A 144,179-nucleotide genomic window follows, 5' to 3' on the forward strand; every position below is an offset into this window, starting at 1 on the left:
ATGGCACTTCTATATTTTCGAACCCAATATACATTTCCCTGTATTTTTCTCCCAGTTCCAACAGGGACATATCAATGATGTTTCTTGCATTATCCTACTCATACTCTGAACAATGCTGATCTTACATTAACAATGCATGTCCTTTTTGATATGATGCAGTGTCCCTACAGTTACTGCCCTTTGTAATCACACCACCTTTGCCAAAACCAGGGAAGCACAACTGGTTCCTCGCTCAATCAGACGACGGCAAAAGACTGATGATCATTCGAACACATGAGCCGGAAAAGTTATATTGCAAAAACCCCACTGTATACAAGCACCGTGTAATACGTGAGTATCCGGACAGTGGCTGTTACGTCTATGAGCAGGATACCAGCTTGTTGGGGCCTTTAGGATTTTTTAGTTGGAGGCGGGTAAACAGCCTTGGTTCACACTCTCTGTTTCTCGGAATCAATTATCCGATTAACCAGGAGATCACCGTTGGCAAGGACCTTGATGGCAGAGAGGCTCTGTTTGCTATGGAAAACTGTGTCTACACGGCGAGCCCTAGGAGTTCGGGAGCAAACTCCCCTGATTGTCAACGATACAGCCTGCAGCCAAAAGAAGGTGAGAATGACAAAGGCATCCGGATTAACTTTGATCCTTGGATGTCTCAATTACGACAGGCAGTGATATGGTTCAAGCCTTCAGGTTGATAGGTAATTGGGGAGTTGCATCGAAAGGGTGGAGTACTGGTGTCTCCGGATCACTGGTCGCTGAAGCGGGGCTGCAAATTATGATGGTGTTGGATCATCTGTTCGAATGACTTTGTTGTCTTTGCTGCTGGTTCTGGATGGGTAGTTCTTTCTTTTGTTATGCATATTCCTTGTCATTTGGTCATCCTCGTCTATGTCACCCTTACTATGTAATAGTTGCTTCTGTTTAGAATGTCATTCTCGTCTGGATCACGAGAGTCTGAGCGCTGCAGATGGGTGCGTTTTGGTGGTGTAGCAAGACTTCTTATGAACTATCATGTCTTGCTTTTTATGTCAGTAGTAGTCACTAGTTAGTGTTTGAATGTTGTATATATCGTTGTTTCGAACTGTTTATTGTCTCGAACTACTGGTGGGCTAAATGAGGGCATCACCATTCTCCAGTGTTCAGAGTATATCTCCCTTTTTCAAGTTATATACTTTGAGCTCAGTGTCTTTTCGATGATGTACACTTGTTTGGGCCAGTGAGGTGTCGTTGAATATGGGCCGAGTAGTAACGCAATGCCAAACAGGTCAATTATGACTCTTAGGCCGGGCTCTCAAAAGATCCTGAAAAAAAGGCCGGGCTCTCCAAAAATGAAAGAATAAGGACTCTTAGGCCGACATGTGGGCGCCACCGGTGTTTTCGTGCGCTTGCGTGCCGAGAGCATATTGGCGCGTGCTCGAAATTCATGCTACCTTTTCATCCCCGGTCTCCCGCCCCTCCCCCACCTCTGGAATCTCGATTCCTACTCTAGTTCCCCCAAATCCCCCTCCTGTACTCCCTGTACTCAAGCGCACTATCATGTCGCCGGTCAACACGGATCTCTGAGCCGGAGATCCTGAGGTCCGTCCTGCCTTCGGTCACTGCGTGCTGTCGCTCAACAGTGGCATGGCGGCGCTTGACGACCAGTTTGCCGGAAAAGTGCTGATGGTAACCATCAACAGCGACCGGCCTCCCGTCTCGCCTGACGGCCTTGTCAAAGCTCTTGGCATTGCGCACGGCATCCAAATAAGTGACTTGCTCATCGAAGTCTGTCCGCCACCGGCTGATTTCTTCGTCAGGTTCCGAACAACTTTCGACTGCAGTCGTGTGTTCGAATCTTCCCGGCGTTTGTTCTGCGATGGCGCGCTGGTGAGCTTTGATCGGTGCCACCCAGGATGGGGCTCGGTGCCCTCTGAGCTTGAGTTTTTAACAAAGCTTACCTTCCACGGCATGCCTCGACGTGCTTGGAACAGCGAGTCCATGAATGAGCTTATCAACGACCTTGGAGGTGAGCTCGTAAGTATGTTTGTTCCTCCAGACAGCTGGGCTCTGACGGTTATGGCATGGATGAAGAAGCCGTCCACCATACCGAAGGTGATTGGTGTTGAGATACCAGTGTAGGAACCGGGGTTGTACTATTCGTCGCCACCAAGGCCGCCGCGGACCACGTTAGGGATGTACCTGTATCGAGTGTTCGTGCATGTCGAAGAAGTGGTCAATCCATCAATCGAAGTCCTGCCGCCGCCGCTGGTGCCAGGGTCCGTCGACGACGTCCATTACAGGAGTCAATGTCAGACTTTCCCCGTGTTGCTCGAAACGATGGATGGCACAGGGCCTACTCCATCGCGCGGCGGAGGCCACTGCTTCTTTGGGAGAAGAGGCAGGGCTGGCTGCCTGGATGTGCTCTAATTTGAGGTAACAACTGAATCTTGTCAGATGCTAGTTAAATCCGAGCTATGGGTGTGAAGCACTGATATGCCAGTACATTTGATTGTGACCTGTTCTAATTTTGTACCTGAACTTTTTTTAGAAAGGGCTGTACGCCAACTTAATGTGCTAGCAGAACTTATTGTGTTGTCTGTCTGTTTTCTTTGCACAACATTCAAGATATTTCCCCGTCATTGATAAAGACGATGAACCGTTATGTACGACTTCGTTGGTTTCAACATAGCCCTTCCCGTAGCGATCCACTGCTTCCATCCTGATTGTGCCGCCTGCGTGAAATTTTTGTATGCAAGTTCAGTGTGCTATGATGTTCTATATGATTGTGTCAACTATATAAGTTTTTACCGAGCATCAGCAATGCATATGGCCGAAAGATGTATTTACGAGCATCGACCGATGGGTCTCTCTCTCTATCTCTCTCACACACACACACACACGCGCGCGCACACGCACAAGTGGGACCCGTTGAATTATTTATTTGCTCATGGCAGCTTTTAATTAGGTTCCACTGTAATCTAACTTTTTTCTTAAGTTAGACTTCAAAAAGTTGTATAGAAGCTTTGTTTGGGCCTTTCCGGCGTCGCTGAATGTGGGCTGAGTAACCATGTTAGGTTGTACTGTACTACACATGCCTTTTTTCAACATCAGCAATGCAACTGGGCCGACAGTTGTACACAATATCCGGGTCAACTTGTTATTCTCCGCCCCGCTGGGCTGCAAACTTTCCTAGGAGGTATGCATTAGGCTTAACAAGAAAATGGACTTTAAGAAATAATAAATGGGATGTAATTATAATAACTGGACAGTTACTATGCACCAAACACGTAATTAGTTTGAAAAATATATTATTTTTGGAATTTGAAAATTTTAATTTCATTACTTGTTGCGCGCTCAATATTTCGTTGGATTTTAACGTAATACAACTTTATTTTGAAATTGTATTTAACCTGACTAGAAATTTTGGATAAAAATATTTCGGATCCCATCAAAATGTGGGAATTTTTTTTTGAATTCTGTTTTGAGCGGTTGTTTGAAATTATTAATCGTTGTCCTAGCTAGAAGTTGGGCTGTACTTTTAACAAACTGTAAATGGGCTGTAGTAAATTCCATTAGAATTAAAAAATAGGCTGTACATTCTTACAAATCGCAAATGGGCTATATGTTCTCTGCCAAATCCGAGCTGTGGGCCTACTAAGTTGACGCGTACCAAGGGCTTTGTCAACTTAGTCAATATAAACGATTCTAGCTGCAGTGATCGTACGATGTCCATCCAACGACCGTAGTGCTTCTTCAACCTCTGGTCTTCTTGCTCCAGCCGCCCAAAGCAGCGCCGGTCGTGTCACGTGCTCCTGCCTCCCGTGGCCGGCTGTGATGCCGCGGAGGCCTCACCGCCCCGTACTACTCCCACCGCTGGCCAGGCCATCCCTCTACTCACCCACACCCCCTGTTATTCTGCGGCGATGGTAGCCTCACACCGCAGCCGAACCAGTGAACCCTCGTACTCCTCTCCGCGCGGGCTTCCACTGTTGTGTCTTCCCCGGCTCCGCGCCGTCCCCTTCCTAGGCCTCGCCGTCGTCCAGACCACCACCCTAGTGCTCTCGGCGTGGCGTGGTCAATGTGGTCAACGATCGACTTCCATCGGAAGAGTACTGTACGTGGAGAGGCTGACAGCTGGGTCCAGGCGGCCGCAAGGAAGTGCCTCCTTATTACGCGCAAAATAATTATTCCTCCACCTGACAGCAAGGACCCACCGGACGGGCCACCATTTCGCGAAAAAAACGTTTCCCCCCTAACTGCTGGGACCCACCGGACGGGCCAGCGTATTTCGCGAAAAAAATGTTCCCCCCGCTGTCAGCTCGGACCCACCGGAAGTGCCTCCTTATTATGCACAAAAAAATGAATACTCCCCCTGCTAGCTGGGACCCACCATGGTGGGAGGCTGACTTGTGGGCCTACTAAGTTGACTGGGATGGGGGCCTTTGTCAACTTTAGTCAATATGAACGATTGTAGCTCCAGTGACCGTACGATGTCCATCCAACGGCCGTAGTGCTTCTTCAACCTCTGGTCTTCTTGCTCCAGCCGCCCAAAGCAGCGCCGGTCGTGCTGCATGCTCCTGCCTCCCGTGGCCGGTTGTGCTGCCGCGAAGGCCTCACCGCCCCCTACTATTCCCATGCTGGCCAGGCCCTGCGGCGACGGCAGCCTCACACCGCAGCCGAACCAGTGAACCCTCGTACTCCTCTCCGCGCGGGCTTCCACTGCCGCGTCTTCCCCGGCTCCCCATCGTCCCCTTCCTAGGTCTCGCCGTCGTCCACCGCCCTGGTGCTCTCGGCGCGGCGTGGTCAACGTGGTCAAGGAATGACTTCCATCGGACGTGGACTGTACGTGGAGAGGCTGATAGCTGGGTCCACGGCCGCAGCAAGGAAGTGCCTCCTTATTATGCGGAAAATAATGATTCCTCCACCTGACAGCGGGGACCCACAGAAAGGGCCACCGTATTTCATGAAAAAATGTTTCCCCCTGACTGCGGGGACCCACCAGCTACATCTTCGCACGCAAGGAAGTGCGTCCGGGCAAAAAAAATGATTCGCCCCCTGACTACTGGGACCCACCAGCTACATCTTCGCAAGCAAGGAAATGCCTGACAGTCGGGACCCACCTGGTCGAAGCGTACGTAGCATTGTCATTCTGGTCGCGAACGTGTACGTACATACTGGTCGATGTAGAGGCGCGCACGTCGCATAGTAGAGGCGCACACGTAGCATGTACACGTATGTACATCGGACAGTGTGCAAGAAAGAAAATACGGCCACGTACGTACATACGGGCATGGTCTCGAACGCCTACTCGCGCATACGTACGACCAGGGCTCGTGTACATGGCTGCGTCAGAACGGAGAAACAGCGTCGTCGTCGTGTTCATGGGGAGCCAACCGGCTGGGTCGGAACGGAATGCGTCGTCGTGTTCATCGGGAGGGCTTGGACGGAACAGCCGATGGAAACGAGGCCTGGCGTACCGCAGAACGGAGGGAAACGGCCTTGTGTTCGACCGGCCACGTTTGAAACGGGATCCTGTTCATCGGGAGGGGTCTGGCGTACCGCAAAATGGAGGAAACGGACCTCCTACGGTCAAAACGGGGGTCCTGTTGATCGGGAGGGGTGTGGCGTACCGCAAAACGGAGGAAACAGACTTGTGTTGGAGCGCTACGGTCGAAACGGGGGTCCTGTTCATCGGGAGGGGTGTGGCGTACCGCAAAACGGGACTCCACGGGACACTGTTCATCTCCACCGTCGACCCCCTCCAGCCTCCACGAGCTACTGTTCATCCACCGTCGACCTCCTCCAGCCTCCACCTATGACTGTTCATCCACGGGCTCCTGTTCATCCAGCCTCCACCACGCGCTACTCCATCGGCTACTGTTCAACCAGCCCTCTCCACGGGCTCCTGTTCAACCACCCCTCCACGGGCTACTATTCATCCAGCCCTCCATCGTCTACTGTTCATTCTGCCCTCCACGGGGTGGTCCTGTTCATCCTGCCCTCCACGGGGTCCTGTTCATCCAGCCCCAACCGGCTCGATCGATCGGGGTCCTGTTCATCCAGAGGCAACACCACGGGGTCCTGTTCATCCACCCCCACAAGGAATTGTTCATCCAAACCCCCTAGCAACGCTCACTGTTCATCCAGAGGCAGCATCGATCGGCTTCAGTTAGCAGCAGTAGCGAAGGAATCGCTCGATCGGGTTCAGTTAACAGCCATCGATCAATCGCTCGGGTTCAGTAACGCGTAGCCTGCAGTGCAATCGCTCGGGTTTAGTTAGAGCCCAACGCCTCGCTCGGGTTCAGTTAGAGCCAACGCCCTCGCTTCCACCACGGTTTTTTCCGTCATGGACGGCCCAAAGAATGTCATGCAGCTGCGTCTCCGGCCCGCCCAGGACGAAAAGCCCATTTTCTGTCATGATTTTTTGTCATAGAAGTAGGAGCCCACCACATCTATGATGATACCGGGTTTTGTCACAATTATCGTCATAGAAGTGTCATATGTATGACAGAAAAAAAATTCGTTCGGCCCAAAATGTCACGGATGTGTCTTTTTTTTGTAGTGTTAGGTGTATCCACCATATACACGTCATATGTAGAGGTGGCCGTCCAACGCCCGGTAAAGGGTGGGTCCTGGCCTGGTTTGTCCCCGGCTTTGTCGTCCATGCCGTCGATGTATTCGGAGGCGTAGTCGAGCATGTCGGTTAAGTCCTCGACAGTGGCTACCAAGTGGGTGGCGGGTGGGATGCGAAATTCCCAGTGCTCAGCCCCTAGTTTGGGCCGGGCGTGCTTCGGAAGCGATACTTCCGTAATGGCGAGGGATTTCATTAAGTCCAAGACCTTGCTTAAGGGCAAAGGTCGGACGGGGAACCGAGGACCTGCGGGGCTGGGCATGGCAGATTCTGCCAGGCTGTGCCACTAGACGCAGGCCCTGAGAGTTCGGAGTTGGCATCCAGAGGCGAGTTCAGCTTTCTGATGACGGGGATGAAGGAAATATGCCCTAGAGGCAATAATAAAGTTGTTATTTTATATTTTCTTATATAATGATAGGTGTTTATTATTCATGCTAGAATTGTATTAACCGGAAACTTAGTACAATGTGTGAATACATAGACAAACAGAGTGTCACAAGTATGCCTATACTTAACTAGCTCGTTGATCAAAGATGGTTAAGTTTCCTAGCCATTGACATGAGTTGTCATTTGATTAACGGGATCACATCATTAGAGAATGATGTGATTGACTTGACGCATCCGTTAGCTTAGCACTATGATCGTTTAGTTTATTGCTATTGCTTTCTTCATGACTTATACATGTTCCTATGACTATGAGATTATGCAACTCCTGAATACCGGAGGAACACTTAGTGTGTTATCAAACGTCACACCGTAAATGGGTGATTATGAAGATGCTCTACAGGTGTCTCCAAAGGTGTTTGTTGGGTTGGCATAGATCGAGATTAGGATTTGTCACTCCGTGTATTGCAGTGGTATCTCTGGGTCCTCTAGGTAATGCACATCACAATAAGCCTTGCAAGAAATGTGCCTAATGAGTTAGTTGCGGGATGATGCATTACAGAACGAGTAAAGAGACTTGCCGGTAACGAGATTGAACTAGGTATTGAGATACCGAAGATCGAATCTCGGGCAAGTAACATGCCGATGACAAAGGGAACAACGCATGTTGTTATGCGGTTTAACCGATAAAGATCTTCATAGAATATGTAGGAACCAATATGAGCATCCAGGTTCCGCTCTTGGTTATTGATCGAAGATGAGTCTCGGTCATGTCTACATAGTTCTCAACCCGTAGGGTCCGCACGCTTAACGTTCGATGACGCTCGGTATTATGAGTTTATGTGTTTTGATGTACTGAAGGTTTCTCGGAGTCTCGGATGTGATCACGGACATGACGAGGAGTCTCAAAATGGCCGAGACATAAAGATTTATATATTGGAAGGCTATTTCTGGACACCGGAAAGGTTCCGAGTGGTTCGGGCATTTTTCTGGAGTACCGAGGGGTTACCGGAACCCCCCGGGGAGTTATTGGGCCTTAATGGGCCATGGTGGAAGAGAGGAGGAGGCGGCCAAGGTGGGGGCGCCCCCCCAAGCCCAATCCAAATTGGGAAGGGGGCCGTGAAGGAAATATGCCCTAGAGGCAATAATAAAGTATTATTTATTTCCTTATATCATGATAAATGTTTATTATTCATGCTAGAATTGTATTAACCGGAAACATAATACATGTGTGAATAGATAGACAAACAGAGTGTCACCAGTATGCCTCTACTTGACTAGCTCGTTAATCAAAGATGGTAATGTTTCCTAGCCATAGACATGAGTTGTCATTTGATTAACGGGATCACCTCATTAGGAGAATGACGTGATTGACTTGACCCATTCCGTTAGCTTAGCACTCGATCGTTTAGTATGTTGCTATTGCTTTCTTCATGACTTATACGTGTTCCTATGACTATGAGATTATGCAACTCCCGTTTACCGGAGGAACACTTTGTGTGCTACCAAACGTCACAACGTAACTGGGTGATTATAAAGGTGCTCTACAGGTGTCTCCAAAGGTACTTGTTGGGTTGGCGTATTTCGAGATTAGGATTTGTCACTCCGATTGTCGGAGAGGTATCTCCGGGCCCACTCAGTAATACACATCACTATAAGCCTTGCAAGCATTGTGACTAATGAGTTAGTTGCGGGATGATGTATTACGGAACGAGTAAAGAGACTTGCCGGTAACGAGATTGAACTAGGTATCGAGATACCGACGATCGAATCTCGGGCAAGTAACATACCGATGACAAAGGGGCCAAGGTATGTTGTTATGCGGTTTGACCGATAAAGATCTTCGTAGAATATGTGGGAACCAATATGAGCATCCAGGTTCCGCTATTGGTTATTGACCGGAGAGGTGTCTCGGTCATGTCTACATAGTTCTCGAACCCGTAGGGTCCGCACGCTTAACGTTACGATGATAGTTATATTATGAGTTTATATGTTTTGATGTACCAAAGGTTGTTCCGAGTTCCGGATGTGATCACGGACATGACGAGGAGTCTCGAAATGGTCGAGACATAAAGATTGATATATTGGACGACTATATTCGGACACCAGAAGTGTTCCGGAGAAGTTTCGGATAAAACCGGAGTGCCGGAGGGGTTACCGGAACCCCCCGGGGAAGTATTAGGCCTTAGTGGGCCTTGAGGGGAGAGAGAGGGCAGCAGCCAGGAGGTGGCGCGCCCCCTCCCATGAGGAGTCCTAATTGGACTAAGGGAAGGGGGGCGCAACCCCTCTTTCCCTCTCCCTCTTCCTCTCTTTCCTTCCCCCCCCCCTCTCTTCCTAGTTGGACTAGGAAAGGGGAGTCTTACTCCTACTAGGAGGAGGACTCCCCCCTCTCCTTGGCGCGCCCAAGGCAGCCGGCCTCCCCCTTGCTCCTTTATATACGGGGGCAGGGGGCACCTCTACACACAAGTTGATATACGATATTTTAGCCGTGTGCGTTGCCCCCCCTCCACCATATTACACCTCGATAATATTGTTGCGGAGCTTAGGCGAAGCCCTGCGTCGGTAGAACATCATCATCGTCACCACGCCGTCGTGCTGACAAAACTTTCCCTCAACACTCGGCTGGATCGGAGTTCGAGGGACGTCATCGAGCTGAACATGTGCTGAACTCGGAGGTGCCGTGCGTTCGGTACTTGATCGGTCGGATCGTGAAGACGTATGACTAAATCAACCGCGTTGTGATAGCGCTTCCGCTGTCGGTCTACGAGGGTACGTGGACAACACTCTCCCCTCTCGTTGCTATGCATCACCATGATCTTGCATGTGCGTAGGAATTTTTTTGAAATTACTACGTTCCCCATCAGTGGTATCAGAGCCTGGTTTTATGCGTTGATGTTATGCACGAGTAGAACACAAGTGAGTTGTGGGCGATATAAGTCATACTGCTTACCTGCATGTCATACTTTGGTTCGGCGGTATTGCGAGATGAAGCGGCCCGAACTGACATTACGCGTACGCTTACGCGAGACTGGTTTCATCGTTGCGAGCACTCGTTGCTTAAAGGTGACTGGCGGGTGTCTGTCTCTCTCACTTTAGTTGAACCGAGTGTGACTACGCCCGGTCCTTGCGAAGGTTAAAATAGCACCAACTTGACAAACTATCGTTGTGGTTTTGATGCGTAGGTAAGAACGGTTCTTGCTAAGCCCGTAGCAGCCACGTCAAACTTGCAACAACAAAGTAGAGAACGTCTAACTTGTTTTTGCAGGGCATGTTGTGATGTGATATGGTCAAGACATGATGCTATATTTTATTGTATGAGATGATCATGTTTTGTAACCGAGTTATCGACAACTGGCAGGAGCCATATGGTTGTCACTTTATTGTATGCAATGCAATCGCCATGTAATTGTTTTACTTTATCACTAAGCGGTAGCGATAGTCGTAAAAGCAATAGTTGGCGAGACGACAACGATGCTACGATGGAGATCAAGGTGTCGCGCCGATGACGATGGTGATCATGGCGGTGCTTCGGAGATGGAGATCACAAGCACAAGATGATGATGGCCATATCATATCACTTATATTGATTGCATGTGATGTTTATCTTTTATGCATCTTATCTTGCTTTGATTGACGGTAGCATTATAAGATGATCTCTCACTAAAATTTCAAGATAAAAGTGTTCTCGCTGAGTATGCACCGTTGCGAAAGTTCTTCGTGCTGAGACACCACGTGATGATCGGGTGTGATAGGCTCTACGTTCAAATACAACGGGTGCAAAACAGTTGCACACGCGGAATACTCAGGTTAAACTTGACGAGCCTAGCATATGCAGATATGGCCTCGGAACACGGAGACCGAAAGGTCGAGCGTGAATCATATAGTAGATATGATCAACATAGTGATGTTCACCGTTGAAACTACTCCATCTCACGTGATGATCGGACATGGTTTAGTTGATATGGATCACGTGATCACTTAGAGGATTAGAGGGATGTCTATCTAAGTGGGAGTTCATAAGTAATATGATTAATTGAACTTAAATTTATCATGAACTTAGTCCTGATAGTATTTTTGCAAATTATGTTGTAGATCAATAGCTCACGTTGTTGCTACCCTGTGTTTATTTTTGATATGTTCCTAGAGAAAATTATGTTGAAAGATGTTAGTAGCAAAGATGCGGATTGGATCCGTGATCTGAGGATTATCCTCATTGCTGCACAGAAGAATTATGTCCTTGATGCACCGCTAGGTGACAAACCTATTGCAGGAGCAGATGCAGACGTTATGAACGTTTGGCTAGCTCAATATGATGACTACTTGATAGTTTAGTGCACCATGCTTAACGGCTTAGAATCGGGACTTCAAAGACGTTTTGAACGTCATGGACCATATGAGATGTTCCGGGAGTTGAAGTTAATATTTCAAGCAAATACCCGAGTTGAGAGATATGAAGTCTCCAACAAAGTTCTATAGCTAAAAGATGGAGGAGAATAGCTCAAGTAGTGAGCATGTGCTCATATTGTCTGGGTACTACAATCGCTTGAATCAAGTGGGAGTTAATCTTCCAGATAAAATAGTGATTGACAGAATTCTCTAGTCACCATCACCAAGTTAGTAGAACTTCGTGATGAACTATAGTATGCAAGGGATGACGAAAGTAATTCCCGAGCTCTTCGTGATGCTGAAATCGATGAAGGTAGAAATCAAGAAAAACATCAAGTGTTGATGGTTGACGAGACCACTAGTTTCAAGAAAAGGGCAAAGGGAAGAAGGGGAACTTCAAGAAGAACGGCAAGCAAGTTGCTGCTCAAGTGAAGAAGCCTAAGTCTGGTCCTAAGCCTGAGACTAAGTGCTTCTACTGCAAAGGGACTGGTCACTGGAAGCGGAACTACCCCAAGTATTTGGTGGATAAGAAGGATGGCAAAGTGAACAAAGGTATATTGGATATACATGTTATTGATGTGTACTTTACTAGTGTTTATAGCAACCCCTCGGCATTTGATACTGGTTCAGTTGCTAAGAGTAGTAACTCGAAACGGGAGTTGCAGAATAAACAGAGACTAGTAAAAGGCGAGGTGACGATGTGTGTTGGAAGTAGTTCCAAGATTGATATGATCATCATCGCACACTCCCTATACTTTCGGGATTAGTGTTGAAACTAAATAAGTGTTATTTGGTGTTTGCGTTGAGCATGGATATGATTTGATCATGTTTGTTGCAATACAGTTATTCATTTAAATTAGAGAATAATTGTTGTTCTGTTTACATGAATAAAACCTTCTATGGTCATACACCCAATAAAATGGTTTGTTGGATCTCGATCGTAGTGATACACATATTCATAATAATGAAGCCAAAAGATGCAAAGTTAATAATGATAGTGCAACTTATTTGTGGCACTGCCGTTTAGGTCATATTGGTGTAAAGCGCATGAAGAAATTCCATACTGATGGGATTTTGGAATCACTTGATTACGAATCACTTGATGCTTGCGAACCGTGCCTCATGGGCAAGATGACTAAAACGCGTTCTCCGGAACTATGGAGAGAGCAACAGATTTGTTGGAAATCATACATACAGATGTATGTGGTCCGATGAATATTGAGGCTCGTAGCAGGTATCATTATTTTCTGACCTTCACAGATGATTTGAGCAGATATGGGTATATCTACTTAATGAAACAGAAGTCTGAAATATTTGAAAAGTTCATATAATTTCAGAGTGAAGCGGAAAATCATCGTAACAAGAAAATAAAGTTTCTACGATCTGATCGTGGAGAAGAGTATTTGAGTTACGAGTTTGGCCTTCAGTTAAAACAATGTGAAATAGTTTCACTACTCACGCCACCTGGAACACCACAGTGTAATGGTGTGTCCGAACATCGTAACCGTACTTTATTAGATATGGTGCGATATATGATGTCTCTTACCGATCTACCACTATTGTTTTGGGGTTATGCATTAGAGACAGCTGCATTCACGTTAAATAGGGCACCATCTAAAATCCGTTGAGACGACGCCTTATGAACTGTGGTTTGGCAAGAAACCAAAGTTGTCGTTTATTAAAGTTTGGGGCTGCGATGCTTATGTGAAAAAGCTTCAACCTGATAAGGTTGAACCCAAATCGGAGAAATGTATCTTCATAGGATACCCAAAGGAGACTGTTGGGTACACCTTCTATCACAGATCTGAAGGCAAGACATTCGTTGCTAAGAATGGATCCTTTCTAGAGAAGGAGTTTCTCTCGAAAGAAGTGAGTGGGAGGAAAGTAGAACTTGATGAGGTAACTGTACCTGCTCCCTTATTGGAAAGTAGTTCATCACAGAAAACGGTTCCTGTGACGACTATACCAATGAGTGAGGAAGTTAATGATGATGATCATGAAATTTCAGATCAAGTTGTTACTAAACCTCGTAGGTCAACCAGAGTAAGATCCGCACCAGAGTGGTACGGTAATCCTGTTCTGGAGGTTATGTTACTAGACCATGACGAACCTACGAACTATGAAGAAGCGATGGTGAGCCCAGATTCCGCAAAATGGCTTGAAGCCATGAAATCCGAGATGGGATCCATGTATGAGAACAAAGTATGGACTTTGGTTGACTTGCCCGATGATCGGCAAGCCATTGAAAATAAATGGATCTTCAAGAGGAAGACATACAGTGATAGTAGTGTTACTGTCTACAAAGCTAGAATTGTCGCAAAAAGGTTTTCGACAAGTTCAAGGTGTTGACTACGATGAGAGTTTCTCACTCGTATCTATGCTTAAGTCTGTCTGAATCATGTTAGCAATTGCCGCATTTTATGAAATATGGCAAATGGATAAACAAAACTGTATTCCTTAATGGATTTATTAAAGAAGAGTTGTATATGACGCAACCAGGAGGTTTTGTCAATCCTAAAAGTGCTAACAAAATATGCAAACTCCAGCGATCCATCTATGGACTGGTGCAAGCGTCTCGGAGTTGGAATATACGCTTTGATAAGTTGATCAAAGCATATAGTTTTATACAGACTTGCGGTGAAGCCTGTATTTACAAGAAAGTGAGTGGGAGCACTACAACATTTCTGATAAGTATATGTGAATGACATATTGTTGATCGGAAATAATGTAGAATTATTCTGCAAAGCATAAAGGAGTGTTTGAAAGGAGTTTTTCAAAAAAAGACCTCGGTGAAGCTACTTACATATTGACCATCAAGATCTATAGAGATAGATCAAGATGCTTGATAAGTTTTTTCAATGAGTACATACCTTAATAAGATTTTGAAGTGGTTCAAAATGGAACAGTCAAAGAAAGAGTTTCTTGCCCGTATTACAAGGTGTGAAATTGAGTAAGACTCAAAGCCCGACCACGGCAGAAGTTAGAAAAAGAATGAAAGTCATTCCCAATGCCTCGGCCATAGGTTCTATAAAGTATGCCATGCTGTGTACAAGATCTATTGTATACCCTACACTGATTTTGGCAAGGGAGTACAATAGTGATCTAGGAGTAGATCACTGGACAGCGGTCAAAATTATCCTTAGTGGAATAAGGATATGTTTCTCGATTATGGAAGTGACAAAAGGTTCGTCGTAAAGGGTTACGTCGATGCAAGTTTTGACACTAATCTAGATGACTCTAAGTATCGGTCTAGATACATATTGAAAGTGGGAGCAATTAGCTAAGAGTAGATCCGTGCAGAGCATTGTAGACATAGAAATTTGCAAAATACTTACGGATCTGAATGTGACAGACCCGTTGACTAAAATTATCTCACAATCAAAACATGATCACACCTTAGTACTCTTTGGGTGTTAATCACATAGCGATGTGAACTAGATTATTGACTCTAGTAAACCCTTTGGGTGTTGGTCACATGACAATGTGAACTATGGGTGTTAATCACATGGTGATGTGAATTATTGATGTTAAATCACATGGCGATGTGAATTAGATTATTGACTCTAGTGCAAGTGGGAGACTGAAGGAAATATGCCCTAGAGGCAATAATAAAGTATTATTTATTTCCTTATATCATGATAAATGTTTATTATTCATGCTAGAATTGTATTAACCGGAAACATAATACATGCGTGAATACATAGACAAACAGAGTGTCACTAGTATGCCTCTACTTGACTAGCTCGTTAATCAAAGATGGTTATGTTTCCTAGCCATAGACATGAGTTGTCATTTGATTAACGGGATCACCTCATTAGGAGAATGACGTGATTGACTTGACCCATTCCGTTAGCTTAGCACTCGATCGTTTAGTATGTTGCTATTGCTTCCTTCATGACTTATACATGTTCCTATGACTATGAGATTATACAACTCCCATTTACCGGAGGAACACTTTGTGTGCTACCAAACGTCACAACGTAACTGGGTGATTATAAAGGTGCTCTACAGGTGTCTCCAAAGGTACTTGTTGGGTTGGCGTATTTCGAGATTAGGATTTGTCACTCCGATTGTCGGAGAGGTATCTCTGGGCCCACTCACTAATACACATCACTATAAGCCTTGCAAGCATTGTGACTAATGAGTTAGTTGCGGGATGATGTATTACGGAACGAGTAAAGAGACTTGCCGGTAACGAGATTGAACTAGGTATCGAGATACCGACGATCGAATCTCGGGCAAGTAACATACCGATGACAAAGGGGACAACGTATGTTGTTATGCGGTTTGACCGATAAAGATCTTCGTAGAATATGTGGGAACCAATATGAGCATCCAGGTTCCGCTATTGGTTATTGACCGGAGAGGTGTCTCGGTCATGTCTACATAGTTCTCGAACCCGTAGGGTCCGCACGCTTAATGTTACGATGATAGTTATATTATGAGTTTATATGTTTTGATGTACCGAAGGTTGTTCGGAGTCCCGGATGTGATCACGGACATGACGAGGAGTCTCGAAATGGTCGAGACATAAAGATTGATATATTGGACGACTATATTCGGACACCGGAAGTGTTCCGGAGAAGTTTCGGATAAAACCGGAGTGCTGGAGGGGTTACCGGAACCCCCCGGGGAAGTATTGGGCCTTAGTGGGCCTTGAGGGGAGAGAGAGGGCAGCAGCCAGGAGGTGGCACGCCCCCTCCCATGAGGAGTCCTAATTGGACTATGGGAAGGGGGGCGCAGCCCCTCTTTCCCTCTCCCTCTTCCTCTCTTTCCTCCCCCCCTCTCTTCCTAGTTGGACTAGGAAAGGGGAGTCCTACTCCTACTAGGAGGAGGACTCCCCCCCTCTCCTTGGCGCGCCCAAGGCAGCCGGCCTCCCCCTTGCTCCTTTATATACGGGGGCAGGGGGCACCTCTACACACAAGTTGCTATACGATATTTTAGCAATGTGCGGTGCCCCCCTCCACCATATTACACCTCGATAATATCGTTGCGGAGCTTAGGCGAAGCCCTGCGTCGGTAGAACATCATCATCGTCACCACGCCGTCGTGCTGACAAAACTCTCCCTCAACACTCGGCTGGATCGGAGTTCGAGGGACGTCATCGAGCTGAACGTGTGCTGAACTCGGAGGTGCCGTGCGTTCGGTACTTGATCGGTCGGATCGTCAAGACGTACGACTACATCAACCGCGTTGTGATAACGCTTCCGCTGTCGGTCTACGAGGGTACGTGGACAACACTCTCCCCTCTCGTTGCTATGCATCACCATGATCTTGCATGTGTGTAGGAATTTTTTTGAAATTACTACGTTCCCCATCAGGCCGGCCCCCCTTCCTTCTCTCCCTCTCCCTCTTCCTTCTTCTCCTACTCCAACTAGGGAAGGGGGGAAACCTACTCCTACTGGGAGTAGGACTCCCCCCCTTGGGCGCGCCATAGGAGGCCGGACCTCCCCCTCCTCCACTCCTTTATATACGGGGAGGGGGGCACCCCATAGACACACACGTTGATTGTTTAGCCGTGTGCGGTGCCCCCTCCATAGATTTCCACCCCGGTCATATCGTTGTAGTGCTTAGGCGAAGCCCTGCATCGGTAACTTCATCAACATTGTCATCACGCTGTCGTGCTGACGAAACTCTCCCTCAACCTCAGCTGGATCTAGAGTTCGTGGGACGTCACCGAGCTGAACGTGTGCAGATTGCGGAGGTGCCGTACGTTCGGTGCTACGATCGGTCGGATCGTTCGGTACGACTACATCAACCGCATTGTCATAACGCTTCCTCTTTCGGTCTACGAGGGTATGTAGACAACACTCTCCCCTCTCGTTGCTATGCATCACCTAGATAGATCTTGCATGTTCGTAGGAATTTTTTTGAAATTACTGCGTTCCCCAACAGTGGCATCCGAGCCAGGTCTATGCGTAGATGTTATATGCACGAGTAGAACACAAAGAGTTGTGGGCAATAATAGTCATACTGCTTGATACGTCTCCAACGTATCTATAATTTTTGATTGTTCCATGCTATTATATTATCTGTTTTGGATGTTTATGGGCTTTATTAAACACTTTTATATTATTTTTGGGACTAACCTATTAACCAAGAGCCCTGTGCCAGTTTCTGTTTTTCTCCTTGTTTCAGTGTTTCACAGAAAAGGAATATCAAACGGAGTCCAAACAGAATGAAACCTTCGGAAAAGTTATTTTTGGAAAGAAAGCAATACGGGAGACTTGGAGTGCACGTCAGGGGATCAACGAGGAGGGCACGAGGCAGGGGCGCGCCCACTCCCTGGGCGCGCCCTCCACCCTCGTGGGCCCCTCGTGGCTCCCCTTACCGACTTATTTCGCCTATATATTCCCATATGCCCTAAAACCTTCGGGGAACAGAATAGATCGGGAGTTCCGCCACCGCAAGCCTCTGTAGCCACCAAAAACCAATCGAGACCCTGTTCCGGCACCTTGCCGGAGGGGGGGAACCCTCACTGGTGGCCATCTTCATCATCCCGGCGCTCTCCATGACGAGGAGGGAGTAGTTCACCCTCGGGGCTGAGGGTATGTACCAGTAGCTATGTGTTTGATCCACTGTTCAAAAAAGCTTCCGATTCAGCGATTTATCATCCGATTTATCGCTACTCGGGGGGTGGCCGATAAGATTATGCCTTATCTTCACTGTTTATCGTTTAGGCTGATTTATTGCTCTGACAAGCGATTTATAGGGAATCTACAGATAAATCGGGCTTATCCCTAGCACTATGTTTGCAGAAACTATGTTTATTTGTGTTTTGTGGACCTCATTATGCAATAGGTACTATTGTCCTATTTTGTTTTACATTGTACGAGGATTCAAAGGCTAGGAATCAAGGTAACACTTCTATCCAATTTTTGTGTGTGTTGAATATAGCATAGTTTAGTGTTGGAACTTGAGATTTGCAAAAAATGACCGGTTAATAGTCGACCGATAAAACTGATTAATCGGCCGATTTTCGATTAATCTCTAATCCCCAGCTAACCGTGACGATAACGATAAACGATATTCTCAACATTGGTTTGATCTCTCTCTCTCTTGTGTTCTTGAGGTGATACGATCTTGATGTATCGCGAGCTTTGCTATTATAGTTGGATCTTATGATGTTTCTCCCCCTCTACTCTCTTGTAATGGATTGAGTTTTCCCTTTGAAGTTATCTTATCGGATTGAGCTTTAATGATTTGAGAACACTTGATGTATGTCTTGCATGGGATAACTGCGGTGACAATGGGTTATTCTATTGATTCACTTGATGTATGTTTTGGTGATCAACTTGCGGGTTCCGCCCATGAACCTATGCATAGGGGTTGGCACACGTTTTCATCTTGACTCTCTGGTAGAAACTTTGGGGCACTCTTTGAAGTACTTTGTGTTGGTTGAATAGATGAACCTAAGATTGTGTGATGCATATCGTATAATCATGCCCGCGGATACTTGAGGTGACATTGGAGTATCTAGGTGACATTAGGGTTTTGGTTGATCTGTTTCTTAAGGTGTTATTCTAGTATGAACTCTATGATAGATTGAACGGAAAGAATAGCTACGTGTTATTTTACTACGGACTCTTGAATAGATCGAGCAAAAAGAATAACTTTGAGGTGGTTTCTACCCTACCATAATCTCTTCGTTCGTTCTCCGCTATTAGTGTCTTTGGAGTGACTCTTTGTTGCATGTTGAGGGATATTTATATGATCCATTTATGTTATTATTGTTGAGAGAACTTGCACTAGTGAAAGTATGAACCCTAGGCCTTGTTTCAACACATTGCAATACCGTTTGTGCTCACTTTTATCATTAGTTACCTTGCTGTTTTTATATTTTCAGATTACAAAAACCTATATCTATCATCCATATTGCACTTGTATCACCATCTCTTCGCCAAACTAGTGCACCTATACAATTTACCATTATTTTGGGTGTGTTGGGGACACAAGAGACTCTTTGTTATTTGGTTGCAGGGTTGCTTGAGAGAGACCATCTTCAACCTACGCCTCCCACAGATTGATAAACCTTAGGTCATCCACTTGAGGGAAATTTGCTACTGTCCTACAAACATCTGCACTTGGAGGCCCAACAATGTCTACAAGAAGAAGGTTGCGTAGTAGACATCACTGCTTACCAGCATGTCATACTTTGGTTCGGCGGTATTGTTGGTTGAAGCGGCCCAGACTGACATTACGCGTACGCTTACGCGAGTCTGGTTCTACCGACGTGCTTCGCACACAGGTGGCTACTGGGTGTCTGTTTCTCCAGCTTTAGTTGAATCGAGTGTGGTTATGCCCGGTCCTTGTTGAAGGTTAAAACAGCACACTTGACAAAAAATCGTTGTGGTTTTTCATGCGTAGGTAAGAACGGTTCTTGCTAAGCCCGTAGCAGCCACGTAAAACTTGCAACAACAAAGTAGAGGACGTCTAACTTGTTTTTGTAGGGCATGTTGTGATGTGATATGGTCAAGACGTGATGATATATAAATTGTTGTATGAGATGATCATGTTTTATAAAAGTTATCAGCAACTGGCAGGAGCCTTATGGTTGTCGCTTTATTGTATGAAATGCAATCGCCATGTAATTGCTTTACTTTATCACTAAGCAGTAGCGATAGTCGTGATAGCAATAGTTGGCGAGACCACAACGATGCTTCGATGGAGATCAAGGTGTCAAGCCGGTGACGATGGTGATCATGACGGTGCTTTGGAGATGGAGATCAAAGGCACAAGATGATGATGGCCATATCATATCACTTATATTGATTGCATGTGATGTTTATCCTTTATGCATCTTATTTTGCTTAGTTCGGCGGTAGCATTATAAGATGATCTCTCACTAAATTTCAAGGTATAAGTGTTCTCCTTGAGTATGCACCGTTTCGACAGTTCGTCGTGCCGAGACACCACGTGATGATCGGGTGTGATAAGCTCTACGTTCACATACAACAGGTGCAAGCCAGTTTTGCACACGCACAATACTCGGGTTAAACTTGATGAGCCTAGCATATGCAGATATGGCCTCGGAACATTGAGACCGAAAGGTCGAGCGTGAATCATATAGTAGATATGATCAACATAGTGATGTTCACCATCGAAAACTACTCCATCTCACGTGATGATCGGACATGGTTTAGTTGATATGGATCATGTGATCACTTAGATGATTAGAGGGATGTCTATCTAAGTGGGAGTTCTTAAGTAATATGATTAATTGAACTTTAATTTATCATGAACTTAGTCCTGGTAGGATTAGCATATCTATGATGTAGATCAATAGCTCGCGATATAGCTCCCCGTTTATTTTTTATATGTTCCTAGAGAAATATAAGTTGAAAGATGATAGTAGCAATGATGCGGACTTGGTCCGTGATCTGTGGATTTTCCTCATTGCTACACAGAAGTATTATGTCCTTGATGCACCGCTAGGTGACAGACCTATTGCAGGAGCAGATGCAGACGCTATGAACGTTTTGACAAAAGCTCGGTATGATGACTACTTGATAGTTTAGTGCACCATGCTTTACGGCTTAGAACCGGGACTTCAAAACTGTTTTGAACGCCACAGAGCATATAAGATGTTCCAAGAGTTGAAATTGGTATTTCATACTCATGCCCGTGTCGAGAGGTTTGAGACCTCGAACAGTACTTTTCCTACAAGATGGAGGAGAATATCTCAACCAGTGAGCATGTACTCAGATTGTCTAGGTACTACAATTGCTTGAATCAAGTGGGAGTTAATCTTCCAGATAAGATAGTAATTGACAAAGTTCTCTAGCCACTATCGCCAAGTTACTAGAACTTCGTGATGAACTATAATATGCAAGGGATGATGAAAGTAATTCCCGAGCTCTTCGTGATGCTGAAATCAGCGAAGGTAGAAATCAAGAAAGAGCATCAATTGTTGATGATTAACAAGACCACTAGTTTCAAGAAAAGGGCAAAGGAAAAGAAAGGAAACTTCAAGAAGAATGGCAATCAAGTTGTCACTCCCATGAAGAAGCCCAAAGCTAGACCTAAACCTGAAACTGAGTGCTTCTACTGCAAACGGAATGGTCACTGGAATCGGAACTACCCCAAACATTTGGCGGATAAGAAGGATGGCAAAGTGAACAAAGGTATATTTGATATACATGTTATTGATGTGAATTTTACTAGTGTTTATAGCAACCCTGCGATATTTGATACTGGTTCAGTTGCTAAGAGTAGTAAGTCGAAACGGGAGTTGCAAAATAAACAGAGACTAGTTAAGGGCGAGGTGATGATGTGTGTTGGAAGTGATTCCAAGGTTGATAACATCACCATCACACACTCCCTTTACCTTCGGGATTAGTGTTGAACCTAAAATAAATGTTATTTGGTGTTTGCGTTGAACATGAATATGATTGGATCATGTTTATTGCAATACTATTATTCATTTAAGTCATAGAATAATTGTTGTTCTATTTACATGAATAAAACCTTGTACGGTCATACACTTAATATAAATGGTTTATTGAATCTTGATCATAGTGATACACATATTCATAATATTGATGCCAAAAGATGCAAAGTTGATAATGATAGTGCAACATACTTGTGGCACTGCCATTTAGGTCATATTGGTGTAAAGCGCATGAAGAAACTCCATGCTGATGGACTTTTGGAATCACTTGATGCTTGCGAACCATGCCTCATGGGCAAGATGACTAAGACTCCGTTCTCCGGAACAATAGAGCGGGCAAATGAATTATTGGAAATAATACATACTGATGTATGCGGTCCAATGAGTATTGAGGCTCGCGGCGGGTATCGTTATTTTCTGACCTTCACAGATGATTTGAGAAGATATGGGTATACCTACTTGATCAAACATAAGTATGAAACATTTGAAAAGTTCAAAGAATTTCAGAGTGAAGTGGAAAATCATCGTAACAAGAAAATAAAGTTTCTACGATCTGATCGTGGAGGTGAATATTTGAGTTATGAGTTTGGTCTTCATTTGAAACAATGTGGAATAGTTTCGAACCACATGCCACCTGGAACACCATAGCGTAATGGTGTGTCCGAACATCGTAACAACACTTTATTAGATATGGTGCGATCTATGATGTCTCTTGCCAATTTACTAGTATCGTTTTGGGGTTATGCATTAGAGACAACTGCATTCACATTAAATAGGGCAACATCTAAATCCGTTGAGACGACACCGTATGAACTATGGTTTGGCAAGAAACCTAAGCTGTCATTTCTTAAAGTTTGGGGCTGCGATGCTTATGTGAAAAAGCTTCAGCCTGATAAGCTCGAACCCAAATCGGAGAAGTGCGTCTTCATAGGATACCCAAAGGATACTGTTGGGTACACCTTCTATCACAAATCTGAAGGCAAGATATTCGTTGCTAAGAATGGATCCTTTGTAGAGAAGGAGTTTCTCTCGAAAGAAGTGAGTGGGAGGAAAGTAGAACTTGATGAGGTAAATTGTACCTTCTCCCGAATTGGAAAGGATTTCATCACAGAAATCGGTTCTAGTGATTCCTACACCAATTAGTGAGGAAGCTAATGATAGTGATCATGAAACTTCAGATCAAGTTACTACTGAACCTCGTAGGTCAACCAAAGTAAGATCCGCACCAGAGCGGTACGGTAATCCTGTTCTGGACATCATGTTACTAGACCATAATGAACCTACGAACTATGAGGAAGCGATGATGAGCCAAGATTCCGCAAAATGGCTTGAGGCCATGGAATCTGAGATGGGATCCATATATGAGAACAAAGTGTGGACTTCGATTGACTTGCCCAATGATCGGCAAGCCATTGAGAATAAATGGATCTTCAAGAGGAAGATGGACGATGATGGTAGTATTACTATCTACAAAGCTCGAATTGTCGCAAAAATATTTTTGACAAGTTCAAGGTGTTGACTACGATGAGATTTTCTCACTTGTATTGATGCTTCAAAGTCTGTCTGAATCATGTTAGCAATTACCGCATTTTATGAAATTTGGCAAATGGATGTCAAACCTGCATTCCTTAATGGATTTCTTAAAGAAGAGTTGTATATGATGCAACCAGAAGGTTTTGTCAATCCTAAAGGTACTAACAAAATATGCAAGCTCCAGCGATCCATCTATGGACTGGTGCAAGCATCTCGGAGTTGGAATATACGCTTATAGTTTTATATAGACTTGCGGTGAAGCCTGTATTTACAAGAAAGTGAGTGGGAGCACTACAACCTTTCTGATAAGTATATGTGAATGACATATTGTTGATCGGTAATGATGTAGAATTTTCTGGAAAGCATAAAGGAGTATTTGAAAGGAGTTTTTCAAAGAAAGACCTCGGTGAAGCTGCTTACATATTGAGCATCAAGATCTATAGAGATAGATCAAGACGCTTGATAATTTTTTTCAATAAGTACATACCTTGACAAGTTTTTGAAGTAGTTCAAAATGGAACAGTCAAAGAAGGAGTTCTTGCCTGTATTGCAAAGTGTGAAGTTGAGTAAGACTCAAAGCCCGACCGCGACATAAGATAGAGAGAGAATGAAAGTCATTCCCTATGCCTCAGCCATAGGTTCTATAAAGTATGCCATGTTGTGCACCAGACCTATTGTATACCCTGCCCTGAGTTAGGCAAGGGAGTACAATAGTGATCTAGGAGTAGATCACTGGACATTGGTCAAAATTATCCTTAGAGGACTAAGGAAATATTTCTCGGTTATGGAGGTGATAAAGAGTTCGTTGTAAAAAGTTACGTTGATGCAAGCTTTGACACCGTTCTAGTTGACTCTAAGTCTCGATCTAGATGGAGGTGGGAGCAATTAGCTAGAGTAGCTCCGTGCAGAGCATTGTAGACATAGAAATTTGCAAAATACATACGAATCTGAATATTGCAGACCCGTAGACTAAAATTTCTCTCACAAGCAAAACATGATCATACCTTATTACTCTTGGTGTTAATCACATAGCGATGTGAACTAGATTATTGACTCTAGTAACCCTTTGAGTATTGATCACATGGCGATGTGAACTACGGATGTTAATCACATAAAGATGTGAACTATTGGTGTTAAATCACATGGCGATGTGAACTAGATTATTGACTCTAGTGCGAGTGGGAGACTGAAGGAAATATGCCCTAGACGCAATAATAAAGTTGTTATTTTATATTTCCTTATATCATGATAAATGTTTATTATTCATGCCAGAATTGTATTAACCGGAAACTTAGTACATGTGTGAATACATAGACAAACAGAGTGTCACTAGTATGCCTCTACTTGACTAGCTCGTTGATCAAAGATGGTCATGTTTCCTAGCCATTGACATGAGTTGTCATTTGATTAACGGGATCACATGATTAGGAGAATGATGTGATTGACTTGACCCATTCCGTTAGCTTAGCACTCGATCGTTTAGTATGTTGCTACTGCTTTCTTCATGACTTATACATGTTCCTATGACTATGAGATTATGCAACTCCCGAATACCGGAGGAACACTTAGTGTGCTATCAAACGTCACAACGTAACTGGGTGATTATAAAGATGCTCTACAGGTGTCTCTGAAGGTGTTTGTTGGGTTGGCATAGATCGAGATTAGGATTTGTCACTCCGTGTATCGGAGAGGTATCTCTGGGCCCTCTCGGTAATGCACATCACTATAAGCCTTGCAAGCAATGTGACTAATGATTTAGTTGCGGGATGATGCATTACAGAACGAGTAAAAAGACTTGCCGGTAACGAGATTGAACTAGGTATTGAGATACCGACGATCGAATCTCGGGCAAGTAACATACCGATGACAAAGGGAATAATGCATGTTGTTATGCGGTTTGACCGATAAAGATCTTCGTAGAATATGTAGGAACCAATATGAGCATCCAGGTTCCGCTATTGGTTATTGACCGTAGATGAGTCTCGGTCATGTCTACATAGTTCTCAAACCCGTAGTAGTTCTCGAACCCGTAGGGTCCACACGCTTAACGTTTGATAACAATCGGTATTATGAGTTTATGTGTTTTGATGTGCCGAAGGTTGTTCGGAGTCCCGGATGTGATCACGGACATGACGAGGAGTGTCGAAATGGTCGAGACATAAAGATTGATATATTGGAAGGCTATGTTTGGACACCGGAAAGGTTCTGAGTGGTTCGGGCATTTTTCTGGAGTACCGAGGGGTTACCGGAACCCCCCGGGGAGTTAATGGGCCTTAAAGGGCCATGGTGGAAGAGAGGGGGAGGCGGCCAAGGTGGGGGCGCCCCCCAAGCCCAATCCGAATTGGGAGGGGGCCCGGACCCCCTTTCCTTCTCTCCCTCTCCCTCTTCCTTCTTCTCCTACTCCAACTAGGGAAGGGGGGAAACCTACTCCTACTTAGAGTAGGACTCCCCCTTGGGTGCGCCATAGGAGGCCGGCCCTCCCCCTCCTCGACTCCTTTATATACGGGGAGTGGGGCACCCCATAGACACACAAGTTGATTATTTAGCCGTGTGCGGTGCCCCCCTCCACAGATTTCCACCTCGGTCATATCGTTGTAGTGCTTGGGCGAAGCCCTGCGTCGGTAACTTCATCAACACCGTTGTCACACCGTCTTGCGGACGAAACTCTCCCTCGACCTCAGCTGGATCTAGAGTTCATGGGACGTCACCGAGCTGAACGTGTGTAGATCGCGGAGGTGCCGTACGTTCGGTGCTAGGATTGGTCGGATCATGAAGACGTACGACTACATCAACCGCGTTGTCATAACGCTTCCGCTTTTGGTCTACGAGGGTACGTAGACAATACTCTCCCCTCTCATTGCTATGCATCACCTAGATAGATCTTGCGTGTTCGTAGGAATTTTTTTGAAATTACTATGTTCCCCAACAGGGGAGAGTCCTGCTTGATTCCAGGCCCACCGAAGACATAGTTGCCTCTGGGTCTTCGAAAAAGAGCTCCGTAGTAGGAGAATGTCCGGTGGGTTTCAGACACCCATCTTCGGATAAAGTGGTCTGCTCTAGATCTAAGGCCAGGGCAGGGATGATAGTTGGTCTTTGAGCGGTGCCTGATGACGGGCCCGATGGGTTTCCTTCTTGGAGATGAGGAACAGTGGTCGAGGCCGTGAATCCTTCGAAGATCAAGTCTCCTCGAGTGTCGGCGACGTAATTCAGGCTCCGAAACTAATCTGATGACCAGGGGCGTAGCGGTCGATCTGTTCAAGGTGACCAATCGAATTGGCACGCAGAGAGAAGCCGCCGAACACAAAAATTTGACCGGGGAGGAAAGTTTCCTCGGAGACAGCACTGTTGTTGATGATCGAACGAGCCATCAAACCTTCTGCAGATGACACAGTGGAACTATCAATGAAAGCACCAATGTCGGTGTCAAAACCGGCCGATCTCGGGTAGGGGGTCCCGAACTATGCGTCTGAAGATAGAAGGTAACAGGAGACAAAGGGGACACGATTTTTACCCAGGTTCGGGCCCTCTTAATGGAGGTAATACCCTACTTCCTGCTTGATTGACTTTGGTGAGTAGTTGATCTACCTCGAGATCGTAATGGCTAAACCCTAGATGTCTAGCCTATATAAATTCTGATAGCCTCTACGGACTAAACCCTCCGGTTTATATAGACACCAGAGGGGCCTAGGGTTGTACAGAGTCGGTTCACAGAGAAAGGAAACTATACATTGGACGCCAAACTTGCCATCCACGCAAAGGAGAGTCCCATCCGGACACGGGGAAGGCCTTCTATCTTGTATCTTCACGGCCCATCAGTCCGGCCCATATTACAAAGCCCGGACACCCGAGGACCCCATAATCTAGGACTCCCTCACCCTCCTCCCTTCTCCCTTGTTAGCCGTCGTTGGGTATTCTCGCCGGAGATGGAGGAGTAGGGGATTCCGCCAGATCCAAGATGGCTCGCGCGACCTCCCTTGGCTCCCCGCCCTCGCCCGCTACGACGAAGACTAGGTCGCGCTGCGCCTCCAGTCCCAGCTCATGCTCGTGCAAGCCCGCGGAGGATGGGAGTTCGAGATGCTACCTATGGTTGCGCCGTCTCTGGCCGCTGCCGCCGCTACAGCGGTTGGCCAGCTCTCCAGGGCAGGGCTCACTGCTGGTTTGGTGAGGTTGCTGAGGGGGCTTCCATCTGTGGCAGGGTCGACGGTCTGCTTCAGGGCCGCAGCGAAGGGGAAGGAGGTGCTCAGCGGGGTGATGTTCCAGGCTTCCAGCCATTTGAGGAGCTCAAGCAGGAGCTCTCCCTCCTGTAGCAGGGCAAGGAACAATCACTTGTCAGGCACAAGTTCGTCAATGAGTGCAGATAAAGTGAGTGTTGCTCTGCTTAGTAATAGTAAAATGAATCCTTCTTCTCTTTGCATGTTTTTCTGACCAATCATGCAGATATTTACTAGTATTTCTATATACGTATCATAAGATTGGTTTAAACTGCCACAAGAGACAGTTTCTGCGATGATTCCAATATGAAATGGATGCAAATGCCGATTTAATCTTTAAAATTGCCATTGCAGTGTGGAGTACAATGGCTTGTACGGCTCGGCTTGGCAGCTGGGATCAGGCATCACTGGATCGGTGGCACCAAAGGTGGGTTGTGGAAGACTGCATCGGGGGCATCGAGCAATCGACCGAACAAGGTCTTAGGGTCGTTTGTCATCCTGTAGGCCTCCAACAACATAAATAATAAGGATAGGAGCTGTCTGCTTCATATCACCTCCATCTCCACCCATGTTTCAGTTTGCAGGTTATTCTCTTTTCTTTCTTTTCTTGGGCTCTTGTCTCTTATGTTAACTAATCAGATTTGATTTGGAATGAACTGCAGGATGTGTTTGAGGGTGGCTTCTGCTTGTTCATGAAGGCAACTAAGAAGGAGAATTTGATTAAATTTCTTGAAGGAAACAAAGATTTCATTGATGACCCACAAGTATAGGGATCAATTGTAGCTCTTTTCGATAAGTAAGAGTGTCGAACCCAACGAGGAGCAGAGGGAAATGACAAGTAGTTTTCAGTAAGGTGATGTCTGCAAGTGCTGAAATTGTAAGTAGCGAGTACTTTGATAGCAAGATAATTTGTAACGAGCAAGTAACGATAATAGCAATAAGTATGCAGAAAGGTAGCCCAATCCTTTTGAGGCAAAGTACAGGCCAAAACGGTCTCTTATGATAAGCAAAGCGTTCTTGAGGGTACACGGGAATTTCATCTAGTCACTTTCATCATGTTGGTTTAATTCGTGTTCGCTACTTTGATAATTTGATATGTGGGTGGACCGGTGCTTAGGTGTTGTTCTTACTTGAACAAACCTCCTACTTATGATTAACCCTCCCGCAAGCATCCGCAACTACGAGAAAAGTATTAAGAATAAATTCTAACCATAGCATTAAACTCTAGGATCCAATCGGTCCCTTACGGAATAGCGCATAAACCTGCCGTGGAATATTGCTCATCTTCAGCCTTACTATACTTGAGCCACAGGCTCTGCTTATGTACATAGTTATGACAATGTATATATTATGATCAATATAATTAACCGGAGCCTCAGCTAAAGCGGGGTATCTGTTGTTTTTCTTACATCATGTGTGGTTGCATGGGGGCTTTTGTTTATAAAGCGCTGTCCGGTTTACCCCTTGATTCGGCTTATAAAGCCACATGCAAAAATCACTTGGGGGCTTGGTCGCATTCGAACCACAGCTACACCTCTTGATTGGCTCAAGGCCAAAAGAAAATCACTTGGGGGCTTGGTCATACTCGAACCATAGTACACCTCTTGATCGGCTCAAGGCCAAAAGAAAATTATTTAGGGGCAAAAGAGAGTGTGGCAAAAGCACAACTCAAACATAGGCACCCGCTGAGCACATCTCAAAATATTGCTTGGGGATTCTTTGCTTCACAATGAACAAAGAATCTACACTTGTAATAGGCTATCAAGCCATGGCTTGGATGCCTGGTGTATTCACCTAAAACCCCGGGTTATCCTGCCTCTTTAAGTAAGCCACTCCATCCAGGTAAACCTGGTATGACCCGCCGAACGTTTGACAAGTCAATCTCATAGATCCTGAACTTTTCAAAGTTAAAACGACGATTGGTTAAAGATTGAGGTCCATCTTAAAAGGCTTTGTGAAATGGTTTAACTCAGTGGTCTGGCAGCCCATGAAAAGCCTCGATTTGGGGTCTGACAGCCCGTGAAAAGCCTCGACTACAAGTTTTCATATGCTTTTATTTGCCAGGTTTTTTCTCCTTTGATGAGATTTATAATGTTTTGATAAACCGGCGTTCATTAACCCGGCTCAGAGTTTCAACTACAAGTTGTCAGTACATGATCAGTTATAATCCGGCGCTTATTAACCCGGTCTGGTTTCGACTATAAGTCGCCAGTGTTATATATGGATAATCCGGTGTTTATCACAACCCAGTACGGTTTTATCATAAACCGGCACAATATGGAAGGAGTTATCAGTACTCATGATTGGGTATATCGCCCTTACTACAAAAGTTGGTCAACCAACAATGTGATTCAAAGTCACAGGTATCATTTATTTTCATATTTGATTATCTTTTTACAGCCTTGGTTATAAACCCTGGCTATATATTTGGGTATCATGACCCATCCGGTGGTAAACCGCCAGGACACTTTCAACTTCTTGTATGCAGGAACAGCTTGAATAAATCGCTATGGATTATGAACATCATATGTCTTAAGCATGGCGAATTAACGGTGTCAAGCAAAATAAATATGCGCGATGGCATAGTAGACCAAGTGTTTTGAACTAGCCTATTACAAGGCGTCTTAATGCCCAAAAGTATAATTGTTTTTCGGCAAGTGTTGCGGTACGCAGAAGGCTAAACCGATCTCCGGATCATGATTCATCACCAGGTTGACTTGACGGATGCGGATCATCTTGCACCGGTTCATCCTCCTCATCTCTACCCAGTGGCTGGAAGTCAATGGTTGCCCAGTCGATCCCAGTTAGGGCTTGGAATACAGCTTCATCGCTTATAAGGGTGGACGGTTCAATGTCAGGGGCATAGGCGTGCTTACGGATTGGCGGAATGAGGTTTTGAGCCTCAGGAGTTGGTGCAACAACTCGTTTGTTGTTGACGTCATAACTCGCCTGATAGTATGACAGGTCAGCTTCTTCAGCCAATTGGCAAGCCAGTGGATGCATGTCCCTAGTTATAACTCGGAGGGCATCATTATCAAACTCCGATCCGTCCTCCCTTAGGCTTGGATAGCCTTTGCCCACATCCACCGGATCAAGATCAGGCACCCATGCTTTAGCCCGGGTTAGCGTGGTCAGAGCACCTGCCCTTGCAGCCGATCTTTTCAATTCTTCAACCCGGGCAGGTAGCATTGACAACCTTTCTAAAGTTTCTTTGATTAAGGTTGGGGGCAGCTTGTTATGAGAAGCAGTGCATATGACCCGTTGTGCGCTGGTATATAACTGCTCTATCAGAGTATAGGCAGCCTTCAATTTCTTCTGTATGTCAGAGCCCAGATGACTAATGCGAGTTCCTGCATCATTGTGAACATCAGTAAACCGGCAATGTATGGGAAGATATGTTGACAGCTTAAAGCAAGGATATTTACCAAACACGGCAGCAGTCATGGCATGTATTTGCCGCTTCACACCCGTCAACTCGTCTACCACCGGTTTAAGAGCTACTTCTACGTCTTTGGCTCTTTTCTGCAATGCGGATTTTTCTACGACCCAATCCGCCCGCTCCTTGTTGAAACCCTCCTTCAACTTTTCCATGGCGGCTAAGGCACTGGTCAGCTCATCTTTGGCTTTGGAGGTTTCTACTTGCTGGGACTTGATGTTTTCTTGCATATCAGCGGCTTGAGTTTCCTTTTTGCTCAGCTCAGCCTATAAGAGACAGACATATCATGAGTTGACAGTACATATTTGAAGTACCAAGCACATAACAAGTTATGCACCTGATACTTGGGGGCTAATGCCTATTTGCTCGTTATCAAAAGTTTTTATAAGTCCCAAGCGCAATGCAAGTATTACTCTTGGCACTTGGGGGCTAATGTATGTTTGCTCAAAGTAAAATTATGGGTCTTCTTCTAAAAAGTCCCGATTCATCTTCATAAGTTAAACCGGCCCTTGGGGACTACGAAAGCAAAGTTGAGGTATTCCAAAGTCCCGGTTTAGATTGATCTCATAAACCGTCACTTGGGGGCTACTGGAGTTGATATTTGGAATTGGATATAAGAGAGAAACAGTTATGCAGAGTCAAGCACTAGTTACCTCATATCGCTCTTTCATCAAGTTTACTAAGCCGGCTTCATAGTCATGGCTTGTCTACAGACGGTTCAAGAAGCCAGAGTGAATGTCTTGGGCGTTGAGATGGGCGTAGCTTGATAAATCCGCATTCCACTTGCCTTTGCCCATAGCAGAAAGTTCATCCTTGGCGCTATGCCTGGATAAAGCGATAGGATTGCCAGGAGCAGTGTGGCCAAAGCTGGTAATCATGATGTCATCTTCCTTGTCACCAGCATCCTTCACTGGAGTTGACGGTTTATCAGCAGCCTTAGCTGGACTTGCCGGTTTATCAGTGTCTCAGACCGGGCTTGTCGGTTTATCGGACTGACCTGATGGGGCAACTTCTACTTGTTCAACAACAAAGTCATAATCTTGTGGTAGCGGATCATCAAGCAAAGTGTCAGCATTTGTCTCTACCGGTTCAATAACCACATTTTCATCAGACGGTTTATTTAACCGAGCCTTCTTCTGGGCCTTGGCTTGGCACTGAGAAGAACAAATATAAAGGTCAATACATTGGGTAAACTTAAAGCATTAAAATAAATTTAAAAGTATGACTCACCCAGGAACTGTCTTGAGGGGTGGAAGCTGTGTGGCCGATGACTCGCCAGAGGATGAGTGAGGCGTGCCCTGATAATTCGAATCAGACGGATTAAGAGGCTGACAGAAACAACCCGCTTTAGGGTAAGAAGTGTTAGAAATATAAGAGACCTCTGATTGACGTTTCCGGACTAGAGTGTTCGGTAAACCGGCTGAGGTGACTACCTGGCCGCTGTGTCGGGTTGTGCGGCGAGCTTCGTGTTGCTGCTTCTTCAAAAGAAAGTTTGGGTCCAAGTGAGCTAGGGGGTGAGAAAATCTTACTTTCCGGTTTGCTTAACGGATTTTCTGTATTGGCAGAGGATCTGAACCAGAGGAAAGGATAATTACCTCTACATCATCAGCTTGGCTGCCTTCAGCATTGTCCTGATAATAGTCATTGTCAATGAGGTGTATGAAAAATGAACCAAGAGAGTCAAGTTCTACCTCTGAGTCCAGATTAGCCAAGTCAGCATCAGCATTTGGTTCGGAAGACCCAGCGGTTCTCTTCTTGGCAGGTTTTTTGGTAACCTTGGTCTTCGGGCGAGGTGTTTTTGCCGGTTTATCCTGTGGCTTTTTCTTCCAGAATGGGTCATCGCCCTGACAAAGATGACAAAATTTTGAGACAATATTTAAAAATGAGCAAGCTAAAACAAAAAGTTGTGATTCTTACAGTTGGCGGTTTATTGGAAACGCAGAAGGGACTTAATCCGGTTTGGCTACAGACAGCTTCCGGTTCATTCAGTATTTTCTTGACAGCCTCAGTAACTCCAGCTTCTGTTAGCTGAATGTCGATATGTCATTGAGGGTCTTTTAAGTCCCCTGTGTACTCACACATTAAACCGGGGCGCCGGCTTAAAGGCAGAACGCTCCAAGATATCCAGCAGCGAACAAAGTCAACACCTGTTAAGCCGTTTGCCATAAAGGCTCTGAGTTTTGACAGTTGTGGTGCATAGTTGGACCGTTCCTTGGCAGTCAGCCTCTGAGGAAATGGATGAGTGTTGCTAAGCCGGTGAGGACGGTAACCCGGCAGAGGATTTTCATCAGTTGGAGACGTGTCTCGGCAATAAAACCAAGTTTGATTCCAGTCCTTGGGGTGACTATGAAGCTTGGCATGATGGAAGCTGACATCTTTCCTCTTCTGAATTGCCATTCCACCAAGTTCAGTATTGGGCCCATCTGTAAACTCAGTACGGCTGTTCAAGTAGAAAAAGTCTCTGAACATCTCTACTGTGGGCTCCTCTTGAAGATAGACCTCGCAAAATACTTGAAAATTGCAAATATTGGACACAGAGTTGGGTCCAATAACTTGAGGGTGGAGCTAGAAGCTGGCAAGCACATCTCGGAAATTTTTTGAACCGGGAGGGCTAAAACCTCAACCCAGATGGTCAGCGAACACGACCTCTTCTCTGTCCTTGGGTTCAGGAGGATTTTCCGGACCAGGGGCCCTCCAGTGGATGACTTCTTTCTTTGCTAAAGCGCTGGTTGCGACACATCTGTGTAGTTGTTCTTCAGTAACCCGGGAAGGAACCCAGTTGCACTCGTAAACTTGTTTGGCCATTTCAATGGAAAGCTGAAACATGGTTATTGCCGGTTTAAGATTTATGACGGACAAATATAAAGCGACTTAAGATCACAAGAATAAACAGAGGCATATACACATTGTTAGACCAGAGTCTGATATTTGTTAAACTGGAATCTGATATTGGAGGAGTTACAAAGATAAGTGCATTGGCAGTTTAAGAGGGGACTAATGGTACCTACCGGGTTATCATTTTCTAAAAAGCTAAACCGCCTATATTGGTATGAAGGGTACATATCTAATTTAGCTAAGTAAGAGGAGAAACAGGTTTCACAGACTGGTATGATCAATTCAGATCAGCGGCGAGTTAGAAAACCAAAATATATTCAGACCTAAAATACAGGTGCTTCAACAGTTCATCAGATTCAGATGATTTTTCTATACGAAGGGGATGCTATAATGAGGAAAAAAGGGACTATGGCTACGGCCGCACAAGAAATGTCAGATCCAAACTAGCCATTTATGCTACTAAGAAGAACAGGCAAGAACAGCACTGGAGCTTCAATGAACTCCGATGAACACCGAAACCCTAACGGTGGATCTAGGGTGGAAGGAGAAAAAATTACCAGTACCACAGGAACAATGGAGAGGCGTCGCGGCTTTCTGGTTCGATCAGGGTGATGCAGCGGCCGTTGTTGGGGCAGACGCGAAGGTCGATGGCGGCGGCAGAGCTCGAACGTTCGGTCGGCGTGAGGAAGAGGACGATGTGAAGGGGCACGAAGGGGAAAAGAGAAAATGACCCTTGGCCTTATTTATAATGTGAATGGATAAGTGACAGGCGCAATAATCGAGGAGCCCAAAAATTGGATATGTGACAGAGCGGTCGCCTTGACTGTCGGAGGCTCATTAATGAAGGTGAGGTATATGCAATCTTTAATAACAAGTGATGTCAGGGCGGTTTATCATGATCATGGAAGATGACGTCATGGCGGTTTACAAGATTTACGCGAAGGTGCTGAAAGAGGAATTTTTCTCAAGTGTTGAAGATTGACATGAACCAGTTCAAATCAATCTGGGGCCTAATGTTGGGGATATTACTACTGGGTATAAAGGGGCCAGGAGAGGCCGGGTTACCTCCATAATGAGTTATTTATACTTGAAGCCCATGAAGACAAGGAGTATGGCGCTTTAAGAAGGCCCATGGCCCAAAGGCGGGTTAAGGCCTGTAGACATAAACCGTCATATCATATGTAACTTGTGTTGTAAGATAAGAAAGGTAGAAACCGAGCCAGACACGTTTATGAGCCGGCCTCGGGATTCTGTAAACCGCCGGGCGTCAACCTGTGTATATAAAGGGACGACCCGGCGGCGGTTTAGGGACAACAAACAACAACTCGAGAGCCAGGCATAGCAGATTCGCTCCCTGGTCATCGAAACCCTAGCAATTCCATAACAACTGGATTAGGCCTTTACCTTCACCGCAAGGGGCCGAACCAGTATAAACTCTCTGTGTCCTTTGTCCGTTTTAACCCCTTTAAGCTAACCCGTTGCGATGGCTCCACGACTAAGTCCTTTCACTAGGACATCTGCCGTGACAAAACCACGACACAACCCATCATCTAATTGCTACTCCACAATGCATTCCCTTAGGCCCAAGTATGGTGAAGTGTCATGTAGTCGACGTTCACATGACACCACTAAGGGAGTCACAACATACATACTATCAAAATATTGAACACATATCAAATTCACATCATTACTTGCAACATGATTTATCCCGTGACCTCAAGAACAAAGGTAACTACTCACAAATGATAAACATGCTCATGATCAGAGGAGTATTAAATAGCATCACGGATCTGAACATATAATCTTCCACCAAATAAATCATATAGTAATCAACTACAAGATGTAATCAACACTACTAGTCACCCCCTAGCACCAATCTATAGTTCCGGTAACAAGATTGAATACAAGAGATGAACTAGGGTTTGAGATGAGATGGTGCTGTTGAAGATGTTGATGGAGATTGCCCTCCCCAAGATGGGAGAGTTGTTGGTGATGATGATGACGATGATTTCCCCCTCCGGGAGGGAAGTTCCCCCGGTAGAATCGCTCCGTCGGAGGGCAAAAGTGCTCCTGCCCTAGTTCCGCCTCGAGACGGCGGCGCTCCGTCCCGAAAGCCTTCACCTTATTTTTTCTAGGTTAAAATAACTTATATACTAGAAGATTGGCACCAGAGGTGGGCCGAGGAGGCCACAACCCACCAGGGCGCGCCCAGGTGGGTTGTGCCCACCTGGTGGCCCCTCTCTGTTGGTTATTGGCTCCAATATTTCTTAAATAATCCATAAAAAATATCAGTGAAGTTTTAGCTCATTTGGAGTTGTGCAGAATAGGAATGATGTCGTCCTGGAATTGAACTAGCGTTTAAGGTCGATCAAGTTCAAACAATTCGGCTCTGCAAGATCAATCAGATATCAAGTAAGAGATAGGCGCTTCCTATTAGTTATAGACTGCTCCTGTGACAAGTGGATCCCTTGGCTTGTCGTTGCTTTTTCAGGTCTAGACTTCCAGCTACCGGAATTCTCCCTCTTGGTGTGTACCTTGCAAATTATGAGAGAAAGGGCATTAGAATTACTCCAAAAAGCATTACTATGGATAAAAACATTATAAATAACAGTAAGAAAACATGATGCAAAATGGATGTATCAACTCCCCCAAGCTTAGACCTCGCTTGTCCTGAAGCGAAAACCGAAACCGAAAAACATGTGCACATGCATTGAGAGAGAGGTGTCGATAAAAACAAAACACAGACATAGAAGCATCATCTTGATTATTATAACAGCAACAAAATTAAACATATGACTTTTATCATATACTTCCCATGAATAAGTAACAGTTCATCACATAATCGAAGTATAAAGCAAAAACTCTATTAGAAACCAACAAACTATGTTCTTAGTCAACTTTGCAACTAATATTCATCATCTTTTCAGGAAGGGTCACGTGTCGGAGCCTTTAGGCAAGTCCACATACTCAACCATCATATAGTCTTCTATGATTGCTAACACTCACCTTGTAACCATGAGCAAAACGTTTCAACTGGACACATAGAAAGATAGGGGCTTATAGTTTCGCCTCCCAACATACTCACCTCAAGGGTGATGTCAACAATAATAACTCATGCTGTCTATATTCAACTGGACATATGTGCCTAGATCTTTCCTCACCACATGATGCTTGTCAAAAGAGAAAATAAAAAGGAATAGAAGGAAAACTTTGACTCTTTGCATAGAAGTAAATACATAAAAGTAAAGGATAGGCCCTTCGCAGAGGGAAGTAGAGGTTGTCATGCGCTTATTTGTTTTTATGCTCCATCCATTAGTGCAAGAGAACGTCATGTTGTATTGCCCCTTAAGATGACAACCTTTATTATGCAGTTTATCGCTTTTATTCTTTGTCATCCAAGTTCGTACAACGCTCAATTTTCTCTTACACTAAATGATCTCACATATTTAGAAGCAATTTTTATTGCCTTTTTGCACCGTTGACAACTTACTTGAGGGATCTTGCTCAATCCCTAGGTAGGTATGGTGGACACTTGAAAAAGATTTGGGTTTAAGGGTTTTTGGATGCACAAGTAGTATCTCCACTCAGTGCGGAATTTTTGGCTAGCAAAGATAGGGGGCAAGCACCACATGTTAGAGGATCTATGACAATATGACTTCTATGTGAATATAAACAAACATAAACCATTACGTTGTCTTCCTTGTCCAACGTCAACAATTTTGGCATGTAATATTTTGATGAGGGCTCACAATCACAAAACATTTCTAGGATGGTATATTTATATGTGAATCTTCTCTTCCCTTATCAATACTTTCATGAGTTGCATCATTGACTAATGATATGTTTGTCAATCTCTAATAAAATTTTCTTACTCATACTTTTCCTTATGTGGTGCCATCACCTACCATAGGATTAGTATATAATCTTATTGATTTATTTCCTTCCTTTTATTTGCTCTCTTTTTCTTTTTATTTCTTTATTTCTTTTCTTTATTTGCAACATGAAAGTAAAGAAAGCAAAAACTCAAACTAAACTTTATTATATAACTTGCACACGATTACAATGATAGATCACTAAGCAAACTCTCAAAGAGGAAAGGATCGAACTAAATTTTATTTCATCTAAAGCAAAAAGATCAAACTAAGATAAGTAAAAGCAAAAAGATAGTGGGATGATACGATACCGGGGCACCTCCGCCAAGCTTGGCGAAAGCCAAGGGGAGTGCCCATACCCGATACTCAGTTCTCCTTTGGTGGTGAAGAAGATGGTGGCGGTGATGATAATTGTGCTTTCAACTTTTTCATATTGTAGTTAAGGAGAGTGATCTCCTCCTTTAAATCATCGACCTCCAACTCCAGCTTCAAGATCTTGTCACATAAATTCCCTTTGCTTTTCTGCCTAAAACGAAAAGGAATAGATCGGTTATTAGATCAGTTAGCCCTTTTAGGGAGACTGGACTTCTTGAACTTCACGTGCATATCCCCTGGTTGAGGTAGAGGGACATCCTCCTCCTCCGAGCTTGAATCATCGATCCTCATCAAGTGAGCATCCTCCTCGTCATCAGTAGTTCAACCATAAGGAGATAGGTCCCCATAGGTCTTTGGATCAGCAATGAGATGTGAGACATAGCTCTCTCCGTCGGAGTCTTGGGACGACATATTTTCAGATCTGCGCAAGCAGCAAGAAAAGAGAACAGAGGATTTTCTCCGCGATACGGTGGTTAACAGGTTCGAGAAATATATATAGATTTTTTTATCTTGGAGGACAAGTATATAGGAGAAAAAAGGAGTACGGGACGTGTCCCAGGTGGGCACAACCCACCTGGGCACGCCACCTGGGCGCGCCACCTGGCGCGCCCTGGTGTCTTGTGCCCACCAGGGGACGCTTCCTGCAAGTGTCTTTATTTCCAAAATTTTAAAATATTCCAAAGATGACAAAAAATATTTTTGCGGACTTTTAGGAGTTCGTTTACTTACCGTATCACGTACCTCCTTATTTTGACAATTCTGGAGTGTTCCAGAAGGACTCTTTTATGTGCTCTTCCGGTGTCAAAATTTGGATAATATTGCTTTCAACATTAATAGGCGTACCTGAGATATAATGCTTTATCTGTTGCCCATTGACAACCTTCGGGTTAGTACCTTCGGAATTATTTATTTTGATGGCTCCAGACCGGTAAACCTCCTCGATGACATATGGGCCTTCCCATTTCGAGAGGAGCTTCCCTGCAAAAAGATCTAAAAAGAGAGTTGTACAAAAGAACATATTCTCCGACTTTAAACTCACGCTTTTGGATTCTTTTGTCATGCCATCTTTTAACCTTTTCTTTGAATAATTTTGCATTTTCATAAGCTTGGGTTCTCCAATCATCTAATGAGCTAATATCAAATAACCTCTTTTGACCGGCAAGTTTGAAATCATAATTGAGTTCTTTAACTGCCCAATATGCTTTATGCTCTAACTCAAGAGGCAAATGACAAGCTTTTCCATAGACCATTTTATAAGGAGACATACCCATAGGATTTGTATATGCTGTTCTATAGGCCCAAAGTGCATCATCTAATTTCTTAGACCAATTCTTCCTGGACCTATTAACAGTCTTTTGCAAAATTAATTTTATTTCTCTATTACTAAGTTCGACTTGACCACTAGACTGAGGATGATAGGGTGATGCAATTCTATGGTTAACATCATACTTAGCAAGCATCTTACGGAAAGCACCATGAATAAAGTGTGAACCACCATCAGTCATTAAATATCCAGGGACTCCAAACCTTGGGAAAATAACTTCCTTAAGCATTTTAATAGAGGTGTTGTGATCAACACTACTGGTTGGAATAGCTTCTACCCATTTAGTAACATAATCAACAGCAACCAAAATATGTGTATACCCATTAGAGGAAGGAAAAGGTCCCATGTAATCAAATCCCCAAACATCAAACGGTTTAACAGTAAGTGAATAATTCATAGGCATTTCTTGACGCTTACCGATATTACCTATTCTTTGGCATTCATCACAAGATGAGACATACTTACGGGCATCCTTGAAGAGAGTAGGCCAATAAAATCCATATTGCAATACCTTATGAGCAGTTCTATCTCCAGCATGATGCCCTCCATAAGCCTCGGAGTGACATTTCCGTAGGATTTGTCCTTGTTCATGCTCAGGTACACAACATCTAATAATACCATCTACTCCTTCTTTATAAAGACGTGGGTCATCCCAAAAGTAATGTCTTAAATCATAGAAGATTTTTTTCTTTCGTTGGTATGTAAATCTAGGTGGTAAATATTTAGCAACAATGTAATTAGCATAGTCAGCATACCAAGGAGTACTATGAGAAACATTTATTGCAGCTAACTGCTCATCAGGAAAACTATCATCAATAGGTAGTGGGTCATCAAGCACATTTTCAAGCCTAGACAAGTTATCGGCTACGGGGTTCTCAGCTCCTTTTCTATCAATGATATGCAAATCAAATTCTTGTAACAAGAGAACCCAACGAATAAGTCTAGGTTTAGCATCTTTCTTTTCCATAAGATATTTAATAGCAACATGGTCTATGTGAATAGTTACTTTGGAATCAACAATATAAGGTCTAAATTTATCACAAGCAAACACCACTGCTAAGAATTCTTTTTTAGTAGTAGCATAATTTCTTTGAGCACTGTCTAGAGTTTTGCTAGCATAATGAATAACATTCAATTTCTTATCAACTCTTTGTCCTAGAACAACACCAACATCATAGTCACTAGCATCACACATAATTTCAAAAGGCAAGTTCCAATCAGGTGGTTGAACAATAGGTGCAGAAATTAAGGCTTTCTTGAGTGTTTCAAAGGCTTCAAGACAATCGTCATAAAAAACAAAAGGAATATCCTTTTGCAAAAGATTAGTAAGAGGCCTAGAAATTTTAGAAAAGTCTTTGATAAATCTCCTATAGAAACCAGCATGGCCTAGGAAACTATGAATACCTTTGATGTCCTTGGGACATGGCATTTTCTCAATTGCATCAACCTTAGCTTGATCCACTTCAATACCTCTTTTAGAAATTTTATGACCCAAGACAATGCCTTCATTAACCATAAAGTGGCACTTCTCCCAATTCAAGTCAAGATTTGTTTCTTCACATCTCTGCAAAACTCGATCAAGATTGCTTAAACAATCATCAAAAGACTTCCCATAAACAGAAAAGTCATCCATGAAAACCTCAACAATCTTTTCACAAAAGTCAGAGAATATAGCCATCATACATCTTTGAAAGGTAGCAGGTGCATTACATAAACCAAAAGGCATACGTCTATAAGCATAGGTTCCAAAAGAACAAGTAAAAGTGGTCTTTCTTGATCAGGTTGAGATACAGGTATTTGTGAAAAGCCAGAGTATCCATCAAGGAAGCAAAAGTGTGTGTGCTTAGATAATCTTTCAAGCATTCGATCAATAAAAGGCAAAGGGTAATGATCTTTTCTAGTAGCTTTATTTAATTTTCTAAAATCAATTACCATTCTATAGCCTGTAACAATTCTTTGTGGAATAAGTTCATTCTTATCATTAGGAACAACAGTAATACCTCCTTTCTTAGGCACATAATGAACAGGACTTACCCATCTACTATCAGCTATAGGATAGATTATACCTGCTTCAAGAAGTTTTAATATTTCCGTTCTTACCACTTCTTTCATCTTCGGATTCAACCAACTTTGGTGATCAACAACTGGTTTAGCATCAGGTTCCATATTAATTTTGTGCTGACATAGAGTGGGACTAATTCCCTTTAAATCATCAAGAGTATATCCAATAGCAGCTCAGTGCTTCCTTAGAACTTTCAATAATCTTTCTTCTTCATGTTAGGAAAGGTTAGCACTAATAATAACAGGATATATTTTCTTTTCATCAAGATAATCATATTTCAAAGTGTCTGGCAATTGTTTTAATTCAAACACAGTATCACCTTTAGGTGGAGGAGGAACTCCGAGAGTTTCAATAGGAAAATTGTGTTTAAGCAGAGGACGTTGTTCAAACAAAATCTTATCTATTTCATTTATTTCAGCATATGTAAATCATTTTCATGGTCTAACAAATATTGTTCTAAAGGATCAGTAGGTGGCACAACAATAGAAGCAAGACCAATTAATTCATCCTTATTAGGTAATTCTTTTTCATGATGATTTCTACTAAACTTGGAAAAATTAAACTCATGAGACTCATCACCAAAGCTAACACCAACAGTTTGTTTCTTGCAATCTATCTTAGCATTAACTGTGTTCAAGAAAGGTCTACCAAAGATAATGGGACAGAAGTCATCTTGTGGGGAACCAAGAACAAGAAAATTAGTGGGGTATTTTATTGTATTTTATTTTCCCACACAAGACTTCAACATCTCTAATAATCCCACACGGTGATATGGTGTCTCTATTGGCAAGTTAAATAGTAACATCTATGTCTTCTATCTCTGCAGGTGCTATGTCTTTCTTTATTTCTTGATATAAAGTGTAAGGAATAGCACTCACACTAGCACCCATGTCACATGAACCATGATAACAGTGATCTCCTATTTTAACTGGAATGACAGCCATGCCAACAACTGGTCTATGTTTATCCCTTTTATCGGGTTTATCAATTCTAGCAGCTTCTGCACAGAAGTAAATAACATGCCCATCTATATCTTCTTACAAGAGATCTTTAACCATAGCAACATTAGGTTCTACTCTAATTTGTTCATCTGGTTTAGGTGTTCTAACATAGCGTTTGTTAACCACAGTTGAAACTTTAGCATGTTCCTTTATCCTAACAGGAAAAGTGTGGTTCTCAATATAAGCAGTAGGAACAACTGGATCAACATTATAGAGTATAGTTTCTTCTTTAACTAGCACCGGTTATTTAATTTCTTCTTTAATAGGTGGGTGATATTTAAACCACCTCTCTTTAGGGAGTTCAACATGAGTAGCAAATGATTCACAAAAGGAGGCTACTATCTCAGAGTCAAGTCCATATTTAGTGCTAAACTTTTGAAAAGCATCGGTATCCATAAAAGATTTAACACAATCATACTTAAGCTTAATACCTGACTCTTTACCTTCGTCGAGTTCCCAATCTTCAGAGTTGCGTTTAATTCTTTCCAAAAGATTCTGCCGGAATTCAACAGTTTTCTTCATAAAAGAACCAGCACAAGAAGTATCCACATGGTTTGATCATTACGAGAAAGCCGAGCATGAAAGTTCTCAATAATAATTTCATTTGAGAGCTCATGATTGGGGCATGAATATAACATTGACTTAAGCCTCCCCCAAGCTAGAGCGATACTTTCTCCTTCACGAGGCCAAAAATTATATATTTAACTCCAATGACGATGAACTAGATGCATAGGATAATTTTTTTGGTGGAACTCCAATTTTAAACGATTCCAATTCCATGATCCAATATCATCGCATAGCCTATACCATGCCAATGCTTTTCCCTTAAAAAAAAAAAGGTATATCAAGTGCATATCAGGATAAACCTTTTTCATCACCTCATCTCCGGGTAAACCTGCAAGCTTGAACAATCCACAAATTTGTTCTACATATATCAAGTGCATATCAGGATGTTTGGTTCCATCTCCTGCATAAGGATTAGCTAGCAGTTGTTCTATCATACCCGAACATATTCAATATTTTCAGTAGGTGCAGTAGGTTGAGGGGTAGCTAATTGTGGTTCTGGATGAGGTGGAGATACCCCGAACAAACCCCTCAAAGGATTGTTTTCCATAGTAACAAGTGACAATAAATTTCAGCACGTAGTAATAATTTTTCCTTACCAAGAGCGCTTCACTCCCCGGCAACAGCGCCAGAAAATAGCCTTGTTGACCCACAAGTATAGGGGATCAATTGTAGCTCTTTTAAATAAGTAAGAGTGTCGAACCCAACGAGGAGAAGAAGGAAATGACAAGTAGTTTTCAGTAGGGTGATGTCTGCAAGTGCTGAAATTGTAAGTAGCGAGTAGTTTGATAGCAAGATAATTTATAACGAGCAAGTAACGATAATAGCAATAAGCATGCAGCAAGGTAGCCCAATCCTTTTTGAGGCAAAGGACAGGCCAAAACGGTCTCTTATGATAAGCAAAGCGTTCTTGAGGATACACGGGAATTTCATCTAGTCACTTTCATCATGTTGGTTTAATTCGTGTTCGCTACATTGATAATTTGATATGTGGATGGACCGGTGCTTAGGTGCTGTTCTTACTTGAACAAACCTCCTACTTATGATTAACCCTCCCACAAGCATCCGCAACTACAAGGAAAGTATTAAGAATAGATTCTAACCATAACATTAAACTCTAGGATCCAATCGGTCCCTTACGGAATAGCACATAAACTGGGGTTTAAGCTTCTGTCACTCTCGCAACCCATCATCTAATTGCTACTCCACAATGCATTCCCTTAGGCCCAAATATGGTGAAGTGTCATGTAGTCGACGTTCACATGACACCACTAAGGGAATCACAACATACATACTATCAAAATATCAAACACATATCAAATTCACATGATTACTTGCAACATGATTTATCCCCTGACCTCAAGAACAAAGGTAACTACTCACAAATGATAAACATGCTCATGATCAGAGGAGTATTAAATAGCATCATGGATTTGAACTTATAATCTTCCACCAAATAAACCATATAGTAATCAACTACAAGATGTAATCAACACTACTAGTCACCCCCTAGCACCAATCTATAGTTCCAGTAACAAGACTGAATACAAGAGATGAACTAGGGTTTGAGATGAGATGGTGCTGTTGAAGATGTTGATGGAGATTTCCCTCCCCAAGATGGGAGAGTTGTTGGTGATGATGATGACGATGATTTCCCCCTCCGGGAGGGAAGTTCCCCCGGCAGAATCGCTCCGCCAGAGGGCAAAAGTGCTCCTGCCCAAGTTCCGCCTCGAGACGGCGGTTCTCCGTCCCGAAAGCCTTCTCCTTATTTTTTCTAGGTCAAAATGACTTATACCAGAAGATGGGCACCAGAGGTGGGCCGAGGAGGCCACAACCCACCAGGGTGCGCCTGGGGGCCTGGCGCGCCCAGGTGTGTTGTGCCCACCTGGTGGCCCCCCTCTGGTGGTTATTGGCTCCAATATTTCTTAAATAATCCATAAAAAAATCCATGAAGTATCAGCTCATTTGGAGTTGTGCAGAATAAGTGGCCTGACGTAGCTTCTTCAAGTCCAGATTTCCAGCTGCCGGAATTCTCCCTCTTGGTGTGTACCTTGCAAATTATGAGAGAAAAGGCATTAGAATTACTCCAAAAAGCATTATTATGGATCAAAACATTATAAATAGCAGTAAGAAGACATGATGCAAAATGGACATATCATTCATTTTCAGGCAGGTATGAAACTGTGAACGCCATGTTATTATGCATCGTAAAGCCTTGACAGCAGTGTAGGTGTTCTTTGTGTTGTTCATGTTGAGGGCATTGATGATGAGTTGCGAGAGTGTCTGGATTGGCTGGGGAATCTGGCTATTTATGCTTCTTAATTTTCATATTTGTATTGGAACTATTTACTAAATTGTATCCCAACCCAAGTTTAGTATCCTTTTGATAATATATTAGTTACACATCTCACCTATGTCAGTTCGTTGTTGTCCAAGACAAAATGTTTTTATTTGAACACCATAAATACTTATCGGCATAACAAAACGCAACTAATGCATACTGATAATAAGCATTAATCTGTACTTTTGATTTTAAGATCTGAGTCAATCTAAATTGCTCAGTTGATAGCTCTGTACTATACTTTTCTGTAAAAAATATATGAATTAGGACTCCATCGCTGTGATTTGTCGAAGCAACTAAGTTGTTGTTTCTCATCATGTGGCTAGGACCTGGGAGCTTTTCTTGAGCCTTTGTTTGCTTTATGACATTGAGCTCTTCAAAAGGCGGCGAGAAGTATTTTGAGATCTTCCTCCTGAAAAACATCTTGTTAGAACTTAGAACATGCCCAAATTAGTTTTTGTGTGCGTGGTGTTCGTGCTGCTCAAGGTGTGCGCGTGTGCTAGATGTGTGGTGTGAGCCTACGCCAATATCAGACCTTGCAACAGCCTTCCTGGCTACAAGACAATATGATGATGTGAACCTTGTGACAATCCGTGAAAATACTGAACGAGAGTATAGTGGCCCTGAGCATCAGGTGTGGTGTATTCATTCCTAAAGATAATCTTGTTTCCACTGTTCTTGTTAGTCATGGCACGGTTCTTTTTCTTCTGGTTGTGTGGAGTGTTACTTGTTACCCGCCAAACAAGTTTGAGAGTGGCAGAGTATACTTCCCATTATGCCAAAACCAATGACATGGAGAGGGTCTCTGCGATACATAAAGCTCATATCATTGAGGAAAATAGACGGACTTTTACTCCAGGTTTGATGACTAACCCTAACAGCCAATTGTGATTCTTTGTTGGTGAAATGATCTACCCAGATAATCATATAATGATAATTATTGTGCTGGGTTATTATTACTGGGTTTTCATGGTAGTGAGTGCTGAGTAGATACTATGCTAAACTTAATTAAATAGCTATGAGTAATTAGATCAGTGACTACTACTATGTAAATTGTAGTTCAAAGGATACTTAGTCACTACTATGTAAATTTTAGTTCAACGGATACTCCATCTGTAAATGTGTCAAAACTTTCCTTTGAAATTAATTTCCTAAAATTTGAAAGCATTTCATTTGTGAAGCATAGATCAATTGCTATATATCCATTTTTGTACAAGTGAATCATAGTCAGTTTATTCCCCTGCTATATCTGAGCTACTCATGTGCTAAATCAAGTTATGTGCATAGTATTCTGTATATGCTGTCATACAAATATGTTAACAAGTATGGCATCATGATTAGTGCACACTGTTCCGCCTAAGAGACGCACCAAGGGTGCGTCCCAGCCACTGAAGAACACAATTGACTAAAACGCTGAACCAAAAGCACAGTAAGAAGGATGAAAACCTTCAAAGAAAAATGGTGAAACCAAGCACCATGGTATCTATTTATGTTTTGTTTGATGTGTAATGATGCAGCAACAAGACTTGTTGGTCAAATATTACAAAATTTTTATGAGATCCAAGCCCATATGTGTTCATGATTTCTGCATCATTAATGATCTTATTTACAGAATCTTTGTAGTCGAGTCATATTATGATTGGCTTAGGATGAAATTTACTTTTGTGCATTTCGTAGAAAAGTGAGCTATTTTATTAGCAGATGCCTTTTATGGATAAAAAATGTTCCTATCTTGTAAAACGATGACAATATGTTTCTCAGTTACTTCCAAGCCTAAATTTTCCTCTTGATTTCTTTTTCCTCCATACAAGATACTTTATCTATAGGTTTGGTCATGGCGTCAACTGCCTATCTTGACGACATTGATGCTGAAGTTATCGACCCTTCAAAGAATGAGATGTTAGATGCCGCAGAACTTGTCGGAGATGTTATCGAGCATTTACTGAAACCAAATGTCATAGTTTCTAGCAATGTGTGTGAGCTATTGAAATGCCCTGTGTGTTAAGTTCCCATGTATCCTCAACTTCATTAGGTAGGCCTTCTTGCTGAACTAATCTCATTTAACTATAGCATCTTGGTTGTGCTATACAGGAACACATGTTATTCTTACATATGTACATGCATGTCTCTGCTGAAACTCTTCATGACAGTGCTTCTGTCTGCTTAAAGGGGAGGCATCATGAAACAGAGCTACTGGACCAATCACTATGAACCAATGCTCTTGGAAAAGACAGATTCTATAACAGTAAGTGTTTTAAGTTCCTCTGTTTTGATTTGTGGTAACGCCTTCTTCGTATTGTTGTAAGTCAAAATGACGCGCCCTCCTTAACAGGCTGTGGATCAATACAATCATCTTTTGGCAAGCCAACTTGAAACTTAGCAAGAGGTGCAGTCCTATTTCCTTTTTCCTATTTCCATTGTGTTGTTTTAGAGTTTCTAGTTTTTTTGGATAAATTTGTTAGTTATTATGTAGTGTATCTGATGCATTTATATGAGTGTGTTTGTTCATATTCATAGTCTTACGATGCTCTTTTGTCATACCCTAAGAAAGAAAGGGAACATCACGTTTCTGTTGTTGTGGATAAAACTATAAATGATAAGCTTAAAGAGATGCAACTTAACCTTGAAAATACAATGTTGGAGAAAAAGGAAGTTGCTAAAATGAGCCTATTCAAATCACATATCTTTCCATTATAAAGTACAACCAGCTTGGCTGTTGGTGTAACTGATATCACTTTTGATCACAAAGATACCTTTTAAGAACTCTGTAATCGGTACAAAACAGAGAGCGCGTGGTAGACGTAGTATGGTAGGGGTAACCATCAAACAAATGAAAAAAAATAATTTAGCACAATCCCAGAATTAGTTAGGTGTTGTTTTCACAGTGGATTGTCAGGCAACACAAGGAGGGCCTACCAGTGCGACATCATTCACACATTTTTTTCTTTTGCATTCGCTAACGCCGTCTTAACTGGTTGTATGTATTCAACACAACTGGAAAGAAACCACCACGTATGGTGCAATATGTGTTAAAAGGGTACTACCTTAATAGGCACGAATTAGAATGCTGACTGCTCGTACCTATAAACGTATTGTCTGCAGCAGAGGACGATGATCTAGGTACAGAATTCAAAGCACCTAAATAGGTGATTTACACATAAGTTCACACCGCACATAATGTAATATTCTAAGAAAAAGAATTATGATCATGGCAAACCGTAATGCACTTCGAAACAGGGCGAGACATGCTGCTACTCTCTTACGATGTTGAGAAATAGATTGACCACATGCAGCAGCACGACCCACAGAGGGATTAGAATTCATGTTCCTTGTTTCTTGACACGTACCAGAAACAATATCACAAACGGCACAAGGGAAAGAAGTGCGTATAAACATACGCAATCCAAGCACGAGTAGATAAAAGAAAGTGCAAAGCACACCTCACTCGCGGAGTCGATCTCCTGAGCAGATCAAATTACGAGCCAAACTCGATTATGAATTGATCACAGCAATTTTTGAGAAAAAAAGAGTGTAATGTAAGCCAATCATACGGGTTAATTTTAAGAGCAAACACATGATGAGAAGTAGATGTTATATTCAGTAACATTGAGTTTCTTATGAAATCTGTTATGATCATGTGATATTCATTATGAAGTCAGAGACTTTGTAATGAACTTGTTATTTTGGTTTAACAAAATATTTGAACTGTTCTATGTTATTATATATGTGTTTGTTTGCTTATAGCCCTATAATGGTCTTTATTATTTTCTGTCATGTTGTACTCATGCTTATTATATAAGCAAGTTTCTGTGAGATGTAATGTAGGATATGCAAATTCTCAGTTTAGCATGAGTTTTAATTATGAATGTGCCCATGGCTACTCACAACATCCAATCTGAAGCCATGAATGCATCTGAAGTCGGTTGAAGGTATGAGATCTGCAAGTACCCCGCTTCGTAAATTTGAAAGATAAAGATAATCTTTGTTACCACCGTTCTCCTTGAAGCAGGATTTAATCCTGATTGGGGTAATTCTGCTATGTATAGGGGTGATGCTGTTGAGATCAAAACATGGTGGCAAGCTGAAGGATTGGATGCTTAAGGATTTAGCTAAAGGTGAAGTTATTGGAAGAACTACAAGGTACATACTGCTCAAGTGTGAAGCTTAAATTTTTTTCTGTTGGAGATAGTCATCATGCTTGCTCACGTTAGAACTACATATGTGTGCAGGGGGAAAATAAAAGAAAAAGGACAACTAATTTTTTAACTAAACATATTTCTTGCCTTTTTGAAGTTCCATCTCCACCTTGTTATCTGCACTTTTTCTTGTCCATGCAAATCTAGCAAATGATGTGGTACACTATACTTATGTGCTGCTTGTTGACTTAATAGCAGCCCTGATCATCCATGCTTAATAATGAGTATTGATGGGACTTTATTTAGCTTTCCAACATAAGTTTACAGAACTGAAGTTTTATAGTTTATTAGGTAGATCTCTCACTGCGCTCAGCAAAGGTAATGAAGTCATATCACTTAGCTTTCTAGCAAGTGGGTCATACGAACCAATTTATGTTCTGCTCTCTTGCATTTGGATGCCCACGTTCATATTAATCTGATCTCTATTGCAGGTTCCACAGAAGCACCGAACTTGTTGATTTTGTAGCCTCCTCGCAGCAGGGCCACGGGAGTAACGTCGGTTGGATCCAGGAGGAGCACCAGTTTGGGAACTGCTGCGGGCAGGTATGCCTCTCTTCCTCCCCGTCATCTCGATCCACTGCATCTCGACGACGATGATGAATACTAGCCCGTGATCTGAGACAGTGGATGCAATAGATTGAGGTGAAGACCAGACACTCCATCACGATCACTATTTTTTTCATTCTTTTTGAGGAGATGATTTTAGTACTCTTTATCGATGTGATTTTAGAACCAAGATGCATGTGTTCCTCGTTCCATCAAGTGTGTAATGAACTTTCAACTTTGTTCTTGTTCCTGATGATCTGAAATCCCTGGTTTATCTTGGCTCCCTACTGCTTAATGTTGGGGAACGTAGTAATTTCAAAAAAATTCCTACGCACACACACAGGATCATGGTGATGCATAGCAATGAGAGGGGAGAGTGTTGTCCACGTACCTTCGTAGACCCAAAGCGGAAGCGTTAGCACAACACGGTTGATGTAGTCGTACGTCTTCACGATCCGACCGATCAAGTACCGAACGCACGACACCTCCGAGTTCTGCACACGTTCAACTCGATGATGTCCCTCGAACTCCGATCCAGCCGAGCTTTGAGGGAGAGTTCCTTCAGCACGACGGCGTGGTGACGATGATGATGTTCTACCGACGCAGGGCTTTGCCTAAGCACCGCTTCGATATTATCGAGGTGGACTATGGTGGAGAGGGGCACCGCACACGGCTAAAAGATCAAAGAGATCAATTGTTGTGTCTATGGGGTGACCCTCTCCTCCGTATATAAAGGGGGAGGAGAGGGCCGCCAAGGGGAGTAGGCGCGCCCAAGGGGGGAGTCCTACTCCCACCGGGAGTAGGACTCCTCCTTTTCCTATTTGGAGAGGGAGAGGGAAGGAAGAGAAAGGAGGGAGGAAGGAAAGGGGGGTCGGCCCCCTTCCCAATTCGGATTGGGCTTGGAGGGGGGTGCCCCCTCCCTTGCTCCTTTCCCCTCCTTTCCACTAAAGCCCATTCAGGCCCATATACCTCCCGAGGGGTTCCGATAACCTCCTGCAGCTCCGGTATTATCCCGATCTCACCCGGAACCATTCCGGTATCCAAATATAGTCGTCCAATATATCGATCTTTACGTCTCGACTATTTCAAGACTCCTCGTCATGTCCGTGATCACATTCGGTACTCCGAACAACCTTCGGTACATCAAAACTCATAAACTCATAATATAACCGTCATCGAACTTTAAGCGTGCGGACCCTACGGGTTCGAGAACTATGTAGACATGACCGAGACACGTCTCCGGTCAATAACCAATAGCGGAACCTGGATGCTCATATTGGCTCCCACATATTCTACGAAGATCTTTATCGGTCAAACCGCATAACAACATACGTTGTTCCCTTTGTCATCGGTATGTTACTTGCCCGAGATTCGATCGTCGGTATCTAAATACCTAGTTCAATCTCGTTACCGGCAAGTCTCTTTACTCGTTCCATAATACATCATCCCGCAACTAACTCATTAGTTGCAATGCTTGCAAGGCTTAAGTGATGTGCATTACCGAGTGGGCCCAGAGATACCTCCCCGACAATCGGAGTAACAAATCCTAATCTCGAAATACGCCAACCCAACAAGTACCTTCGGAGACACCTGTAGAGCACCTTTATAATCACGCAGCTACATTGTTATGTTTGGTAGCACACAAAGTGTTCCTCCGGTAAATGGGAGTTGCATAATCTCATAGTCATAGGAACATGTATAAGTCATGAAGAAAGCAATAGCAACATACTAAACGATCGAGTGCTAAGCTAACGGAATGGGTCAAGTCAATCACATCATTCTCCTAATGATGTGATCCCGTTAATCAAATGACAACTCATGTCTATGGTTAGGAAACTTAACCATCTTTGATTAACGAGCTAGTCAAGTAGAGGCATACTAGTGACACTCTGTTTGTCTATATATTCACACATGTATTATATTTTCGGTTAATACAATTCTAGCATGAATAATAAACATTTATCATGAAATAAGTAAATAAATAATAACTTTATTATTGCCTCTAGGGCATATTTCCTTCAGTCTTCCACTTGCACTAGAGTCAATAATCTAGTTCACATCGCCATGTGATTTAACATCAATAGTTCACATCTTTATGTGATTAGTTCACATCTCCATGTGACTAACACCCAAAGGGTTTACCAGAGTCAAAAATCTAGTTCACATCGCTATGTGATTAACACCCAAAGAGTGATCATGTTCTGCTAGTGAGAGAAATTTTAGTCAACGGGTCTGCCAAATTCAGATCCGTATGTATTATGCAAATTTCTATGTCTACAATGCTCTGCACGGAGCTACTCTAGCTAATTGCTCCCACTTTTAATATGTATCTAGATCGAGACTTAGAGTCATCCAGATCGGTGTCAAAGCTTGCATCGATGTAACTCTTTACGACGAACCTTTTGTCACCTCCATAATCGAGAAACATATCCTTATTCCACTAAGGATAATTTTGACCGCTGTCCAGTGATCTACTCCTAGATCACTATTGTACTCCCTTGCCAAACTCAGTGTAGGGTATACAATAGATCTGGTACATAGCATGGCATACTTTATAGAACCTATGGCTGAGGCATAGGGAATGACTTTTATTCCTTTCTATCTTCTGCCGTGGTCGGGCTTTGAGTCTTACTCAATTTCACACCTTGTAACACAGGCAAGAACTCTTTCTTTGACTGTTCCATTTTGAACTATTTCAAAAACTTGTCAAGGTATGTACTCATTGAAAAAAACTTATCAAGCGTCTTGATCTATCTCTATAGATTTTGATGCTCAATATGTAAGCAGCTTCACCGAGGTCTTTCTTTGAAAAACTCCTTTCAAACACTCCTTTATGCTTTGTAGAATAATTCTACATTATTTCCGATCAACAATATGTCATTCACATATACTTATCAGAAATGCTATAGTGCTCCCACTCACTTTCTTGTAAATACAGGCTTCACCGCAAGTCTGTATAAAACTATATGCTTTGATCAACTTATCAAAGCGTATATTCCAACTCCGAGATGCTTGCACCACTCCATAGATGGATCGCTGGAGCTTGCATATTTTGTTAGCACCTTTAGGATTGACAAAACTTTCTGGTTGCATCATATACAACGCTTCTTTAATAAATCCATTAAGGAATGCAGTTTTGTTTATCCATTTGCCAGATTTCATAAAATGCGGCAATTGCTAACATGATTCGGACAGACTTAAGCATAGATATGAGTGAGAAACTCTCATCGTAGTCAACACCTTGAATTTGTCGAAAACCTTTTGCGACAATTCTAGCTTTGTAGATAGTAACACTACTATCAGCATCCGTCTTCCTCTTGAAGATCCATTTAATCTCAATGGCTCGTTGATCATTGGGCAAGTCAATCAAAGTCCATACTTTGTTCTCATACATGGATCCCATCTCAGATTTCATGGCCTCAAGACATTTTGCGGAATCTGGGCTCATCATCGCTTCCTCATAATACGTAGGTTCGTCATGGTCAAGTAACATGACCTCCAGAACAGGATTACCGTACCACTCTGGTGCAGATCTCACTCTGGTTTACCTACGAGGTTCGGTAGTAACTTGATCTGAAGTTACATGATCATCATCATTAGCTTCCTCACTAACTGGTGTAGGAGTCACATGAACAGATTTCTGTGATGAACTACTTTCCAATAAGGGAGCAGGTACAGTTACCTCATCAAGTTCTACTTTCCTCCCATTCACTTCTTTCGAGAGAAACTCCTTCTCTAAAAAGGATCCATTCTTAGCAACGAATGTCTTGCCTTCGGATCTATGATAAAAGGTGTACCCAACTGTCTCCTTTGGGTATCCTATGAAGACACATTTCTCCGATTTGGGTTTGAGCTTATCAGGATGAAACTTTTTCACATAAGCATCACAACCCCAAACTTTAAGAAACGACAGCTTAGGTTTCTTGCTAAACCATAGTTCATACTGTGTCGTCTCAACGGATTTTGACGGTGCCCTATTTAACGCGAATGCAGCTGTCTCTAATGCATAACCCCAAAACGATAGTGGTAAATCGGTAAGAGACATCATAGATTGCACTATATCCAATAAAGTACGGTTATGACGTTCGGACACACCATTATGCTGTGGTGTTCCAGGTGGCATGAGTTTGTGAAACTATTCCACATTGTTTTAACTGAAGACCAAACTCATAACTCAAATACTCGTCTCCGCGATCAAATTGCAGAAAACTTTATTTTCTTGTTACGATGATTTTCCACTTCACTCTGAAATTCTATGAACTTTTCAAATGTTTCAGACTTATGTATCATCAAGTAGATATACCCATATCTGCTCAAATCATCTGTGAAGGTCAGAAAATAACGATACCCGCCGCGAGCCTCAATATTCATCGTACCACATACATCAGTATGTATGATTTCCAACAAATCTGTTGCTCGCTCCATTGTTCTGGAGAACGGAGTTTTAGTCATCTTGCCCATGAGGCATGGTTCACAAGTATCAAGTGATTCATAATCAAATGATTCCAAAAACCCATCAGCATGGATTTTCTTCATGCGCTTTACACCAATATGACCTAAACGGCAGTGCCACAAATAAGTTACACTATCATTATTAACTTTGCATCTTTTTCGCTTCAATATTATGAATATGTGTATCACTACGATCGAGATTCAATAAACCATTCATCTTGGGTGTATGACCATTGAAGGTTTTATTCATGTAAACAGAACAACAATTATTCTCTGAATTTAAATGAATAACCGTATTGCTATAAACATGATCAAATCTATTCATGCTTAATGCAAACACCAAATAACATTTATTTAGGTTCAACACTAATCCCGAAAGTATAGGGAGTGTACGATGATGATCATATCAATCTTGGAACTGCTTCCAACACACATCGTCACTTCACCCTTAACTAGTTTCTGTTCATTCTGCAACTCCCGTTTCGAGTTACTACTCTTAGCAACTGAACCAGTATCAAATACCAAGGGGTTGCTACGAACACTAGTAAAATACACATCAATAATCTGTATATCAAATATACCTTTGTTAACTTTGCATCCTTCTTATCCGCCAAATACTTGGGGCAGTTCCGCTTCCAGTGACCAGTCCCTTTGCAGTAGAAGCACTCAGTTTCAGGCTTAGGTCCAGACTTGGGCTTCTTCACTTGAGCAGCAACTTGCTTGCCGTTCTTCATGAAGTTCCCCTTCTATCCCTTTGCCCTTTTCTTGAAACTAGTGGTCTTCTTAACCATCAACACTTGGTGTTTTTCTTAATTTCTACCTTCACCGATTTTAGCATGACGAAGAGCTTGGGAATTGTTTTCGTCATCCCTTGCATATTATAGTTCATCACGAAGTTCTACTAACTTGGTGATGGTGACTAGAGAATTCTGTCAATCACTATTTTATCTGGAAGATTAAATCCCACTTGATTCAAGCGATTGTAGTACCCAGACAATCTGAGCACATGCTCACTGCTTGAGCTATTCTCCTCCATCTTTTAGCTATGGAACTTGTTGGAGACTTCATATCTCTCAACTCGGGTATTTGCTTGAAATATTAGCTTCAACTCCTGGAACATCTCATATGGTCCATGATGTTCAAAACGTCTTTGAAGTCCCGATTCTAAGCGGTTTAAGCATGGTGCACTAAACTATCAAGTAGTCATCATATTGAGCTAGCCAAACGTTCATAACGTCTGCATCTGCTCCTGCAATAGGTCTGTCACCTAGCGGTGCATCAAGGACATAATTCTTATGTGCAGCAATGAGGATAATCCTCAGATCACGGATCCAATCCACATCATTGCTACTAACATCTTTCAACTCAGTTTTCTCTAGGAACATATCAAAATAAAACAGGGGAGCTAAATGTGAGCTATTGATCTACAACATAGATATGCTAATACTACTAGGACTAAGTTCATGATAAATTTAAGTTCAATTAATCATATTACTTCGGAACTCCCACTTAGATAGACATCCCTCTAATCATCTAAGTGATCACATGATCCAAATCAACTAAACCATAACCGATCATCACGTGAAATGGAGTAGTTTTCAATGGTGAACATCACTATGTTGATCATATCTACTATATGATTCATGCTTGACCTTTCGGTCTCAGTGTTCCGAGGCCATATCTGCATATGCTATGCTCGTCAAGTTTAACCTGAGTATTCTGCGTGTGCAAAACTGGCTTGCACCCGTTGTAGATGGACGTAGAACTTATCACACCCGATCATCACGTGGTGTCTGGGCACGACGAACTTTGGCAACGGTGCATACTCAGGGAGAACACTTTTATCTTGAAATTTAGTGAGAGATCATCTTATAATGCTACCGTCAATCAAAGCAAAATAAGATGCATAAAAAGATAAACATCACATGCAATCAATATAAGTGATATGATATGGCCATCATCATCTTGTGCTTGTGATCTCCATCTCCGAAGCACCGTCATGATCACCATCGTCACCGGCGCGACACCTTGATCTCCATCGTAGCATCGTTGTCGTCTCGCCAACTATTGCTTCTACGACTATCGCTACCGCTTAGTGATAAAGTAAAGCAATTACAGGGCGATTGCATTGCATACAATAAAGCAACAACCATATGGCTCCTACTAGTTGCCGATAACTCGGTTACAAAACATGATCATCTCATACAATAAAATATAGCATCATGCCTTGACCATATCACATCACAACATGCCCGGCAAAAACAAGTTAGACGTCCTCTACTTTGTTGTTGCAAGTTTTTACGTGGCTGCTACGGGCTGAGCAAGAACCGTTCTTACCTACGCATCAAAACCACAACGATAGTTCGTCAAGTTAGTGTTGTTTTAACCTTCTCAAGGACCGGGCGTAGCCACTCTCGATTCAACTAAAGTTGGAGAAACTGACACCCGCCAGCCACCTGTGTGCAAAGCACGTCGGTAGAACCAGTCTCGCGTAAGCGTACGCGTAATGTCGGTCCGGACCGCTTCATCCAACAATACCGCCGAATCAAAGTGTGACATGCTGGTAAGCAGTATGACTTGTATCGCCCACAACTCACTTGTGTTCTACTCGTGCATATAACATCAACGCATAAAACCTGGCTCGGATGCGACTGTTGGGGAACCTAGTAATTTCAAAAAAATTCCTACGCACACACAGAGGATCATGGTGATGCATAGAAATGAGAGGGGAGAGTGTTGCCCACGTACCCTCATAGACCAAAAGCGGAAGCGTTAGCACAATGCGGTTGATGTAGTCATACGTCTTCACGATCCGACCGATCAAGTACCGAACGCACGGCACCTCCGAGTTCTGCACACGTTCAACTCGATGACGTCCCTCGAACTCCGATCCAGCCGAGCTTTGAGGGAGAGTTCCGCCAGCACGATGGCGTGGTGACGATGATGATGTTCTACCGACGCAGGGCTTCGCCTAAGCACCACTACGATATTATCGAGGTGGACTATGGTGGAGAGGGGCACCGCACACGGCTAAAAGATCAAAGAGATCAATTGTTGTGTCTATGGGGTGCCCCTCTCCTCCGTATATAAAGGGTGGAGGAGAGGGCCGGCCAAGGGGAGGAGGCGCGCCCAAGGGGGGAGTCCTACTCCCACCACCGGGAGTAGGACTCCTCCTTTTCCTATTTGGAGAGGGAGAGGGAAGGAAGAGGAAGGAGGGAGGAAGGAAAGGGGGGGCGGCCCCCTTCCCAATTCGGATTGGGCTCGGGGGGGGGGGGGGCGCCCCCTCCCTTGCTCCTTTCCCCTCCTTTCCACTAAAGCCCATTAAGGCCCATATACCTCCCGGGGGGTTCCGATAACCTCCCGGAGCTCCGGTATTATCCCGATCTCACCCGGAACCATTCCGGTATCCAAATATAGTCGTCCAATATATCGATCTTTATTTCTCGACTATTTTGAGACTCCTCGTCATGTCCGTGATCACATCCGGGACTCCGAACAACCTTCGGTACATCAAAACTCATAAACTCATAATATAACCGTCATCGAACTTTAAGCATGCGGACCCTACGGGTTCGAGAACTATGTAGACATGACCGAGACACGTCTCCGGTCAATAACCAATAGCGGAACCTGGATGCTCATATTGGCTCCCACATATTCTACGAAGATCTTTATCGGTCAAACCGCATAACAACATACGTTGTTCCCTTTGTTATCGGTATGTTACTTGCCCGAGATTCGATCGTCGGTATCTCAATACCTAGTTCAATCTCGTTACCGGCAAGTCTATTTACAAGTTCCGTAATACATCATCCTGCAACTAACTCATTAATTGCAATGTTTGCAAGGCTTAAGTAATGTGCATTACCGAGTGGGCCCAGAGATACCTCTCCGACAATCGGAGTGACAAATCCTAATCTCGAAATACGCCAACCAAACAAGTACCGTCGGAGACACCTGTAGAGCACCTTTATAATCACCCAGTTACGTTGTGATGTTTGGTAGCACACAAAGTGTTCCTCCGGTAAACGGAAGTTGCATAATCTCATTGTCATAGGAACATGTATAAGTCATGAAGAAAGCAATAGCAACATACTAAACGATCGAGCGCTAAGCTAACGGAATGGGTCAAGTCAATCACATCATTCTCCTAATAATGTGATCCCGTTAATCAAATGAAAACTCATGTCTATGGTTAGGAAACTTAACCATCTTTGATTAACGAGCTAGTCAAGTAGAGGCATACTAGTGACACTCTGTTTGTCTATATATTCACACATGTATTATGTTTCCGGTTAATACAATTCTAGCATGAATAATAAACATTTATCATGAAATAAGGAAATAAATAATAACTTTATTATTGCCTCTAGGGCATATTTCCTTCACTTAATATGCCTATGATGCAATAACACTAGATGGTATAAGAAGGAAAGTGGAAGAGGCGCTGAAATCCCTGGTTTATCCTTGTCCTCTACTGCTTAATATGTCAATGATGCAGTAACACTACATAGTATAAGAAGGAAAGTGGAAGGGGCTCATCCCACCTGGCACCACCCCAACTTCCTCTAGGCGGCGCGACCGGGTGGCGCCCCAACCGCTAGTGTGATATCAAACAACTGCGAAGATGCTCGCTTGTGGCTATTCTGGTTATTCGAGACTACCAGTCAGCATGATCGAGCATGTATATTAGTGACTTTATGGTCCATTTGGTGGGCTAGGAGGAGAGCCATTCATGACAATGAGTTCCAAAGTGCGATGACAACTTGGTGCTTCATCAACAGATATCTTGAAGACCTTGAGATCGCTAGTGCTCGACAACCTAATGCTCTCAATGCTCGGCCAGCTCAATATGCCCGCGGATGGTTATCTCCAGCAGGGTCGACAGCGAAATTTAATGTGGATGGTGGTATTTCTCACCATGGTGCAGCAACAGTGATATGTAGAGACAGTTCCGACTGTTTAATAGGAGCATCGGTTGTTGTGTTTGATGGTCGCATTGATGCATCATCTCTGGAGGCGCATGCTTGCAATGAAGTACTAGCTCTAGCTAAGGATCTAAACATCCACTGTTCAGTAATTGCGTCGGACTGCCTCGAGTTTGTGACGAACACCAACAAAGGAGCAACGTTAGTTTATGCAACAGACCAACAGTATTAGCTGAAAATCAAGCTTAGATGTCTCTTTCTTGTTTTAGCATAGGGAATGTAACTACGAAGCTCATTCTTTAGTTAAAGCAGCAGTTTCGCTGCCAGTTGGTCGCCATTTGTGGCTAGGGTTATTACCATACATTATCTCTATTCCAAACATTGTTCGGTTTGAATAAAGACCCTAATTCACTTAAAAAAGTTATTTTCTAGTATTTATTGCGGTTTCTTTTCCTTTTTTTTTTTTTGCCTTTTCACTTCAAAAATGTCCACGAATCCCAAATTCGAAAAAAATGTTTGGGATTTTAAAAAATCTGAAATGTTCACATATTCGAAAAATGTCCATGATTTTAGAAGATGTGCTTGTTTTGTTTTTAAACTCATGAATTTGGAAAAAAATTCTTCCATTTCAAAAACTGATCATGATTACAACAATTTTTCTGAATTTCAGAAAAAAATTCATGGATGTATAAAAAAATCATTGTTTTCAAAAACTATTCAAAATTTTGAACAACTTTCTTACATTTCAATAAATGTTCATGAGTTGTATAATTGTTCTAATTTCAGAAAAATATTCAAGATTTTCGATAAAAAGTTGATGATTGGAAAAACTATTCATGAATTTTAACAACTTTCTCACAATTCAAAAACTGTTCACAAGATATAAAAATAATACCGAGTTCCAGAAAATGTTTATGAGTTTAGAAATCAAAATAATAATAAGGGAAAAATGAAAAAGTAAGTAAAGAACGAAAATTAAAAAAGCAGTAAAAAAGGATAACCGTTCTGGGAGAACCTCCCCAAAACCTTAAAGGAGATAGTTTGGTCGCTATTTCGCAACCTACGCGCCAAATAGAATCGGCCCTTATGACGGGCCTATCTCATCTGTTTGATTATTCTTTGCTGGATTTTTTTGATTATTCTTAAAAGAAACGTCCGTTTGATGATCCCATATACGTCATTTCCCATTTTGTTCTTGGTGGACGTCTTACAGATGCTCCCGCCCTACTGTTTTACATATGCGTGTTTTTTTTGACAAAGTTTTACATATGCGGTTACGCGGAGAAGGGAACAAGGATGCGAGAAATGGTGCGATGTGTTCGCTCTTTAGCAATTAGCACCGAGTCGTTCGTGCGGCCGGGTTGGAGTCCAGCACGACCTCAACTAATTAACCCGGCCGGGTGAAAGTGAAAAATGGTGGCTCCGGACCTAGATGCTGCCCGTCTTTAGCACGGCAGTGTCTCGCACGTGTCGCCTCTGCTTTCACACATGTCTCGCGATGGATCGAACAATGTGATATCACCTGCATCTCGTACCATCCCGTCACACCACTATCCTAACATATACTTCCTTCATCCGAAAAAACTTGTCTCTCAAATGAATGTATCTAACACCAAGTTAGTGCTTTAAGGGACAACCTTGGAACAAACTTTTTCGGACGGTGCATCAAGGCCATGATTACGTTGCTGGTCTACTAGTGTTGTTTTTCAGTTTCGGGCTAGTACTACATGATAAATTGTACTGGTGTTCTGAAGAAAAGACTAGACTAGCAGTACCACATAATTATTTACAGACTAGCTGGCAAGAATGTTTTAATGTTGTAACAGAGCATTGCTACCAATTGGCAAAGACCAATAATGCTTCTCCCTTTGTGTTGTTTGGCGGGCCGATTCGTGCCAGCTCCACGGGATGGATATGGAAAGGGTCAGATAATCTGCAGGTCCGGTTGGTTCCAACGTCTAGCCTTGTGCGGTACCAACAGAGGACGACATCGGTACCAGAATTCTGGTTGCACCTAACCGTACTTCATCCAGCCAACATTCTGTTCGCCGCCAGCCCGCCACCATTCTAGTTGGGAACAGATAATCTCTGCATCTTCCCAGGAGGTGGTCTAGACTCAAGAGTGGCCACATGGTCCAGGAGATGAGATATGATCATAGGATGCATGCAGGAGCACTGCGGAGGCCGTGCTAGCTTCTAGGCACGCACGCACGCTGCTAGCTGCAGCTGGTGCTGGCCTGGACAAATAACAAATACTACTTATTTGGGACGCGGTGTTTTGGCTCCTAGATGTATATGCACCCATTGTCTAAATACATATTTTAAAAAGTTGAAAAATTCGAAACAAAAATCCTGTGCGTATATCCGGACATTCTATGTGCGTGCACAAAGTTTCGGTGAAAAACGATATTTTTTATGGCTTGTGTAAAAAAAGATAAAGAAATGCCTCATGAATAGTTATAATGGAGCATCAGAAATTGTCTTTTTTACACAAGCCACAAAAAATCTCGTTTTTCACCGGAAACTTTGTGCACGCACATAGAGTTTCGGATATACATGCGGGGTTTTTGTTCGGGGTTTTTCAACTTTTCAAAATATGTGGTTAGACAATGGATGCATATGCGCGTAGGAGCCATAGCCAATTACCGACTTATTTGGTACTACAATTTTTTTCAGACGAAGGTACTACGTGGTATGATAGGTTGGTGAGAGAGGATATATCCAGAATGGGCCAATGTAATAATTGTGTTTGAGAAAACCAGTCTGGCAATACCCACCATTTCCTGTCCATACACAGTTTTGGTGAGGCACTGACCGATTCCATCACTATTGCACCCAACTTACTTAACCCTGCTGCAAATGCCAAGAACCCTTCTAGATGCCTTTTTGTGGGCTCTGAGCTTCTGACGTCCGGGAGAAAGATACGTGCTCTGAGCTTCTAACCTAACAACCACCTTTTCAGATGGGGGTCTCTTTTTTTTTTTCCTTTTTTTGCGGATGCAGACGGCGTCTTTGTGAGCTCACACACATGATGCAGTACGTGGTACATGCACAAGCTAAGAGCATATACAGCTGGGTGTCTCAAACAGGCCCCAAACGTTTGGATGGACGGTCCGTTCACGAAAATTTGATCTAGACGGGTGTTTCAAACGGGTCTCAAATATCCGGGTTGACTGGCACCTCTCATATCCACACCCACGCGGCTATCGAGGCGCCCGGGCGGACTGACGATAGGGTCCCACACGGAAGCACCCAAAAACCTGACAGTCTGACAGACGTCTCCTCCGGCGGGTGGTGTCAACACTGCGTGGGCGTGGCGCCACTCCGGCTTGCCGCCCGAGGCCAAATCCAGCCACTTAAGCCGGCCGGCGTCCCCCAACGCTCGCTCATCCACTTCCTCCCTCTCCGCGTCACAGCCCGAGCCCATCCATCTCCTCTCTCCCGCTCCGCCGCTCTTCCCACGCTCTCCGGACTTCAATATGGAGTTTGTCGTCACCCAAGGGGAGGAGATGGTGGAGCAGCAGGCCATCCTGGAGTCCAACCAAGATGAGGCCTACGTGGAGGCCAACCGACAGTTCATCCAGCAGGAACGAGCAGCGACCGACGTGCTCTTCGGCGAGGTCGAAGTGGAGATGGATGACATCTCCGACGAGGACTAGAGTAGTAAATCTACGTAGTACGTGGATTTTTTGCATGCTTCTATATGAATTTAAGATTTTTAGCGTGAGGTATCCAAATGCAAATGCAAATGAGTAAATTCTAAGACTGACCGATAACTATCCGCAGACTCGTCCGCTGGCTTTAAAATCCGAATTCGCCAAGTCCGGTTTCGTGCTCTAAGCTGCACGGCCACCCACGAAAGTGAGCCGCCCAACTGCCTTTCTAGTGGCCGTTTCCGTTGCCTCGCCGGTGCGACAACCACTGTCACACAAGCAACTGCTCAGATGACAGCATGATCGGCTCATCAGCATGATTAAACCAGAGCTGACATGGTCGTCCATGTAATAAAAAAGCTAAAATATTCCATCTATGGTAGTACGTACTATCTTTTGTGTCTCTCTACGCAATGATCGATCAGTGGAACCTTCTACCGCGGCACGGGATCAACGTTTATTTTGGCAGAGAAGCGGCAGACAGCCGTGTAATTTAGGTAGGTGCAGGTGCAACCGGTGATGTTGTCATACTACCAAGCTCTAGCTACCGCCCTCCGATTCATGCAGTTTCCAGATTCCTTCCGCACTGAAATCATGAAATAAAGTTTTCTTTTGTTCTCGTCTAACCAAAGGATATATGATGTGTACGTGATCGATAATATATATTTGAGTGCTAGGTTTGTTGGAACTGTTGAATTTGGTACTTTAGGATATACTCCAAAAACGTATTGTATTTTGATACAGAGGGAGTATATGGTGTAGAGTGGTGAGCCTCAGAATCAGAGTCGCGCGCATATCATTGGTGTGGATATCATCACCACCACGCGATCTAATCTATGTGTACGAGTATAGAACTGTGGCAAAATAAGAAGAGTCGAACGTCGTCGGAAACCATCATACATGCACATACTCTAGAACCTATGTGGTATAGGACAACGACAACAACGACGTCAAGCCATAATGACAATTTTCTGGCCACCGCAAGCCATAGACATACAACCCCTAATCTAGGGTTGCACCTCTTCGTGTCGCCGTCGTCGTTGTTGTTTCACCGCTGCCATGGCCGACTAGACCCCGAGTAGTCGCCATCAGATCAAGGCAATGGAGAGCCATCACCGTACACAGCCGCCCACGCAACACGACAACGTCGCAACATGATGACCACCTAGGAGAACAGGGGGCCATCGCCATGACGACCAAACTCCATCGACTGCACCGAGCCGCGGCACCGAAGGGCTTTATACGCACGGCATCCCCCCCTCCCCACCCTCTGCTCGAGGACGACGCGGGCGGCCTAGGTAAACATGATGATATAAAAATAATACAACATAAAATATTTTGTAATGTTGTGTCGGATTGTATCCGGAAACTACTCTCTACCAATGTTTATGCATGGATAAAGTGGCAAACATTCCAAGAAAAAGGTGCACAGAACAAAAAGCATGAGAGAAGCACCTAACGGGAAGATTTTGGTCTGATCATGGATTAGGCCGTGAAGTTGACTCCTAGCATGATTTCTCGCTTTTGTACTGTGCTAAAAAAACATGACTTGTCACTGCCACAATATCTCACCACCTTGGCGACGTACACCTAATTCGATCATTACTCAGTTGAAACGATGCACCTTTTCGAACATGCAGAATTAACCTTTACCTCCCAAGTCTCCGTTCTCAGGATAAACACAAAGTTCAAAGCTATCGTTGAAATTACGTGCACCTGCACATGTGATGAAAACGAAAATCGACCGATGTACCAAACAGATTAGGGAAAGGATGGCACACCCACATGAGGCGAGGAGATAGCATTTCACAATCATTGATCGCGACATCACATATAGATAGCGGAGTAGTAAGTTTTTTTTATTAGAGTCTTTGAATTGAAGCCGAATGCATGTGCCTTCTATGAATGGTTGCCCATATCGCATTGCATCAAGACACACCTATTGCCGACTAGTTCACGCAATGATTGGGGATGGGCTCCGTTGCTGGATAGAAACATCCTAAATTCTCCACCCCTGTTCCGTCTCGAAATAGAGTTGACTCTAGATCGATGTTCATGATGTAGACGCCATCGGTCCAAAGCATATTGCGGTTCCTTTACGGAGGGCGTCAAAGACGGCGTCAAATCTTTGGTTTTGGAATTCACCGTTAAAAGTGTGAATTCGGGCGGGGCACTGTTGATTTGTCTTAAAAATGTGTTGTCGGATGTGGGGTTCCGGCAAACCTTAAGATTCGAACACTGGGATGCGCGCGAAGTCTCTCCCTCCTACCGATCTACACTTTAACTCGTTAAGATCTCGCGGACGAACTCGACGAACTCGCAACACAGAAAGATAGAAGGTTTATACTGGTTCGGGCCGCCGTTGTGGTGTAATACCCTATTCCAGTGTGGTGGTGATGGATTGCCTCTTGGGCTGATGATGAACAGTACAAGGGAAGAACAGCCTCCTGAGGTGTGCAGAGCTCCTCGTGGATAGCGAGCTATTCCTTCATCTTGACGTCACGGACGCCGTCCGAGAACGCGGAGATGATGACTTTGTCCGTGACCTTGGGGATCTTAAGGCGGGTGTTGTTGAAGCGCTGGATGTACTTCTGGAGGGTCTCTCCTGGTTGCTGCTTGATGCGGCGTAGATCACCCGCGGCCGGTGGGCGATCGCGAGTACCCTGAAAGTTGGCGACGAAGCGGTCGCGCATCTCGTCCCAGGAGGAGCTCGAGCCGTGCTGCAGGTTCAGGAGCCAGGAGCGGGCCCCATCCTTGAGAGCCATGGGAAACCAATTCGCCATGACTTTTTCGTCGCCGTTGGCCGCTTCGATGCTCAGCTCATAGAGCCGCAAGAACTCCGCGGGGTCGGCGGTGCCGTCGTAGCGAGGAGGCAAATCTGGCTTGAACTTGCCTGGCCAGGCGGCGCTACGCAGTTCGGGGGTGAAGGCGCGGCAGCCGGCCGTGGTCGCCGGGGCCCGCTTCTGAGGTGGAGCTTGGTCTTGGCGAGGTCCGCGCTGCGCCGCTGCAGGCGGCACGCGGTCTTGACGAGGTGGCGCGGGGAGCGCCGGTGCAGCTTCTCGCGGCCGCGGGATTTCTTGGCAGCTTCTTTCTTCACGCGCGGGCGCCGGGCGCGGTGGATCACGCCGCGGAGGCGCGCGCCTTGGTGCCAAGGCACCGTCTTGGGGTTGAGGTGGTGGAGGCATGCCATGAGCCCCGTCGCCCACGGCTGGTTGAGGGGGAGGCAGAGAGTGGGACGGCGCCGGAGAGCCCCCTGCGGCGCGGACGAGCTCGGCGACACGATCGAGCCACTCCTCATAGAGGTCGTCGACGGGGCGGTAGTGCAGGAGCTCGTTCGCCGCGATGAGCGCGGCCCGTGCCTCCATGGGAGCGCGGTGCGCGTGAGACGAAGAACCGGCAGGGATAAGTGATGGAGTACCGGTGCGGCCGTCTTGCCGCACCGAAGGATGCAGCGAGGACGCCTGCTGCTCGTTCCCCGCCGGGCCGGTGGCAGCGTTGGCGGCGGGAGACGCAGAACGACGAGGTGGCCCTCCTACGGAGCCGTCTGAGCGACGTGGGCGGAGAGGGCAGCCCGACGCTCAGCTCGAGCACGGCGAGCGTCCGCCATGGAAACGACGGAGCGATGGAGCAACGAACTGATGGAAGGGAAACTACGGCGCACCCCTACCTGGCGCGCCAAATGTCGGATGTGGGGTTCCGGCAAACCCTTAAGGTTCGAACACTGGGGTGAACGCGAAGTCTCTCCCTCCTACCAATCTACGCTCTAGCTCGCTAAGATCTCGCGGACGAACTCGGCGAACTCGCAACACAGAAAGACACAAGGTTTATACTGGTTCGGGCCACCGTTGTGGTGTAATACCCTACTCCAGTGTGGTGGTGGTGGATTGCCTCTTGGGCTGATGATGAACAGTACAAGGGAAGAACAGCCTCCTGAGGTTGGGGTGTTCTTGTGCTTGGGTAGTTGAGGATGATCTGAACCAGTTCGGGATCAGTTGCCTCCTACTGTGGCGGCTAGTCCTATTTATAGGGGCCCTGGTCCTCTTCCCAAATATCGAGCGGGAAGGGAGCCAACAACGGCGGGCAAATTTGAAGTGGGCAGCTAGTACAAGCTATCCTGGCAAAAGCGGCCTTCGCCTGCGAAAAGCTCTGGGGTGACGCCGTCTTGGGCTCCACGATGACCTCCGCCTTGCCGTCCTCCTGGTCTTGGTCTCGTTGCACCAATATGGCAACCTTTGCCTGATGCCTCGGTACTCTTCGCCCGCGCGGGCCTCCTTAGCACCAAAGACGAAATAGAGACGCTGCGCGCACTGGCGCCCGCCTGGTACTGTTCGTCATGGCTCACGTCACGAGAGCCTCGTGAGGTTTGCCTTGCCTTGATATCTCCGCTTCTTGTGAGCCTGCCTGGCTAGGCTACTCCAGAGGAGGTCTTGCATCGTCCGCCTCGCGAGGCTTGGACCCTTGCGAGGGTCTTGGGTGTCTTGTTGACGAAGATGGGCCGTACGGCCTGCTGCTTGGCCACGCTGTGGGCCGCAGGCAGGCAAGTCTGTGGACCCCATTCCCAGAACGCCGACATGTGTCATGCCAAAAAAACTAATATAAAAAATTATCACCTGTTTAAACCATTACTACTCCTTCCATGCCATAATATAAGATCATTTTGCAAGCTGCAAAACAATCTTATATTATGGGACGAAGGAGGGAAAATACACAGGAGCTCTCAGGTGCTCCGCACCCCTATACGAAAAATATTCGTAAAAAATTCTCAGAAAATCAAAAAAATCTAAAATTTCGGGATGTTAAATCTGGTTTCCCAATCTACTTCCGTGTGAAATTTCGTGAAAAAAATACAAAAAGACGTATCCGTGACGAAGGAATTACTGCCCGGAAAAAAATGTACCCAAACAGTGTTTTGCTATATATAGGAAACTTTTCCTTTTTTGCCGTGAATACGTTTCCTGGTATTTTTTCACCAAATTTCAAACAGGAGTACATCGGGAACCAACGTTTGATATCCTCAAATCCCAGATTTTGTTTTCAAATTTCTTGGTATTTTTTCCTGGTATTGTATATATAGGGGTGCGGAGCACCCGAGTGCTCTAAATCCTCGTCCGACGAAGGAGGTAATAATTTGGCAAGCAATACCCATTTTCTCGTCGATACTGGAGCAACAATTGTCCCGTGTGACTTAGCATTACATTCTTTGAGCGCACCGCACAACGGCAACAAGAAAGCGACGCAACCTGGCATCACACTCGGAAATGATTTGCTAAAAGGTATCCTACAGTTCACAGAAGCTTCAGAGCATCTCCAGCCGTTGGCCCTTCAGGAGGCGCTAAAAATCGCCGCCTGGGGCGTACCGACGCTAAACTGCGTGTTGGGGACGTGATGCTCCCCAGTCGCCGCCCCCATGTCGCATTTTTTTAAACAAAATCCGGCCCCACATTCGCACAAACAAGACGCAAATTTAACCAAACTTCGGCGAGTTCATCAAATATTTTACAAATGAAGAAAAAAAACACTACTAGACCCGCCGTCGCCCTCGCCGTTCCTCGCCGCCCGCCGCCCTGAAGCTCTACATGCCGAGGAGCCTGTAGAACCGCGTGTAGTCGTCGTCATCGTCGCCTCCTCCGCGGCCGCCGTCCCTGCTGCTCCGCTATTGGTTATTGACCGGAGACGTGTCTTGGTCATGTCTACATAGTTCTCGAACCCGTAGGGTCCGCACGCTTAATGTTACGATGACAGTTTTATTGAGTTTTGATGTACCGAAGGAGTTCGGAGTCCCGTATGAGATCGGGGACATGACGAGGAGTCTCGAAATGGCCGAGACATAAAGATCGATATATTGGATGACTATATTCGGACTTCGGAAAGGTTCCGAGTGATTCGGGTATTTTTCGGAGTAGCGGAGAGTTACGGGAATACGTATTGGGCCTTATTGGGCCATACGGGAAAGAAGGAAAAGGGCCTCAAGGGTGGCCGCACCCCTCCCCTTGGTCTGGTCCGAATTGGAGTAGGGAAGGGGGGCGCCCCCTTCCTTCCTTCTCTTTTTCCCTTCCTCTTTTCCTATTCCATATGGGAGGTGGAATCCTACTAGGACTAGGGAGTCCTAGTAGGACTCCACACTTGGTGCGCCCCCTCCTAGGGCCGGCCTCCTCCTCCCTTGCTTCTTTATATACGGGGGCAGGGGCACCCCATAGACACAACAATTGATCCTTGAGATCTCTTAGCCGTGTGCGGTGCCCCCCCTCCACCATATTACACCTCGATAATACCGTTGCGGAGCTTAGGCGAAGCCCTGCGTCGGTGGAACATCATCATCGTCACCACGCCGTCGTGCTGACGAAACTCTCCCTCAACACTCGGCTGGATCGGAGTTCGAGGGACGTCATCGAGCTGAACGTGTGTAGAACTTCGGAGGTGCTGTGCGTTCGGTACTTGATCGGTCGGATCGTGAAGACGTTCGACTACATCAACCGCGTTGTGATAACACTTCCGCTGTCGGTCTACGAGGGTACGTGGGCAACACTCTCCCCTCTCGTTGCTATGCATCACCATGATCTTGCGTGTGCGTAGGAATTTTTTTGAAATTACTACGTTCCCCAACAGATCCATGGCACCCCAGACAAACCAGCCAATCATACCAACAGAGATTGTTGGGTTTTCAAACAAGCCGAAAGTTAAACGCCGAGAACAAGGAAAAGGGATCGCAAAGTAAGGACGATGACGAGGAGCCCCGGCAAGCGAACACAGGGGGACAGAAGAAGTTTCCCCCTCAGGTCAAAACGGTGAACATTATATATGCTACACACATCCCCAAGAGGGAGCGCGCGCTCAGGGACGTCTATGCGATGGAGCCAGTCGCCCCAAAATTCAATCCATGGTCATCATGTCCGATCACCTTTGATCGTCGGGATCATCCGAACAGTATCCGTCATGGCGGTTCATCCGCGCTGGTCCTCGACCCAATCATTGATGGATTTCACCTGACGCGAGTCCTCATGGACGGGGGTAGCAGCCTCAATCTGCTCTATCAGGACAGTGCGCAAAATGGGTATTAATCCATCCCGGATCAAGCCCACAAAGACTACCTTTAAAGGAGTGATACCAGGTGTAGAGGCCCGCTGTACGAGCTCAATCACACTAGAGGTTATCTTCGGATCTCCGGACAACTTCCGAAGCGAAGAGTTAATCTTCGATATCGTCCCCTTTCGCAGCGGCTATCACGCACTGCTTGGACGAACCGCATTCGCTGAATTCAACGCGGTGCCACACTATACTTATCTCAAGCTCAAGATGCCTGGACCACGTGGCGTCATAACAATCAATGAAAACACGGAACGCTCCCTCCGTACCGAGGAGCACACCGCGGCCTTAGCAGCAGAAGTACAGAGCGTCCTTTTTAAGCAGAACCTTAATTCGGCGGCCGAGCTCCCAAACTCCATCAAGAGAGTCCCGACTATTCTGCAGCAGGACAGCTCGGCTCGTCAAGAGCTCGACTAGCAATTTGGCCTCCATCCTAGTCCCGATCAACTGGCGGCATTCATACTACGCGTACATAACTACGCACTCAAAATACCATGGGCATCGACGGAGGCATAGCTAGTTGGTGATCCACAGTACGGCTCGACCGACCCTGGACACACACATACTTTCACTTTTTCTTTTTTCCCTTCTCAGGTTTCCTTTCCACAGGCCTCCTCTGATGGCCTGACCTGCTGTCCTTTCGAAGGATAAATACACCAAGGTGGCAGGGAGCACAGACGTACTGGGAAATTCTTAGGTGGTCTCCTTAACAATCCCTCTACCTGTCTTTAGGACCCACACGCAGCTTCCCCTTGGTTATGGCATATTAAATAGCCTTTTTGCTTATGGCACTACTTGTATAAATACGCTTTAACGTATTAATGAAATTATAATGGAAAAAGTTTGCGGCCCAAATTGTGCGGCTCTAGCTTACTACAATTCCTTCCTTTTTCTCTTTTTTGATAACTCTATCAAATAGCATCCGTACACTTTGGTACGTTTCAATTGGCCAGGGCTTTATAGCACCCCGCAATACGGCAACAAAGTCCGAACACTTTTTACAGTATAGTTCGGCACCCCGAATTTAGCACTATATGCATTGGCTCCGAATCATGTCTTTGGTCAATAGTTGGGTTGCCCGGCTTCTGTGCTTACTACCTTACGTTCCGCTATATCAGCTAGGGTAGTAAAGGGAGAACTACTGCGGTTGTGCCCTGGTTTACCCGGCTGAGCACCTCAGTAGAGAAAGCCGAAAACTGACTGTCATGATGCAGCGAGATCCGGTCAGCTCTTCGGAGGTCTCAAATCGTTAGAGATTTTTTCCGCATTACGCGAAGGATCGGTACTTACCCGATCAGGCGCTAATAGCATCGTAGTTCAGATACTAGGGGCTGCGCCCACATTTTTATTGTCAAACTCCTATGGCTAAGTGAGAGTGCTAAAGCCGCATAGTCCGATTGCCTGGTTTGTTGCGCTAAACACCTCCTTCAAGGACCAAACAATTGGATCAAGAGTGTTTAGATTCCATCCCGAACACCCCCCTACTACCTACGTGGGGGCAGAAGCCGACGACTGGCCAACTCTCAGATTTTACATAATACGGCCGCACAGGAGGTATTTTTTTCAAATAACAAACATTATATTACATAACCACTTTGTTTCATCATACAAGGCAGAGACAACACGAATGTATTCGTTTGAAAATAATGTCTTGCGCACATTGCGTCGCCACAATACGAGACCCCTCCAGGACATCTTCGAAATACCGCTCGGGCGTGCGATGCTCCTTGCCCTCAGGCGGCCCCTCGGTCACAAGCTTGACGGCGTCCATCTTCGCCCACCAGACCTTGACGCGGGCGAAGGCCATGCGCGCGCCCTCGATGCAGACCGACCGCTTGATGACGTCCAGCCGAGGACAGGCATTCACCAGCCTCTTCACGAGGCCGAAGTAGCTGCTAGGTATAGCTTCGGCAGGCCACAGCCGGATTATCAAATCCTTCATGGCCAGTTTGGCCACCCTATGCAGCTCGACCAGCTGTTTCAACTGATCGCTAAAGGGCATTGGATGTTCTGGCGCAAGATATTGTGACCAGAACAGCTTCTCCGTTGAGCTCCCTTCTTCAGCTCGGAAGAACTCCGTAGCATCGGACACACTGCGTGGCAGATGCGCAAAAGCCCCTAGAGAACTCCGAATCCGGGTTAGTAAAAGATACTTCATCTTCACATACTTGCTTTGCCTACTAAACGCCTTACCCGCCGCGATTTTCTTGGCCTCCTGGATCTCCTGGAGGGCGCCCTAGGCTTCAACCTGGGCCTCTTCCGCGCTTTGGCGAGCCTTGCCGAGTTCGGTCTCTCGAGCTGAAACATCGCCCTCCAAGGTCTCACATTTTTTCACAGCGTCCTGGAGCTCTTGCCGGACCTCTTTAAGTGTGGCCTTGAGCTTCTTACGGGCGGCTTGTTCCTTGGCCGCTTTCTCCTCGGCTTCGGCCAGGGCCTTTTTAAGGACCTCGACCTCGGACGCCGCCCCTACAAATACCATGACATTATGGTCATTACAGACCATTCATTCTTTCGGAATATACAGCGAGTCATTACATACCTTGCTTGTCTTCCAGCTGCTTCCTCGCTTGGCCGAGCTCCTCCTCGGCCCGCTCCAGTCTCTGCTTTAGTCCGGAGACTTCGGCAGTGTGTGAGGTCGTGGCCAGCAGTGACGCCTGCTTATTCATATAAGACATATCTATTAGTTTCCTGCAAAAATGAGTTGATCCTCTGTCCGACCTTTCTTTCCGAACACCGGACAGTGTCTCAGGGGCTACTGTCTATACCAGGAATTTTTCTTTTGCGTCGCTTACCTCAAAGCCAGTCAGCAAGCTGCTGCAGGCTTCGGTCAGTCCGCCCTAGACGGACTGAACCCTTTCAATCACCGTACCCATAAGGATACGGTGTTCATCCACGATGGAGGCGCCTCGTAGCGCTTCCAGCAGATTATCCGATGCCTCTGGTTGGACAGAGGTCACCGGCGGAATAGGCACACCTCCTTCTCTCGAAGGAGGCTGCACGCCGGATTCTAGAGCTGTGTAGGTCTCCGGAACTGTATCCGGTTGGGGGCCGAACTGAATACGGCCCCCATCACTAGTCTCCATGGGGATCTGCTCCCCCATGTGTCCGGCGGCCGAGGTTTCGCCCTCTGGCGCTACCCTGACGGCCTCCTAAGATTCTCCCTGGCCTGGGAGGGTCCTTTGCGACAGCACCTCGGCGTCGCCCTTGGTCGTGGGAGAGTAAGCGGCCGGCGGTGACTCGCTGGCCATCGCCTTTGAATCCAACGAACCCCTTGATGAGGATCGTTGGAAGCTGTCATGGGCCGGACTGCAACAACATAATTTAAACATATTAATACCATAAAACAAAGAGGCTAGATATATGGACGTATGTGAGTCTTTAGTACTCACGATGCGGCCAGGGGCTTGCTTCGGGGGCGTCGCTCCGGGCTGCTATCAACGTCCCACGCGGAGTTATCCACAGGGGGGCCTTCCCCCTCTTGGGCGCCTCCGCCTCCAGATTTGTGGAGGCCGCCCTCTTCTTCCTCCCCCATCAGGGGGAGAGTTGCTTTCTTCCTCCTCGTCGTTGTCGTCTTCGGCGGCGGAGGAGTGATCCTTGTCATCTTCGGACGTCACGTCCGAAGCACCCTTGCGGCGAGGGCCACCTTTGGCCCCCTTGGCCTTCTTCTTGGCCTTCTTCTCCGGCGCCTTGTAGGGCGCCAGAACCAGCATCTTCGCCAGGAGCGGGATGACTGGCTCTTCAGCCAGTGGAGCCGAACACTGAATCCGCTCCGCTTTCTCTGTCCATACCTGAAAAAAATAGTAAAGTTTAGACATCCTCCTTGAATAAGCAGGTAGAGGATGCATCTCGAGACGTGAAGGACTTACCGCATTGGCGGGATGGGCAAGGTCGTGCCCGCGGTCTGAGTCTATGACCGGCGGCTTCTCATTGCCGTTAAAGAGCAACTTCCAGGCATCTTCGTGAGTAGTCCGAAGAGCCTTTCCAAGGTTTGGTGCTTCTCCGGATCAAATTCCCATAGAAGGCAGATTCGGCTTTGGTAGGGGAGGATCCGGCGAACTAACATCACCTGGATCACGTCGACAAGCTTGATGTTTTTGTCCACCATGCTTTGGATGCGCATTTGCAGCGCTATCAGCTCGTCCGACGAAGACCAATTTGGGCCCTTCTCCATCCAGGAGGTAGGCCGCATTGGAGCTCCGGGCTTGAATTCGGGAGCCGCGACCCAGGTGGCGTCGCGGGGCTCTGTGATATAGAACCACAGCTTCTCCCACTCCTTGATAGTCTCCACAAACGTGCCTTTGGGCCATGTGACGTTGGGCATCTTGCTCACCATGGCTCCTCCGCACTCCGCATGTTGGCCTCCACCACCTTCGGCTTCACATTGAAGATCTTGAGCCATAATCCGAAGTGGGGCTAGATGCGGAAGAAAGACTCACACACGACAATGAATGCCGAGATGTTGAGGAAGGAGTTCGGGGCTAGATCATGGAAATCTAGCCCATAATAGAACATAAGTCCGCGGACGAAAGGGTGGAGAGGAAACCCTAATCCACAAACGAAATGGGGGATGAACACCACCCTCTCGTTGGGCTTCGGGGAGGGGATGACTTGCCCCTTTGCCGGAAGACGGTGGGCGATTTCCTTTGCCGGATACCCGGCCGCCCGAAGCTCAGTAATCTCCTTCTCCTTGACAGAGGAGGCCATCCATTTGCCTTGCCCTCCAGATCCGGACATGGTTGAGTGCTTTCTTGGGGAGGAAAAGGTGAGAACTTGGGCGCTGGAGCTCGAGAGTGGAAGGGAAGAGAAGGAGAGAAGGCGTGGGTGAAAAAAGGGAATCCTTATCCCCTTATAAAGGCGGTTAATATCAAGCGCCTCCCCACTCGCCTTAAAACTCGCCTATTCCCAAGGGCTGTGTAAACAACACGATTGGATTACCCACGCCCGTATTGATGAGAATCCCGCAATAAGGGGACATGATCTCTGCTTCGACAAGATGTGCCAATGAAGACTGCGTCACGAAACGTGGAACGGCAGACGAAAACGGTTCGAAATAATGACCGGGTAGATGTCATGTCGCATTACAAAAAGTTGTCAGCGGATTGGACTCGTGAAATATTATACTCTCTGCAGTTGTGTGTGGTACTTGTGTTGTAGATCCGGACACGATCGTTGCATCCGAAGACCATCTTGGAGTTCGGAAAAAGGGAACCCGCCTTGCAATGCCAAAGAAAATCTGCGCGCCGGACACCTCGTCATTAAAGCCTGGTTCAGGGGCTACTGAGGGAGTCCTGGACTAAGGGGTCCTCGGGCATCCGGCCTGTTGGACATGGGCCAGACTAATGGGCTGTGAAGATACAAGACCGAAGACTCTACCCGTGTCCGGATGGGACTCTCCTGGGCATGGAAGGCAAGCTTGGCGGCCAAATATGAAGATTTCCTTCTCTGTAACTGACTTGATGTAACCCTAGATCCCTTCGGTGTCTATATAAACCGGAGGGCTTAGTCCGGAGGAGGGATATACTCATAGCCATAGTCATATAGGCTAGACTTCTAGGGTTTAGCCATTACGATCTCGTGGTAGATCAACTCTTGTAACACTCATATTCATCAAGATCAATCAAGCAGGAAGTAGGGTATTACCTCCATAGAGAGGGCCTGAACCTTGGTAAACATTGTGTCCCCCGTCTCCTGTTACCATCGACCTTAGACGCACAGTTCGGGACCCCCTACCCGAGATCCGCCGGTTTTGACACTGACAGGCGGGACCGGGTACTCGGCCTCATAGAGAAGCCGGGCTGCGTCCTTGTGAAGGTGGCAGCGGTCAAAGCCGTTCGCCGCCACGCCATCGCCTGGGTAGCGCTCGGCCATTGGAGAGGAGAGGGACGGCGAGAAGAGAGGGAGGAACGGGGGCGTCGGCGGTGGAGAGCGAGGTCTGTGCATGGCTCACCGGTGCGGGAGGGGGCGACTTATATAGGCGGCGCCTGCGTGGCCGCCGTGTGTACGCGTGGCGGGCGAGGGACGCGTGTTGCCCCGCCTTCACTGCGCCGCCCGTGAGGCATTAATGGAGGCTGACCGGCGCGGCAGAGCGCGGCAGCTTTGGCATTGATTCCCCTGCGGGAACCGAGGCGATGAGGACAACGAAGCGATGAGAACAGCCAAGTCGCTGCCAAGGAGGGCCCACTAATTTTCGCGCCAAAAATGATTCGGCCGGCGCCCCCAAGCGCCCCCAGCGCGCCAAGTTCGGCTTGGGTCCGCCGGCGCCAATTTAGGCCCGAGCCGGCGAAAAAAGGGCCTTCGGGGGTGCGACTAGGCCGATTTTTCTACGCCGGTGGCCAAAAAATCGCCTGGGGCCTTGTTGGGGGAGCGGCTGGAGATGCTCTCACCTGGACACCTTTCTGTGTCAAACTAGAGCAGCAGCAACTACTCCAGAAATGCTCTTATACTAGAAGGGTTGGGCGCACTTTGCTATGCCTTTGATGTTGTTGAGATTCTTAAAAACAATTACTCATTTTGTTTTAAAATATATGTTGTATTACTTTTTTGAAAAGTCCAACGACTTCAAGTTTGATCAAATTTATAAAGAAATATATTAAAATTCATAATATCAAATTGGTGTTATTAGATTGATCATGAAATGAGTTTTCATAATTTTTTGGTTTAATATTGTGAATGTCGATATTTTTTACTCTAAACTTGGTCAAAGTTAAATAAATTTGACTATCCAAAGAACTAATACCCCTTATATTTTGGAACTGACGGAATACGGAAGGGTGAGACGATGGAGTGTATTTTATGTTTATTTATAATGTGATTATTTGGTGGATCTTTCATGGTGTGATTCTGTGTTATGCACTAATCAACTTATACTTCTGTGGGTAAATTTCTGCGTCGGTGACTACATGTACTATATTGGTGTTATAGTATCATCATATGGTGGTGCTTCTTTTTTCTAGGTGGTAAGAGCAAGCACGGGGTTGATATGTTTTTCTAGCCAATTGGTGTTGATTGATTTGAAAATCGTTGGCCTGATCAAAATCATAAATCAATTCAAAATTGAATATCTCAATCGAATAAAAGAGCTTCAAGTTAGGGAATATGGTGAATTAAAATAATTAAATGGGGGAGCTCCTTGAGAAATTATTGACCCGGTCAAAATCAGGTGACCAAGTTCTAAACTGAATACCTCAATTAGTTATAAGGACTCAAAAATTAGGAAGCATAGTGTATAATATAAAAGAATTGAATGAGAGCTTTGAGAAATTGTTGACTTGGTCAAAATCGAATGACCCAATTTCAATTAGACACCTCAATTAATTGCAAGGCCTTTTAACCCTGAGGAGCTTAGTGATATAGTAAATTATGGAACGGAGGGAGTACATCAGTCTACTAGTAACATATGGTGTATGAGTAGGATATTTGGCTGATTCGGTTTAATTATATTAAGCTATTAGTAGAACATTGTGCATGTTTCCAGGGAAGCTAGTCAGAACTGCAGCAGAGAGGTTTTATAGTCAACCTACCTAGCACAACTAGGTTAATTAAAGCATCTATAGGTGGACTTGGCAAATTCGGCCCCTCAAATGCCCACGGATGCGATCGGGCACGCTCGTGAGCACATCCGGACGGTCCCTCATATTTTCTTTCGGGCATCCACATATCTTAAATCCGGACTCTCAAATCCATTCAAATACATGCACGTCAATTATGCAACACAATATCACAGGTAAATAGCAATTGTTGGTACCAAGCATAGGTAGCGTTTGAAAGAAATATGCCCTAGAGGCAATAATAAAGTTATTATTTATTTCCTTATTTCATGATAAATGTTTATTATTCATGCTAGAATTGTATTAACCGGAAACTTAGTACATGTGTGAATACATAGACAAACAGAGTGTCACTAGTATGCCTCTACTTGACTAGCTCGTTGAATGAAAGATGGTTATGTTTCCTAACTATAGATCTGAGTTGTCATTTGATTAACGAGATCACATCATTAGAGAATGATGTGATTGACTTGACCCATTCAGTTAGCTTAGCACTTGATCGTTTAGTATATTGCTATTGCTTTCTTCATGACTTATACATGTTCCTATGACTATGAGATTATGCAACTCCCGAATACCGGAGGAACACTTTGTGTGCTACCAAACGTCATAACGTAGCTGGGTGATCATAAAGGTGCTCTACAGGTGTCTCCGATGGTACTTGTTGAGTTGGCATAGATCGAGATTAGGATTTGTCACTCCGATTGTCGGAGAGGTATCACTGGGCCTTCTCGGTAATGCACATCACTATAAGCCTTGCAAGCAATGTGACTAATGAGTTAGTTGCGGGATGATGCATTACGGAACGAGTAAAGAGACTTGCCGGTAACGATATTGAACTAGGTATTGAGATACTGACGATCGAATCTCGGGCAAGTAACATACCGATGACAAAGGGAACAACGTATGTTGTTATGCGGTTTGACCGATAAAGATCTTCGTAGAATATGTAGGAGCCAATATGAGCATCCAGGTTCCGCTATTGGTTATTGACCGGAGATGAGTCTCGGTCATGTCTACATAGTTCTCGAACCCGTAGGGTCCGCACGCTTAACATTCGGTGACGATCGGTATTATGAGTTTATGTGTTTTGATGTACCGAAGATGTTCGAAGTCCCGGATGTGATCACGGACATGACGAGGTTGAGACATAAAGATCGATATATTGGACGGCTATATTCGGACACCAGAAGTGTTCCGGGTGATTTTAGAGAAAACCGAAGGGCCGGAGGGGTTACCGGAACCCCCCGGGGAAGTATTGGGCCTTAGTGGGCCTTAGGGGAGAGAGAGGGCAGCAGCCCAGGAGGTGGCGCCCCCCCAAGGGGAGTCTGAATAGGACTAGGGGAGGGGGGTGCGGCCCCTCTTTCCCTCTCCCTCTCCTTCCTTCCCCCTTCCCCCTTCCTAGTAGGACTAGGAAAGGATGAATCCTACTCCTACTAGGAGGAGGATTCCTCCTCTCCTTGGGCGCACCAAGGGCCGGCCGGCCTCCCCCTGAAAGTGCAACTATCCCTAGGTGGTTTTGGTAATTCCTAACAACATATAGCTCATTGAGGTAATGCTATTTCAAGATAAATATTTCAGGAAAGCTCAATCATTGGCATGGCATGGATTAGAAAAGTGGACCCCTCAAAATGCCAAGGACAAAAGGATTGTCTCAAGCTCAAAGCACAAGACTCTACATTTTTTATTTTAGTGATCCAAGATCACATTGAGTCCATAGGAAAAGCCAATACTATCAAGAGAGGGTGAGGTGTTGCTTAATGAGTTTCTTGCTCAAAATGCTTAGTGATATGCTCCAAAACCCTCAACTACTTTCTCATATCCACATATGTCTCAAAACAAAAGTCAAACTCGGCCCCACCGCAACTTTCTATCCTGCGCCACCGAGTTCACTTGACATAGATATTGCCAGAAACCCTAGTCTTTTCGGTCTCACCGATAGGGATCTCGGCCTCACCGAGATGGGATTGTAATCTCTCTGTTTCCCTTCGTAACGTTTCGGTCAAACCGAGATGAGCGATCGGTCCCACCGAGATTGCAATGCAAACTCTCTATTTCCCTTTCGTAACATTTCGGTCCAACCGAGATGAGTGAATCGGTCCCACCGAGTTTGTCTGACCAACTCTCTGGTTAGTCTATTACCAAAATCGGTCTCGCCGAGTTTGTGTAATCGGTCTCACCGAGATTACGTTATGCCCTAACCCTAACGAAATCGGTCCCACCGTGTTGACATGTCGGTCCCACGGAAAATCCTAACGTTCACATTTTGAACTAAATCGGTCCGACCGAGTTTCATGATTCAGTCCCACCAAGTTTGGTAAATTGTGTGTAACGGTTAGATTTTGTGTGGAGGCTATATATACCCCTCCACCTACTCTTCATTCGTGGAGAGAGCCATCAGAACATGCCTACACTTCCAACATACATTTTCTAAGAGAAAACCACCTACACTTGTGTTGAGGTCAAGATATTCCATTCCAACCACATAAATCTTGATCTCTAGCCTTCCCCAAGTTGCTTTCCACTCTAATCTTCTTTCCACCAAATCCAAATCCTCTGAGAGAGAGTTGAGTGTTCGGGAGACTATCATTTGAAGCACAAGAGCAAGGAGTTCATCATCAACACACCATTTGTTATCTCTTGGAGAGTGGTGTCTCCTAGATTGGCTAGGTGTCACTTGGAAGCCTCTGTCAAGATTGTGGAGTTGAACCAAGGAGTTTGTAAGGGCAAGGAGATCGCCTACTTCGTGAAGATCTACCCAAGTGAGGCAAGTCCTTCGTGGGCGACGGCCATGGTGGGATAGACAAGGTTGCTTCTTCGTGGACCCTTTTGTCGGTGTTCTGGGAACGGGGGTCTCCAGACTTTCCTGCCTGCGGCCCACGGCATGGCTTTGCTAGCAGGCCTGTACGGCCCATCTTCATCAGCAAGGCATTCAAGACCCTCGTGAGGGACCAAGCCTCGCGAGGCGGACGACGCAAGACCTCCTCCGGAGCGGACTCACCAGGCTGCCTCGTGAGGAGCGGAGATATCAAGGCAGGGCAAACCTCGCGAGGCTCTCGTGACGTGAGCCATGATGATCAAGATCAGGCGGGCGCCAGGCGGGCGCCAGCGCGCGCAACGTCCTTGTTTTCTCATTGGTGCTAAGGATGCCAGCGCAGGCACGGAGTACCGAGGCGTTAGGCAAAGGTTTCCATATCAGTGCAACAAGACCAAGACCAGCCGAACGGCATGACGGAGGTCACCGTAGAGCCCGAGACGGCGTCACCACCAGAGCTTTCCGCAGGCGAAGACCGCTTTTGTCATGATAAGTTGTACTAGTTGTCCCATTTCAAGTTGGCCGTTGTTGGCTCCCTTCCCGCTCAATATTTGGGGAGAGGACCAGGGCCTATATAAGTAGAACTAGCCACCACAATAGGCGGCAGCTTGATCACATCTGATCGAGAGTCAATCCTCAGCCATGCACCAAACACAAGAACACCCAAACCTCAGGAGGCTGTTCTTCCCCTTGTACTGTTCACCATCAGCCCAAGAGGCAATCCACCACCACCACACTAGAGTAGGGTATTACACCACAACAATGGCCCGAACCAGTATAAATCTTGTGTCTTTGTGTTGCGAGTTCGTCCGCGAGATCTTAGCGAGTTAGGGCGTGGATCGATAGGAGGGAAAGAACTTCGCGCGCACCCCAGAGTTCGAACCTTAAGGGTTTCGCCGAAACCCGTGATCCGACATTTGGCGCGCCAGGTAGGGGTGCGCCGTAGCTTCCCTTCCGTCGATCGGCGCTCCGTCGCTCCGTCGCCTCCATGGCAGACGCTCGCCGCGCTCGAGCTGAGCGCCGGGCTGTCCTCACCGTTCGGGTTGCTCAAACGGCTCCCGTCGGCGGGCCACCTCGTCGTTCTCCGTCTCCTGCCGCCAACGCTGCCACCGGCCTGGCGGGGAACGAGCAGCAAGCATCCTCGCTGCACCCGTCGGTGCGGCAGGACGGCCGCACCGCCACTCCATCGCTGACCCCGGCCGGTTCCTCGTCCCAAGCACATCGCGCTCCCATGGACGCGCAGGCCGCGCTCCTCATGGCGAACGAGCTCCTGCGCTACCGCCCGGTCGACAACCTCTACGAGGACTGGCTCGACCGTGTCGCCGAGCTCGTCCGCGCCGCAGGGGGGTCCCCGGTGCCGTCCCTCTCTCTGCCTCGCCCTCTGCCAGCCACGGGCGACGTGGCTCATGGAGCGCCTCCACCACCTCTGCCCCAAGACGGTGCCTTGGCGCCAAGGCGCGCGGCCCACAGCGCGACCCGCCATGCCCGGTGCCCGCGCGCGAAGAGAGAAGCTGCCAAGAAATTCCTCGGCTGCAAGAAGTTGCACCTGCGCTCCCCGCGCCGCCTCCCAAGACCGCGTGCTACCTGCGGTGGCGGCACGCGGGCCTCATCAAGATGAAGATCCACCTCCGAGACGGGCCCTGGCAACCACGGCCGGCTGCCGCGCCTTCACCCCCGAGCTGTGTAGCGTCGCCTGGCCGGGGAAGTTCAAGCCGGATCTGCCTCCTCGCTACGACGGCACCCTCGACCCCGCGGAGTTCTTACAGCTGTATGAGCTGAGCATCGAAGCGGCCAACGGCGACGAGAAAGTCATGGCGAACTGGTTCCCTATGGCACTCATGGACGGCGCCCGTTCGTGGCTCCTGAACCTGCCTTAGGGCTCGATCTCCTCCTGGGACGAGATGCGTGACCGCTTCATCGCCAACTTCCAGGGCACTCGCGACCGCCCGCTGGCCGCGGGTGACCTGCGCCGCATCAAGCAACAACCAGGAGAGACCCTCCAGAAGTACATCCAGCGCTTCAACAACACTCACCTCAAGATCCCCAAGGTGACGAATGAGGCCATCATCTCCACGTTCTCTGATGGCGTCCGCGACATCAAGATGAAGGAAGAGCTCGCTATCCACGAGGAGTTGTGCACATCTCAGGAGCTGTTTGACCTGCCCACCAAGTGCGCAAGAGCGGAGGAGGGGCGCCTTTCCCTCCTCGAGCTGCCAGCTGCGGGTGCAGAGGAGAAGAAGGCCAAGGCCAAGGACGTGAAGCGCAAGGAAGCAGATGTGCTCGCAGCGGAGCCGGACACCAAGCGAGGCAGAGATCAGACCGAGTCATCCAAGAACAGCCGACCGTTCTGCGCCTTCCACAACCTGAACACCCATAACACCAGTGACTGTCAAGAGCTCAGAGCCATTCGTGAAGGACGTTTCGGTCGGCGCCCTGAACGCGGAGACCGGGGCTACGGCCGAGGAGGAGGACGTTGTGGCGGACGTTGGGACAGCCGTGGCCCGCGCCAGGAGTGGCGCGACAGGCCTCACGAGGACCGCTGGCAGGATCATTATCGCGAGGGTGCCTGGAGAGACCAGCCTCGTGAGGATCGACCTCAAGGCAACACCGGTCTTCCCCCGCTGCCGCCACCGCCAAGAAGGAACGACGACCACCATCAGGACGAGGGGGCTGGGGGCTTCCAGGAGCCGCATGTAATCGCCTGCATCTTGGGCGGAGCTCAGGCCCCAGCCTCGCAGCGTATCTTCAAACAGTTTGCTCGTGAAGTGAATGCAGTCCTCCCCAAGCTCAAGGCCACGCGCCCGTTCAGGTGGTCCCAGTGCGCCATCACCTTCAACTCGGCAGATCAGCTCAAGTGCGCAGCCACCGCTGGCGCCCTCCCGATACTTTGTTCACCAGTTATCAGCAACGTGCAAGTTACCAAGACCCTCATCGACGGCGGCGCAGGGCTTAACGTCGTGTCCGTCGACACGTTTGACAACCTCCAAGTCCCATATGACCAGCTTCAGCCTACCAAGCCTTTCTCAGGAGTGACCGACGGTTCCACCACACCGATAGGGCAGGTCCGCCTCCCTGTCACCTTTGGAGAACGCAAGAACTACCGCACCGAGCTCATCGACTTTGACGTCACACACATCCGTCTGCCATACCACGCCATCCTTGGGTATCCAGCCCTGGCCAAGTTCATGGCGGTGACGCACCACGGCTACAACGTCCTCAAGATGCCAGAAAGTGGCGGAATCATCACAGTCCCGTGCGAAGAAAGAGACGCGGTGTGCTCCCTCGAGCGTGCCTTTCAAGCTGCAGCAATCGACGACCCCGATAGCAAAGGCGAGGGCCCTCCTGAGGCCCTCCCCAAGAAGAAGAAGCAGATGCGCCGTGCAGGATCTCAAGAGGATCGCGTCGTAACTGGAACCTCATCGGGATCAGCGCCCGCTCCAGGGGCGCCTCCCTCCATTGCATAGGAAGGCGCACCCGGCGCCCTCCTCGGGCAGGGCTCGGGAGCTCTCTCCTTGAGGGCCTCAGACCTTGCCAACATCATGAGGGAGGAGCTTGGGCACCACTTGGAGCCATGCTTCACGGCACGTTTCCCTCAGGAGAACACAGGGCAAGGAGCGCCCACCGCTCAGGAGTTCATCACCCGAGTGAGGCAAGCCCTTCGTGGGCAACGGCCATGGTGGGATAGACAAGGTTGCTTCTTCATGGACCCTTTGTCGGTGGAGCCCTCCGTGGACTCGCGCAACCGTTACCCTTCGTGGGTTGAAGTCTCCATCAACGTGGATGTACGATAGTACCACCTATCGGAACCACGGATAAAAATCTCCGTGTCAACATTGCGTTTGCTCCCTCAAAATCCTCCCTTTACCTTCATATGCAATTGTTTTACATTCCGCTGCTATACTCTTAGAATTGCATGTGTAGGTTGATTGCTTGACTTGTGCAAAGTTGCTAAAATCTTTCAAGAACTAAAATTGGGAAAAGGCTAGATTTTTATTTGGTCAAGTAGTCTAATCACCCCCCTCTAGACATACTTACGATCCTACAAGTGGTATCAGAGCTTTGGTCTCCATTTGCTTTGATTCCAATAGCTTTTGGTGGTCAAAGCCTTGGTTTCACAACCTAGGAGAGTATGGCGTCTAGCGAGGGAAATTACCACCGTAGAGGTCCTTACTTTGATGGTACAAATTTTGCTAGTTGGAAGCATAAGATGAAAATGCATATTCTTGGACATAACCCGGCCGTTTGGGCTATTGTGTGTATTGGCTTGCAAGGTGAATTCTTTGATGGGAGAGAACCAAACCGTGAAGCTACTGTGGAAGAGTTGAAGATGCTGCAATACAATGCTCAAGCTTATGATATTCTCTTCAACGGATTGTGCCCCAAAGAATTCAACAAAATCAGCCGTCTTGAGAATGAAAGGAAATTTGGGATACTTTGATTGATATGCACAAAGGTACCGACTCCATCAAGGAATCCAAATTGGATGTGCTTCAAAGTCAACTTGACAAGTTCAAAATGAAGGATGGTGAAGGCGTCGCTGAAATGTACTCTAGGCTTGCTCTCATCACAAATGAGATTGCCGGCTTAGGAAGTGAAGAGATGACCGATTGATTCATCATCAAGAAGATCCTAAGAGCCTTGGATGGAAAATATGATACCATGTGCACATTGATCCAAATGATGCCCAATTACAAATATCTCAAGCCAACGGAAGTCATTGGAAGTGTTGGTGTGGAACGACACCTATGGGATCACAAGAATCCCTACTATGGTTGCCGGGGCGCAAGGTTGCGAGAAGAGCAGGATTAGTAATCAGCACAAGGATCGTTTACCCAGGTTCGGGCCGCGAGGATGCGTAAAATCCTAGTCCTGCTTTGGTGGATGTATTTCAGAGAGTTCTTCAGCTCTCGAACTAGCTATGGTGGGTGCGTGGTTCCAAAAAGCCAAATCCTTCTCCAGTACGCCCTGGGCCTCCTTTTATAGTCGGAAGGGGCTGCCACAGTGGCATAGGAGGTGGAAAGGCGTACAGTGATGCGAGCTTATCGCTCGTATTACAGGACAAGGCGCATTTAATGCGCCGCTGAGGTGTCCCCTAGCTTTATCGGGGACGGGAGCGAGGCCCGTCACGTCCGTCGCCGCTCCTCCTCGCCTCGACACGCGCCCTGGCCAGCGATGCGTGCGGCGCCATGTAGGCAGACAGGCAGCTGAGGTGGCGCGGTGGTAGGGTCTTCACGAAGATCTGCATGCTGCCACATAGGCGCCTGCCAGTCTGGCATGGAAGCTGTATGTTGCCACGCAGGTGCCAGCCCGGCTGGTTGGGCTGGCAGCTGCATGCGAACGGTGGTGGAGACTTGGCTGGTGCGGGCCTGGCAGTGGCCCTGCTGATGTCCTCGGCAGGGGTCTTGCCGGGGGACCCGGCAAGGGTCCTGCCGTGGCGCGCGGTCGTCCCCGGCAGGGGTCTTGCCGGGGGTCTTGTGGCTCTCCTCGGCAATGATCTCATCGAGGATTGTTGTCTTCCAATCCTCATCTGATCTTGAGTATTCCTTGTCTTCACAAAGATTTGCATGCCACCATGGAGGTGCCTCCCGAGCCCTAGCCCAACATAGCTGATGGTGTTGGAGGCCGTGGGCTCGAGGGTGGCGCGCTCCGCTGGTGTGGGGCGAGCTGCCCCGGCAAGGGCCTTGCCGGGGCTGCTGAGGCTGTCCCCGGCAAGGGTCTTGCTGGGGGAAACTGCTCCGTCCCTCTGCTTCTTTGCGTTCTTGGTCTTGGCGTTGTCTTGACTGTCTCGGGCTTCGGTTTTACCTTGGTTCACCTCCCCTGTTCTGCTTGGTGCGGCCGTGGGCGCGGCTCCGACTGTCCGTGCACAGGAAAAGGGGTACAAAGGTGCGCCCCTTCTTTTGTACACCGACAGGAGCCCCCGGGCCTGGGCCACACATAAGCGCGACATGTTGTTGGGCCAGGCCCAAAACGGTGCGCGGCCAGAAGGGGCGGTTTTTATCGTGGTAATTTTCCGTCTGCTGCGCTTCCCCACGACCCGCATTGAATGCGCGACATGGAGGGGTGCGCGTGACGTGGGCGGCATGCGTGGGGCGGCTACCGCATGCATGCGTCACATCGTGGTAAAGAGGCGGCTCGCGCCTTCCCCGTAAAAAGGAGGGAGGCGTGGAGGCGCGGCTCATTTACTGAATGGGGCCGGGTCGCGGTCTTCAAGGCGTCCACACCCCACGATCATGGGGTGGGGAGAGGTCGCTTCACCCGTCCCCTCGGTTCTGCATGTGCGCCACGCGTCCTCCATGCGCTTGGGGTGGCAAGCAGTGGAGACGGGAAACCGGGCCGTCGCTGGATGGGGCAGCGGGTCGGTCCCGATTCCCTGTGCCTCTGGTGGCTGGATTGGCCGAGCGGGGCGGCCGAGCCCCGACCCCGCCCCTTTATAAGGAGAGGGAAGGGGAGATGGCATCCCGCATTCTTCTATCTTCTACCTCCTCCTGCCTCTGCTTCTTCCTCTCATTCATCATGGAGAAGGGGAAACCCGGTCCCTCGACGGTGGCGGTGAGGGTCGCCGCTCGACAGCGCGTCCCTCTTCCTCCTGAGCCCGCGGTGGTGGAGCCGGTCGCGAGGGGAAGGGGGAGGGGCGAGGCCGTGGGCGAAGCCGAGGCGGAGGTCGTGGTGCTCGGGGAAGAGGAGGACAGGGCAGCACGCCGGCCTCGCCTCTGCCAATGGTGCCTTTCCCGACGGAGGGCCCCGTTGGTGACCAGCCCCACGAGTTCTTCATCAGGCTGCGCCGGCCTCCGCGTCGCCGTCTTCGTCTTCCTGCTCCGTTTGCTCGGGAGATGGAGCGTGACCCGCCCCAGACCCTCAGGTTGCACATGAGGGGCTGCGGGAATGGGGGCACGCGGGTCGACGTCGACTTCCCAGCTCCTCGGGTCATGTACCTCCACCGCAGATGGAAGACGTTCACTCGCATCCACAGCCTGACGGCGGGGCTCGTCCTCTACTTCCAATTAATGGAGGACGGGTTGCTCTCCGTCAAGGTCTTCGGGGATTTTGGAACTCGCCTGAAGTGCTACGTGGAGAGCTCCTCCGATGGAGACTCCGACGATGGAAGCTCTTCCTCGAGCGAAAGTGACGAGGAGGACAACGGGGCAGATGACGGGGACGAGTCCGACTAGGCGTCGGACGCCCCACGCCTGGGCGGGTGCGGCAGCAGCAGCATCTGCACCTGGCCGCTCCTTCGGTAGAGTTCTGCCGGGGGAGGGGCCAGCTCCTTGAACTTCTCGGGGCCGTCCCCTTGGGCGGCTAGCGTCGGGAGGCTGCGGAAGAGGAAGAGGGTGGGCGGCAAGGCCGTCAACTCGGAATACATGGACACCGACGCCTTCGTCGCGTGTTCGGCGACCTGCCGCCTCGTCTTCCAGCTCCTTTCCCGGCACCGTCATCACCGGCCCACCCTTGGGCAGCCACCGAGGTGTTCTCTTGGTGCTTTCTGCTGCTCGTAGCTCGCCTAGGCGCCCCTTTTGCCCTTTCGCCTTCTTGACCTGCCTCCTGAGGAGAGGGACAAGAAGGGGATTATGGGCATCTCATCTCTTTTTTAATCTATAAGCCTTCGGGCCTTGTTAAATTTAGAACTTGTAATGCCCTTGCTCATGTTTTTCATTTCGTATGGACTGTACCTGTGTGGGATGTTTTTAATGAAAAAGGGATGTTTGCCGGGTTTTTCGTTCGTGGGCGGACCCCGCAACAAGGAGCGAATCCTTGTTACTTTTTAAGATAAACACATTTCGCCCGGCAATAGGCCTTGCCGTCCCCCCACTTTGCTCGACCATTCTCGCGCCCTTGGCGGAGGCAGGGATGAAGTGGGCTTAGGCTCCTCGTTCTATCTCCTTTCCGCCGCGGCTACAACCAAATCCGGACCCACGAGATAATCCTTAGGTATAGGAAAAGGGGGAGCACGGTAGCCTGGGGATAAAACGAGGTTTCACATACCCCAGTTCCGTACCGAAATGCATGACAGAGGATGAAAGACTTATCTGGATCTGCAGCCCCCGGCAACCTTGTCTTGCCGCGGTTGGATCCTTGTACTTGCAGCCACGGCAACTCTAGTTTGCCGGGGTCGGGATGCCGGTCCATTCCCTTTCTTCCAAGTAGCTCAGCAGAAGTGCCCATGTGCCCTGCGAACCAAAGGAGGACAGAAAAGAACAGAGAGACGCGCACTCGACCTCTAGGTTAGGGGTTAGCCGCCGCTAAGCACTATCAACCCTAACCAAGGAAGAGACTCGACCTAGCATGCATGCTATAACTTAGGGCGCCAGCGCTTCATTTATTTGTGCCCAGGGTCTGCGCCTGGCTTTGTACAAAGGGTTACATGCCCTGCCGGCAAGGCTTGTACAAAAGGTGGCTTGTCGGGGGGGGGGGGGGGGGAAGCCGCGCCATATGGGTAAAACTTGCGAACATGCTCGATGTTCCAGGAGTTGCTCACTGGAACAACATCTTCGGTCTCCAGGCGGACTGCGCCAGGCCTGGTGACTCGCATTACCCGATAAGGGCCTTCCCACTTCGGCATCAACTTGTTGGAATTCTTGGCCGACTGAACGCGCCGAAGAACAAGGTCGCCTTGCTCAAAGCTTCGGGCATGAACCTTGCGGCTATGGTAGTGGCGCAAGGCTTGCTGGTAGCGTGCTGCTCTCACAGCCGCCCGAAGACGATCTTCCTCAAGGAGCGTCGCGTCATCTTGCCGCAACCGCTCTTGCTCAAGCTCATCATAAGCGAGCACTCGAGGTGACCCGTATATGAGTTCCGTGGGGAGAACTGCCTCCGCCCCATATACTAGGGCAAAGGGTGTCTGACCGGTGGCTCGATATGGCGTCGTCCTGATCGACCAAAGAACCGCCGGCAACTCATCAATCCAGCGCATTCCGCTCTTGTGCAGCCTGTCAAAGGTCTTCGTTCTCATGCCTCGCAACACTTCCGCATTCGCCCTCTCTGCTTGGCCGTTGCTTCGGGGGTGTGCCACGGAAGCAAAACAGACATTGCTGTCGAGGTCTTGAATGTACTGCATGAAGGTGTGGCTTGTGAACTCCGTGCCATTGTCGGTGATGACTCTGTTTGGCACACCAAAACGGCAGACTAGTCCCTTGAAGAACTTGACGGCTGACTGTGCTGTCACCTTCCTCACTGGTTCCACCTCTGGCCACTTTGTGAACTTGTCGATTGCAACGTACAAGTACTCAAAGCCCCCGACAGCACGGGGGAAAGGGCCCAGTATGTCGATCCCCCAGACCGAGAATGGCCAGGAGAGAGGGATCGTTTGAAGGGCTTGAGCTGGTTGATGAAGCTTCTTTGAATGGAACTGACACGCTTCACACTTGGTTACTAGTGTCGTCGCATCCTGGAGGGCGGTGGGCCAGAAGAAACCTTGGCGGTAAGGGCCCTCGACCCTATGTGGGAGCCACATATGCCTCCATGTATCTGTGCCAACAGCTCCAGTCCTTCCTCCTGGGGGATGCACTTCAATTTCACACCATTCGGCCTTCTCCTGTACAGGACGTCATCGACGAACTGGCACAGGGCAGACCGACGGGCTACTTTTTCCGCTTCTTCCTGCTCCTCAGGAAGTTCCCCTGTTTGGAGGAATCGGACAGTATGCTGCGCCCATGCCGGAGCCTGGGGCTCGACGGCAAGGACCAAAGGCATTTCCTCTACCATGGGAGCAGTTGTCTCCACGGCCAGGGCTTGACGCCCTGCCGGAGCCAGTTGCTCTTTGGCAGGCTCAGCGTCCACGGCAGCATCCTTGCCGGCAACCCCAGGGGGCTCGGCAGGAAAATACTTGCCGGGATCTGATTTCCTCCGCTTGTTCCGCCCCGTTGACGGTTCGACGGATGGCTGAGTTAACCGGGGCAAAAAGGTACCTGGTTCCACAGGTAGCTTGAATGCAGCATGCTTCGACAGGTAATCGGCGATTTCGTTCTCCGCTCGTTGAACGTGCTCCGCTTGGATACCGTCAAAGCGCTCCTCCAGCTTCCTCACTTCATCTACGTAGGACTCCATCAATGGGCTCTGTAATCCTTGTTGACTTGTCTGACGATAAGCTGCGAGTCACCCCTGACGATGAGCTTCTTCACCCCGAGGTCTGCCGCGATCCTGAGACCGGCAAGCAGCCCCTCATACTCAGCAGTGTTATTTGTGGACATCTCCCTGGGGAAGTGCATCTGGATCACGTACTTGAGGTGCTCTCCGGTGGATGCGACAAGCAGCACACCGGCACCGGCGCCTTGCAGCGAGAAAGCCCCGTCAAAGTACATGATCCAGTCGCGGTCCGCTTCCTCGCCGGGGAGAGCGGTCTCTTGGATTTCTTCATCAGGTGTTGAGGTCCATTCCGCAATGAACTCTGCCAAGATTCTGCTCTGGATTGTCTTGGTACTTTCAAACAGCAACGCAAAGCTCGACAACTCCAAGGCCCATTCCACAATCCTTCCGGTTGCATCTGGGTTGTGCAGTATCCGTTGTAGCGGGAGGCGGGTGACGACAGTGATCTCGTGGGCTTGGAAGTAATGACGCAGCTTCCTCGAGGCCATAAGGAGGCCGAAGAGCAATTTCTGCACACCGGAGTACCTCGACCTAGCCCCCTGCAAGAGGGAGCTGACAAAGTAAACCGGGTGCTGCATCATCTTCTTCTTCTGCACCACTTCGCTTGACTGTGCGGGCGCTGCCCTGATAGTGTCAAACTCTGCCGGGGGCTTTGCCTTGCCGGCACCAGGCCCTGCCGGGGGAATCTTTGGCTCACCGTCCGCTGGTTCTGCCGTTGCCGCCGCCTCCTCGTCGACCTCCCTCTGTGCCACCAGTGCGGCGCTGACCACTTGATTCGTTGCCGCTAGATACAACAGCAACGGTTCTTGTGGTTTAGGCGCAACCAGTATTTGCGTGGAGGAAAGGTATTTCTTCAGATCCTGCAACGCCGCCTCGGCTTCTAGGGTCCACTCCATCGGGCCTGCCTACTTCAAGATTTTGAAGAAAGGAAGGGCGCGCTCGGCGGACTTGGAGATGAATCGGCTCATGGCGGCAACGCAGCCGGTGAGCTGACGCACATCCTTGATCCGCTTGGGCGCCTCAATCTGTTCAATAGCCTTGATTTTATCTGGGTTTGCCTCGATCCCGCGCTGTGACACAAAGAATCCGAGAAGCTTTCCAGACGGAACACCGAAGACACACTTCTCAGGGTTCAGCTTAAGGTTGATCTTGCGCAAGTTGGCAAATGTCTCCTCCAGATCTTGCACAAGAGTTGCCCCGTCCTTGGTTTTGACCACTATGTCATCCATGTATGCCTCCATATTTCTATGGAGCTGGGGTTCAAACCAATTTGGACTGCTCTTGCAAACGTCGAGCCAGCACTCTTCAACCCGAAAGGCATCCGTAAAAAGCAATATGTACCACATGGGGTGATGAATGATGTCTTCTCTTCATCTTCTCTCGTCATGAAGGTTTGTGGTAGCCCGAGTAGGCATCGAGGAATGGCAGCAGATCACACCCGGCCGTGGAGTCGATAATCTGGTCGATGCGCGACAACGGGAAGGGGTCCTTAGGACAAGCCTTATTGATATCTGTGTAGTCAATACACAGCCTCCACTTCCCATTTGCCTTGCGCACCACTACCGGATTGGCAGACCACGTCGGATGGAGCACTCCTCTCACGAAACCCGCTGCTTCCAACTTCCTGATCTCCTCTGTGATGAACTCCTGTCTCTCTAGAGCCTGCTTTTTGACCTTCTGCTTGACGGGCCGCGCATGAGGGCAGACAGCTAGGTGGTGCTCAATCACCTCCCTCGAAACACCGGGGATGTCGGATGCTTGCCACGCAAACACGTTGGCATTTGCCCGCAGGAAGGTGATGAGTGCGCCTTCCTATTTGCTGTCGAGGGTGGAGCCTATGGTGAAGGCCCCTCCCGTGCCTTCCTCCCTAACGGAAACCTTCTTGGTCTATGGTGGCTCAGCTCTGGATTCTTGCTCTTGCCGGTAGAGCTCTTTGGCACGTCCTCGACGGTAGCACAACACTCCGAGGAGGTGCGCTTGTCGGAGTGGGTGCGAGAGGTCTTGCCGGGCTTCTTCTTCCCTCCTAGGGCTTCAGCGGCAGTAGCAAGTGCCTTGGCGGCAGCTGCTGCAACTGCTTCCCGGTAGAGTTGGTCGGCGTAAATCAGCGCGTCCTTCTTGTCGGAGGGGACGGAGATGATGGTCAACGGCCCGGGCATCTTTAGCATGTTGTAGGCGTAGTGCGACGCCGCCATGAACTTGGCCAGTGCTGGGCGGCCGAGGATCCCGTTGTAGGGCAAGGGGATCTCGGCCACGTCGAAGACGATCCTCTGCGTCCTGTGGTTCAACTCTCCTCCAAACGTCACGGACAGCGTGACCTTCCCCTTCAGCTGGCTCCTCCCCGGATTGACCCCTTGAAACGTGCCCGTTTCCTCGAGGTCTCCATCAGGGATTTGCAGCCTTTTGATCACGACGGGCGAGATCAAGTTCAGGCCGGCCCCGCCGTCAACCAACATCTTGTTCACCTTGAGGTTACGTATCGTTGGTGAGACCAACAACGGCAAACACCCGACCGCGGTTGTGCGGTCAGGGTGGTCCTCAGCGTCGAAGATGAGGGGCGTGCTGGACCACTTCAGCGGCTTCTGAGCATCGAACGACGGCTCCGCTGCTGTAATCTCAAGCGCCCACTGCTTGAGCTAGTGGTGAGAAGTATGCAGCAAGGTGCCACCGTCGACGCACATGGCCTCTGTAGCCTTCTGGAACTCTTGCTCGCCAGACTCGTCGTCCTCGTCCTGATCCTCGTCTTCTTGCTTCTTGTCACGGCCCCGGGCGGGCCTCTCTTGCTGGTTGTCCTTGTCGCGGCGGCCTCCTTGGCCGCCATGCTCCTTGTCGGATCCCTCGGCACCATCCTGGCCCTTCTCCTTGTCCTCCCTCTCATACTCGGCCTTTTGCTTTTCAGCAAGCAGCTCGACTTGCCGGTAGTTCTGGAGGTCGTGGCCCTTGGTGTGGTGGATCTTGCAGTACTGCTTGCCGGAGCCCCCTGGCTTGCCGGCAGCTGCTAAGGCCCGGCAGGCGACGCACCCGGCAATCTCCTTGACGGGGTCGTCTGCCCTGACCTTCTTGGCAGCGCCGGTGTCGTCAGACCCTTCAATGGCAAGCACGGCCTTGCCCTTGCGTTTCCTGTTGCGACGCCGGCCCTTCTTCGTCGGGGCGGCGGTGTCTTCATTAGTAGAGTCGGTTTCCGCGCCGGCGTTGATGTCTACTACGCAACCTTCTTCTTGTAGATGTTGTTGGGCCTCCAAGTGCAGAGGTTTGTAAGACAGTAGCAAATTTCCCTCAAGTGGATGACCTAAGGTTTATCAATCCATGGGAGGCGTAGGATGAAGATGGTCTCTCTCAAACAACCCTGCAACCAAATAACAAAGAGTCTCTTGTGTCCCCAACACACCCAATACAATGGTAAATTGTATAGGTGCACTAGTTCGGCGAAGAGATGGTGATACAAGTGAAATATGGATGGTAGATATAGGTTTTTCTAATCTGAAAATATAAAAACAGCAAGGTAACTAATGATAAAAGTGAGCACAAACGGTATTGCAATGCTAGGAAACAAGGCCTAGGGTTCATAGTTTCACTAGTGCAAGTTCTCTCAACAATAATAACATAATTGGATCATATAACTATACCTCAACATGCAACAAAGAGTCACTCCAAAGTCACTAATAGCGGAGAACAAACGAAGAGATTATTGTAGGGTACGAAACCACCTCAAAGTCACCTAGATACTCCAATGTCACCTCAAGTATCCGTGGGTATGATTATACGATATGCATCACACAATCTCATATTCAAACCAACACAAAGTACTTCAAAGAGTGCCCCAGAGTTTCTATAGAAGAGTCAAGACGAAAACGTGTGCCAACCCTTATGCATAGGTTCATGGGCGGAACCCGCAAGTTGATCACCAAAACATACATCAAGTGAATCAATAGAATACCCCATTGTCACCACAGGTATCCCACGCAAGACATACATCAAGTGTTCTCAAATCCTTCAAGACTCAATCCGATAAGATAACTTCAAAGGGAAAACTCAATCCATTACAAGAGAGTAGAGGGGGGAGAAACATCATAAGATCCAACTATAATAGATAAGCTCGCGCTACATCAAGATTGTGCCAAATCAAGAACACGAGAGAGAGAGAGAGAGAGAGAGAGAGAGATCAAACACATAGCTACTGGTACATACCCTCAGCCCCGAGGGTGAACTACTCCCTCCTCGTCATGGAGAGCGCCGGGATGATGAAGATGACCACCAGTGAGGGTTCCCCCCCTCCGACAGGGTGCCGGAACAGGGTCCCGATTGGTTTTTGGTGGCTACAGAGGCTTGCGGCGGCGGAACTCCCGTTCTATTCTGCCCCCGATGGTTTTAGGGTATATTGATATATATAGGAGGAAGAAATACGTCAGGGGAGCCACGAGGGGCCCATGAGGGTGGAGGGCGCGCCCAGGGGGGTGGGCGCACCCCCTGCCTCGTGCCTTCCTCGTTGATCCCCTGACGTGCACTCCATGTCTCCTAGATTGCTTTCTTTCCAAAAATAAGTTTCCCGAAGGTTTCATTCCATTTGGACTCCGTTTGATATTCCTTTTCTTCGGAACACTAAAACAAGGGAAAAACAGAAACTGGCACTGCGCTCTGGGTCAATAGGTTAGTCCCAAAAGTAATATAAAAGTGCATAATAAAGCCCATAAACATCCAAGATGGATAATATAATAGCATGAATACTTCATAAATTATAGATACGTTGGAGACGTATCAAGCGTCCTCGCCGGGGTACTTCCTTCCCTCTTCAGCCCGGGTGCACCTATCAGCCAGAACATAGAGTTCGGCCACATCCTTGACCTTGGTCATCGCCAGCTCTTCGCGCATCTTGCGGTTGCGCACGTTCTGATGGAACGCGCTGATCACAGCGGCGGGATGAACGTCGGGGATGTTGTATTGTACCCGCCTGAATCTCTGGATGTACTTGCGCAGGGTTTCCCCTTCCTTCTGGGGAATGATATGTAGATCACTGGCCTGGCCATGAGCTTGGTGGCCTCCAGTGAAGGCGCCAACGAACTCATGACACAGATCCGACCAAGAGGAAATGTAATCCGCCGGCAAGTGCATTAACCAAGACATAACATTGGGCTTCAGTGCCAATGGGAAGTAATTGACAAGCACCTGGTCGTCGCGAGCTCCGGCAGCCTGCATCGCGATGGTGTAGATGCTGAGGAACTCGGACGGATGGGTCTTGCCAGTGTACTTCTCGCCGACGTCGGGCTTGAACGTGCGGTGGGACGGCCACTGGAACTGCCGCAGCTCGCGGGTAAAGGCTGGGCAGCCCACCTCGTAAGGTAGGCCGCCGGAGCCCCCCCGGCGCTGGGTGGTCCATAGCGGGTCCCGCCCGCTTGTCCGACTGGTGGCGTGTATCACGCCGGCGCTCGATAGTGGTTCGAGCATCTTCGTGAGCTCGTTCTCGAAGAACTTGGCGATGGTCGCGGTGGGTCCACAGGTAGGACGACGCTATAGAGATGTTATCACAAGCGTCGTCACGACGAGCCGACGTGCACGGCGGCTGGCGAGGAGGAGGAGAGTGCACCGTGACCGCAGCACCCCCGGTCCTCCCAGCGCTGGCATGTAGTGGCTAGGTGGAGCGCTGGCCCGAGGGTCCCGCCGGTCGTGGATCATCTTTGTTGGCGACGGCGACGAGGCTCCGGATGGTGGCCCTCCACTCGTCGAGCTTCTCCGCAGCAGGAGGGAAGTCGAGGAGCAGCTGCGCGCGTGCCAAAGCTTCTGCTGGCATGGGTGGCGGCGACAGCTGCGTGGACCGTGCTGCGCTTCGACTTCTAACCACGTTAGAAGGAGCTCTATCACGACTCAGCGGTTGCGCGCCATTTTCGCCAGCACTTTGGCGGGCATGCTGAACTCCTTCGTCCCGCGGGTGACGCACATGGCACTTCCCACGGCGGTGTCTAGGGTCACCGGCATGGTGACGCTGCTCGTCGCGCACACCATGGGAAGAGCGCGCAGTGGTCGCCGGCGTGGGCGTCTTGGAGGTTGCTGCGCCGCCCGTGGGTGGCACAACGACACTCCTGGAGGGCCCCGCGCCGCCTGCGGGGGGCCCAGCCCCGTCTTTGGATTTGGTGGCATGGGGCCCGTCGCCTGGCGCACGAACGGCACCGCTCGCTAGGCTCTGACTGCCAGGGTGATGGTGGTGCTCGCGGACCGCGGCTCGGGTTCTGTCCGCGACCGGGCCGCTGCCCGCCCGTACGGGCACGGGCGCGCTTGGCCCCCCTCGAGCCAGCCGTCGTGGCCATCTTCTTCTTCGGAGCCATGGCGATGAAGAAGCGCTAGGCTAACTACTAGACCAGATTCTCACAATTGCGCCCCTACCGGGCGTGCCAAAGATGTCGGTGTGGAAGGACACCTTTGGGATCACAAGAATCCCTACTACGGTTGCCGGGGCGCAAGGTTGCGAGAAGAGCAGGGTTAGTAACCAGCACAAGGATCATTTACCCAGGTTCGGGCCGCGAGGATGCGTAAAACCCTAGTCCTGCTTTGGTGGATGTATTTCAGAGAGTTCTTGAGCTCTCCAACTAGCTATGGTGGGTGCGTGGTTCCAAAGAGCCGAATCCTTCTCCAGTACGCCCTGGGCCTCCTTTTATAGTCGGAAGGGGCTACCACAGTGGCATACAGGAGGTGGAAAGGCGTACAGTGCTGCGAGCTTATCGCTCGTATTACACGACAAGGCGCATTTAATGCGCCGCTGAGGTGTCCCCTAGCTTTATCGGGGACGGGAGTGAGGCCCGTCCCGTCTGTCGCCGCTCCTCCTCGCCTCGACATGCGCCCTGGCCAGCGATGCGTGCGGCGCCATGTAGGCACGCAGGCAGCTGAGGTGGCGCGGTGATAACCCACAAGTATAGGGGATCGCAACAGTTTTCGAGGGAAGAGTATTCAACCCAAATTTATTGATTCGACACAAGGGGAGCCAAAGAATATTCTCAAGTATTAGCAACTGAGTTGTCAATTCAACCACACCTGGATAACTTAGTATCTGCAGCAAAGTATTTAGTAGCAAAGTAGTATGGAAGTAACGGTAACGGTAACAAAGGTAACAGTAGCAAAAGTAATATTTTTGGTGTTTTGTAGTGATTGTAACAGTAGCAACGGAAAAGTAAATAAGCGAAGAACAATATGTGAAAAGCTCGTAGGCATTGGATCGGTGATGGAGAATTATGCCGGATGTGGTTCATCATGTAACAGTCATAACATAGGGTGACACAGAACTAGCTCCAATTCATCAATATAATGTAGGCATGTATTCCGAATATAGTCATACGGGCTTATGGAAAAGAACTTGCATGACATCTTTTGTCCTACCCTCCCGTGGCAGCGGGGTCCTATTGAAAACTAAGGGATATTAAGGCCTCCTTTTAATAGAGTACCGGACCAAAGCATTAACACTTAGTGAATACATGAACTCCTCAAACTACGGTCATCACGGGTAGTGGTCCCGATTATTGTCACTTCGGGGTTAACGAATCATAACACATAATAGGTGACTATAGACTTGCAAGATAGGGTCAAGAACTCACATATATTCATGAAAACATAATAGGTTCAGATCTGAAATCATGGCACTCGGGCCCTAGTGACAAGCATTAAGCATGGCAAAGTCATAGCAACATCAATCTCAGAACATAGTGGATACCAGGGATCAAACCCTAACAAAACTAACTCGATTACATGATAGATCTCATCCAACCCATCACCGTCTAGCAAGCCTACAATGGAATTACTCACGCACGGCGGTGAGCATCATGAAATTGGTGATGGAGGATGGTTGATGATGACGACGGTGACGAATCCCCCTCTCCGGAGCCCCGAACGGACTCCAGATCAGCCCTCTCGAGAGATTTTAGGGCTTGGCGGCGGCTCCGTATCGTAAAACGCAATGCATCCTTCTCCTTGATTTTTTTCTCCCTGAAAGTGAATATATGGAGTTGGAGTTGAGGTCGGTGGAGCGTCAGGGGGCCCACGAGGTAGGGGGGCGCGCCCTAGGGGGTAGGCACGCCCCCCACCCTCGTGGACAGGGTGTGGGCCCCCTGACGTGGATTTTTCTTCCAGTATTTTTCTTATTTTCCAAATAGATGTTCCGTGGAGTTTCAGGTCATTCCGAGAACTTTTGTTTCTGCACATAAATAACACCATGGAAAGTCTGCTGAAAACAACATCAGTCCGGGTTAGTTCCATTCAAATCATGCAAGTTAGAGTCCAAAACAAGGGCAAAAGTGTTTGGAAAAGTAGATACGACGGAGACGTATCAACTCCCCCAAGCTTAAACCTTTGCTTGTCCTCAAGCAATTCAGTTGATAAACTGAAAGTGATAAAGAAAAACTTTTACAAACTCTGTTTGCTCTTGTTGTTGCAAATATGTAAAGCCACCATTCAAGTTTTCAGCAAAGATTATGACTAACCACATTTGCAATAACTCTTAAGTCTCATGTTTACTCATATCAATAGCATAATCAACTAGCGAGCCATAATAATAAATCTCGGATGACAACACTTTCTCAAAACAATCATGATATGATATAATAAGATGGTATCTCGCTAGCCCTTTCTGAGACCGCAAAACATAAATGCAGAGCACCTTTAAAGATCAAGGATTGACTAAACATTGTAATTCATGGTAAAAGAGATCTAGTCATAGACATACCCAATATAAACTAATAGTAATGGATGCAAATGACAGCTGCCCTCTCCATCTAGTGCTTTTAATAAGAGGGTGATGACTCAACATAAAAGTAAATAGATAGACCCTTCACAGAGGGAAGCAGGGATTTGTAGAGGTGCCAGAGCTCGGTTTTGAAATAGAGATAAATAATATTTTGAGCGGCATATTTTCATTGTCAACATAACAACCAAGAGATGGCGATATCTACCATGCTACAACATTATAGGCGGTTCCCAAATAGAATGGTAAAGTTTATACTCCCCCTCCACCAACAAGCATCAATCCATGACTTGTTCGAAACAACGAGTGTCTCCAACTAGCAACAGTCCCAGGGGGAGTTTTGTTTGCAATTAATTTGATTTAGTTTGCATAAAGCATGGGACTGGGCATCCCGGAGACCAGCCATTTTCTCGTGAATGAGGAGTGGAGTCCACTCCTCTTGAGAATAACCCGCCTAGCATGGAAGCTACGGACAGCCCTAGTTGATACATGAGCTATTCGAGCATACAAAAAAGAATGTTTATTTGAAGGTTTAGAGTTTGGCACATACAAATTTACTTGGAACGGCAGGTAGATACCGCATATAGGAAGGTATAGTGGACTCATAAGGAATAACTTTGGGGTTTAAGGGATTGGATGCACAAGCAGTATTCCCGCTTAGTACAAGTGAAGGCTAGCAAAAGACTGGGAAGCGACCAACTAGAGAGCGACAACAGTCATGAACATGCATTAAAATTAATAAACATTGAGTACAAGCATGAGTAGGATATAATCCACCATGAACATAAATATCGTGAATGCTATGCTGATTTTTTTCAACTACATGTGTGAACATGTGCCAAGTCGAGTCACTTAAATCATTCAAAGGAGGATACCACCCCACTATACCACATCACAACCATTTTAATAGCATGTTGGCACGCAAGGTAAACCATTATAACTCATAGCTAATCAAGCATGGCATAAACAACTATGATCTCTAATTGTCATTGCAAACATGTTTATTCATAATAGGCTGAATCAGGAACGATGAACTCATCATATTTAGAAAAACAAGAGAGGTCGAGTTCATACCAGCTTCTCTCATCTCAGTCAGTCCATCATATATCGTCATAATTGCCATTCACTTGCACGACCGAACGAAGTGAAAATAATAAGAGTGCACGTGCATTGGACTAAGCTGGAATCTGCGAGCATTTACTAAACAGGAGAAGACAAGGCAATATGGGCTCTTGGTTAAATCAACAATAATGCATATAAGAGCCACTTCAACAATTTAATCATGGTCTTCTCCTATCGACCCCCAAAGAAAAGAAAAGAAATAAAACTATTTACACGGGAAAGCCCCCAACAAGCAAAAGAAGAACGGGAAATCTTTTTGGGTTTTCTTTTTAATTATTACTACTACAATAAGAAAAGTAAACTAACTAAAAGCTACACTAATTTTTTGGTTTTCTTAAGGTTTATCAAACACACAAGAAGAAAGCAAGAAAAAGAAAGTAAACTAGCATGGATATTACGATGAAAGAGTATGAGCACCGACATCTAGCAATGAGTGTGTGTGAACAGGAATGTAATGTCGGTGGGAAATACGTACTCCCCCAAGCTTAGGCTTTTGGCCTAAGTTGGTTTATTGCCACGGATGGCCTGGCGGATATCCATAGTTGTAGCCGGGGTCGTACTGCGATGCAGCGGCTATCGCCTCCTGAGCTGCAGCGTGGCGGCGAGCTGCCTCCGCCCTCCTCTCGTACTCATCTGCCTCCTCTCTGGTAATAACATATCTTCCTTTTGCCTGATAATCAAAGAAGGTAGGAGCAGGGACAGTAATACGGACAGCACGATGTTTGTCAAAGATTAAGCGATACCGGAGAGGTGATTCATTCCTCTCGACAAACTGGTGGTGGACCATAGCATTATAGTCTCAGGGTGATGCTTATCAAAGAACAATTTGTATTTAAGCTTCCCTTCCTTGTTCTTAACAATGAAATCATGCGCTACCATACTCTTATAATCTAAATAAGTAGTGGGCAGCAATTTTTCTTCTTTTTCATAATGCCTAATAGGTATATTATAATATGCAGCAAGGCGTGAAGCATAAATACCTCCAAAGATGGGACCCTTTGTACGGTTCAAACTTAACCGTTTAGCAATAATACCACCCATACTAAAAGTGTTATCGGAAAATAAACCATGGAACAAAATGATAATATCAGGAACACTAAGGTTTCCACAGTTTCCGCGACCAATCAAGCAACGACTAGCAAATATGGCAAAGTAGCGTAAAACAGGAAAATGTATGCTAGTGATTCTTGCATCGGAAACCTTCCTGGTTTCCCCCACAGTAATAGTGTCAATAAACCCATCCACATCTTTACGATGTGGTTCATCTAAACTACCCTCAAAAGGTATTTTGCAAACCTTGCAAAATTCATCTAGTGGCATCTTCTTAACAACATCATATAAATGAAACTCTACTGAAGGAGGTGTTTCCCTAGGAAAATAGTAGAAGTTTTGCACAAAAGTATTGGTGAGTAAGAGATACTGATGACGTTGGTCGCGGAGGAAGTCGGTGAGGCTTGCATTCTCAGCCGGTGAATAGAAATCTTCATAAATCCCGGCTTCTCTCAAGAAATCATCGGAAGGCCATTCACACGGCCGAACCTCCGCAGTGCGAGGCAAATTATTTTTCGGTCTCTGTGCTTCTTCATTCTGCTTTTTCCTTCGAGCATCGGCTCGATGAGCCCCTCAAGAATCTCTTCATTATTTTCTGAAAATTTCTGAAATTTTTTGTAACTTCAAATAAAAGTGAACCAAGCTCAACAAAATTGATAGCAACTACTCCTACAAGTGACTAGAGCCTATATCAAGCATTAGAACTACTTGGAACCATATAAATTTGACATGCAAGCTCAAGAACATGGTCACCTAGGCAGCACAAATTTGCAATGAATAAAGCACTAGAACAAAAACTAATTGGACCAATGGAGGAGTCACATACCAAGGAACAATCTCCCGAAGCAGTTTTGTGAGAGGTGCTTTGAGCAAGGAGATCAAAAATCGCAGCAAAATGAGCTAGAACTCATGCTTGAGCTGGATATTGGTGTTTGTGGGAGGAAGAAGGAGTGTGTGGGTGCAGGAATAAGTGGAGGGGGCCACCATGGGCCCACGAGGCAGGGGGCGTGCCCTGGGGGGTAGGGTGCGCCCTCCACCCTCGTGGCCAGGTGCTTGCCCCTCCTGCTGTGTTCTCAGTGCCAGATATTCTCAAATATTCCAGAAAAAATCATATTCCATTTTCAGGGCATTTAGAGAACTTTTATTTTCGGGGTATTTTTATATTGCACGGGTAAATCAGAAAACAGACCGGAAAATACTTTTTTACTTTATGTCAACTAAATAACAGAAAGTAGAAAGGGGGTACAGAAGGTTGTGCCTTCTAGTTTCATCCATCTCATGCTCATCAAAAGGAATCTACTAACAAGGTTGATCAGGTCTTGTTAACAAACTCATTCCGACTAACATGGAACCGGAGAAATTTCGAATAACACTATGTTACCTCAACGGGGATATGCACATCCCCAATAATAAGAATATCATATTTCTTCTTGACAGTAGGTAGAGGAAATTCAAAACCTCCAAAAATAATCGATGGAATTTTTCCAATAGAATTGATACTGTGGACCTGAGGTTGTTTCCTCGGAAAGTGTACCGTATGCTCATTACCATTAACATGAAAAGTGACATTGCCTTTGTTGCAATCAATAACAGCCCCCGCAGTATTCAAAAAAGGTCTTCCAAGAATAATAGACATACTATCGTCCTCGGGAATATCAAGAATAACAAAGTCCGTTAAAATAGTAACATTTGCAACCACCACAGGCACATCCTCACAAATACCGACAGGTATAGCAATTGATTTATCAGCCATTTGCAAAGATATTTCAGTAGGTGTCAACTTATTCAAGGCAAGTCTACGATATAAAGAGAGAGGCATAACACTAACACTGGCTCCAAGATCACATAAAGCAGTTTTAACATAGTTTATTTTAATGGAGCATGGTATGGTGGGTACTCCTGGATCTCCTAGTTTCTTAGGTATTCCACCCTTAAAAGTATAATTAGCAAGCATGGTGGAAATTTTAGCTTCCGTTATCTTTCTTTTATTAGTAACAATATCTTTCATATACTTAGCATAAGGATTCATTTTGAGCATATCAGTTAATCGCATACGCAAAAAGATTGTAGCGACCAGACCTCAAACAGTCTAGTCTCTGTGCATCAGTGTCATCCCTGGATCGGTAATGCTGACACGCACAGTACTTTGAAGGATTTATAACAGAGTAGCAATCACACACTTATTACATCGAATAGTTCAAGAGAACTCAATACAATAAATATGGCTTAAGGCCATCTAAAATACGATAACAGCGGAAGGCTTGGAAGATAAAGTGAGTCCATCAACTCCAACGGCATCACTGAGTATAAGACCACGACCTAAGGCTCCTTGCTCGTCGTCTGAAAAGTCTGCAACATGATACGTTGCAGCCCGAAAACGGGTCAGCACATGGAATATGCTGGCAAAGTAACACATAGAGAGTAATGAATAGAATAATGCTATCACTACATGCATATTTGGCTGGTGGAAAGCTCTATGGTTACAGTTTTGCGAAAAGCCAATTTTTCCCTACCACAAAGGAATAAATTTTATTTAACTATCATGGTGGTTGTTAAACATTGAGAAGGTACCTCCAACTCAATCCCAATTAAGAACGTGATTAACCCAATCAAATTAAATTAAGTAACATGATGATGAGATTCACATGATAATCCAAGAACTAGATACTCAAGATGTCCATAACCGGGGACACGGCTAATCATGATTAGTTTGTACACTCCGCAGAGGTTTGTGCACTTTTCCCCACAAGACTCGATCGCCTCCGCTTGATTTCTCGCACTACATGGTGTTTGAGAAACGGATGACCGAGACACAGTCTTTTAGAAACACTACTCTTTACTCCGGGTGGACAGTTACACCTACTTTCCCCTACATCTGCTAGCCCACCTCTTCAAGAGGTCATGTAACCTACTCAACTATGCTAGAGCCCATAATAGCTTGTGGCTGCACACGGAAGTTTCTAGCATGAATAATCTCATGATCCCTTTGAGTCTGGGTGGCGGTCCATAGGATGATCACACGGGTACTCCGGGATATCCAAAAATACAGGCAACACTGGTTTCTCCAGGTGCCTCAATCCACCCAGATGTAAATTAAAGTAGCCACCTTAAGTTGAACCATAAATTAATAATCTCACATCTGTCATGAAGAATTCACTCAAACCCAATCCACGTCTACGAGCATAGCATAACAATATAAGCAAACGTAGAAGTAACTCCCAAAGATTTGATAGTAAACAGGACAATAGGTACTACCTCATCTACTTCCCAAAACCCACATATTAATCAGATCCTAATCATGCAACTGTTTGAGGATTGATCTAATGCAATAAAACTGGGTGATGAAAAGTATGATCAAAGTGTTACTTGCCTTGCTGATGATCCGTGAAACCTAGAGACTCGTAGTAGCACGCTTCGCACTCCGGGTACTCTATCGCAAACAAACAATACATACATAAGCAATCAAGCAAGGGTGCACAAAATAAAACTCAAAATAAGAGATCTAACCAGAAAGTTCAACTTAAGAACTCCGATTTGCAAAAAGAATCAATTCAAACGAAGCAACGAAGGTCAAACGGCGAAAGAAACAAGCTGCGTTTACTAATCTGGATCTAAGTCAAATTTTACAGTAGCAAAAACTTGTTTGAGTTGGTTAAACGGAAAGAGAATTTCGAGACGAAACTCTAGGCGGTTGAATCGCCTGATTCCGATAAACGAGCGAAAAGTTATACTAAAACGAAAAACAGATCGGAAATCGCGATCAGGAATAATCGCGGAAAATCCGAGAAAAAGAAAAACTGACGAACAGGCTAACGATCGAACGTTCGCTGTCTGTAAAAAAATTAAAACCGTTTGTTAAAATGAACAAATGAACGGGCGTTCGCTATTTAACTAAACCGGAAAAAAAATAAACTGATCTAATATAAAAAACGCATCTCGGTTTCAAAATAAAACCGAACGGTTTTTCGAGAAAAACGGGCGGCTACCTCGGTTCGCGTGACGGCGGCGGCGGCGAGCGGCTTCGGCGGGTGGCGGCGTCGGGCGAGAGGCGGCGGGGCTCCGACGGGCGGCGGCGGACGGCGGCGGGGCTCCGGCGGGTGGCGGGTCGGGCAGCGGGGCGACGCGGGCGGCGGCGCGGGGCGACGGCGGCGCGGGCGGCGGCGGCAGCTAGGGTTTTTGGGCGGCGGCGACTTGGGCTGAGGCGGGGCTCGGGCCGCGGCTTTAAAGGCCGGCCGGGCTGAGGTGTGCGGGTCGGACACGGCCCGTAAGGCGGTTGACTTTAAAAAAAATTGGACGTGCAAAAAAAGTAAGAATAGAAATACTAAACGGACTCCAAAAATCCCAAAATAAATTTTCCCCGTCCTCTAAAAATAAGCCGGACAAGATGAACATTTATTTGGGCCTAAAATGCAAATTTTGAAAAACGCGTATTTTTCCTAATTCGAATAAAAACAAATAAAATCCAAATAAAATCAAATATTTGTTTTAAATATTTTTCCTCCAATATTTCATTATTTGTGGAGAAGTCATTTTATCCCCTCTCATGTATTTTGATTTGAAATATTTTCGGAGAGAAAAATAATTAAAACAAATGATCCTATTTTCAAAATTTGAGAAAACCCAAATATGAAAATAACGAAATCCCCAACTCTCTCCGTGGGTCCTTGAGTTGCGTGAAATTTCTAGGATCGCAAATCAAAATGCAATAAAATATGATATGCATGATGATCTAATGTATAACATTCCAAATTGAAAATTTGGGATGTTACAAAGATAGGTCTAATCATTTCAGCAAAGCGCTCAAAATCCTCATCATCCTTTTTCTTGGATGGTTTAGGAGGAAAAGGCATGGGTTTCTGAACCCATGGTTCCCTTTTTTTACCGTGCTTCCTAGCAACAAAGTCTCTCTTATCATAACGTTGATTCTTTGATTGTGGGTTATCAAGATCAACAGCAGGTTCAATTTCTATATCATTATCATTACTAGGTTGAGCATCATCATGAACATCATCAATAGCATTTTCATTAGGCTCATTTTCATTACCTGATTGTGTTTCAGCATCAGAAATAGAAATATCATTTGGATTCTCAGGTGTTTCAGCAATAGGTTCACTAGAAGCATGCAAAGTCCTATCATTTTTCTTTTTCTTCTTTTTAGAAGGACTAGGTGTGTCAATATTATTTCTCTGAGAATCTTGCTCAATTCTCCTAGGGTGGCCTTCAGGATACAAAGGTTCCTGAGTCATTTTACCAGTTCTAGTAGCCACTCTAACAGCATAATCATTATTCTTACTATTCAATTCATTGAGCAAATGATTTTGAGCTTTAAGTACTTGTTCTACTTGAGTGGTGACCATTGAAGCATGTTTACTAATGAGCTTAAGTTCACCCTTAACATTAGCCATATAATCACCCAAGTGCTCAATCATATAAGCATTTTGTTTTAATTGTCTACCAAAATAAGCATTGAAATCTTCTTGCTTAACCATAAAGTTATCAAACTCATCCAAGCATTGGCTAGCAATTTTAGTAGGAGGGATTTCAGCTTTATCATATCTATAGAGAGAATTTACCTTTACTACCTGTGTCGGGTTATCAAGTGTCGGGTGGTTGGTGCGACATATGCCAAGGGATGGCTTATCATTGTGGGAGCCAATAAAACGTCGCCAGTGCCTGGAAACGGGATGAGGCGAAGACATGCACGCCGGCGAATCTTACCCAGGTTCGGGGCTCTCCGAGGAGATAACACCCCTAGTCCTGCTCTGCGGGGTCTCCGCATGATCACTAGATCGATAAAGGGTAGCTACAATCGCTCCTAGAGCTGTTGAGGTCAAGGGAGAAGAAGAACAAGGCTGGCTCTTGCTTCTCTCTATCTATAGTGTGGGTGCAATGCGTGGGTTTTAACCTAGAAGCGAACTATGCTCCGAGGCCAACCCAGAAGCGAACCCTTTGCATGGGTGCCCCGGGGGGTTTATATAGGCCTACCCCCCGGGGGTACAACGGTAATCCCACTGGGATCTGGTCCCAGCCGTCAGTGTCTACGCTCGCCGGCTTCTCCGCCGGCTGCTGGGTCCCGCCGGCTGCCGGCTACTTGGTCAACAGGCCAGTCCCACCGCCTAGGGTTTTGTCGGCGGCTGCTTACTGTAGCCGCGCCTCTGATGATGAGGGCTTTGTCGAGGTGAGTGTGGCTACAGTGGGCCGCCTCGGGGGCTATCACTGTAGCCTCACCTTGTCTTGTCTCCTTAATGGGGCTCCTGCTTCGAGGAAGGGAGTAGCCGGCTTCTGGAGGCCGGCTATACTCTTGGCCGACTAGGAAAAGCCGGGCCGCCTTCACGCCTCTCTCTGGCTGAAGGGGCCCGCAGTCCTTGGGCCGTACAGGAGTGGGTCGTGGATGACGTCGAGGCTAGCGTGGCTACAGTTCCGAGCCGCACGGGGGACGTCCCTCCCATACGGCCTCCTGTAGCCATGCCCGCCTCGGGCTTCGGGGGTCATGGGCCGCACTGTGGCCACACCCGGTCACGTCGCCGTTATGGAGGGGTGGTTGTGATCTTGGCCGGCCCCTAGGAGTCGGCGTCCTTTCTGGTCGGCTTCTTGGAGTCGGCCACCCCGTGGTCGTCCTGGGGAGGAGTCGGTGAGGCTGGGTCGCCTTCCGGGAGTCGGCTTTTAGTGGTAGCCGGCCGGGGAAGGCGGCCCAAATGCTTGGAGTGCTTGAAGGCCCAAAGGCCTGATAAATTTTCTGAAGAGCCACGGGTAGTCGGTTTGGCTACCCGTGGCCATTTACTCCGACAGTAGTCCCCGAAGCTGATTGGGCTTCGAGGTGGAGTGGGGTTCAAGAAGCTCGATCAGCTTCCTATCGTGACAAGCCGGCAGTTGGGAGCCGGCCTTGGTCAGGCGCGCCGCCTTAGTCGAATTCTTCTGGAGTCAGGGGGCGGGAACCCGCAGGTACGTGCACCGGGCCGCGGGCCGGCCTCGGGCCGTTGGCGTGCCACGTGGCCGGAAAGCCTGCCAGCCCACGCGCGTGACGGGACGTCGCCGCAGGGAGGGGGCCCGCCACGTCCGCGCCCCGGCCCAGGCGCGGATCCTTTGTATCCCGAAACCGCCCGCACGTTCCGTGCGGCAGTTTCGGCTCGCACTTACGTGTAATAAACGCGAGACGTGGGGGAGTGGGCGCAGTTAATCCCACGTCTCCCCCCACGTCCGGCCTCTTCGGCCGCGTGAGGCTATAAGTAGGGGGAGGTGGAGGGCGGCAGGCCCTCGCACGCTCCTCCTACTTCCACCGTCTTCTTTGCCTTGCTCGTTCTCGCGACAGCGCCTCGCCGCCGCGCTCTTCCTCCGCACGCTCCTCCGCCGCCGTGCTAGCTTCCGCTATGCCTCCCCACGTAGAGCAGCTTGGCGGGGATTGGGATGGCTCCATCGTCCATAACGACCACATCGACTTCCTCCGCGACACCCGGCGTCTGCCCAGCGCGGACAAAGTGGAGGTCCGCCTCGCGCCGGAGAAGGAAGTCAGGCCGGCGCCGCGGGAGGGCGAGCGGGTGGTCTTCCGCTCGCACTTCCTGCGCGGCTTCGGCCTGCCAGTGAGCGCCTTCTTCCGCTCCTGGCTGGAATTCTATCAGCTTCAGCCGCACCACCTCACCCCCAACGCGGTGGTGCTGCTGTCGGCCTTCGTCACCCTGTGCGAGGGCTATCTTGGCGTCCTCCCCACCCTCGAGCTCTGGGATTAGTTCTTCCAGTCGAAGCTGGGCACGCGCGTGCGGGGCGTGCCGGCTCAGACCGGCGCCTTCATCGCGTCGCGGAGATCAGGCGCCGACAACCCCTTCCCCATCATCACGCTGATCCAATCGGTGAAGAAGTGGCAGAAGTCATACTTCTACATGCGGAGCATCGCTCCCCGGGGAGACTACCTCAACCTGCCGGCCTACGTAGCCGGCCCACCGGCGGGCAGGCTGCCCCAGTGGTCCTTCCGGGCCGTGACGCTGTCGCAGGGAGGAAACGCCGCCATCGCCCGCCTGCGGGTGATGGTCCAGTCGGAGGGCCTGACGGGGCCCGACCTCTTGGCCGCGTTCGTCACGCGCCGGGTCCTTCCGCTCCAGAGCCGACCTCATCTGATCTGTCAGATGAGCGGCCAGCTCGATCCGAGCCGGATGTGCACCAAGGAGATGCCGCAGCCCGACGCCGCCGACATGGTGAATTACCTCGCCAACTGCCAACTTTCCGAAGACTGGCAATTCGGCAAGGAGCCATACAGCCGTGCCAATCCTCCGCCTATGGTACGCTCCCCTCGTCTCTTTCTCTCTCTCTCTCTCTCTCTCAGCTTTGTCGCCGAGTTCCTCTGGGCCGACACTAACTCAGTCGGCTTGCTCTTTTGACAGAGTCCTCTGCTCCGGCCGGCCGGCCGGGCAGACGTGGAGCGCCGCTTCGTCCCCGACCGGACCGAACACGACCAGGAGGACCCCGACCTGGGGGCGGTTCATATGGAGGATGCCGCCGAGCCGGCCGGCGGCCAAGCCGGCGGCGAAGCAGGCGGCTCTGGGTTCACCGCTACCTTCGACGACTGGCCGGACGAGGACGAAGCCGAAGCCGTCCCGCATCGCCAGCCGGCATCCGGACGCGGCGCGGGCTCCTCCGGCGCGCAGCCTGCTCGGGGTAGAGGCCAGAAATGTCGCGCCACCCAGGGCATGTTCGGTAGCCGGACGAAGAAGCCCAGGGGTGGGGCGGCGGCCACTAGGCGGGAAGAGGCGGCCGCGAAGGCGGCTCGCTTCCGCAAAGTGGTGAAGCAGCCGCAGACTGTGTCGGCATAAGTTCTCTCTTTCTATGTACTGTCCTTCTTTCTTTCCTTTGGTGGTTCTTGAATCTTCGTCTTCTTTTTCAATGGTCAGAGCTCCGCTATCACTTGAGCGGGCGGCCGCCGGCTCCATCGTCGAGTCGCCAGGGGGGTCTGGGAGCACCACCCGCCGCGTAGATCCCCGCGCCGCCCTCCTGGAGGCGACGGAAAGGAACGCGCGGGAGGCGCGGGAGGAGCAGGAAGCACGGGAGGCGGAGGCACGGAGGGCAGCCGCCGCCCAGGCAGCTCGGGAGGAGGAGGCGGCGAAGGCGCTCGCCGAGGCCGTAGCCAAGGCCCAGGCAGAGGCCGAGGCCGAAGCGGAGGCAGGGGAGGCTTTGATGGTCACCCCCTGCGCACCATGGCGCCCGAGGACGTGGATCCCTCGCCAGGGGGAGCCAACGGTTCCCAGCCGGGGCTGGGAGGAAGCGGCGACGACGTCGTCATCTTGGGGGAGGCGCCGGGGCTGACTCCTCAGACTAGGGCGACCCAAGGCCGCCAGCCTGAGCCTGCGCCCGCACAGTCGGCGGAGGGCGAGCCGGCAGGGGGGGCTGAGGTGGCGGTCCGGGTTCCGCCAAGCCGGCGTGCAGGGAAGGCCGCGTCTGAGCCGCAGAAGGCTGCGTCGGAGCCACAGCCGGCCGTAGGCTCCAGCTCGTCGGCCCGAGACGCGGAGGCGGCCAGCGCTATCTCGGGGTGGACGCCGGGCGGAGGGACAGCCGTGGTGAACGTCGCTGCACAGGATGTCCGGACCCGGCTCCAAAGCCAAGCTGCGGCGCTGAGGCAGTTCACCGACGAATTCCTCGCAACGCGGGCAGCCATCCGGGTTAGTATCCTCATCTTGCTCTTTCTTGATCTTGATTTCTCTCGTGGGGGCGCGTCAGTGCACCCACTGGGTGTAGTCCCCGAGTTCCGAGTCGGCTGCTGAGCAGGCGTCTTGGAACTTCTTAGAGATTTTGTCTTTGCTGCTTTTGTTCTCACTTCGGTCTTCTGTCCGTCTTGCAGGACTACCACAACCTCCGAGCAGCCGCCTTCAACTCCCAGGCTCGGGAGCTGACTCAGAAGACCGCTGATCTTACTGAGAGTCGAGGTATGTGACTTGATCTTTATCTCATGTGGGGGCGCGTCAGCGCACCCTATGGGTGTAGTCCCCGAGATTCGGGCCGACTGCTGAGCGGTCGGCTCGGATCTTCCTTGATCATTCCTTATTGTTCTTCTTTCTTCTTCTATCTCTGCAGCGGCCAACGCCAGTCTGAGGGCACAGCTGGGAAAATCCCAGACTGCTCTTCTTGCCAAGGACGCAGAGCTCGCCGCCTTGGTGCAGGAGCGCGACCGCCTGGTCAAGAAGCTGGCCGACTAGGAGGAAGGCCACAAGGCTGCGCTGAAGGCTGCGCAGGATCGCGAAGCCACCCTCGAGGCCGAGTTCGAGACGGAGGTGGCCGGCTGGGCAGAGGCCAGGCAGACTCTGGTCTCCGGCTATGGCCAGATTGAGGACCTGGTTGACGGTAAGTCGTCTACCCCTTCATCCTTTCTTGCCATCTGCCACTTCGGCTTGTTTTTCTGATTTTGGTGCTCTTCTTTTCTTTTCTTCTTCGCGCAGAGTACTTCCTTGGCTATTCAACTGCCGCCAATCAGGCCATCGAAGCCCGTCGCCAGGCGAAGAGGCAAGCCGGCTTCGAGATCTCGCCAACCGTCGGCCGCTCGCTGGAGGAACAGCTCCTGGCGATCCAGGCTCGCATCCAGCCGGCTCACAGGCTGCTCCGCCGGCTTCAGTGCGCGGGATCGCAGGTCTTGGCCGCCCTCTGGCCTGGCCAAGTGGTCCCTCGCACCCCCAGTCGGACCGCCGACTAGCTGGAGGTGGCAGTCGGCCGCTTCGAGGCTTGGAAGGCGTCAGCGGCTCGCTCCGGCGCCAGGCGGGCGCTGGAGTTCGTCAAGGCCTGGTATCCCGGCCTGAACCTGGACCAGCTGGCGACCTGGCGGCAGCAAGCCGACACGGAGCTGGAGCCAACGCGGCCGGCCATCATTCGGCGGGCTTCAGCGATCGCCGACTACACCGACACCAACGTCTTCGCCCCCGAGGTGGACGACAATGGAGTGGCCCAGCCGGAAGATTGGTTCGGGCTAGACCCGGCGTACGGCGAGGACTCGGCGGAGGAGATCGACTCCAGCGACGAGGGCGAAGAGGAGGAGGAGGAGGGTGAAGACGCCGAGCCGGCTGGTGGAGTAGCCGGCCAGCCTGACCGCGCCTCCAGCACTACGTCGCGTGCGAGTGCGTCTCCTGCCGCGGGAGCTGGTCAAGCCGGGACCAGCTAGGCGGCCACTCCTTCAGCCGGCGAGCTGCCTTCACCGACCAGCTCGGCCTCCAAGTCGCGCCTTAGTCGTCTTTCTTTTGTTTTCCTGTCTTGTTACTTTTGAACAATGTTTGGTTAAGTCTGCACAATTCCACCCACTGGGTGTATTCAAACTTAAGTCTGTTGCCGGCCTGTGGGCGGCTTTATGTATATAAGTTATGCAATCGGTCTTTCCTTGTACTTTCGCTTTTTGTCCTTCTGCTTTTTTCCTTTGCCGCCCTCCCTTGGTTGCCGCCTCCCTAGTCAAACAGTTGCTCTGCAATCTGTAGCCGGGGAGTGCCTGGCCGATTGGGGAGGGGGAAGTACTTTTAGCTCTGCCGGACTTAAGCTAAGTTTTTTAGGAAGCCGGCCAGCCGGCTGCTGTGACAGCCGGTAGGCATATATGGAGGCCGTCTTTTTGCCATATAGGTTAGTTGTTCCTTAGCCGTTTTTCGTGTGGGCGTCCTTTCTGTCTTCTCTCTTGCTAGTCGGACAGTCAGTTCTTTGAGCTGCGACTTTCAAGAAGAGAGGACTTGGGAGCCGGCGCACTACTTTGCTGACTTCGGGAAGAACTTAGAATATAGCTCAAGGCGGCCAGTCCCCGGGCCGACTAGTCGGACCCGGTGCCGGACAAGAATTCAAAATGTAATAATACATTCATGGATATGACACTCGTCATTCATAGATAAATAAAAGGCAGTCCCCGAGTACTGTTCGAGGGGCCTGTTGGTTTGTAACTTAATACAAAAGGGGTAGCGTGATACATACTGCTTTTCAGCTGTAAAATCGTCTTAGGAGGTTTGCGTTCCATGGTCGCTCCGACTCCTTGCCGGAGTCGTCTCTCTTGCGTGCTCTTGGCTTTTGCGCGTCGATCAAGTAGTAGGAGTCGTTGCCGAGTGCCTTGCTGACGACGAAGGGGCCCTCCCAAGGGGCCGAGAGCTTGTGCTGGCCGGCTGTTCGCTGGATCAGCCGGAGCACAAGGTCGCCCTCTTGGAAGGATCTTGGCTTGACCTTGCGGTTGTAGTAGCGGCGCAGGCCTTGCTGGTAGATGGCAGACCGGCTGAGGGCTAACAGCCGGCCTTCTTCCAGTAGGTCGACGCCGTCTTCTCTTGCTTCTTTGGCTTCCTCCTCCGTGTACATGGTGATCCGAGGCGAGTCGAACTCGATGTCTGTTGGGATGACAGCCTCGGCTCCGTACACAAGGAAGAATGGAGTGAAGCCGGTTGACTTGTTGGGTGTAGTGCGCAGACTCCAGAGGACAGCCGGCAGCTCTTCGAGCCAGCAGCCGGCCGATCGCTCCAGTGGTACAACCAGTCAGGGCTTGATGCCGGAGAGGATAAGTCCATTTGCTTGCTCGACCTGGCCGTTTGACTGCGGGTGGGCAACGGACGCTAAGTCCAGTCGGATGCCCTGTGTCGCGCAGAAACGTGCCAGTGCGCCTTTGGCGAAGTTCGTGCCGTTGTCGGTGATGATGCTGTGCGGCACGCCGTACCGAGTAGTGATGTCGGTGATGAATGTCACGGCAGTCGGCCCGTTCAGCTTCTTAATTGGCTTGGCTTCAATCCACTTTGTGAACTTGTCCACAGCAACGAGTAGATGTGTCAAGCCACCGCGGGCTGCCTTGAAAGGGCCCACCATGTCCAGTCCCCAGACGGCAAAAGGCCAGGTGAGGGGAATGGTCTTGAGGGCAGAAGCCGGCAGGTGTTGTTTGGAACTGAAGACTTGACATCCTCTGCAGCTCTTGACTATTTCTTTAGCATCCTCCAAGGCAGTCGGCCAGAAGAACCCATGGCGGAAAGCCTTGGCCACGAGGGATCTTGAGGCGGCGTGATGGCCGCATTCGCCTTGGTGGATGCCTTTGAGGATTGCCACTCCTTTTTCTGGCTCGACGCAACGCTGGAAGACTCCAGTGACGCTGCGCTTCACAAGCTCCCTGTTGATTATTGTGTATGCTGCGGCTCGTTGTTGCACTAGTCTTGCTGCGATCTCATCAGCCGGCAGCTCTCTGCTGACTAGGAACTTGAGGATGGGCTGGGCCCATGAGGGAGCTGTGACTTCTTCTGCTGTTAATGTGGCCACCATGACTCGGGTGGGTGGGTTGGGTGTTACATTGGAGTCGACCACCGCTTCTTGTGTCGTTGCAGTCCCCGGGCCGACTGCTGCAGTCCCCGGGCCGGGTTCTGAAGTCCCTGGGCCGGGTGCGACTACGTCAGTCCCCGGGGCAGTCGTCGAAGTCCCCGTGCCGCCTGCGGGATTTCTTGAGCCGGATCCGGCTGTTTCTGACGCAGGCGGTACGAAGATGGAATCCGACTCTGGAGACGGCTTGATGGACGGCTTGAGGAGGCGCTGGAGGGAGACGCCAGTCGGTATGGCTTGTCGGGTGGAGCCGATCCGTGCTAGGGCATCTGCTTGGTCGTTGTCGGCCCTTGGCACGTGAAGGAACTCGCACCCTTCGAAGTATCCGCTCATCTGCTGGACGAGGAAACGGTAGCTTGCCATGTTTGCGTCCTTGGCGTCCCAGTCGCCAGATGATTGCTGGACCACCAAGTCTGAGTCGCCGTAGCACAGGATCCGGCGTATGCCGAGTTCTTTGGCTAGCCGGAGCCCATGTACGAGTGCCTCGTACTCGGCCACGTTGTTGGAGGCGGCGAAGTGGATCTGCAGCGTGTACTTGAGCTTGTCGCCTTTGGGAGAGGTGAGGACGATGCCGGCTCCTAAGCCGGTGCGCATCTTGGACCCGTCAAAGTGCATCCGCCAATGGGTGGAGTCAGGAGCCGGCGGTAAGTACTGGGTCTCGGCCCAGTCGACAAGGAAGTCGGCCAATGCTTGCGACTTGATGGCGGTGCGGGGTTGATAGAAAATCGTGTAGGGCGCCAAGGCAATGGCCCATTTGGCCACCCGGCCGGATGCATCCCGGCTGCCTATGATCTCGGCGAGCGGGGCAGTGCACACGACCGTGATGGGGTGCTCTTGGAAGTAGGGCTTCAATTTCTTGGCAGCGAAGTACACCCCATAGCACATCTTCTGGTAGTGCGGGTAGTTTTGCTTTGAGCTGGACAGTACTTCGTTGAGATAGTAGACCGGCCTCTGGACCAGCTGGGCTCGGCCTTCCTCCGGGCGCTGGACCACAACAACAGTGCCGACGACTCGGCTTGTCGCGGCGATGTAGAGGAGCATGGGCTCCTTCTCAGTCGGCGCAGCCAGGACAGGCGGAGTGGTCAACATTTTCTTCAACTCATGGAAGGCTTGGTCGGCTTGATCATTCCACTCAAAGTGAGTGGACTTCTTCATGAGTCGGTATAGGGGGAGAGCCTTCTCTCCTAGTCGGCTGATAAAACGGTTCAGGGAGGCTAAGCAGCCAGTGAACTTCTGCACATCTCGCAGCTTGGTGGGAATCTCCATCCTCTCGATGGCTTTGATCTTGACAGGGTTGCACTCAATGCCGCGTTCGGAGACCAGGAAGCCTAGCAGCTGGCCGGCTGGCACTCCGAACACGCACTTCTCGGGGTTGAGCTTGATCTGGAATCGGCGCAAGTTGGCAAATGTTTCCTTCAGGTCTTCCATCAAGGTACCGCGCTTCTCTGTCTTCACCACAATGTCGTCTACGTAGACGTGGGCATTTCTGTCGAGTTGTTTCAAGAGACATTTCTGCATGCAACGCTGAAAATTGGCACCGGCGTTTCTCAAGCCGAATGTCATTGTCAGGTAGCAGAAAGCTCCAAAGGGTGTGATGAAGGTAGTCTTCAGGCGGTCAGCCGGGTCCAACTTGATCTGATGATACCCTGAGTATGCATCCAAAAAACTTAACAGCTCGCATCCGGCTGTGGAGTCTATCACTTGGTCAATCCGTGGCAAAGTAAACGGATCCTTTGGGCAGGCCTTGTTCAAACTTGTGTAGTCTATACACATGCGCCACTTGTTATTCTTCTTCAAAACCAGAACTGGATTGGCGAGCCATTCTGGAAAGAACACTTCCATGATGAAGCCGGCTGCAAGGAGCCGGGCTATCTCTTCTCCCACGATTCTTCGCTTCTCTTCTGATAGTCGGCGGAGGGGTTGCTTGACCGGCTTCGCATCAGCTCGGACATGTAATTTGTGCTCGGCGAAATCCTTCGGGACACCCGGCATGTCCTTTGGGGACCATGCAAAGATGTCTCGACTCTCACGGAGGAAGTCGGCGAGCTCGCCTTCCTATTTACTGTCCAAGTTCGCCCCAATCACGGCGAACCTCTCCGGGTGCTCCGGGTCTAGAGGTATCTTCTTCGTCTCTTTGGCAGGCTGGAAGGAGCCCTGCGCATCACAGTCCTTGGGGTTGGGGGACAAGGCCGGCTGCTTGCCGGCCATGGCCACAACCCGTTCCAACATCTTCTTCTCTTCTGCCACCACGAGGGACTCGGCCAGCCGGCTGCTGGCCATGGCACACTCGATGGACTTGTTGTAGTCGCCGGCTACCGTGATGATCCCCTTCGAGCTAGGCATCTTCATCTTCAGGTAGGCATAGTGGGGCACAGCCATGAACTTGGCCAAAGCAGGTCGGCCAAGTAGTGCACGATAGGGGCTCTCCAAATCCACCACCTCGAACCATATTGCTTCCCGGCGAAAGTGATCTTTGTCTCCGAAGAGAACATCCATTTTGATCTTGCCGATTGGAGAGCAAGATAGGCCAGGTACGATACCATGGAAGACGGTGCGGCTCGGCATGAGCTGCTTTGCTTTGATGTTCAGCTTGTCCATGGTATCGCGGTACAGTATGTTAATACTGCTTCCGCCGTCTATCAGGACGCGGGAAAATCTGGCAGCTCGCCTCTCCGTCGCAAGGGTGACGTCCAAGACCATAGCATAGGAGCCAGGCGAAGGCATCACCTCTGGGTGGTCGGCCTGGCTCCAGATAAAAGGCTTTTCCGACCAGTGCATGAACTCGGCGGTGCTAGAGGCGACTGCGTTTACTTCTTGGTGCTGCCGGCGTCAGCTGCGCTTGTCGTTGACTTGACTTGTGAAGACGACGTAGGCGTCGTGCGCTTCGGGGAACTCGTCTTGGATGGCGCCGACTGCCGGCCGGGCCGCCGGCTGCTGGGGAGCTGGAGGCGGCGGGCCGGGAGGCGAAAGCGGCACCATCCCTTCGCCCTTGGTGATGCGGGTGAGCCAGTGGCATTTCCGTGTCGTATGGTTGGACGGCTTCGCGCCGCTGTGGAACTTGCAGGGAGCATGGAGTGCTTGTTCGTAGGAGAAAGACGGTTGCCAAGGCGGCCGGCCACCCTTCTTCTTGGGAGCGGGCCGCTCTTCGGGCTGCTCGTCTTCAATGGTGGCCACCTTCCGACTGGAGGAAGTCGGCATGGGGCCCTTGCGCTTGTGGTCGTTCTGGTAGGGGCGCCGGTTAGGGTCGCCAGCCGGCGTCTTGGGAGCCGGAGCAACTACTTTTCCCGAGGCGTCCACTCGGAGCTCGGTCTTCATGGAGGAGTCGGCAGTGGCATACTTGTCGGCGGTGATCAGCAACTCATCGAGGGTAGGCGGCTCATCGCAGAGGAGTCGGTGCTTGAGGAGGGTGCCCTCTCGGCACCCGGCGGTGAAATACTCGATGGCCTGGACCTCGTGCACTCCCTCGCAGGAGTTGCGGAGCTTGGCCCATCGCGTGAGGTAGTCGCGGTTCGACTCGTTGGGCCCTTGGACGCAGAGGGAGAGCTGGCGAGGCTTGGGAGGCCGCTTATAGGTGCTGGTGAAGTTGCGGACGAAAACTTCGGTGAAGTCCAGCCAGCTGTTGATGCTGTAGGGCTTGAGGCTGTTGAGCCACGTGCGCGCCGTGCCTTGCAGCATCAAGGGGACGTACTTCACGGCGACGCGTCGATTGCCGTTGGTGATGCTGACGGCTGTGGAGTAGTCGATGAGCCAATCTTCCGGCTTCGCTGAGCCGTTGTACTTGGGTGTGTCTCTGGGGAGCGAGAACCCCTTGGGGAAGGGCTCGTCGCGGATGCGGGGGCCAAAGCATGGCGGGCCGACATCGTCTTCTTCTTCTAACGCCAAGGATCGAGCAAGGCGGTCGATCCTGTGGCGAGCGTCATTCTCGCCGACTCCTTCTCGGCGGCCGAGTCGGTCGCCAAGAGTCGGATGGGTGACAGGCGGTGGAGTGAGGCGTCTTTCTCTTCAGGGCGGGGGAGGAGGCAGGTTTCCCTGGTGCTCTACAGCTCAAGGGCGGCCATCCGCGTCGCGCTCGATGGTAATGCGAGTCCGGCTGCGGCTGGCAGCCGGCTCCTTGCCTTTCTTCTGGCGCGCACCGCTCGCAGTCGGCGAGCGGGACGTCGCAGCGTGCTCCCGGCGCGGGGGATGGCTATCAGCTCGGGCGCCGGCTTCGTGCCGTTCTGCAGCCGCGTCGATCAGCTGCTGGATCCGTCTTGTCATGTAGGGGAGCTCATCGGCTCCCAGCCCATTGAGCTCCTCTGCAGCCGCCTGAGCGGCTCGCAGATTCTCGAGCGGGGTGGCGTAGACGGGGCGATCTGCGCCCAGCATGCTGGCAACGGCTGCGCCGCGCTTCTGGACGAAGCCGGCTCGGCTCGGGCCGCTAGGCGGCGGCGTCCCGAAGGCGGCGCGGTCGACTTCGCGCTGGTGGGCCTCGGTGAGGCGTCTCATCGAGGCTATCTTCTTGCCCTCCGCGATGAGGGCAAGGCGGCGTGCTTCCAGGGTCTCGGCGTCGGCCGGGATGGGACGGTGAGGTCGTGCATCGCCGCTTGCTGAGCGTCGCGGGCGTTCTCGCCCGAGTTGGAGACGTGGCTGATGACCAACACTTCAGTGACAGCGCTGCTGCCGCTGTCCGCTCGAGGGAGGGGGTCGTCGAAGACCACCACGTCGGAGGGGTAGGCGTCGAGCGACGCGGTGTCGGAGTCGATGATCATCGGGTCGGTGGAGCCGACCGACTCCATGTCCGCAGCGGGCTCGCTGGAGACGTGAAGTTGGTCGAGGAGGCTGACGAGGCGGCTCTCGGGGTAGTCGGTGCCTGCGTCGGACGCAGGCTCGTTGGAGATGCGAGTCTCGCCGAGTAGATCGGCGAGGCGGCTCGCTGCGCAGGCGTCGTCGACGCCTTGCAGCGCGTCGGGGCAAACGCCATCGGGCGCAGCAGGCTGGCTGCGCTCGTGGGGAAGGAAGAGGGTTCCCGTCCAGAACAGGTCTCCGGACGACGGTGCACCTGGCCCCACGGTGGGTGCCAAATGTCGGGTGGTTGGTGCGACATATGCCAAGGGATGGCTTATCATTGTGGGAGCCAATAAAACGTCGCCGGTGCCTGGAAACGGGATGAGGCGAAGACATGCACGCCGGCGAATCTTACCCAGGTTCGGGGCTCTCCGAGGAGATAACACCCCTAGTCCTGCTCTGCGGGGTCTCCGCATGATCACTAGATCGATAAAGGGTAGCTACAATCGCTCCTAGAGCTGTTGAGGTGAAGGGAGAAGAAGAACAAGGCTAGCTCTTGCTTCTCTCTATCTATGGTGTGGGTGCAATGCGTGGGTTTTAACCTAGAAGCGAACTATGCTCCGAGGCCAACCCAGAAGCGAACCCTTTGCATGGGTGCCCCGGGGGGTTTATATAGGCCTACCCCCCGGGGGTACAACGGTAATCCCACTGGGATCTGGTCCCAGCCGTCAGTGTCTACGCTCGCCGGCTTCTCCGCCGGCTGCTGGGTCCCGCCGGCTGCCGGCTACTTGGTCAACAGGCCGGTCCCACCGCCTAGGGTTTTGTCGGCGGCTGCTTACTTTAGCCGCGCCTCTGATGATGAGGGCTTTGTCGAGGTGAGTGTGGCTACAGTGGGCCGCCTCGGGGGCTATCACTGTAGCCTCACCTTGTCTTGTCTCCTTAATGGGGCTCCTGCTTCGAGGAAGGGAGTAGCCGGCTTCTGGAGGCCGGCTATACTCTTGGCCGACTAGGAAAAGCCGGGCCGCCTTCACGCCTCTCTCTGGCTGAAGGGGCCCGCAGTCCTTGGGCCGTACAGGAGTGGGTCGTGGATGACGTCGAGGCTAGCGTGGCTACAGTTCCGAGCCGCACGGGGGACGTCCCTCCCATACGGCCTCCTGTAGCCATGCCCGCCTCGGGCTTCGGGGGTCATGGGCCGCACTGTGGCCACACCCGGTCACGTCGCCGTTATGGAGGGGTGGTTGTGATCTTGGCCGGCCCCTAGGAGTCGGCGTCCTTTCTGGTCGGCTTCTTGGAGTCGGCCACCCCGTGGTCGTCCTGGGGAGGAGTCGGTGAGGCTGGGTCGCCTTCCGGGAGTCGGCTTTTAGTGGTAGCCGGCCGGGGAAGGCGGCCCAAATGCTTGGAGTGCTTGAAGGCCCAAAGGCCTGATAAATTTTCTGAAGAGCCACGGGTAGTCGGTTTGGCTACCCGTGGCCATTTACTCCGACATCAAGACCATGAGTTTCTTCAATAGGTGGAGGATTAAGATCATAAGTTTCTTCAACGGGCGGTAAATTAAGACCATGTATTTCTTCGATAGGAGGTAAATTCTTAACATCTTCAGCAATTTGTTCATCAAGAAATTCACTAAGTGGCACAGTAGTATCAAGCGTAGAAGTAGTTTCATCATAAGTATCATGCATAGCAGAAGTGGCATCATCAATAACATGCGACATATCAGAACGAATAGCAGAAGCAGGTTTAGGTGTCGCAAGCTTACTCAAAACAGAAGGTGAATCAAGTGCAGAGCTAGATGGCAGTTCCTTACCTCCCCTCGTAGTTGAGGGATAAATTGTTGTCTTGGCGTCTTTCAAGTTCTTCATAGTGACCAGCAGATATAAATCCCAAGTGACTCAAAGAATAGAGCTATGCTCCCCGGCAACGGTGCCAGAAAATAGTCTTGATAACCCACAAGTATAGGGGATCGCAACAGTTTTCGAGGGTAGAGTATTCAAGCCAAATTTATTGATTCGACACAAGGGGAGCCAAAGAATATTCTCAAGTATTAGCAACTGAGTTGTCAATTCAACCACACCTGGATAACTTAGTATCTACAGCAAAGTATTTAGTAGCAAAGTAGTATGGAAGTAACGGTAACGGTAACAAAGGTAACAGTAGCAAAAGTAATATTTTTGGTGTTTTGTAGTGATTGTAACAGTAGCAACGGAAAAGTAAACAAGCGAAGAACAATATGTGAAAAGCTCGTAGGCATTGGATCGGTGATGGAGAATTATGCCGGATGCGGTTTATCATGTAACAGTCATAACATAGGGTGACACAGAACTAGCTCCAATTCATCAATATAATGTAGGCATGTATTCCGAATATAGTCATACGTGCTTATGGAAAAGAACTTGCATGACATCTTTTGTCCTACCCTCCCATGGAAGCGGGGTCCTAATGGAAACTAAGGGATATTAAGGCCTCCTTTTAATAGAGTACCGGAACAAAGCATTAGCACATAGTGAATACATGAACTCCTCAAACTATGGTCATCACCGGGAGTGGTCCCGATTATTGTCACTTCGGGGTTGCCGGATCATAACACATAGTAGGTGACTATAGATTTGCAAGATAGGATCAAGAACTCACATATATTCATGAAAACATAATAGGTTCAGATCTGAAATCATGGCACTCGGGCCCTAGTGACAAGCATTAAGCATGGCAAAGTCATAGCAACATCAATCTCAGAACATAGTGGATACTAGGGATCAAACCCTAACAAAACTAACTCAATTACATGATAGAGCTCATCCAACCCATCACCGTCCAGCAAGCCTACGATGGAATTACTCACGCACGGCGGTGAGCATCATGAAATTGGTGATGGAGGATGGTTGATGATGACGACGGCGACAAATCCCCCTCTCCGAAGCCCCGAACGGACTCCAGATCAGCCCTCCCGAGAGGTTTTAGGGCTTGGCGGCGGCTCCGTATCGTAAAACGCGATGAATCCTTCTCCTTGATTTTTTTCTCCCCGAAAGTGAATATATGGAGTTGGAGTTGAGGTCGGTGGAGCATCAGGGGGCCCACGAGGTAGGGGGCGCGCCCTAGGGGGGTAGGCGCGCCCCCACCCTCGTGGACAGGGTGTGGGCCCCCTGACGTGGATTTTTCTTCCAGTATTTTTCTTATTTTCCAAATAGATGTTCCGTGGAGTTTCAGGTCATTCCGAGAACTTTTGTTTCTGCACATAAATAACACCATGGAAAGTCTGCTGAAAACAGCGTCAGTCCGGGTTAGTTCCATTCAAATCATGCAAGTTAGAGTCCAAAACAAGGGCAAAAGTGTTTGGAAAAGTAGATACGATGGAGACGTATCACACGGTGGTAGGGTCTTCACGAAGATCTGCATGCCGCCACGCAGGCGCCTGCCAGTCTGGCCTGGAAGCTGTATGTTGCCACGCAGGTGCCAGCCCAGCTGGTTGGCCTGGCAGCTGCATGCGAACGGCGGTGGAGACTTGGCTGGTGCGGGCCTGGCAGTGGCCCTGCTGATGTCCTCGGTAGGGGTCTTGCCGGGGGACCCGGCAAGGGTCCTGCCGTGGCGCGCGGTCGTCCCCGGCAAGGGTCTTGCCGGGGGTTGTGTAGCTCTCCTCGGCAAGGATCTCGCCGAGGATTGTTGTCTTCCAATCCTCATCTGATCTTGAGTATTCCTTGTCTTCACAAAGATCTGCATGCTACCATGGAGGTGCCTCCCGAGCCCTGGCCCAACGTAGGTGATGGTGTTGGAGGCCGTGGGCTCGAGGGTGGCGTGCTCTGCTGGTGTGGAGCGAGCTGCCCCGGCAAGGGCCTTGCCGGGGCTGCTGAGGCTGTCCCCGGCAAGGGTCTTGCCGAGGGAAACTGCTCCGTCCCTCTGCTTCTTTGCGTTCTTGGTCTTGGCGTTGTCTTGACTGTCTCGGGCTTCGGTTTACCTTGGTTCACCTCCCCTGTTCTGCTTGGGGCGGCCGTGGGCGCGGCTCCGACTGTCCGTGCACAGGAAAAGGGGTACAAAGGTGCGCCCCTTCTTTTGTACACCGACAAGAAGAATTGTTGCTCATGAGATGTCACTCAAGGATAAGGAAGAGCTCCACAACAAGTCAAGTGGTGCTTACAAAGCCTCATGTGAAGCTCCCACATCATCATGTAAGAAGCAAACCTTCAATGAAGAATTGAGTCTAATGGTGAAGAACTTCAACAAATTCTACAAGAGAAGGAGCAAGGAAAGAAGCTCCAAGTCAAGATCCTACAACGACAAGAGATCTTCAAGTCGCGAAAGAAATTGCTACAATTGTGGAAGACCCGGACACTACTCCAATGAGTGTACGGCTCCCTACAAAAGAAGGGAAGATTCTCCCAAAAGGAGTAGAAGAGAAGAATCACCACCAAGAGAAAGAAGGAGTAGAGATGATCGTTATGAACGAAGACCCTCTCGGAGAAGCAAGGATTTGGAAAGAAAGGATAAGTCATCAAGGAGCTACACAAAAGGAAGACATCAAGCTCATGTTGGTGAATGGGTATCCGGTTCCGACTCCGACAATCACTCCGAAAGAAGTTATCACTCCAACTCCGAATATACTCAAGATGAAGGTGTTGCCGGACTAGCTCTTGTGAAAACCAACTCCTACGACATATTTGACTCACCAAATGAAGGAATTGGGAGATGCTTCATGGCTAAAGGTCCAAAGGTAACACACCCCGAGTATGTTGATTTCAATAGTGATGAAGATGATTTGCTAGGAGATGATGATTTACTTGTTGACAACTCTAGTTATGAAAACTATGATGAACTTGCTATTAATCATACTAATCAAGATAAAATGAATGACGATGATAAGAAGGAGATTGAGCGTCTAACTAAAGAACTAAACACTCTTAAGTTAGCTCATGAAACTACCTTGGAAGATCATCGAGAACTTTTAAAGACTCATGATAAGCTACGCTTTGAAAAGCTCAACCTTGAGCAAGAACATGAGTTTTTAAAGGCAATCAATGATGATCTTCGTAAGAAAAGTTCTTACATTGCCAAGCGTTTACTCTTGTCTACTTACATGCCACAAGTTAAATCTAGCAACAAGGACAAGAAAGATTCTTCATCTAGTAGTAACAACAATCATGCTAAATCCAATGTTGTTGCTTCTAGTAGTTCTCTTGATTCCACTAATGATTCTCTTAGGCAAGTTAAACTTGAGCAAGAAAATAGCTTATTGAAGGGAATTATAGAGAAAGGTGTTTACAAGAGCCTTGCCGGAAGTAAGCAATTTGAGGAAATTGTACGCAAGCAAGGAAGGCACCGGAAGAATCAAGGTGTTGGTTTTGAACGAAATTTCAATGCCAATGGAGTTGAGTGGGAAGAAAATCAATACCCCAAGACAAAGTTTGTTCCTCAACAAGAGAAGTATGATCCTACTTCTTTCCAAGGAACACAAGCTCAAGATGATCTTCCACCACAAGACCACAAGCAAAAAGGCAAGGACAAGCTTCAAGACGAGATTGATGCATTTGAAGAAGCACCTAAGGCCTTGGTCAAGTGGGTTCCCAAGACTACATCAAGTTCCACTTCATCAAGTACGACTACAACTCCAAGGATTCCCATCAATATGGTGTGGATCCCTAAGAAGAAGAACTAGAGAGTTCTTGAGGGTGACTCCACCAACATACTTCAGTCTTATCATTTTGGCAAGGACAAGTGCAAACATCTTCCATATCTTGCACTAGTTCATGGAGTCACAGACCCTCTTGTTGGTAAGACAAGGGACAAGGTAACCTAATGCTTTCATGGACATCATCTTGTGTATACATCACTCTATGTCTATGGATATCCTTGCTTGTTCCTTGTGGGACTAACCCGTGTAGGTATTGAAAGTGCAACTCACTCCAATGAATTGCTCCGAATGATCTACATCAACATTGAGCATCCACATCTTCATTACCTACATGCAGTCATCATCGACAAAACCTAAGGTTAGTTCATCCCTCTTAGGGGGGATATCACATCTAGGGGGAGCTTTACTCTAAGAATTGAGCTAAAGCAACTCTAATGGTATGAGCACAACAATGCTTTATGTAAAAGTGGTAACCCCACTTGTGCTTAAACGATGAGTATGACCTATGATCAAATGTTCTCATTTGACTCCTAAGTCGATATACTCATATATAGATGACCTAGTCATCGCCAATTGCTTGATAGATGCTAGAGTGTTTGTGCATGCTTTGTCACATATTTAATTTTCCATTTTATTGTGTGAGCATGATGGATGCATATTTTTCTCATTCGAGGACATCCATTTGTTGCTTTGATTGTTTGGCTTTTTCTCTTGCCAAATGGATGGACAAGAATGCCTAAGAACTCCCTCTAGATATCTATGCTTTCCTCGTCTCAAACTCTATTCATGCTACATCACAAAGTTTGATCAAGTCAGATTCGAACCACTCTGTGTGAGGAGCACTCGGAGTCCCCGATTCGTCATAGACTTAAACTTCCAAAACCTCTTTGTGCATTTCGGTCTGACCGATTCATCCTTTTCGGTCCTACCGAGATCACTTAGTTGATCTAGGTTTTCAATCTCGGTGCAACCGATTAGAACCTTCCGGTCACACCGTTGCAGTAACTGCCTGCAGTTTTGCATCTCGGTGCCACCGAGTTGTTCCACTCGGTCACACCGACAGGGTCATGTTATATATACCGACGGGTCAAATTTTGGAAATTTTTCCGAAACCGTTCACCCGCGCGTGACCTGCTCTGCCTCTTCGGGTCTCCGGATCGTCCTCTCACCACCAGCGACCTCCCGCCGCTGGTCTTCGCCGCCGTCAACAGCAATCTGCTCCGCCGTTGCCGCCGTAGCGAACACTCGCCACTCTAGGGTAAGTGTTCGATCCCTTGTGCTGTCTTTTTCACTCCGATTCCTAGCACAAGGACAATGCCATGTTTCTTGCCACGATTGAGGTTGATCCATCCAGCTAAAACTTCCTTAGGTCTAGATTGATTCAAAAAAATTAGGGTTAGCTCTCCGCAGAACTCATCTCGGACCGACCGAAATGTAGAAATCGGTCTCACCGATTCGGCCTTGGCCATTGCACATGCGCTTTTCGGTCCGACTGAAACGTGCAAATCGGTGTGACCAAGTTCAATATTCTGTGAAACCCAAGCAATCTCGGTGCCACCAAACTGTGACTCGGCCCAACCGAGTTCACTAGTTTAGGTCCCAAGTGTTGCTTCGGTATCACCAAGTTTGTCAATTCGGTAGCTCCGAGATCACTTCTGTAGAGAACTAAAACTAAGCTTTTTGACTCAATTGTTTTGCAAAACCTCTGTACTTTGTGATGCTCATCTACTCTACCTCATCTACAACCTATTCACTAGGTCTGCTGACAGTTTGCCTGAAGATGTCTGGTCAAAGTGACAGTCAGAACAAGTCTGAAGAGCAACTTCAGATGAGTGAGGGCACTAGTCCCTCTAGCAGCTATGATGAGGGCAGCAGGAGATGTGGCACCCCGGCTTAGAGCAACCGGTTTACCCTGCATTGCCAGCCCAGAGATCGAGTCTTCTGGAAATACACAACAACTTGGTACAGAAATAACCGTTTATTGATACTAGCATGGTACAAAGGTCTGATATTACATCGAGATTCGAGGCCAAGCGGCACACACGTTGCGGCTGGACAGTAGGTACATTATTTAATGAACATGGCTGGGGCCTCAATCACACGAAACTGCGCGGCAGCGGAAGAACGACGTAGCGGAACTCCATGGCACAGGGACACCGACGTGGACACGGCCTAGACACGAGATGCGCTCCGATGCGAATCAACTTGCCTGAAAGCTGGCATGACACGCCAGGTCAGTACATTGAATGTACTTGCAAGCTCACAACAAACATAAGCACGATGACAGACAATATCATGATAATTAATCAAGTTAAATTAATGCAAGAAATTACTACAAATGCAAAGCTATGCAAAGCATCCAAACAGCGCACCGAGTCACACGGACTCGCTTACCAGACGGTTACCTCGTAACCAAACGGTGACCACACCGGGGTCACACCTGAAACCAATCACTCATGAACACCTCGAGTGTTCAAGCTTCACCACGAAACAATGCATCACAACAATTACTAGTTTGCAAGATTAATTATAAAAGTTGATCCATGGTGTGACTTACTCCCGAGTCTTGCCCATAACCGAGGGCGCGGCTATCGATAGATTAAATACACTCTGCAGAGGTAGCGCACTTTACCCACACTACGGAATACCTGGCCTCGTACTCCCATTCGGGTGGACCAAAGTATTCCGACGAAACCCTCCCTTTGCCATGCACTCTCCCCGGCCACTCCGACCATCTCCCTCTTAGGGCTAGGTCTTGGGTGGCCCCGTGTCTACCAAAGACACCAACGGCCACCGTCGTGGCAAAACGGTCCCAAACGGGGACAAGGTACCATAAAAACAAAACGAGCACACAAGGTTATGTCTGCCTATCGGGCCAGGGTATGCACGCCCATAACCTTCCCTCGCGGGAGGCACCGGGGTGAGCCACGACAAAGGACCGAATCAAGACCTTCCCATTAGGTAAATGTGGCCGCACTGAATTAAAAACCCAATTCAGTGGCACCATGATGTGATCAACATCATATTCAGGTTGAACTTAATCAAGTAATAACTTTCAGAAAAACTTTTTATTACTAACATGGCATCATACCGGAAATCATGCAACTACTCGTCACACAGAGCAAGCAACTCTTAAGCATGGATCAAAACAAGCAACATAACTATCTTGCAATACTAAGATCAGAAACTTCTCTTGTTATAACTCATTTTTATCTACAAACAACATTTTTATTAGTTCATCATTTAGTTGAAAACTATTACTAGCAAAAATAGCTACCATAACTTTCCATAACAAAATATCTAGTGCAAAATCTTACTCTACTTAGCCCAACAATTCTATGAACTCAACCAGAAGCTAAAACAAGCATATCAAGCATCATAAACAACTAGCAATTAACCATATTAATTTATCAAATTTTAAATGCAAATAAAGACTCATATTCAAGTAGAAAATCATAGATATTGAAATAACACCATCCAAATGATGTTGTGCCTTGCCTTAGTGCGGAGGAGGGTCACACTCCTCCTGGTTAGCTTCAAGGCAAGATCCTCCTTCTGAAAATATTTTAAAACCACAAAACAATGTCAAAACACATTCTGAAAATCACCAGAAATTCTACAGCAAGGAAAAATCCAGCTTTTGGTGTGCTGCTAGAGCTTTCTGTAACAAAGACAATGCAAAAAGAATCAATTCATTTGGAATTATGGTTTAGAAATGGTGGCTGGTCAAAGTTTAGTCAAATTTCTGAATTAAATTTGAATAAATAGAAAATCCTGGGGGGTGACGTCGAAGGTGTAAAGTGGGAGTGCGCCTCCACTCGTACCACTTCAGGCGCGAGTGGTGAGGCTGACACTGGGCCCCACCAGTCAGGAGAGAGGGAAGGGGATCGTGATCAGAGGGGAGGCGGTGCTTGGCCGGAGCTCATGCCGACGACGAGGGGGTTTGGGGCTAGGCTAGAGGGATAGATCGGAAGCGGGGCTCACGGCGCACCTGCCCGTACCCGTGGCTTGGCGAAAGGTGGACGGAGCTGGTCGCAGTCGAGCTCGCAAGCTTCGGTGGCGGACGGGGTTCGCCAGAGAGGTGGAAGACGGTGACTGGAGGCAGCTCCGAGGGCTTGGCGGGGTCTAGGCAGCTCCAGCAGACCACCAAGGCCCTGCCCAAGCAGCTGCTTGAGCTCGAGAGGCCCTGGAGAGCGGCAGCTGGCCTGCGGGGATCGCCGGAGTCCTCGGGTCGGGGCGACGGCCAGAGGCCTGCCCGATCGGGCTTCTGCTCGTCTACGTGTTCGTGGAGGTGGTGTGAAGTGGTGTGTGGCTAGCAAGGGAGGCGGGGTGGATTTATATAGCCGGAGCAGAGGGGGGGACGTGTCACCGCCGGAGTGCTCTGGACACGCGGCGAACGTCGACGAGAGGCTCCAACGCGAGGGGACAGGGTGCAGCGTCAACGTCGGTGCTTGCCCACGCTAGCGGATGAGCACAGGAGGCGGTTTGAGATGGGGACAAGCACACACGCGCACTGTGCCGTTTTGGCCGCGACTTGACCGGGCTTGCTGCGGCGGCTCTAGCATCGGCGAGCGCCAAGGAGGGGTCATGGGTGATGGGTCGAGGGTTGTGGCACGTTGCGGCAGTCGGAGGCGAGCGCTTGCATGCACACGCGCGAAACAGAACGCAAAGCGCCAGCCAGAGCGCGTCGAGACGCTGCCAGGCGCCGTGTCCTCGCGCGGTCACCAAGCTGGCATGGCCAAAACGACGGCCATGAGCGGCCAAACCTTGTCTACGAGCTCGACCGTGCAGTGCTACGTCTAGGAGAGGTGATCGATCATACCCAGGCCGACCAGACGCGACTCTACCAAGCTGGCAAGTTTCTGGTCAGAAACTTGGTCGCCAAGTTTGGCCACCTTCTAGAAGGCCATTAGGGCTAATCTCTTGGCTTTTAGCGTTTCTTAGGGAGGTCTTTAAGCTCAAGAAATCTCAAGGCCAAAAGCTCAAGGAAAAATGCACTTGCTGTACAAAGTGCATTTCTGGTCCAGAAGTGAAAAGATTTTCTACAGCAAAAATATTACACAAAGTGATGCAATATTTGTGCATGGGAAGATGTGCCATGGTCCTAAGAATATTTAGGAATTATCTTAGATTTTTCTGAGCAAGAAAAATTGAGGTTGCTTTGGAGCACAAAGTTCTGAAATGAGCTTAAGAGAGAAAAATGAATATTTTCCTTTTAGGAAAATATTTATTTTATTATTTTGGGAATTTGTTGGAGGAATAAGGTAGATAGGTCACTTGGGTGAAAGCCAAGGATATGCCCAAGTGACAAGTCCATTTGAATTGATCCAAAAATCCAAATCAAATCAGGGCAAAAACCACGATGAAAACCAAGTCCGGAAAGAGAGAGAAGGCAAGTCCGGTAAAAAGAGAAAAGGCAAAATCCAGGCTATCACAAACCTCCCCCACTTAGTATGAATCTCGTCCTCGAGATTCGGTTGCTTGGGAAAACCATTCTGGGTATGCAGTCCTTGAAAATTCCTCTCTTTCCCAGGTTGCTTCTTCTTCGGTGTGATGCTCCCACTGAACCTTGTAAAATCTTATCTCTTTGTTGCGAGTGACCCTTTCTGTTTGATCCAATATTCTGATTGGCTTTTCCTCATAAGTCAAATTCTTAGCCAATTCTATCTCTGATATATCAGTCCTTTTCTCCGGTGGCGAGATGCATCTTCTTAGTTGTGAGATGTGAAACATGTTGTGTACTTCTGACAATTCTGGTGGCAATTCCAACTGGTAGGCAACTGTTCTGACTCTGGCCATGACGGGGAATGGACCGATATATCTGGGTGCCAATTTTCCTCGGGTCTGAAACCTCTTGACTCCTTTCATAGGGGTGACTCGGAGATATACGTGTTCTCCGGGTTCGAAGCTGATCTGACGATGTTTGGCATCATAGTAGCTCTTCTGTCGGGATTTGGCCAGTTGCAGTCTGTCTCGGATTTCCTTGACTTGCTTCTCTGCTTCGAGCATTAAATCAGTCCCGAAAATACGGCTATCTCCGGTTTGAGACCAATTTAATGGGGTGCGGCATTTCCGGCCATACAGGGCTTCATAGGGTGACATCTTTAAGCTGGCCTGGAAACTGTTGTTGTAGGAAAACTCGGCGTAGGGCAGACGGTCTTCCCACTTGGTTCCTTGGGCCAATGTACATGCCCGGAGCATATCTTCGAGTATTTGATTTACTCACTCAGTCTGTCCATCTGTCTGAGGATGGTAAGCCGTGATGTACTTCAGAGCGGTCCCGAAGGCTTGATGAAGTCGGGACCAATATGCGGATGTGAATAGAGATCCCCTGTCGGAGGTGATAGTCTTGGGTACTCCATGCAGACTGACGATTCTTGATACATACAGCTGTGCAAGTTGATTTGCACGGTATGTGGTCCGGATGGGTAGGAAGTGTGCCACCTTGGTTAGAGTGTCCACTATGACCCATATCGCGTCGTTTCCTCGAGGAGACCTTGGTAATCCGGTGATGAAATCCATGCAAATATCGTCCCATTTCCATTGGGATACCGGCAGAGGCTGGAGGAGTCCGGCGGGTTTTTGGTGTTCCGCCTTTACCTTATTGCAGATATCGCAGCATGCCACAAAATACGCGATGTCTTTCTTCATTCCATCCCACCAAAATATCTGACGAAGATCCTCATACATCTTCGTACCACCGGGATGAATTGAGCATGGTGCTTCATGTGCTTCCGCCAATATTTTCTTCTTCAGACTGTCTTGGTTGTCTTGGTTGGGTACGCAAAGTCTTCCTCGGAACCTTAGCGAACCTTGCTGATCCATAGTGAAATCCGGTGCTTGCCCTTGGTGCAGCTTCTGAACATATATCCGTAACACCTTATCATCCGCTTGAGCTCTACGGATTTCTTCTTCGAGAGTAGGAGCAACTTCCAATATATTGGTAAGACGGGCGTCGGTGATTACCAGATTTAGCTGCATGATTTCTTCATAGAGCTCTAGAGGCAAGGAATCCATTAGGGCATTGAGGTTGGCTGGTTTGCGGCTGAGGGCATCAGCCACCACATTAGCTTTGGCCGGGTGATAATTTATTCCGAGGTCATAATCCTTAACCAACTCGAGCCATCTTCGCTGTCGAAGGTTCAAGTCGGGCTGAGTGAATATATACTTGAGACTTTTATGGTCGGTGAATATCTGGCACTTCTTTCCAATCAGATAATGTCTCCAGATTTTCAAAGCGTGCACCACTGCGGCCAATTCCAAATCATGAGTAGGATAGTTTCCTTCATGTTGTCGCAGTTGGCAAGATGCATAGGCCACCACTTCGCCATCTTGCATGAGTACACACCCCAGTCCTTTTCTGGAGGCGTCGCAGTAAACATCGAAACTGCGGTAGATATCTGGAAGAGTTAATACGCGTGCCGATGTCAGTCTGGTTTTTAACTCACTGAAGCTCCGTTCGCAGTCTTCAGTCCATACGAACTTCTTGTCCTTCTTGAGGAGCTCAGTCATTGGCTTGGCGATCTTGGAAAATCCTTTGATAAAATGGCGATAATATCCGGCCAGTCCAAGGAAACTCCGGATTTCTGAGACGGTGGTGGGTGCGGACCAATCAAGCACATATTTTACCTTGCTTGGGTCCACCGAGATTCCTTCTGCGGAGAGGATATGTCCGAGGAATCCCACTTGCTGGAGCCAAAACTCACGTTTGCTGAATTTGGCATACAGTTGATGATCGTGAAGCCGTTGCAGAACTGCGCGAAGATGTTTGATACGTCTCCAACGTATCTATAATTTATGAAGTATTCATGCTATTATATTATCCATCTTGGGTCTTTAATGGGCTTTACTATGCACTTTTATATTACTTTTGGGACTAACCTATTGACCCAGAGCCCAGTGCCAGTTTCTGTTTTTTCCCTTGTTTCTGTGTTTCGCGGAAAAGGAATATCAAACGGAGTCCAAACGGAATGAAACCTTCGGAAAAGTTATTTTTGGAAAGAAAGAAATACAGGAGACTTGGAGTGCACGTCACGAGATCAACGAGGAGAGCACGAGACAGGGGGCGTGCCCTCCACCCTCGTGGGCCCCTCGTGGCCCCCCTTACCGACTTCTTTTGCCTATATATTCCCATATACCCTAAAACCTTCGGGGAAGAGAATAGATCGGGAGTTCCGCCGCCGCAAGCCTCTGTAGCCACCAAAAACCAATCGGGACCCTGTTCCGGCACCATGCCGGAGGGGGGATCCCTCACCGGTGGCCATCTTCATCATCCCGGCGCTCTCCATGACGAGGAGGGAGTAGTTCACCCTCGGGGCTGAGGGTATGTACCAGTAGCTATGTGTTTGATCTCTCTCTCTCTCTCTCTCATGTTCTTGAGGTGATACGATCTTGATGTATCGCGAGCTTTGCTATTATAGTTGGATCTTATGATGTTTCTCCCCCTCTACTCTCTTGTAATGGATTGAGTTTTCCCTTTGAAGTTATCTTATCGGATTGAGTCTTTAAGGATTTGAGAACACTTGATGTATGTCTTGCATGGGATACCTGTGGTGACAATGGGGTATTCTATTGATTCACTTGATGTATGTTTTGGTGATCAACTTGCGGGTTCCGCCCATGAACCTATGCATAGGGGTTGGCACACGTTTTCGTCTTGACTCTCCGGTAGAAACTTTGGGGCACTCTTTGAAGTACTTTGTGTTGGTTTGAATAGATGAATCTGAGGTTGTGTGATGCATATCGTATAATCATACCCACGGATACTTGAGGTGACATTGGAGTATCTAGGTGACATTAGGGTTTTGGTTGATATGTGTCTTAAGGTGTTTTTCTAGTACGAACTCTTTAATAGATCGATCCGAAAGAATAACTTTGAGGTGGTTTCGTACCCTACAATAATCTCTTCGTTTGTTCTCCGCTATTAGTGGCTTTGGAGTGACTCTTTGTTGCATGTTGAGGGATAGTTATATGATCCAATTATGTTATTATTGTTGACAGAACTTGCACTAGTGAAAGTATGAACCATAGGCCTTGTTTCCTAGCATTGCAATACCGTTTACGCTCACTTTTATCGCTTGCTACCTTGCTGTTTTTATATTTTCAGATTACAAATACTCATATCTATCATCCATATTGCACTTGTATCACCATCTCTTCGCCGAACTAGTGCACCTATACAATTTACCATTGTATCTGGTGTGCTGGGGACACAAGAGACTCTTTGTTATTTGGTTGCAGGGTTGCTTGAGAGAGACCATCTTCAATCTACGCCTCCCACGGATTGATAAACCTTAGGTCATCCACTTGAGGGAAATTTGCTACTGTCCTACAAACCTCTGCACTTGGAGGCCCAACAACGTCTACAAGAAGAAGGTTGTGTAGTAGACATCAAGCTCTTTTCTGGCGCCGTTGCCGGGGAGGCTAGGTAAGCGACACTCACACCCCGTCAACTAAGCACTTTTCTGGCGCCGTTGCCGGGGAGGTGAGTGCTTGAAGGTATATCTTTAGATCTTGCAATCGAATCTTTTAGTTTCTTGTTTCATCACTAGTTTAGTTTATAAAAGAAAATTGCAAAAAATGGAATTGAGTTTGTCTCATACGCTTCGTCTTTTTAATATCTTTCGTGAGTAGGATGGAAAGGAAAATAGTGCCAAAGTGTTAGAAGAAGAATGCTTTAAAATGTTTGGCACTAAATCTTTGAATGACGAGGATGATTGCAATGTTGTTAGTATGAATTCTTTGAATACCCATAGTGCTAATGATATGCAAAGCCACAAGCTTGGGGATGCTATGTTTGATGAAGATGATATTTTTTGTCCCCCAAGCTTTGATGAGCAAATTTACTATGATGAAAGCATGCCTCCTATCTATGATGATTATTGTGATGACACGTATGCTTTAAAGAATAATGATAACCATGAAACTTGTCATCTTGATCTTAATTTTCAATCACATGATAGTTATTTTGTTGAGTTTGCTCCCACTATTATTCATGAGAATAAATTTGCTTATGTGGAGAGTAGTAAAATTTCTATGCAAGTAGATCATGAAAAGAATGCTTTATGTGATGGTTATATGGTTGAATTCATTCATGATGCTACTGAAAATTATTATGAGAGAGGATCATATGCTTCTACATATTGCAATAATATCAAGTTTCCTCTCTATGTGTTGAAAATCTTGAAGATTTGCTTGTTTTACCTTCCTATGCTAGTTGTTTCATGTTCCCATAAGTTGTTTGCTCACAAAATCCCTATGCATAGGAAGTGGGTTAGACTTAAATGTGCTATTCATATTCTTCATGATGCTCCCGCTATGTTTCAACTCTTATCTTTTATGTGAGCATCATTGAAATCATCATGCCTAGCTAAAAAGGCAATAAAGAAAAGCGCTTGTTGGGAGGCAACCCAATTTTATTTTAGTTTCTTACTTTTTGGTTCTCTTTAGTAATAAATAAATCATCTAGCCTCTGGTTAGATGTGGTTTTATGTTTTAATTAGTGTTTGTGCCAAGTAAAACCTATAGGATCTCCTTGGATGATAATTATTTGATCTTGCTCAAAAAGACAGAAACTTTCTGCTCACGAAAACAATTGTTAAAAATCACCAAAAAGTGAGAAAATACTGATTCCAATTTCAGTAGATCAATAATCAAATTATCTAGGCCGTCCTATTTTGGTAGAATTTTTTGAGTTCCAGAAGTTTGCGTTAGTTACAGATTACTACAGACTGTTCTGTTTTTGACAGATTCTGTTTTTCGTGTGTTGTTTGCTTATTTTGATGAATCTATGGTTAGTAAAAGAGTTTATAAACCATAGAGAAGTTGGAATACAGTAGGTTTAACACCAATACAAATAAAGAATGAGTTCAATACAGTACCTTGAAGTGGTGTTTTGTTTTCTTTCGCTAACGGAGCTCCTGAGATTTTCTGTTGAGTTTTGTGTTGTGAAGTTTTCAAGTTTTGGGTAAAGATTCGATGAACTATGGAATAAGGAGTGGCAAGAGACTAAGCTTGGGGATGCCCAAGGCATCCCAAGGTAATATTCAAGGAAAACCAAGAGCCTAAGCTTGGGGATGCCCCGGATGGCATCCCCTCTTTCGTCTTCGTTCATCGGTAACTTTACTTGGAGCTATATTTTTATTCACCACATGATATGTGTTTTGCTTGGAGCGTCATGTCATTTTATTTTGTTTTGCTTGCTGTTTGAATAAAATACCAAGATCTGAAATTCTTAAATGGGAGAGAGTCTTCACATAGCTACATAATTATTTAACTACTCATTGATCTTCACTTATATCTTTTTGGAGTAGTTTGTCATTTACGCGTGTGCTTCACTTATATCCTATGAGTAAATGGTTGAATGATTTGAATGTTATAAATCTAAAATTATATATGTTTCATATGCCTTTGCCATGGGGAGTAATGCCTTCACATATAAGAAGTAGAGGTGGTAAATTTATTGAAGGTTAGCAAACATTGTATTGGTCACTTGAACAATTCATGAAAGAATATTGAAGGAAGAGAGATTTCACATATAAATATACTATCTTGGACATCTTCTATGATTGTGAGCCTCATTAATTATTTTCAAACCTGAGCAAATTAGTTGAAGTTGGACAAGGACGACAACAGAATGAGTTATGCTTGGGTATATTTGTATAGAAGTTATATTGTTATGGATCCTCTAACATGTGGTGCTTGCTATTTAGAATCATTTGCTAGCCAAAATATCTGTACTAAGCGGGAATACTGCTTGTGCATCCAAAATCCTTGAACCAAGTTTCTTCCATGAGTGTCCATCATATCTACCTATATGCGGTATTTACCTGCCGTTCCAAGTAAATTTGCATGTGCCAAACTCTAAACCTTCAAATAATAATCTATTTTGTATGCCCGAATCGCTCATGTAGCGACTAGGGGCTAGCAGTATCTTCCATGCTAGGTGGGTTATTCTCACGATGGGTGGACTCCGCTCATCATTCACGAGAAAATGGCTGGTAACTGGGATGCCCAGTCCTATGATCAAAAGATCAAAAACAAATTCACAAATAATTTAAACAAAACTCCCCCAGGAATGTTGATAGTTGGACGGCACCCGTTGTTTCGGACAAGCCGTGGAGTGTGATTGTTGGTGGAGGGGTAGTACTTTACCTTTCTGTTTGGGAACCGCCTATAATGTATCTAGTATGGAAGATATTGGGGACTCTTGGTCGTTATATTGACAATGAAAGCATACCTCTCAAAATTATTTTCATCTTTGTTTTTGCTTCGAGCTCTGGCACCTCTACAAATCCCTGCTTCCCTCTGTGAAGGGCCTATCTTTTACTTTTATGCAAGAGTCAGCAATATTCCTTCTCATTCCAACCTACTCTTTAGTTGGCAAGCATCATGTGATGGAAAGATCTAAGCATATAAGGCCATTCAAATATATTTGAGCATGAAATATTACTGTTGACATTACCCTCGAGGTAAAAGGTTGGGAGACGAAACATTAAGCCCCTATCTTTCTCTGTGTTCGATGAATACTATTTGTTCTAAAAATATGCTTTGAGTGGTAGCAATCATGGAAGACTAAATGATAGTTGAGTATGTGAAGTTTGCTGAATGAAAGCTCTGACATAGACTCTTCCTGAAAATAGGATGAATTGCAATTGTTTGATGATTGAGAACATAGTTTGTTAGTTTTCAAGAAAGTTTATGATCTATACTTTAACATGTGAATAGCTTGTTACTTGATCATGAAAAGTTCTATGAGTTGAGCTACTGTTATGACATATAGTGATGCTAGAAAAGGTGATTAAAAGGGTACGCAAAGTATTCCTCGGAACCTTAGCGAACCTTGTTGATCCATAGTGAAATCCGGTGCTTGCCCTTGGTGCAGCTTCTGAACATATATCCGTAACACCTTATCATCCGCTTGAGCTCTACGGATTTCTTCTTCGAGAGTAGGAGCAACTTCCAATATATTGGTAAGATGGGCGTCGGTGATTACCAGATTTAGCTGCATGATTTCTTCATAGAGCTCTGGAGGCAAGGAATCCATTAGGGCATTGAGGTTGGCTGGTTTGCGGCTGAGGGCGTCAGCCACCACATTAGCTTTGCCCGGGTGATAATTTATTCCGAGGTCATAGTCCTTAACCAACTCGAGCCATCTTCGCTGTCGAAGGTTCAAGTCGGGCTGAGTGAATATATACTTGAGACTTTTATGGTCGGTGAATATCTGGCACTTCTTTCCAATCAGATAATGTCTCCAGATTTTCAAAGCGTGCACCACTGCGGCCAATTCCAAATCATGAGTAGGATAGTTTCCTTCATGTTGTCGCAGTTGGCGAGATGCATAGGCCACCACTTCGCCATCTTGCATGAGTACACACCCCAGTCCTTTTCTGGAGGCGTCGCAGTAAACATCGAAACTGCGGTAGATATCTGGAAGAGTTAATACGGGTGTTGATGTCAGTCTGGTTTTTAACTCATTGAAGCTCCGTTCGCAGTCTTCAGTCCATACGAACTTCTTGTCCTTCTTGAGGAGCTCAGTCATTGGCTTGGCGATCTTGGAAAATCCTTCGATAAAATGGCGATAATATCCGGCCAGTCCAAGGAAACTCTGGATTTCTGAGACGGTGGTGGGTGCGGACCAATCAAGCACATCTTTTACCTTGCTTGGGTCCACCAAGATTCCTTCTGCCGAGAGGTTATGTCCGAGGAATCCCACTTGCTGGAACCAAAACTCACATTTGCTGAATTTGGCATACAGTTGATGATCGCGAAGCCGTTGCAGAACTGCGCGAAGATGTTTGATACGTCTCCAACGTATCTATAATTTATGATGTATTCATGCTATTATATTATCCATCTTGGGTGTTTAATGGGTTTTACTATGCACTTTTATATTACTTTTGGGACTAACCTATTGACCCAGAGCCCAGTGCTAGTTTCTGTTTTTTCCCTTGTTTCAGTGTTTCGCGGAAAAGGAATATCAAACGGAGTCCAAACGGAATGAAACCTTCGGAAAATTTATTTTTGAAAAGAAAGCAATACAGGAGACTTGGAGTGCACGTCAGGAGATCAAGGAGGAGAGCACGAGGCAGGGGGCGCGCCCACCCCCCTAGGCGTGCCCTCCACCCTCGTGGGCCCCACGTGGCCCCCCATACCGACTTCTTTCGCCTATATATTCCCATATACCCTAAAACCTTCGGGGAACAGAATAGCTCGGGAGTTCCGCCGCCACAAGCCTCTGTAGCCACCAAAAACCAATCGGGACCCTGTTCCGGCACCCTGCCGGAGGGGGGGATCCCTCACCGGTGGCCATCTTCATCATCCTGGCGCTCTCCATGACGAGGAGGGAGTAGTTCACCCTCGGGGCTGAGGGTATGTACCAGTAGCTATGTGTTTGATCTCTCTCTCTCTCGTGTTCTTGAGGTGATACGATCTTGATGTATCGTGAGCTTTGCTATTATAGTTGGATCTTATGATGTTTCTCCTCCTCTACTCTCTTGTAATGGATTCCGTTTTCCCTTTGAAGTTATCTTATCGGATTGAGTCTTTAAGGATTTGAGAACACTTGATGTATGTCTTGCGTGGGATACCTGTGGTGACAATGGGGTATTCTATTGATTCACTTGATGTATGTTTTGGTGATCAACTTGCGGGTTCCGCCCATGAACCTATGCATAGGGGTTGGCACACATTTTCGTCTTGACTCTCCGGTAGAAACTTTGGGGCACTCTTTGAAGTACTTTGTGTTGGTTTGAATAGATGAATCTGAGATTGTGTGATGCATATCGTATAATCATACCCACGGATACTTGAGGTGACATTGGAGTATCTAGGTGACATTAGGGTTTTGGTTGATATGTGTCTTAAGGTGTTATTCTAGTACGAACTCTTTAATAGATCGATCCGAAAGAATAACTTTGAGGTGGTTTCGTACCCTACAATAATCTCTTCGTTTGTTCTCCGCTATTAGTGGCTTTGGAGTGACTCTTTGTTGCATGTTGAGGGATAGTTATATGATCCAATTATGTTATTATTGTTGACAGAACTTGCACTAGTGAAAGTATGAACCCTAGGCCTTGTTTCCTAGCATTTCAATACCATTTACGCTCACTTTTATCGCTTGCTACCTTGCTGTTTTTATATTTTCAGATTACAAATACTCATATCTATCATCCATATTGCACTTGTATCACCATCTCTTCGCCGAACTAGTGCACCTATACAATTTACCATCGTATCGGGTGTGTTGGGGACACAAGAGACTCTTTGTTATTTGGTTGCAGGGTTGCTTGAGAGAGACCATCTTCAACCTACGCCTCCCACGGATTGATAAACCTTAGGTCATCCACTTGAGGGAAATTTGCTACTGTCCTACAAACCTCTGCACTTGGAGGCCCAACAACGTCTACAAGAAGAAGGTTGTGTAGTAGACATCAATGTTCCTTATGTTCGTCCTTGCTTTTGGAGTAAATGAGGATGTCATCAATGAACACCACCACAAACTTGTCCAAGAAGTCCATAAACACCTTGTTCATCATATGCATAAAGAATGCAGGAGCGTTGGTGAGGCCGAATGACATAACAGTGTATTCGTAAAAACCGTACCGAGTGGTGAACGCGGTCTTAGGAATATCTTCCTTCTTACTCTTGAGTTGATGATATCCCGTCCTCAAATCAATCTTTGAGAATACTTTGGCCCCACCGAGTTGATCAAACAGATCGTGAATCCTCGGCAGTGGATACTTGTTTTTAATGGTGACGTCATTCAGCTGTCGGTAGTCTACACACATTCGTAGACTGCCATCCTTTTTGTCCATGAAGATTGCTGGTGATCCCCATGGGGAAGAGCTTGGACGAATGTATCCTTTTTGCAGCATCTCATCCAGTTGTTTCTTCAATTCCACCAATTCTGAGGAGGGCATCCGATAATATTTCTTATGTATCAGGGTGGTTCCAGGCACTAGGTCAATAGCGGACTCCAATTCCCGGTCTGGTGGCATGCCAGGCAATTCTTCGGGAAATACATCTGGATACTCACTGACCACTAGGATTATTTCCACCTCTTCTGTCACGGCTGCGAAAACCATATCCTTCGTGGGGATGCGCTTGTGGGCATAAAAACTGGTAGTGCGACCTTCCATATTTTTCACGGTAACTTCTTTGGTCGCACAGCTGATGCAGACTTGGTATTGGGTTAACCAATTCATGCCCAAAATGACATCCAATTTGTTGGAATCGATGATTATCAACGATGTTGGAAACTTGACGCCCTTGATGTCAATCTCCAAATTTTGGCAGACGAGATTGCTTCAATGACGACTTCTGGGTCCTCTTGGGCTTCGTCTGCGGAGATGTGATGAACTTGCCCTTGGATTATATCGGGGGCGGAATACTGCTCCATGTATTTGACTTGCGGCTGAAATGGAGCGACGTGCTTGGTGTTCTTGGGACACTATCGGGCGTAGTGTCCGGTTTGACCACAACTGAAGCACGAATTGTTGCGTTGGCAATCGTCGCGCACCGGGCTGGTCACGACATTCTTGACTTGTGTAGTAGTCTTGTTGACGTTCTGCTGCCAATTGGGTTTGTACTCCACCTGAGTCTGTTGCCATGTACGAGCCTTTTGCACTGGTTGCATATCCTTCTTGGGCTCGAATTTGCGCTTGTGGTCATTAGCAGCTGGCTTGTTGTCGTGCAGGAGCTTGTGTTCCCTCTCGGCGATGAGGGCCTTGTTCACCAGAGTCAGGAAGTCCGGGAAATCAAACATACTGAGAGTGCACCAGAGATGTTGATGTAGGCCTCCAAGGAATCGGTCGATCTTCCGCTCTTCTGTGGCCACATCATGGAGAGAATAGCGGGCCAGATGGTTGAATTTATTCAGATACTCGGCGACGGTCATGCTGCCTTGAGTGAGAGTGACAAATTCGCATTGCTTGATCTTCATGACTCCGGTGGGAATATGATATTTGCGGAAATGATCCTTGAATTTTGTCCAAGTAATTTCCTTGTCGGCAGGCCATATTGCTTTGGCATTATCCCACCATATAGCGGCAGCTAATTTGAGATAATGCGTTGCGAAGGGAACCTTGTCTCCGTCGTCTGTGCGAGCAATTTCCAGTTTTCTTTCAAATAGTCATTAGCCAGTCGTCGGCGTCCAAAGGATCAGTAGCATGGCTGAAACTGGGAGGCTTGGTTCGCTGAAAATCTGATAGCTTGGAATGATGGCCATTCTTGTTTCCATTCTGCCCAACCATAACTTGTACACTTTTCAGTATTTCCAGCAGATCATTGCTCCTTCTTTCTTCAAACATTCGCAGGATTTGCTCGGTGGAAGGCGGTTGTGGCGGTGGAGGCGGAGGTGGCTAGTATGGTTCAGGGGAATGTCCTGCCTGTCTTGCGGAACGACGGACAGGGACATCCTCACTAGCTTGACTGCTGCTGCCTCCACGCGGCATCCTATTTTTCATTTTCCCAATACATAGCAACCATGATGAGAAAATTCCAAAATGGGGGAAAAACCAATGACAAATCCCGGAAGAAAGCGGCGAATAAAACCAAGTCGAAAAAGAGTCCAACATAATTATACATAGTCCCAACATGAAAATAAACATCGCAATGGGTCTACTACCCTCGTACATGAAACTACGCATCATGACAAGTGCGATTACAGCCATACATCATGCTCATGACTACCACGATACTCTAACGATCTACTGCTCGGATGGTGCTGCTGTAGGCTCGTCTCCTGAGCTGGACCCAGATCCTGAACTGATAGTAGAGACCTCCGGGGGAAGAGAGGTGCGTTGGCGCTGCCTTGAGGGCTCTCCCTCAGGGGCAGGCGGGGGATGGGATCTAAGCATAGGAGCGGCAGGAGTAGCGACAAGAGAAGACCATGCAGCAGGAGCGCTGCGAGGGTTCACCGTCAAAGGGTTAACGGTAACCTGCGAGGTCGTCGTAGGAACGGAGGTGGGAGGAGCAGAAGTGTAGATGACAGCGGGAAGAGGGTTCCTTATATGAGCAGCAGCGAGAGCGGCGTGAGCGCGTGAGAGCTCCCGCGCTAACTCATAGTTAAGGAGATAGCTAGCGGTGATGTAGCGTGCAAGGTGGCTAGTTGGACGATCGCACGCCGGATTAATCAAAGGAAAGCGGATACGCCCATTCTCGTGCAGAGATGGGTAGAAGAAAAGTCCACGGTGGGTGTGCATGCGAACCTCATTGTAGCGCAAGTCTACAAGAGCCTCGATAGCAGCAAACTGAACCGCCTGAGATGGCGTAGAAGCAAGACCACCCTTAGACGAACGACTGTAAGCGCCGGATGGGGAACTGTGGTGTAGAGTGACCTCAACATAATACTCATACAATGCACCGGCCAGATGCTCGCGATACACCCGATACTCTGGATCAGCACCCTCTAGATAGAGTCGTCGCCACACGTTCTGAAGCAGGTGCGGCGATGTGCACGGAGCTGGCTCAGGATGGTACAAGATCGGTACTGGTGCCATCTACACTCACAAACCATACGGTTAGTAATAACAACAATAAGTCATGCATGCAATGCAACAACCAATTCCTATGTCTACCGGCACTCAAACGAAACTATCTACCGTTTTACTAACGCACTACCGGTCTAGCGTGTCCTACAATCAGCGCAGCTCTGATACCAAGTGTTGTGGCACCCCAGCTCAGAGCAACCGGTTTACCCTGCATTGCCAGCCCAGAGATCGAGTCTTCTGGCAATACACAACAACATGGTACAGAAATAACCACTTTATTGATACTAGCGTTGTACAAAGGTCTGATATAACATCGAGATTCGAGGCCAAGCGGCACACACGGTGCTGCTAGACAGTATGTACATTATTTAATGAACATGGTTGGGGCCTCGATCACACGAAACTACGCGGCAGTGGAAGAACGACGTAGCGGAACTCCATGGCACAGGGACACCGACGTGGACACGGCCTAGACACGAGATGCGCTCCGATGCGAATCAACTTGCCTGAA

Source organism: Aegilops tauschii, chromosome 1 (assembly GCF_002575655.3).
Source record: "Aegilops tauschii subsp. strangulata cultivar AL8/78 chromosome 1, Aet v6.0, whole genome shotgun sequence".
NCBI lineage: Eukaryota > Viridiplantae > Streptophyta > Magnoliopsida > Poales > Poaceae > Aegilops > Aegilops tauschii.